Source organism: Akebia trifoliata, chromosome 7, assembly GCF_017979445.1.
Source record: "Akebia trifoliata isolate Shusen 1 chromosome 7, ASM1797944v1, whole genome shotgun sequence".
Taxonomy (NCBI): domain Eukaryota; kingdom Viridiplantae; phylum Streptophyta; class Magnoliopsida; order Ranunculales; family Lardizabalaceae; genus Akebia; species Akebia trifoliata.
Genome location: NC_141381.1, coordinates 15,740,652 through 15,884,830, shown reverse-complemented (window position 1 = coordinate 15,884,830; position 144,179 = coordinate 15,740,652). Strand labels below are relative to the sequence as shown.

Below are 144,179 nucleotides of genomic sequence, written 5' to 3'. Positions count from 1 at the left end.
TTAATATTCTTCAAAGCAGTTTCAACCTGAGTTATTCGATAAGCTAGGACAGGGTCGATGTGTAACTGATCATCTTCTTGATTTTCAACGAGGTCAAACACATCCTGAGGTTTTATAGCTTTATCTTTTCCCTTTTCAATTTTCAAGGATTCGATTTGTGTTTGGACAGAAGCAATAATCTGTGTTTAAAAAGATTCTAAAATCTGACGGAACGCAGCTTCATCCATGGTACTCGTTTCTTCTCGTGGCAAAGACTGACTACTTGACAATGGTACTCTAGACAGACGACTTTTTTCACGGACCCAAAGTGGTACAGATGGAGGTTTAGAACGTTTGGGACCAATTATCACCTGATTGGAAGTAAACCAAAGTTTACCATTGACTCTAAAGGTTTGACTCTTAACCACATGATTAAAGTTTCGATATATAATAGCCCAAGTTCAGTGGAAAATATCGAATCCAAATGCACTATAAGTCTATGGTGACCAAGAAAGTGAGAAAGGTTAGACGCGCGTCTACCCCTGATTGGGATTGAACCTTTGATCAGACAAATTAATTTGATCCTAAGATCGAATCTTTCTATACAAAGTGGTCTGGATCTTTAAAAGTGAAACCAATTAGTCCAACTGATTTGGTATTGATCAGTTTAATCCATTTGTCAATTGGGCCAACTGGTTTAAGTGGTTCAAATTAATCGGTACATTTCACCGATTAGGTCGGACCGATATTGCGGGTTTTGTTTGATTATTCTAGATCGGTCCGCCCATTTACCTATTGATTGGATTGAATAAAGTAACCCGGGAACACCCATAGTCAGTTCGGGTCGTGACCTATAGGAAGGCTTCTAGACTCTAGGTTTACTACGTGCAATGCAATTTAGCTGGCCACCCTTGTCCAAGTGCACCTATATACCTCTCGAGCATACTCAATCGGACGGTACGTGGTGACTTGGTTTGATATACCGTATAGGTGATAATCTAAAACTCCAACTCACTTCTCTGAAGTAAAAAATAGCCAGTTTGATCTCCTGTTGAGAGGTGGCGCACAATGCTGAGCAAGGACCCACTTAAATACCTCTTGTCTAGAATAGACGTAATCTATCCCCCTCGTACAGTAGGGTACAGCGGGGCAGGATCTCGTTTAGGCACCGATTTTGACCAGGAAGTACAATTGATGTACTTGAATGGTTTGGCATCCCACGAAATGACCGACCACGTACTAGTACTACGTTGGCAAACGGGACATGTGACTGTGTGGCTCACAATAGGTCAAAAGCTGAGGTCGCTCCAGCCTGGGTGCATCGATATACCTTTCAGAGTCACTTGATCAGACGGTACTGATGCCCCAGTTTAATATACCCTCAGGTACGTGACTGGAGTTGTGGTTTTCATGAATGACGTCGCATCTCCGAAGAGACCGGACCACTCACTAGTGCCACGTTGGCTATATTGGGACATGCAAGAATGCAAAACAGTAAACGTGCATGTGGTGTGTGCAAAATAGGGTGGGGTGTGTAGACACCCCATTTTTTCACTCGCCTGATTAATCAACTCGTCAACTTGATCGTAACGATTCCCAATGATGGATGTTTATTCCATTGCTTTATTTTGTTACCAAAAATGTTTCAGAAATCCGGATGAGGTATCTCGAACTGACAGAACCTTAGAAACCACGCTACGCTAGGAAAATACAACTCGAGAAACATAGAAATCATCATCTTGCAGACCCAAAAAGAAGTTTCACGATAAAAATCACTAATAATTGACCAAATTATCAAAATACCCCTAACATCAAAACAACCCTAGAGCCTACATTACGATTAGGAAAACCCTTTCGAACACATAAAACAACAAATCGAAACCAAATAAATCATTTCACTAATTTTAACAGAATTCGACAAAATTACGAAAATGCCTCTCATAAAGTTCATGACCATTTCACAAAAAAAATTTCATAAATGACACAAACTAATATTTTCATTAAATTTCTTATGAAAAATCGATTCTAAAACATCTTAGAACATTAAAAATCGACTTAAAACATGAAAAGTCCTTTCCGGGGGTAAAACGGTAATTTCACAATTTTCATAATTAAAAATTTTGAAATTAATAAATAAAATATTAAATAATTAAAGTGAAACATTAATGAAATTAATTTAAAAGTTTGAACTAAAAAAATCGATCAATCGGGCTCTCATGAAAAATTGTTGAGGGTTCGTGAGATATTTCTTTAAGGACCCCTCTATTTGGGGGTCCAAAGAATTAAAGATATAATAGAGGAGGGTTCTACAAAAAATTAAAGCTAATCAAGCAAGACTAAAGTCAAGGTATTAAAGTCAATCAAGTAAGACTAAAATCAAAATTAAAGTCAATTAAGCAAGACTGAAGTCAAGATATTAAAAGTCAATCAATTAAGACTAAAGTCAAAATATTAAAAGTCAATCAAATAAGACCAAAAGTCAAAATCATAATAGAGTTCTAATTAAATAATAACTTTATCTAATAGAGTTCTAACTAAAACACAACTCCACCTAAAACAATTTTAATTAAAACACAACTCTACTTAAAATAAGTCTAACTAAAACACAACTCTAATTAAAAGAACTCTAATTAAATACTAACTCTATCTAAATCAACTCCTAAAAAAATCTATAAATAGAGGTCCCCACACCCTATTTTCGTATAAAATCATAAACCCTAAGAGAAGTAGGTCTAAAAGCCCCCCTAACCTCCCATAAACCCTAGTTTTGGAGTCCCAACTCCTTACCTAACATCTCTTCTTCGATTTTAGCCTAAAAATCACCTAAAAGCCCTTCAAAAATCGATAAAAAAATTCGAAGAATCCAGATCTAAGGAAGAGATACCTTACCTCAGAGATCCGAAATCAGATCCGGAGACAGAACGAAGTAAGGAGAACGGTACAAGGAGCAGTTTTATTGAATCTGAGGGAATAGAACCGTTGCGTTTAAAGGTAAAGTCTCTTTTATTTTATTTTATTTTTTCCTTTCTTTTTCTATCTAGGTTTTTATTAGCAATGTAGACTTATTTGGGTTATGTAGAGACCGGCATTGGCCGGGCGGGGTTGGTGCCTAACACCTTCCAACCCCGTAATGTGATCCCCGGATTCAGTTTTTCTTCGTAGATTAGTATATTTATCTTTTAGAGTCAAAATTTGGTTTCTAGACCGCAATAACTAGGTGGCGACTCCCAAACTTCAAGGGTCAAAAGCGGATCCGCCCACCCCACGGATTGAGGGTGCTTTCAGTGGCGACTTTGCTAGGGACCATTAAGGATCAAACTTGAAAAATCCCAAGTACGGGATGCATTGCGAGTAGGACCTTTTTATTTGATTTTTAGTTATTTATTTATTTGTTTATTTGTTTATTTATTTATTATTTATTATTCTTTTTGGCTTAATTATGGATCATTTGTTTGGATTTCGAATACTTTGTTTTGGCAAATTTTCATGGTTCAATTTATGATCATTCGGAATGACCTTAAGTAATGTAGGATGTCAAGAGGATAATAGTGTGGAAAAAATGGTTGTTGAATCATTCTCATTATTTGGTTTATTTTATATTTTTTGGTCGTATTATTTTTTCTTGGCATTATTTGGATTGATTTTGGATAGGTCATTTTGGAGTATCCTTTTTTTTTATAATTCAATCTAGGGTCGTTTTGGGATGACCCTAAATAATGAAAGATTCAAATTGACATAAATTGAGGACGGAATGATGGTGGTTGGGATGAGAGTTATGATTTAAAAAAATAAAAAATAAAAAAATCTTGGAGGAATTTTTTATCGCGTTACTAGGCATATGCGGAGAGTTGTGAAAATAAATTATTTGTGAGTAATGTGTTAAGAAACAAAAAAAGTGCCTTTTTTAATGTTGGTCGTGACGAGGAGATAATTCCAAGAAAAAAAAATCAGAAAAAAAATTGCAAAATTATTTTTTTTACGCGTGGTGTGCCATTAGCAGAAAACATCTTTTGTTGTTTTTATCTCCTTCTCCAATGTTTAAAAATGGAAAAACAACAAACAGAGAGAGGAAAACGTCCTACTCTCTCTCTCTTTTGACTTCTCTCCAACCTTTAAAATCTTCCAAACTCAAAGCTTCAAATAGATTCTTGATGTTTGGGTATCGAAGGGTGTAATTTTGTTTTTTTTAATCATCGATTTGTAGATTGGGTTTATCCGTCTTTCCTTTGATAAATTCGATTCTAACAATGGAAAAACACAGAATGAAGCGTAAATCACTAATTCTGAGTGTAGAACATGTTACTAACAAAGAAGTAACAAATAAACAGAGAAATCGATGTCTTTAGTTTTTTTAGTCGTGATTTTAAAAATTATTTGAATCTCAAACTGTTTTAATTTTCTAATTTTCTGATATACGTTCTGATTTTCTGTTCATTTGAAAGTTTTTTTTTTTTTTTTAAATGTCATTTTTAATCAGTCGTGATTTTAGTTCAATTTTCTTCTTCTTCGAAATGTTGGCCATGGCTACTCTTGAAATCATGTTGTAGCTGAAATCTGTGGCTGCATCTTGGAAGCTTTGCAAATCTCTTCTGTTGTTGTAATTAAACGTGTTCATTGGTCGAAACATTGATGACGATAGGGTTGATGGTGCTGGAGAGAACAAAGAATAAAATAGATTGTCTCTGAATCCATCGGCCTCCATCCTCAAAATCGCTGGGTAAAGGAGACAAATTTTTTTTTTTCTTTTCTCAAAATGTCTTTGACCGATTGAACCCTCAAAGGTTTGGCTTCATGGTGTTGAATAGTAACGCAGCAAACGTTAACACAATTTGAGGACATTATTCGAATGAGAAAATTTGGGTTTGATATCTCTTATTAAACTATTGTTTTTTTTTTTTTTAATAAAAAAACCATTTGACTGAATGAGAAACAATAGTTGAATAATTTTTTTTTTACTAATAAACATCCCGGTCATTCAATTGTTTTCTTTTTGAGTCGCTATTGTCACACCGATTTTACGTATAGCATGTCATCGAAATATTGGTATTGTTTTCGAACGTATAAATTAGTGTGGCAATCGATTTTTTTTTTAATATCAATTTGTTCAATTTGCTTAATAATTTATTTCGCAATATTTAATAATCGGTTTCGTCAATTTCTTTTCTTTTAGATTTAAAAAAAATAATAATAATAATAATAATAATTTGCACACCCAATTTTATCTATATTACATCACATTTAGATGCTTGTTAATTATTTACTTGATTGGTGTGGCAAAAGATTTTTTCTAGGCTATATTTTTAGTTTTTTTATTTATTTATTAGTAATAGCTTTAAAAAAAATAAAATTTTCCTTTTGCTTTCAAAATCAATTTTGGCTAAGAGAAGCTTTTGTTTGCTGCTTAGTAAAACAAAATTCAATTTAAAAAAAAAAAAAAAAGGGGTTCATCAATCCTTATCTCAATAATGACCGTTCTATCATCGATTCAATGTTCATTGAAATCTCGACTTGTTTAATGTCACCCAAAATGTTTTTTTGATTGGACCATGAAAAGAATTGTGCTTGAATTTGATTGATTATTCTGTGTTAGATCTGATTGATTGCCCATCTAATATGCTATGATCTCTACAGATATATTTTGGATATGCTTGTTTTGATTTTGATCTCGATGTTATGAATTGTGTATTTTGATTAATATTAATGTGAGATCCATATATGATAGTATGATCAGGCCCACGGGCCCATTCATTTAGAAAAGGCCCTGGGCACACCCCACCCTGTTCTGCACACACCACATGCACATTTACTGTTTTGCACACTTACACATCCTATATAGCCAACGTGGCACTAGTGCGTGGCTCGATCTCTTCGGAGATGCGACGTCATTCATGAAAACCACAACTCCAGTCACATACCTTAGGGTATATCAAATTGGGGCATCAATATCGTCTGATCAGGTGATTCTGAGAGGTATATTGATGCACCCAGGCTGAAGCAACCTAAGCATTTGACCTATTGTGAGCCACACAATCACATGTCCCGATTGTCAACGTAGTACTAGTACATGGTCGGTCCCCTCGGGGGATGCCAAACCATTTATGAAAGCTTCAACTCTTGACCCGTACCCATAGGTATGTAAAAGATAATCTAAGTATATCAATTGCACTTCTTGGTCAAAATTAGTGCCTAAGCGAGATCTTGCCCCGCGGACCCTACTATACGAGGGGGATAGACAACGTCTATTCTAGACGAGAGGTATTTAAGTGGGCCTTTACTCAGTATCGTGCGCCACCTCTCAACTGGGGATTAAACTGGTTATTTTTTTGACTTCAGATATTTGAGTTAGAGTCTTACATTATCACCTATACGGTATATCAAACCAAGTCACCACGTATCGAAAGGTATATAGGTGTATTTGGGCAAGGGTGGCCAGATAAAATGCATTACACGTAGTAAGCTTAGAGTCTAGAAGCCTTCCTATAGGTCACGACCCGAACTGACTATGGGTGTTCCCAGGTTGCTTTATTCAATCCAACCAACAGGTAAATAGGTAGACCGATCCAGAATAATCAAACAAAATCCACAATATCGATCCGACCCAATCGGTGAAATGTACTGATTAAGTTGAACCACTTAAACCAGTTGGCCCAATTGGCAAATGGATCAAACTGATCAATACCAAATCAGTTGGACTAATTGGTTTCACTTTTTAAAATCCAGACCACTTTGTATAGAAATATTCGATCTTAGGATCAAATTAATTTGTCTAATCAAAGGTTCAATCCCAATCAGGGGTACACCCTCATCTAACCTTTCTCACTTTCTTGGTCAATATAGACTTATAGTGCATTTGGATTCGATATTTCCCACCGGAGGACTAATTTATATTAAAATTTAATCATGTGGTTAAGAAACAAACCTTCAGAATCGATGGTTAATCATAGGTGCCCCTAAACGTTATAAACCCTCATCTGTGTCATTTTGGGTCCTTTAAAAGAGTCGTTTAGTCAAAGTACTAATGTCAAATCCAAGTAGTCCATCCACCTAGAAGGACATTCTCTCTTTGTAAATAATTGTCCCTAGTTTTCTTTGAGTTTCAATCCAGTTTTCATCAGTCTTTAAATCCAGTTAGTTGTTTCAGTTACGTTAGTCTTTTTTCAATTTTTAAGTGTTGGTCGAGTTTGTTAATCTATGTTTTTAAATTCCAATAAAATATAGAAGTTTCTGATTATCATGCGTGTAATAATGATTTGAGCATAATATCTAATATGAAGATTGACTTAGAGCTCACTAATCAAACTCGATAAATATTTGAATTAAAGAGTACACTCAAAAAGTGCAAATGGGTACTACATTTTCTTTAGAAGAACATGAGAAGAATAATAAATTTACTTGAGAAATTCAACAACGTTCCTGCATGATCTCGTGAGAATATATGGATAGATTGCACCAAAATAGATCAAATCCTAAAGTTGAGGGTGAACTTCAAAATCAAATATTATCAAGAATGATGTAGTTGAAACCATCAACAAAGGTGTTAAGATCTGCAAGAAGGGATTCATCATATTTTTCACTTAAGAAAGAAGAATTCTCATTCGCGAAAGAATATAAGATTTTTTTTCAAAGTTTGGAAATGGTTGAACGAGTCAACGTCAAATACAAAGAAGGCAATCATACTCAACTTTGTAAAAGAAGACTGAATATTTCTCTTTATCAGAAAAAGACTGAAGATTATTTCTTCTCAGAAGAAGATTAAAGATTACTCATTCTCAAAAGAATACCTTACTCGATAGAACAATCAAGACATCGAGTTCCTAAAACCTTGACCAAATCGAGTAGTTTTCACAAAAGGAGGCCTTCTTTGGTCGAACCATTTTCCTGTCTTACCAAGAAGAAGATAACCTTTTTTAGTCCCTCGCAGTCTTAAAAAAAAAATCAATAACCTCTTCTTTTTAAATCACGCCGACCAACCTTGGGAGGGAATCTTAGTATGAACTACGTTTTGACCTAATCCCAAAAGAAAAAATAAATATATTTGGGGTACGTAGGCAACCTGAGAAGTTACTTCAAGCCCGGTCATGAAAAAAAAATATATTCTCTTAAGGAAAGTATCATCCAAAAGGAAAATCCCCTATTAAAATATTCAAAAGAATATAATGCCAAACTAGGGGCATTAGCAAAAAAAATAGAAAAAAAATGCCTAACTAGGGGCATTAAAAAAAAAGAGTCAAAAGAATTTACAGAAAATAATGACAAAAAAAATAATATTAGACTAGGGGCATTTTGGGAAGTCGAGCCTTTTACCCTTTCTTTCTAAACCATGACCTAAGCCCACCTATTAAGTCCTCCTGAATGCTAATTGACTCGGTTAAGGTGCAGGGAACCAAGAAGTTGTCGAGTTGGTCAGTCAAGATCATCAAGAAAAAAAGAGAAGCCCGCTAAGTCGAAAACCCAAAAAGACGACTTAGGCAAAATTTAGGGCATAACCATAAAAAAGAAAGCCTGCTAGGTTGAAAACCTGAAAAGGCGACCTAGGCAAAAATCAAGGCATAATCAGAAAAAGAAAAAACAAAGCCCGCTAGATTAAAAACCTGAAGAGGCGATCTAGGCAACAATTAGGGCATCATTAAATGGGAGGAAAAATCTCATCAAGAATAAAAATTCAGAAGGAATCTTATGCAGAAACTAGAAAATGTAGAACCATTCAAGCCATAATATTCATTTTTCAGTCAAGAGCTCACATCCGACGAAGACAATGTTGAAGTCGAAAAAAATCAGAAGTCATCTTGAACATTGTAGGATCTTTAAGAGTATGTTTACTTATTCAAGTGTTCGTTAATGGAAGATGTAGAACCATCAACCACTTTGAAGAGAAAAATCTTCTATTTTAATATTTATCAAGATTTTTTTAAAGTCCAGCTCAAACATTTTTCAAAAGAAATTCGAATGAAAATGATCAATCCCTTATTGCATATATGATAACCTTAAGAGTCTTAAATTTAAAAGAATGTCAGTTCTTCTATCTGTCATACATCAGAGTCCATATTTTTCAAGCGTAATCCATTCCATCAGTTTCGTAGTCAAGTTCTAGTTAAAGCCAATCTTGAAACTAGGGGCATTTTTGAAAGTCATTTAATTCTAAAGTTTTGTTCTTAATCACATGATAAAAAAAAAATCTTACTTAGAAGTCCGATGAAGTCCAATGATAATTATGAATCCAGATGCATGATAAGCCAATAAAGACCTGATCTCTCAAACTTTGAGCTCGATTTTGAATCATAAAATGAATTAATAGGATTGTTTAAGTTCCTATAAATCTAAGCCAGAGAAATGTGGCTTAGTAAGTTCGAGTCCGAGAAACGAGACTCCAACTTTTTGAATCATAGAATGAATAGGCTTTTTGAAGTACCTACAAACCTAAGTTCAAGTCCGAGAAACGAGACTCCAACTTTTTGAATTATAGAATGAATAGGCTTTTTCAAGTGCCTATAAACCTAAGTTCGCGTCCGAGAAACGAGACTCCAAAATTTTGAATCATAGAATGAGTGGGCTTTTTGAAGTGCCTACAAACCTAAGTTCGAGTCCGAGAAACGAGACTCCAACTTTTTGAATTATAGAATGAATAGGCTTTTTGAAGTGCCTATAAACCTAAGTTCGAGTTCGAGAAACGAGACTCCAACTTTTTGAATCGTAGAATGAGTGGGCTTTTTGAAGTGCCTACAAACCTAAGTTAAAGTCCGAGAAACGAGACTCCAACTTTTGAATTATAGAATGAATAGGCTTTTTGAAGTGCCTATAAACCTAAGTTCGAGTCTGAGAAACGAGACTCCAACTTTTTGAATCATAGAATGAGTAGGCTTTTTGAAGTGCCTACAAACTTAAGTTCGAGTCCGAGAAACGAGACTCCAACTTTTTGAATCATAGAATGAATAGGCTTTTTGAAGTGCCTACAAACCTTAGCTCGAGTCCGAGAAACGAGAATCCATCTTTTATAGGATTGTTTAAGTTCCTCTAAACCTTAGTCAGAGTTCGAGAAACGAGACTCCAGTTTTGTTTGAATCATATTGAATTAACAGGATTGTTTAAGTTCCTTAGCCCGAGAAGCGTGGCTGCAACAGGCTCGAGTCCGATAAACGAGAGTCAAACTTTTTCGAACTCTAAAAAAGAATTTCAAATAGGATTTAACGAAGTTTCTACAATGTTATGACTCCAATTACCACATTGTTAAATTAATCGGTACATTTCACCATTAGGTCAGACCGATATTGCGGGTTTTGTTTGATTATTCTGGATCGGTCCGCCCATTTACCTATTGATTGGATTGAATAAAGTAACCCGGGAACACCCATAGTCAGTTCGGGTCGTGACCTATAGGAAGGCTTCTAGACTCTAGGTTTACTACGTGCAATGCAATTTAGCTGGCCACCCTTGTCCAAGTGCACCTATATACCTCTCGAGCATACTCAATCGGACGGTACGTGGTGACTTGGTTTGATATACCGTATAGGTGATAATCTAAAACTCCAACTCACTTCTCTGAAGTAAAAACTAGCCAGTTTGATCTCCAGTTGAGAGGTGGCGCACGATGCTGAGCAAGGGCCCACTTAAATACCTCTTGTCTAGAATAGACGTAATCTATCCCCCTCGTACAGTAGGGTACAGCGGGGCAGGATCTCGTTTAGGCACCGATTTTGACCAGGAAGTACAATTGATGTACTTGAATTATCTTTGATATGCCTATGGGTACGAGTCAAGAGCTGTAACTTTTATAAATGGTTTGGCATCCCACGAAAGGACCGACCACGTACTAGTACTACGTTGGCAAACGGGACATGTGACTGTGTGGCTCACAATAGGTCAAAAGCTGAGGTCGCTCCAGCCTGGGTGCATCGATATACCTTTCAGAGTCACTTGATCAGACGGTACTGATGCCCCAGTTTAATATACCCTCAGGTACGTGACTGGAGTTGTGGTTTCATGAATGACGTCGCATCTCCGAAGAGACCGGGCCACTCACTAGTGCCACGTTGGCTATATTGGGACATGCAAGCATGCAAAACAGTAAACGTGCATGTGGTGTGTGCAAAATAGGGTGGGGTGTGTAGACACCCCATTTTTTCACTCGCCTGATTAATCAACTCGTCAACCTGATCGCAACGATTCCCAATGATGGATGTTTATTCCATTGCTTTATTTTGTTACGAAAAATGTTTCAGAAATCCGGATGAGGTATCTCGAACTGACAGAACCTTAGAAACCACGCTACGCTAGGAAAATACAACTTGAGAAGCATAGAAATCATCATCTTGCAGACCCAAAAAGAAGTTTCACGATAAAAATCACTAATAATTGATCAAATTACCAAAATACCCCTAACATCAAAACAACCCTAGAGCCTACGTTACGATTAGGAAAACCCTTTCGAACACATAAAACAACAAATCGAAACCAAATAAATCATTTCACTAATTTTAACAGAATTCGACAAAATTACGAAAATGCCCCTCATAAAGTTCATGAGCATTTCACACAAAAAATTTCATAAATGACACAAACTAATATTTCCATTAAATTTCTTACGAAAAATTGATTCTAAAACATCCTAGAACATTAAAAATCGACTTAAAACGTGAAAAGTCCTTTCTGGGGGTAAAACGGTAATTTCACAATTTTCATAATTAAAATTTTTTAAATTAATAAATAAAATATTAAATAATTAAAGTGAAACATTAATGAAATTTACAAGTTTGAACTAAAAAAATCGATCAATCGGGCTCTCATGAAAAATTGTTGAGGGTTCGTGAGATATTTCTTTAAGGACCCCTCTATTTGGGGGTCAAAAGAATTAAAGATATAATAGAGGAGGGTTCTACAAAAAATTAAAGCTAATCAAGCAAGACTAAAGTCAAGGTATTAAAGTCAATCAAGTAAGACTAAAGTCAAAATTAAAGTCAATTAAGCAAGACTGAAGTCAAGATATTAAAAGTCAATCAATTAAGACTAAAGTCAAAATATTAAAAGTCAATCAAATAAGACCAAAAGTCAAAATTATAATAGAGTTCTAATTAAATAATAACTTTATCTAATAGAGTTCTAACTAAAGCACAACTCCACCTAAAACAATTCTAATTAAAACACAACTCTACCTAAAATAAGTCTAACTAAAACACAACTCTAATTAAAAGAACTCTAATTAAACACTAACTCTATCTAAATCAACCCCTAAAAAAATCTATAAATAGAGGTCCCCACACCCTATTTTCGTATAAAATCATAAACCCTAAGAGAAGTAGGTCTAAAAGCCCCCCTAGCCTCCCATAAACCCTAGTTTTAGAGTCCCAACTCCTTACCTAACATCCCTTCTTCAATTTTAGCCTAAAAAATACCTAAAAGCCCTTAAAAAACACCCCAAAATCGATAACAAAATTCGAAGAATCCAGATCTAAGGAAGAGATACCTTACCTCGGAGATCCGAAATCAGATCCGGAGACAGAACGAAGTAAGGAGAACGGTACAAGGAGCAGTTTTATTGAATCTGAGGGAATAGAACCGTTGCGTTCAAAGGTAAAGTCTCTTTTATTTTATTTTATTTTTTTCCTTTCTTTTTCTATCTAGGTTTTTATTAGCAATGTAGACTTATTTAGGTTATGTAGAGACCGGCATTGGCCGGGCGGGGTTGGTGCCTAACACCTTCCAACCCCGTAATGTGTTCCCCGGATTCAGTTTTTCTTCGTAGATTAGTATATTTATCTTTTAGAGTCAAAATTTGGTTCCTAGACCGCAATAACTAGGTGGCGACTCCCAAACTTCAAGGGTCAAAAGCGGATCCGCGCACCCCGCGGATCGAGGGTGCTTTCAGTGGCGACTCTGCTGGGGACCATTGAGGATCAAACTTGAAAAATCCCAAGTACGGGATGCATTGCCAGTAGGACCTTTTTATTTGATTTTTAGTTATTTATTTATTTGTTTATTCGTTTATTTATTTATTATTTATTATTCTTTTTGGCTTAATTATGGATCATTTGTTTGGATTTCGAATACTTTATTTTGGCACATTTTCATGGTTCAATTTATGATCATTCGGAATGACCTTAAGTAATGCAGGATGTCAAGAGGATAATAGTGTGGAAAAAATGGTTGTTGAACCATTCTCATTATTTGGTTTATTTTATATTTTTTGGTCGTATTATTTTTTCTTGGCATTATTTGGATTGATTTTGGATAGGTCATTTTGGAGTATCCTTTTTTTTATGATTCAATCTAGGGTCGTTTTGGGATGACCCTAAATAATGAAAGATTCAAATTGACATAAATTGAGGACGAAATGATGGTGGTTGGGATGAGAGTTATGATTTAAAAAAATAAAAATAAAAAAAAAATCTTGGAGGAATTTTTTATCGCGTTACTAGGCATATGCGGAGAGTTGTGAAAATAAATTATTTTTGAGTAATGTGTTAAGAAACAAAAAAAGTGCCTTTTTTAATGTTGGTCATGACGAGGAGATAATTCCAAGAAAAAAAAATCAGAAAAAAAATCGCAAAATTATTTTTTTTACGCGTGGTGTGCCATTAGCAGAAAACATCTTTTGTTGTTTTTATCTCCTTCTCCAATGTTTAAAAATGGAAAAAAAGCAAACAGAGAGAGGAAAACATCCTACTCTCTCTCTCTTTTGACTTCTCTCCAACCTTTAAAATCTTCCAAACTCAAAGCTTCAAATAGATTCTTGATGTTTGGGTATCGAAGGGTGTAATTTTGTTTTTTTTAATCATCGATTTGTAGATTGGGTTTATCCGTCTTTCCTTTGATAAATTTGATTCTAACAATGGAAAAACACAGAATGAAGCGTAAATCACTAGTTCTGAGTGTAGAACATGTTACTAACAAAGAAGTAACAAATAAACAGAGAAATCGATGTCTTTAGTTTTTTTAGTCGTGATTTTAAAAATTATTTGAATCTCAAACTGTTTTAATTTTCTAATTTTCTGATATACGTTCTGATTTTCTGTTCATTTGAAAGTTTTTTTTTTTTTTTAAATGTCATTTTTAATCAGTCGTGATTTTAGTTCAATTTTCTTCTTCTTCGAAATATTGGCCATGGCTACTCTTGAAATCATGTTGTAGCTAAAATCTGTGGCTGCATCTTGGAAGCTTTGCAAATCGCTTCTGTTGTTGTAATTAAACGTGTTCATTGGTCGAAACATTGATGACGATAGGGTTGATGGTGCTGGAGAGAACAAAGAATAAAATAGATTGTCTCTGAATCCATCGGCCTCCATCCTCAAAATCGCTGGGTAAAGGTGACAAATTTTTTTTTTTCTTTTCTCAAAATGTCTTTGACCGATTGAACCCTCAAAGGTTTGGCTTCATGGTGTTGAATAGTAACGCAGCAAACGTTAACACAATTTGAGGACATTATTCGAATGAGAAAATTTGGGTTTGATATCTCTTATTAAACTATTGTTTTTTTTTTTAATAAAAAAACCATTTGACTGGATGAGAAACAATAGTTGAATAATTTTTTTTTTACTAATAAACATCCTGGTCATTCAATTGTTTTCTTTTTGAGTCGCTATTGTTACACCGATTTTACGTATAGCATGTCATCGAAGTATTGGTATTGTTTTCGAACGTATAAATTAGTGTGGCAATAGATTTTTTTATTAATATCAATTTGTTCAATTTGCTTAATAATTTATTTCGCAATATTTAATAATCGGTTTCGTCAATTTCTTTTCTTTTAGATTTAAAAAAATAATAATAATAATTTGCACACCCAATTTTATCTATATTACATCACATTTAGATGCTTGTTAATTATTTACTTGATTGGTGTGGCAAAAGATTTTTTCTAGGCTATATTTTTAGTTTTTTTATTTATTTATTAGTAATAGCTTTAAAAAAAATAAAATTTTCCTTTTGCTTTCAAAATCAATTTTGGCTAAGAGAAGCTTTTGTTTGCTGCTTAGTAAAACAAAATTCAATTTAAAAAAAAAAAAAAAGGGGTTCATCAATCCTTATCTCAATAATGACCGTTCTATCATCGATTCAATGTTCATTGAAATCTCGACTTGTTTAATGTCACCCAAAATGTTTTTTTGATTGGACCATGAAAAGAATTGTGCTTGAATTTGATTGATTATTCTGTGTTAGATCTGATTGATTGCCCATCTAATATGCTATGATCTCTACAGATATATTTTGGATATGCTTGTTTTGATTTTGATCTCGATGTTATGAATTGTGTACTTTAATTAATATTAATGTGAGATCCATATAATGATAGTATGATCAGGCCCACGGGCCCATTCATTTGGAAAAGGCCCCGGGCACACCCTACCCTGTTTTGCACACACCATATGCACATTTACTGTTTTGCACACTTACACGTCCTATATAGCCAACGTGGCACTAGTGCGTGGCCCGATCTCTTCGGAGATGCGACGTCATTCATGAAACCACAAGTCCAGTCACATACCTTAGGGTATATCAAACTGGGGCATCAATATCGTCTGATCAGGTGATTTTGAGAGGTATATTGATGCACCCAGGCTGGAGCAACCTGAGCCTTTGACCTATTGTGAGCTACACAGTCACATGTCCCGATTGTCAACGTAGTACTAGTACATGGTCGGTCCCCTCGGGGGATGCCAAACCATTTATGAAAGCTACAACTCTTGACCCGTACCCATAGGTATGTAAAAGATAATCTAAGTATATCAATTGCACTTCTTGGTCAAAATCGGTGCCTAAGCGAGATCTTGCCCCGCTGTACCCTACTATACGAGGGGGATAGACTACGTCTATTCTAGACGAGAGGTATTTAAGTGGGCCCTTGCTCAGCATCGTGCGCCACCTCTCAACTGGAGATCAAACTGGCTATTTTTGACTTCAAAGAAGTGAGTTGAGGTTTTAGATTATCACCTATACGGTATATCAAACCAAGTCACCACGTATCGAAAGGTATATAGGTGTATTTGGGCAAGGGTGGCCAGATAAAATGCATTCCACGTAGTAAGCTTAGACTCTAGAAGCCTTCCTATAGGTCACGACTCGAACTGACTATGGGTGTTCCTAGGTTGTTTTATTCAATCCAACCAACAGGTAAGTGGGTAGACCGATCCAGAATAATCAAACAAAATCTGCAATATCGATCCGACCCAATCAGTGAAATGTACTGATTAAGTTGAACCACTTAAACCAGTTGGCCCAATTGGCAAATGGATCAAACTGATCAATACCAAATCAGTTGGACTAATTGGTTTCACTTTTTTAAATTCAGACCACTTTGTATAGAAATATTCGATCTTAGGATCAAATTAATTTGTCTAATCAAAGGTTCAATCCCAATCAGGGGTACACCCTCATCTAACCTTTCTCACTTTCTTGGTCAATATAGACTTATAGTGCATTTGGATTCGATATTTTCCACCGTAGGACTAATTTATATCAAAATTTAATCATGTGGTTAAGAAACAAACCTTCAGAATCGATGGTTAATCATAGGTGCCCCTAAACGTTATAAACCTTCATCTGTGTCATTTTGGGTCCTTTAAAAGAGTCGTTTAGTCAAAGTACTAATGTCAAATCCAAGTAGTCCATCTACCCAGAAGGACATTCTCTCTTTGTAAATAATTGTCCCTAGTTTTCTTTGAATTTCAATCCAGTTTTCATCAGTCTTTAAATCCAGTTAGTTGTTTCAGTTACGTTAGTCTTTTTTCAATTTTCAAGTGTTAGTCGAGTTTGTCAATCTATGTTTTTAAATTCCAATAAAATATAGAAACTTCTGATTATCATGCGTGTAATAATGATTTGAGCATAATATCTAATATGAAGATTGACTTAGAGCTCACTAATCAAACTCGATAAATATTTGAATTAAAGAGTACACTCAAAAAGTGCAAATGGGTACTACATTTTCTTTAGAAGAACATGAGAAGAATAATAAATTTACTTGAAAAATTCAACAACGTTCCTGCATGGTCTCGTGAAAATATATGGATAGATTGCACCAAAATAGATCAAATCTTAAAGTTGAGGGTGAACTTAAAAATCAAATATTATCAAGAATGATGTAGTTAAAACCATCAACAAAGGTGTTAAGATCTGCAAGAAGGGATTCATCATATTTTTCACTTAAGAAAGAAGAATTCTCATTCGCGAAAGAATATAAGATTTTTTTTCAAAGTTTGGAAATGGTTGAACGAGTCAACGTCAAATACAAAGAAGGCAATCATACTCAACTTTGTAAAAGAAGACTGAATATTTCTCTTTATCAGAAAAAGACTGAAGATTATTTCTTCTCAGAAGAAGATTAAAGATTACTCATTCTCAAAAGAATACCTTACTCGATAGAACAATAAAGACATCGAGTTCCTAAAACCTTAACCAAATCTAGTAGTTTTCACAAAAGGAGGCCTTCTTTGGTCGAACCATTTTCCTGTCTTACCAAGAAGAAAATAACCTTCTTTAGTCCCTCGCAGCCTTTAAAAAAAAATCAATAGCCTCTTCTTTCTAAATCACGCCGACCAACCTTAGGAGGGAATCTTAGTATAAACTACGTTTTGACCTAATCCCAAAAGAAAAAATAAATATTTGGGGTACGTAGGCAACCTGAGAAGTTACTTCAAGCCCGGTCATGAAAAAAAAATATATTCTCTTAAGGAAAGTATCATCCAAAAGGAAAATCCCATATTAAAAGATTCAAAAGAATATAATGCCAAACTAGGGGCATTAGCAAAAAAAATAGAAAAAAATGCCTAACTAGGGGCATTAAAAAAAAGAGTTAAAAGAATTTACAGAAAATAATGACAAAAAAAATAATATTAGACTAGGGGCATTTTGGGAAGTCGAGCCTTTTACCCTTTCTTTCTAAACCATGACCTAAGCCCACCTATTAAGTCCTCCTGAATGCTAATTGACTCGGTTAAGGTACAGGAAACCAAGAAGTTGTCGAGTTGTTCAGTCAAGATCATCAAGAAAAAAGAGAAGCCCGCTAAGTCGAAAACCCAAAAAGGCGACTTAGGCAAAATTTAGGGCATAACCATAAAAAAGAAAGCCTACTAGGTTGAAAACCTGAAAAGGCGACCTAGGCAAAAATCAAGGCATAATCAGAAAAAGAAAAAATAAAGCCCGCTAGATTGAAAACCTGAAGAGGCGATCTAGGCAACAATTAGGGCATCATTAAATGGGAGGAAAGATCTCATTAAGAATAAAAATTCAGAAGGAAGCTTATGCAGAAACTAGAAAATGTAGAACCATTCAAGCCATAATATTCATTTTTCAGTCAAGAGCTCACTCCGACGAAGACAATGTTGAAGTCGAAAAAAATTAGAAGTCATCTTGAACATTATAGGATCTTTAAGAGTATGTTTACTTGTTCAAGTGTTCGTTAATGGAAGATGTAGAACCATCAACCACTTTGAAGAGAAATATCTTCTATTCTAATATTTATCAAGATTTGTTTTAAGTCCAGCTCAAGCATTTTTCAAAAGAAATTCGAATGAAAATGATCAATCCCTTATTGCACATATGATAACCTTAAGAGTCTTAAATTTAAAAGAATGTCAGTTTTTCTATCTGTCATACATCAGAGTCCATATTTTTCAAGCGTAATCCATTCCATCAGTTTCGTAGTCAAGTTCTAGTTAAAGCCAATCTTGAAACTAGGGGCATTTTTGAAAGTCATTTAATTCTAAAGTTTTGTTCTTAATCACATGATAAAAAGAAAAATCTTACTCAGAAGTCCGATGAAATCCAATGATAATTATGAATCCAGATGCATGATAAGCCAATAAAGACCTGATCTTTCAAACTTTGAGCTCGATTTTGAATCATAAAATGAATTAATAGGATTGTTTAAGTTCCTATAAATCTAAGCCCGAGAAATGTGGCTTAGTAAGTTCGAGTCCGAGAAACGAGACTCCAACTTTTTGAATCATAGAATGAATAGGCTTTTTGAAGTACCTACAAACCTAAGTTCGAGTCCGAGAAACGAGACTCCAACTTTTTGAATTATAGAATGAATAGGCTTTTTGAAGTGCCTATAAACCTAAGTTCACGTCCGAGAAACGAGACTCCAACTTTTTGAATCATAGAATGAGTGGGCTTTTTGAAGTGCCTACAAACCTAAGTTCGAGTCCGAGAAACGAGACTCCAACTTTTTGAATTATAGAATGAATAGGCTTTTTGAAGTGCCTATAAACCTAAGTTCGAGTTCGAGAAACGAGACTCCAACTTTTTGAATCATAGAATGAGTGGGCTTTTTGAAGTGCCTACAAACCTAAGTTTGAGTCCGAGAAACGAGACTCCAACTTTTGAATTATAGAATGAATAGACTTTTTGAAGTGCCTATAAACCTAAGTTCGAGTCCGAGAAACGAGACTCCAACTTTTTGAATCATAGAATGAGTAGGCTTTTTGAAGTACCTACAAACTTAAGTTCGAGTTCGAGAAACGAGACTCCAACTTTTTGAATCATAGAATGAATAGGCTTTTTGAAGTGCCTACAAACCTTAGCTCGAGTCCGAGAAACGAGACTCCATCTTTTATAGGATTGTTTAAGTTCCTCTAAACCTTAGTCAGAGTCCGAGAAACGAGACTCCAGTTTTGTTTGAATCATATTGTATTAATAGGATTGTTTGAGTTCCTTAGCCCGAGAAGCGTGGCTACAATAGGCTCGAGTCCGATAAACGAGACTCAAACTTTTTCGAACTCTAAAAAAAAATTTCAAATAGGATTTAACGAAGTTTCTACAATGTTATGACTCCAATTACGACATTGTTAAATCTTACCATGATTGTTTTCGTTGCATAAGTGCATCTCAATTTTGAATCATTATTGTCAGTAAGAGAATAATTCTATGACCTGACACATTTTTACTCAGTAAGCATCACACCATTGCACACACGTGAACTTTTGCATTAGTCAAAATGAACTGTCACTAGCTTTGGCATTCCGATATCGCACTATCTACCAAAATATATTTGCTATCTAGTTTGCTTCAACCCTCTGCCAAAGAGGGGCATCTGTACACACCCCATTTTTGCACTCGCCTGATTAATCAACTCATCAACCTGATCGCAACGATTCCCAATGATGGATGTTTATTCCATTGCTTTATTTTGTTACCAGAAATGTTTCAAAAATCCGGATGAGGTATCTCGAACTGACAAAACCTTAGAAACCACGCTACGCTAGGAAAATACGACTCGAGAAACATAGAAATCATCATCTTGCAGATCCAAAAAGAAGTTTCACGATAAAAATCACTAAAAATTGATCAAATTACCAAAATACCCCTAACATCAAAACAACCCTAGAGCCTACGTTACGATTAGGAAAACCCTTTCGAACACATAAAACAACAAATCGAAACCAAATAAATCATTTCACTAATTTTAACAGAATTCGACAAAATTACGAAAATGCCCATCATAAAGTTCATGACCATTTCACACAAAAAATTTCATAAATGACACAAACTAATATTTTCATTAAATTCCTTACGACAAAATTGATTCTAAAACATCCTAGAACATTAATAATCGACTTAAAACATGAAAAGTCCTTTCCGGGGGTAAAACGGTAATTTCATAATTTTCATAACAAAAAATTTCGAAAAATAAACGAGCAATAAAAACAAACTAACTAAAAATTAAATAGAATCAACTAAAAAATAAATAAGTAAAATAAAATAAAATAAAAACTAGGTCATTGGCAATGTTCCCATACTCGGGGTTTTTCAAGTTTGATCCTCAATATCCCCAGTGGAGTCGCCACTGAAAGCGCCCTCGATTCGCGGGGTGCGCGGATCCGCTTTTGACTCTTGAGGTTTGGGAGTCGCCACCTAGTTATTGTGGTCTAGGAACCAAACTGACTCTAACATGGATAAAAAGAACTAATCTACCACAAAAAATATGAATTCGGGGATCATGTTACGGGGTTGGAAGGTGTTAGGCACCAACCCCGCCGGCCAAAGTCGGTCTCTACTAACTTTCCAAATATATCACATTGCTAAAAACCTAGATAAAAATAAAAAAATTACATACCTTTCCGATAGCAAGGATTTTATTCCCTCAGATCTGACAAAAAGAGCTCCTTGTACTGTACTCCCTTGCTTCGTTCTGTCTCCGGATTTGACTTCGGATCTCCTAGATCAAGGTATCTCCTTGTTTTTGGATCTGAACTCTTCAAGTTTTTTGCGGATTTTGGGGTGTTTTTGGAGGGATTTTAGGTGTTTTCTAGACTAAAATTGAAGGAGGGATGTTAGGTAAGGAGTTGGGGCTCCAAAACTAGGGTTTATGGGGGGCTAGGGAACATTTTTGACCTACTTCTCTTAGGGTTTATGATTTGATACGAAAATAGGGTGTGAGCACCTCTATTTATAGATGTTTTTAGGGGTTGATTTGGATAGAGTTAGTGTTTAATTAGAGATCTTTTAATTAGAGTTGTGTTTTAGTTTGACTTGTTTTAGGTAGAATTGTGTTTTAATTAGAATTGTTTTAGGTAGAATTATTTTTTAATTAGAACTCTATTAGATAGAGTTATTATTTAATTAGAATTCTATTATGACTTTTGGTCTTATTTGATTGACTTTTAATGTTTTGACTTTAGTCTTGATTGATCGACTTTCAATATCTTGACTTTAGTCTTGCTTAATTGACTTTAATTTTGACTTCAGTTTCACTTGATTGACTTTAATACCTTGACTTCAGTCTTGCTTGATTTACTTTAAATTTTTGGAGAAGGCCCCTCCATTATTTCTTTAATTCTTTGGACCCCCAGATGGAGGGGTCCTTAAAGAAATACCCCACGAACCCTCAACAATTTTGCCTGAGAGTCCGATTAATCGATTTTTTAGGTTCAAATTTTTAAATTAATTTCATTAATGTTTCACTTTAATTATTTAATGTTTTATTTATTAATTTCGAATTTTTTAATTATGAAAATTGTGAAATTACCGTTTTGCCCCCGGAGAGGACTTTTCACGTTTTAAGTCGGTTTTTAATGTTCTAGGATGTTTTAGAATCGATTTTTCGTAAGGAATTCAATGGAAATATTAGTTTTTGTTATTTATGAAAATTGTTTTGTGTGAAATGATTGTGAACTTAATGAGGGGCATTTTCGTAATTTTGTCAAATTCTGTTAAAATTGGTGAAATGATTTATTTGGTTCCGATTTGTCATTTTATGTGTTCGAATGGGTTTTCCTAAGCGTAACGTAGGCTCTAGGGTTGTTTTGAGGTTAGGGGTATTTTGGTAATTTGGTAATTTTTAGTGATTTTTATCGTTAAGCTTCTTTTTGGTTTGCAAGATGATGATTTCTATGTTTCTGGGGTCGTACTTTCCTAGCCTAGCGTGGTTTCTAAGGTTTTGTCAATTCGAGATACCTCATCTGGATTTCTGAAATAAATCTGGTAACAAAGTAAAGCAATGGAATACACATCCATCATTGGGAATCCTTGCGATCGGGTAGACGAGTTGATTAATCAGGCGGATGCAAAATTAGGGTGTCTACAGATGCCCCTCTTTAGCAGAGGGTTGAAGCAAACTAGATAGCAAATCTATTTTGGTAGATAGTGCGATATCTGAATGCCAAAGCTAGTGACAGTTCATTTTGCAGCCTGATTTAGCAATTCGTCAAGGTGTTCGGATCCTTGAGGGTAAAGCTCTCCCCGAATTAAAAGGTTGTCAGGTCCTTGAGCGCAAACTCTTACTGACGGTGTCAGATCCTTGAATTTTAGAAAATTTTCCTTCACTGAAAAGTGCAAATGTGCAAGTGTGTGCACTGTGTGAAACTGAGTAAAACCTGAGCATAAATTTAACATAATCTGAGTATAAACTGAGCATAATTTGAATATAAACTGAGCATAATTTGAATATAATCTGGACATAGTTCCTGAGCATAGTTCCGAGAAAACCCTCGACGGTATCTGAGCATAGTTCCGAGAAAACCCTCGGCGGTATCTGAGCATAGTTCCGAGAAAACCCTCGGCGGTAACTGAGCATAGTTCCGAGAAAACCCTCGGCGGTATCTGAGCATAGTTCCGAGAAAACCCTCGGCAGTATCTGAGCATAATTCTGAGAAAACCCTCGGCGGTATCTGAGCATAGTTCCGAGAAAACCCTCGGCGGTAACTGAGCATAGTTCCGAGAAAACCCTCGGCGGTATCTGAGCATAGTTCCGAGAAAACCCTCAGCGGTATCTGAGTATAGTTCCGAGAAAACCCTCGGCGGTAACTGAGCATAGTTCCGAGAAAACCCTCGGCGGTATCTGAGCATAGTTCCGAGAAAACCCATCTGAGCATAGTTCCGAGAAAACCCTCGGCGGTATCTGAGCATAGTTCCGAGAAAACCCTCGGCGGTATCTGGGCATAGTTCCGAGAAAACCCTCGGCGGTAACTGAGCATAATTCTGAGAAAACCCTCGGCGGAAACTGAGTAAAATCCAAGTTAACCCTTGGCGGCAACTGAGCAAAATCCAAGATAACCCTTGGCAGCAACTGTGCAAAATCTAAGATAACCCTTGGCGGAGACTGAGAAAAATCCAAGATAACCCTTGACGGAGACTGAGCAAAATCCAAGATAACCTTTAGCGGCAACTGAGCAAAATCCAAGATAACCCTTGGCGGAGACTGAGCAAAATCCAAGATAACCATTGGCGGCAACTGAGCAAAACTGGTAGAGGAATGAATGAATTTTGGGAAAGAATGAACGAATTTGGATAAAACTGATTAGAACGAATCGGAGAATGAATAAATCTGGAAGATAATGAATATGGAAGAGAAATGATTGATTCCAAGAATGATTAAATCTGGAAAAGAATCTGGAGAACGAATAAATGTTATATCTCCTATGTGAGATCCAAAATGCTTTTGTTTGAACCTTAAGGATTTATCAAAAAGTTTTATGAATTTAAAACCTGAGTTTTTATTTCTCTTGAACCTCAAAAGTTTTTCAAAAAAAACTGTTATCAAGAGGGTAACCTTAAATTTGGGGTTCTCATTATCTTTTAGGATTAACATTGCTCAAAAACAAAATGCCTCTAGTTTGACAATGAACATGACCTTGAAAATAATTGAACACATCGTGCAAACAAATGCCCCTAGTATAAGGGGGAAAAGTTATATTAAACAAAAAAGAAAATGCCCCTTGTATGAAGGTTTGAAATAATTGATTACCACAAGCGCAATAAAGACTCAACTTTTAATTTTGATTAATTTTATTGAAGATTTTTGAGTCAGGCTCAAGAGTACAAAATTATTTCCTTTCGAGTTTCATCATAGAATTCACCCTTATCAACTTTGGTTCACTTGGGGAAGTAAATATTTTCAGATCGATCATAGACAAGATACTTGTGACTTTTGAGTCTATGCCTGGTTTAAACTAAGTATTGAACTTGATTATTCGGACTTCTGATGTTTCAGCTCGAACCGCTCTCAGCTTGGGATTATCTTCTGTTTTTCTTTGTTGCTCTAACTTTTGCCTAGATCGCCTTTTCAGGTTTTCAATCTAGCGAGCTTGCTCTAACTTTTGCCTAGATCGCCTTTTCAGGTTTTCGATCTAGCGAGCTTTTTTTTTCTTCTTGGCTCTGATTGTTGCCAAAGTTGTCCTTTCAGATTTTCAACCTTGCGAGCTTGCCTTAATTTTTGCCTAAGTCGCCCTTTTCAGGTTTTCAACTTAGCAAGCTTCATCATTTTTTATCTTTTTATTTTTTTTTCTCTGAACTTCTGGAGTTACTGCCTGATCATGTTTTGCTATCTTCCTTGAATTTTCGCACGGTACTTAGGAGGACTTTTATAGGTAGGCTTAGGACTGGGTATAAAAAAGAAAGGGATTTTGAGGCTCAAAAACCCAAATGCCCCTTGTGTGGCATTTCATTTAAACTTTTTTCTTGAATTTTCTTCCCCATTTTGGATGATATTTCTTTCTCTTTTGAATTTTTTTTTTTTTTTTGATTTTTTGTGTGGGGAAATAGATTTTTTTTATTTTGATGTGATCGGGCCTGAAGTGACTTCTCAGGTTGCCTACGTACCCCAAAATTTTGGGATCAGACCAAAACGTAGTTCGAAGTTTCCCTCCCCTAGGTTAGGTGATCGGGCTGAGAAAGAAAAAAGGCATCATTCATTTTTTTTGAAAAGGCTACAAAGGGTTGAGAAAGGATATGTTGAACAGGGTAACTGGGTAATATGAGGATTGATTCGGCCAAAGATGGCCTCCTTAAATGTAGTACCGCTTGATCTGGTCAAGGTTGGTTGGTTCTGGTAGTTCACCTCCATCATGATCTTGAAATCTGACGACTTTTCCAGACAGTATTTCCTTAATGAATGAATTCCTCCAATTTAGACTTTCTCCTATAGTCGATGAGGAGTGTTCAATTTTCTTTGAAGTCTGATAGTTAAATCTTTGACTTGTAAATGATGAGCTTTGACCTTCTTGTCAAATGCACAGGTGACTCTTCTTAGATAAGCTTGCACGTGGTACAGGGCTTTAACTTGTTTTCTTCTATGTAGTTTAATTCTTCATACTGCTGATGAACCCAATCTGTTTCTAACAAATGATTTTCCAACAAGACCCTGAGAGACGAAATTTCCATTTCAACTGGCAAAACTGCTTCCATGCCATACACTAAGGAGTAGGGAATAGCTCCAATATAAGATAGCATTGAAGTAAGATGTGCCCCTAGTGTGAATGGTAACTTTTCTAACTAATCCTGATGTGATTGACACATTTCCCTGATGATTGTTTTGAGATTTTTTACTAGCTGCTTCAACCTTTCATTAATCTGAGGATGGTAGAGAGATAATGTGTGATGCCGGATCTTGAACTTTAAATATAGAGTAACAACTTAAGCTTTGATGTACAACCCATTATCAAATATCAATTCAAAAGGTATCCCCATATCGATTGATAATATGCGATTTCCAACTTAAGATGTAGTGAAGATAGCACTGATACATTTTATAACATCTTCTTTAATTCCATTGATATAGACGAGTATCTAGTCCATGTTGAACAACACTCAAGCTTGTACCTAACATACCCTCATATGATCACACGAACAAGTCTTTTGAAATTTCTGAGAAAATTCATTATCCCCTTGTGTTCCTCTAGAGATAAGATGGTTTCTATTTGAATCTCTTTAGGAATTTATTTCTGTTCCGAGGTCAATGACCTTTGCTTTCTTGAGCCCGACTCTTATCTTCTTGTCTTTGAATCTAGATTATTAGTTAATTCGTTAATACGCTCGAGATATTCAAAAAAAAATTTTGTACGATCAATTCAGAAGGGGCGACAGACACCTCTATAAACTCGACGAACTAACTTGACTCAATAAGAAAGAGTAGGCTCAATCTAAGGAAGACATGACCTTGCTAGAAAAAAGGACTTGAACTAACCCAAATGACTTATGAAAATTCAAGGCAAGTACCCACATGAGTTTGATTAGGACTGAGGACTGAGATATTACTTACAACCGGTAGGATTGAAGCACTATGATCTTTAGGGCACAACTGGGCGATGTTGAGAAATTCTGAGGTCATTTCTGACTATTGACTTGATATTGACGTTTACTTTAACTGATCGGATTCACAACCCTACCTAGACGATGGACGATTGAGCTTAGATACAATGATAACCCTTAAACCTCTTTGAAGATGAATTTAGCCAATTTCAGTGTCACCCCCTTGATAACATTTTCAATGAACCCTGAGATTTTATTGAATTTTGTGCACCAATCCATCCATTTAATGATTATTCAGAAGAAAAATAATTTTACTGCACTCTTGAAAAATATTGACAAATAATGTTTTCATTGAATAACAACTTCAAACATATTTCAATAATTTTTCATGCAAATATATATCTTTTGTAAACCATTTTTCCTTCATTTTCTTTTCTTTTGGAAAATATTTTCTTCTGGAAAACATTTTTTCTTTGAAAAATAGTTTTTATTTGGAAAACATTTTCTCTTGGAAAATCTTGTTCTTATGGAAAACATTTTCTAGAAAACATTTTTTCCTTAGAAAACATTTTTTCTAGAGAATAACACTTTTTCTGGAAAATACTTCTTTTGAAAAACATTTTTTCCTAGAAAATACTTTCTTTTTCTTCTTTGAAAATTCGATTTCCATTTTGATTTAAATGGCCTGGTCCATCATGATTGTTGGATCGGGATGGACTGGGTCATTATTGTAAAAGAATAGATTTTTTTATTGGATCGGTGCACCCATTTTAATTTTCAAAAATAAAATTTCTTTGATCCTTGAGGACAATCATGCACTTTGATCTCATCATTCACATCACTCACATACATTCATCCAACAACAGGCATTCATTCAATAAACAACCCGAGAACACCCACGATAAGTTCGAGTCGTGACCTATGGGAAAGGTTTCTAGACTCTAGGCTTACTACATGCAATGCATTTTTATCTGGCCACCCTTGCCCAAGCACACCTATATACCTTTCGATACGTGGTGACTTGGTTTGATATACCGTATAAGTGATAATCTAAAACCTCAATTCACTTCTCTGAAGCCAAAAACAGCCAGTTTGATCTCCAGTTGAGAGGTGGCGCACAATGCTGAGCAAGAGCCCACTTAAATACCTCTCGTCTAGAATAGACGTAGTCTATCCCCTCGTACAGTAGGGTACAGCGGGGCAAGATCTTGCTTAGGCACCGATTTTGACCAAGAAGTGCAATTGATATACTTAGATTACCTTTTATACCTACGGGTACGAGTCAAGAGTTGTAGCTTTCATAAATGGTTTGGCATCCCACGAGGGGACCGACCACGTACTAGTACTACGTTGGCAATCGGGACATGTGACTGTGTGGCTCACAATAGGACAAAGGCTCAGGTCGCCCCAGCCTGGGTGCATCAATATGTCTCTCAGAATCACCTGATCAGACGGTATTGATGCCCCAGTTCGATATACCCTAAGGTACGTGACTGGAGTTGTGGGTTTCATGAATGACGTCGCATCTCCGAAGAGACCGGGCCACGCACTAGTGCCACGTTGGCTAAATGGGACGTGTAAGTGAGTAAAGCGGTAAACGTGCATGTGGTGTGTGCAAAGAAGGGTGGGGTGTGCCCGGGGCCTTTTCAAACAAATGGGCCCATGGCCTAATCAAACCAATCATTGTAACATGAATTATATTGATATTTAACATGAACACAATTCTAATCACATAAACATTTAATCATGATCAACATTATGACCAACATCAAACATGCATTCCCAATGACACTATAGCATATTAAATAGGCAATTATCATGAATTAACAATATGGTCCGAACCATGGAAATAAGCTCATGATTCCAAGTCTCACCTAAGTTTATATAGTCCAATCAAGATTATTTTGGGGCGACCAAAAATAATTCAAAATTTCTAAAAATTTCGAATTAAGGGTATAATAATGATCAATGAAATAAAGAGGATGGTTTTGTTCATCATTTTTTTTATTTTTTTATTTAAAAAAAAAAAAAAAAAAATTTAGCCCAATCAAGGAAATTCAAAAAACAAAACAACTTGAGCATATGTCGCCATTAGCAACATTTAAAAATTTTGATTTCATTATTTTTTTTTAACTTCCCTTTTTTTTTTAAAAACTTTCTACTCTTTATTTTTTTATTTTGATTTTCCCCCTTTTTTAGAAAACAAATTGATCTTAAAAAAAACCAAGATAATTTTGTGAGACAGATTATACGCCGCTGCCAATAATCGAACTCATCCGGCACATGTCGAGATCGGCCTTGCTGTTTTAAAACAGCAGGATAACGTCGAGCTCAACAGCAGCTCAACGTCGAGCTCAACGTCGAGATCAACCTATAACAGCAACTTAATCGTCGAGATCAGCAGGTTAATCGTCGAGATCAGAAGGTTAATCGTCGAGATCATCCTATAACAGCAGGCCAGCGTCGAGATCAGCCTGTAACGTGGGATTTTTCGACGAATTGTTCGCCATTTTAGTACTGTGATGAGAGGAATCTCTCTACGACCTTCTCTAATGGTGATTGGAGACTTTTACTTGAAAGAAGAAGAGTGAGAAACCGTTATTCAACCAATCTTCAAAAAGATCTCCACATTCGATCGAGATCAGAGGTATCTTTTTTACAAGAACAGCTGATCAAGAACAGCCATTAAAGTCGAGACATGGAACGATTTTGAGCGAAGAAGATGCGAAGTAATTCAGGTAACAGCGCCCCATACCAGTCCGTTAATCCATCGTTGATCAATCAATAATCAGGACGAATGCAAAACTCAAACGGTTGATCCTTAAATCAGCCGAGATTAATGAGCCAAGAGGTGGGTTAAAAACCTTTGAGGAGCAAGGTTTTTCGAGTCTCTGTTGAGACAGTAGAACCGAACGAAGAAGATGATGGTTTTCTTTTTTTTAAAAAAAAAATTTTAAGGGTTGAATGGAAATAAACAAAACGGATTTTTTATTAACAGCACCCGAAATAATTAATCGATTTACTATGCACACCCCCCCAACAGTTTCTGCCGACAGAAATTCCAGATTTTTTTTTTTTTTTTTTTTTTTTTTTTTTTTTTTTTTTAATTTTGAAATCCTATATGCTGTCAATGGACAGCATGTCGTGCTCACTAAAGAAAATCGAACACCTATGAAAAATAACCAATTAATCAAAAAAATTTTCATTTTTTTAAAAAAAAAACGTTATCAAATAACACATCAAACACGTTTCCAAAAAAAAACAATCTTTTGTTATCCAAAAACGGGTCGACATCCCCCCCCCCAAAAGGAAAAATATATAAAAAAAAAAAATCCTTTTTTATTTCATCATTCTTTCCTCAATGATCATCATTCCACCCTCAATACAATTATCCGTTCACGTTTGATATCATTATTTAAAGTCACCCTAAATGACTCTCGATTGAACTATGCTAGAATGACATATTCGAAGTTGAACCGAAATTAATGATTAAACCCACCAATATAAAAAATGATAAACGAGCAATAAAAACAAACTAACTAAAAATTAAATAGAATCAACTAAAAAAAAAATAAGTAAAATAAAATAAAATAAAAACTAGGTCATTGGCAATGTTCCCATACTCGGGGTTTTTCAAGTTTGATCCTCAATGTCCCCAGTGGAGTCGCCACTGAAAGCGCCCTCGATCCGCGGGGTGCGCGGATCCGCTTTTGACTCTTGAGGTTTGGGAGTCGCCACCTAGTTATTGTGGTCTAGGAACCAAACTGACTCTAACATGGATAAAAAGAACTAATCTACCACAAAAAATCTGAATTCGGGGATCATGTTACGGGGTTGGAAGGTGTTAGGCACCAACCCCGCCCGGCCAAAGCCGGTCTCTACTAACTTCCCAAATATATCACATTGCTAAAAACCTAGATAAAAATAAAAAAATTACATACCTTTCCGATAGCAAGGATTTTGTTCCCTCAGATCTAACAAAAAGAGCTTCTTGTACTGTACTCCCTTGCTTCGTTCTGTCTCCGGATTTGACTTCGGATCTCCTAGATCAAGGTATCTCCTTGTTTTTGGATCTGAACTCTTCAAGTTTTTTGTGGATTTTGGGGTGTTTTTGGAGGGATTTTAGGTGTTTTCTAGACTAAAATTGAAGGAGGGATGTTAGGTAAGGAGTTGGAGCTCCAAAACTAGGGTTTATGGGGAGCTAGGGGAGCTTCTAGACCTACTTCTCTTAGGGTTTATGATTTGATACGAAAATAGGGTGTGAGCACCTCTATTTATAGATGTTTTTAGGGGTTGATTTGGATAGAGTTAGTGTTTAATTAGAGATCTTTTAATTAGAGTTGTGTTTTAGTTTGACTTGTTTTAGGTAGAATTGTGTTTTAATTAGAATTGTTTTAGGTAGAATTGTTTTTTAATTAGAACTCTATTAGATAGAGTTATTATTTAATTAGAATTCTATTATGACTTTTGGTCTTATTTGATTGACTTTTAATGTTTTGACTTTAGTCTTAATTGATCGACTTTCAATATCTTGACTTTAGTCTTGCTTAATTGACTTTAATTTTGACTTCAGTTTCATTTGATTGACTTTAATACCTTGACTTCAGTCTTGCTTGATTTACTTTAAATTTTTGGAGAAGGCCCCTCCATTATTTCTTTAATTCTTTGGACCCCCAGATGGAGGGGTCCTTAAAGAAATACCCCACGAACCCTCAACAATTTTGCCTGAGAGTCCGATTAATCGATTTTTTAGGTTCAAATTTTTAAATTAATTTCATTAATGTTTCACTTTAATTATTTAATGTTTTATTTATTAATTTCGAATTTTTTAATTATGAAAATTGTGAAATTACCGTTTTGCCCCCGGAGAGGACTTTTCACGTTTTAAGTCGGTTTTTAATGTTCTAGGATGTTTTAGAATCGATTTTTCGTAAGGAATTCAATGAAAATATTAGTTTTTGTTATTTATGAAAATTGTTGTGTGAAATGATTGTGAACTTAATGAGGGGCATTTTCGTAATTTTGTCAAATTCTGTTAAAATTGGTGAAATGATTTATTTGGTTCCGATTTGTCATTTTATGTGTTCGAATGGGTTTTCCTAAGCGTAACGTAGGCTCTAGGGTTGTTTTGAGGTTAGGGGTATTTTGGTAATTTGGTAATTTTTAGTGATTTTTATCGTTAAGCTTCTTTTTGGTTTGCAAGATGATGATTTCTATGTTTCTGGGGTCGTACTTTCTTAGCGTAGCGTGGTTTCTAAGGTTTTGTCAATTCGAGATACCTCATCTGGATTTCTGAAACAAATCTGGTAACAAAGTAAAGCAATGGAATACACATCCATCATTGGGAATCCTTGCGATCGGATTGACGAGTTGATTAATCAGGCGGATGCAAAAATGGGGTGTCTACAGGGCCTTTTTTAAATAAATGGCCCATTGCCAAAATCAAACCATTACAACATAGATTCCACATGAATATTAATCGAAGCATTCAAAATTCATACCATAAATCAAAGTAAGCACATCAGAAATATATATCAACTATGATTGTGGCAAACCAATCAATGAATATGGCATGGAATAATAAATTAGATTCAATCATTGCTACAAGCACAATCTTTTCTTTTATAATTTTTATGGTTCAGTTAAGGGTTACTTTGAGTGACCCTAACCAAATCGAGATTGTCAAAGAATATTAAGTTGAGAATAGAATGATAATTGTTGAGAAAAAAAAAATTTAAAAACCAAAACAATCCAACAAAAACGAAACAAAAAATAAATAAATAAATAAAAAACAAAGATGAACAAAAAGACTATTATTTTTAAGCAAATTAGAAGAAAAAAAATTAAAGGAAAACTATTACTAATCATTAAAAGAACCTAAAAAAAATCAATCTAAAATAAAAAAGAAAACAAGAAAAGTTTTATTGCTACACCATCTCATACGTTTGCAACCAAAACAGATTTAACAAATAATTCGAATGTGGTACCATAGGTATAAAGTTGGTGTGGCAAAAAAAAAAAATCCTTCTTCAACACCATTACAATAAAGAGGGGCTGCTAGTGAGTCCATTTCTCCGGAAAAAAAAAATTTCAAAATCAGACTTAAACCAGCCCATTTACAGATGATTAAAAAAAAACCAAATGAATCATTTTAACAACAAGCTAAGACAAGCAAGTTAACATCAGCAACACATACACTAGAAAAATACCCAAACTAAGTGGAATTTAAAACCCTTTCCTTCCTAAGCCAAAATATTAGTAATCATATAAGTGACTATCTTCAAAGAACTTCATGACATCCGTCATCAGAAATAAAATCGATTTTGAAAAACAACCCAGATGTGTAATCAAATAATCCAAGTTTCATCCAAAGCAAATTGATGGTTATCGAAGTCGACCAATGAGAAGGAATTAGGGCTCCTTCGATTTGAAATTCTCTCCTTACTGCAATTTTTTCATCGATTTTCATTCTTGAGTAATTAGATCACAGATTCAAAAGAAAGTCGTAGACCCAAGAGTTGTCACAGAACCATTCGTTAGTTCAAGCACAGTGTGAGAGAGTTCGAGTTTGACTGCTCCTACGTTTGTAAGAGATGGAGAGTAGGGTCTGAGATCGTTAAGGGCTGCAAGCGTGGAGGAGGGAAACACATTTTCGTTCAGTTTTGGGACTGCAACCCAATGAAGAAGAAGGTGCGGTTCAGCTCGGTTTTGGCAATGGTTTTAACGGTTCAACTAGAATGAAATAAGGTGATGCTTGGACTGGTTTTTGGGTGCTTAAATTAAGGGAGGATGGAGATTGGTTTAGATCTAAAATAAAAGGTTGAAATGGCTGCTGGTTTGGGTGATGAAGATGGAGCCGATGACTCCAAAATTCCAGGTTTACATGAGAAATAATCAGAAATTTCTTCGAGTATTAGGGTCGTAAACCGATTGGGATGGAAAGTTTAAAACGATGGGAATGAGACACTAAGCCGCGGTCTCTATTAAAGACGATGAAGAAGATGATAAAATTTGGGATTTAAAATGAGTCTCTTTGTTGGAGACGATGAGGAAGATGACAGAAAGTGGGATATTAAGGGTAAAACAAGAAAAACGATTTTTTACTAAAAACACCCCACCCATTGAGCCAAAACATTAAGGGTTTAAAAAAATTTTTTACTAATGACGCACCCTTTATAAAAATAAATTTAAAAACCCATATGACTTGCTGTCTTCAACAGCACCCAAAATTCCCTTTTTTGTTAAAAGAAAAAAATAATTTGCTTGCTGTCACACACCCAAAGAAAGAAAGAAATTTTTTTTTGAAAATAATACTGTCAAAAGACAGTTTGACATAAAAAAAAAAGTTTCTATCAGAAGACAAATCGACACCTATAGAAAAAATTAAAATTAAAATAAAATAAATAAATAAATAAAATGCAAAATAAAAATAAAAAATGAAAGTTTTGAACAAGACAATAATACTGCCTAAGGGCAGATCAGCACACCTAAAAAAGAAATTTAAAAAAAAAATCTACACACATAAAAACAAAAATAATAAAAACCAAAGCAACAATTCATAGTCCAACCATCATCATCCCATTCTCAATTTATATGTTGATTCGAATATTTCATTATTTAGGGTCGTTCTAAATAACCCCCGATTGAACCATAAAATTAAAATTAAAAAAAAATTTATATATATATATATATATATATATAATATATATATATATATATATATATATATATATATATATATATGTGTGCCAAATCAAAGTGTCCAAAAAAAATCAAATCGAAGGACCAATAAAGAATAGTATAAACCCAAAAAATAATCCAAATAAAAATGGGTCAACACCCATTTTTCCACATCATCATCCTCTCAATATCCTGCATTATTTAAGGTCATCCAAACAACCCTAAATTTAATCATAGCAAATAATATTCTATAATAATATGTTAAAAATGATGCCGAGAGAATATAATACAATCCCAAAAATAAACGAATCAAATAAACTAAAAAAAATATAATAAAATAAAATAAAAAAAACTAGGTCTAAATGGCAATGTTCTCATACTTGGGGAGTTTCAAGTTTGATCATCAATGGTCCCCAGCGGAGTCGCCACTAAAAGCACACTCGATCCGTGGGGTGCGCGGATCCGCTTTTGACCCTTGAGGTTTGGTAGTCGCCAACTAGTTATTACGGTCTAGGAACCGATCAATGACTCAGAACGGATAAATCAACTAATCTACTAAAATAGATATGGGTCTGAGGATCACGTTACGGGGTTGGAAGGTGTTAGGCACTAATCCCGCCCGACCAATGCCGGTCTCTACTTATCCCAAATAAAACTATATTGCTAACAAAAAGACCTAAATAAAAAAAATAAAAGAATTTTACCTTCGAACGCAACGGTTCTATTCCCTCAGATCTGATAAAACAATTCCTTGTACAGTACTCCTTACTTCGTTCTGTCTCCAGATCTGATTTTTGATCTCCGAGGCAAAGTATCTCTTTCTTAGATCTGGGTTCTTCAGATTTGTTTACGGATTTCTAGGTATTTTTTAAAGGGTTTCTAGGTGTTTTTCAAGCTAAAATCGAAGTATGGGTGTTAGGTAAGGAGTTGGGACTTCAAAATTAGGGTTTCTGGGAGGCTAAGGAACCTTTTTGACCTACTTCTCTTAGGATTTTTCTTGGATACGAAAATAGGGTGTGGAGGCTCCTATTTATAAAGTTTTTTAATAGAATTAGGGTTTGATTAGGGTTTCTTTTAGGATTTTAATTAGAATTTTGACTTTAGTCTTATGAGATTGACTTAGTCTTTAGGGTTTTAATTTAGGGTTTTGACTTTAGTCTTATGAGATTAACTTGATTAGTTTCGATTAGGGTTTTGACTTTAGTCTTATGAGATTGACTTGATTAGTTTAGATTAGGATTTTGACTTTAGTCTTATGAGATTGTTTTAATACTTTGACTTTAGTCTTTCTTGGTTGACTTTTAATATCTTGACTTTAGTCTTACTTGATTGACTTTAATTTTTGGATAACCCCCTTTTATCATATCTTTAATTCTTTGGGCCCCTAGATGGAGGGGTCCTTGAATAAATATCGTGGCAACCATCAACAATTTTGCCCGAAAGCCTGATTGATCGATTTTTTGGTTCAAATTTTTAAATTAATTTTATTAATGTTTCACTTTACATTATTTAATGGTTTATTTATTAATTTTAAAATTTTAAAATTTTTAATTATTGAAATTGTAAAATTATCGTTTTGTCCTCGGAGATGATTTTTTTGTGTTTTAAGTCGTTTTTCAATGTTCCAGGATGTTTTGGAATCAGTTTTTCATAAGGAATTCAATGGTAATGTTGGTTTTTATCATTTATGAAATTTTTTGTATGAAATGGTCGTGAACTTCATGAGGGCCATTTTCGTAATTTTATTAAATTCTGTGAAAATTGGCGAAATGATTTATTTGATTTCGATTTATTATTTTATGTGTTTGAATGAGTTTTCCTAATCGTAGCGTAGGCTCTAGGGTTGTTTTGATGTGAGGGGTATTTTGGTAATTTGGTCATTTTTAGTCATTTTTATCGTGAAGCTTCTTTTTGATCTACAAGATGATGATTTCTATGTTTCTGGGGTCTTATTTTCCTAGCGTATCATGATTTCTATAGTTTTGTCAGTTCGAGATACCTCATCCGAATTTCTGAAATATATCTGGTAATAAAATAAAGCATTGGAATAAACATCCATCATTGGGAACCGTTGCGATCAGGTTGATGATTTGATTAATCAAGCGAGTGCAAAAATGAGGTGTCTACACCAGCACTAACAAGTCATACAGAGAAATGGCAATTATTGTTATATGAGTTTGACATCACCTATGTCACTCACAAAGTCATCAAAAGGCAAGCCATCGCTGACCACCTCGCCGAGCACCCGTTGCTTGACTACGAGCAGTTAAAGACGAACTTCCCAGATGAAGCCATACTATTTACCGAGATTGAAAACGATGACGATGACGAAAAATCAGGCTGGAAAATGTACTTCGATGGAGCATCCAATCAGAAAGGAAACGGAATAGGGGCAGTTTTGATCAAATCAGATGGGTCCCATGTGCCAATCGCCATCAAATTAAAGTTTCAATGCTCTAACAACGAAGCTGAATATGAAGCGTGTATAGCAGGATTGAAAGTAGCACTAGATCTCGAGGTAGATAAGATCAATGTTTTCAGAGATTCAAGCTTAGGAGTCTATCAGATAATTGGAGAATGGAAGACCCAAGAACAGAGACTGGTCCCTTACCATGAGTATTTGGAGGAACTAAGCTCGCACTTTGCTAGGATTTCATTCACATACATGCCAAGAGCTAAGAATCAGTTCGCAGATGCACTAGCTACGCTTGCTTTCATGATTAATATTTCAGAAGGTTTGGTCATCGATCCAATTGAGATTGGAATTCAAGATGAGCCGACCTATTGTCTACCCGTCGAAATAGAAGAATCTGAAGGAAAGCCATGGTACTCGAACATCAAGGCATATCTCGAAAATCGAACCCTTCCCTTAGATGCAACGTCAAATGATCGCAGGACCATTCAGAAATTGGCAGGGCAATTCTTTATCAGCAATGGCATTCTGTACAAGAAGTCGCACCACGAGGTATTGCTCCGATGCGTGGCAGAAGCAGAAGCAAAACGATTATTCGAGACTGTACATGGTGGAGTCTGTGGACCTCACATGAATGGTCATATGCTAGCAAAGAAGATTATGCGGATGGGATATTACTGGACAACAATGGAAAGTGACTGCTATCAGCATGTTCACATATGCCATCTGTGTCAGATCTACGCCAACAAGATTAATGCTCCGCCTTCAGAGCTACATAATATGACCACTCCTTGGCCCTTCTCACTCTGGGGAATGGACGTCATCGGGCCAATCTCACCTAAAGCTGCAAATGGACATCGCTTCATCTTAGTGGCCATCGACTACTTCACCAAGTGGGTAGAAGCTGCTTCATACGCCAACATCACAAAAAGTAATGTTCTGAAGTTTGTCAAGAACAACATTGTCTACAGATATGGGCTTCCCAATGGACTAGTGACTAATAATGCCAAGAACTTCAAGAACAAAGACATGATCAAGACATGCGAAGATTTCCAAATCACTCATCGCAACTCTGAACCCTACAGACCTAAGATGAATGGAGCAATCGAGGCAACCAACAAGAATATCAAGAAAATTATCGAGAAAATGGCAGTTACGTATAAAGATTGGCACAACATGTTGCCTTTTGCACTCCACGCCTATCGAACCTCATTCAGAACTTCGACTGGGGCAACTCCGTATTCATTGGTCTATGGAATGAAAGTAGTTTTACTTATAGAGGTTGAGATCCCTTCCCTCTGAATCTTAAAAAAGCAGAGTTGGATGAAGCTGAATGGATTCAAGCTCGGTTTGACCAATTGAATTTGATTGAAGAAAAGTGACTTGCAGCCATCTGCCACAGATAGATCTATCAACGACGAATAGCTCGTGCCTATAACAAGAAAGTCAAGCCTAGAGATTTCTCGTCAGGAGACCTCGTTTTGAAGAAAATTTTACCAATCCAAGAAGACACTAGAGGAAAATTTCGACCAAACTATGAGGGACTATTCATCGTATAAAAGGTAATGACAAGAGGAGCTCTGATCCTCACAAAGATGGACGGACAAGTCTTCATGCAACCGATCAATACTGACACTGTCAAGAAATACTATGCCTAAAAACCGATCCTGAGATGACGAAAGGCCATCTTTGCTAAACCAACAAATCTAACATTAGTCAATCCCTTTGAGCCATCACATTCATTTCTTAACCTAAGACTGGGGCAAGTCAACAACTACAAAACAAAAAAAAGGGAAGGATAGAAGAAGAGAAAATCAGAAAAATCAAAAGTATCAAAAGTACTCCTGGCCCGCATGAAGATAAACTGTGAATGGTTAAAAATACAAAAAAATCAAAAAAATAAAAATAAAAAAGTCAAAAAACTCGGACACTTGATCTAAGCTCGACCCAAATCTCCAGCCTTGGGAGGAGACATATATCACATTTTCGAAGTAAAAATAGACGAACCCCATGTCTAATCCATTCTAGATAAGACCCAAATCTTAACATTTTTGTATCATTCCACTACCATTAGCTTAAGCCAACGTTTCGTCCCAACAAAAGTCATTTTTGATCAAGGAATGTTCTAGGACAACACAATGACAATGGCAGCACCAATGATCTTGCGACTTGGTCGGGATATCAAATCTTATTAGTCGTTGGAAGACTCGAGAGGGGAATCCAGGTCGGATATTCGAAAAAAAAGAGTACTCGAAGTGTAGAGTAGCTGATCTTGCGGCTCAACTTGAGTTGTCGAACCACGATTAGTCGTCAGCAAACTCGAGAGGGGAATCCAGATCTATTACTCAAGAAAGAGTGCCATTACAAGAGTAGAGTCATCGATCTCGCAGTTCAACTTGAGTCACCAAGCCACAAAGACACAGAGACTCCAAGCAGAATTGCAATAAAAAATTAAAAAAATACAAGCATAGTCTGAAAGGGCATAGTGAAAATCCGAAAGGACGCTATGAGTAAAAGAATCAGACTATGGCAAGATCAAAGCCACTGGCACAATGAAAATTCCAAAAGGACGTCGATGCATAAAAATGTGGAAACCGGGTCTGGTGAAAATCGTAATTGGCACCAGAGGCAATAAGGGTAAAAAAAACAAAAAAAACAAAAAACAAAAGAACTCCTGACCCACAAGAGTATAAACTGTGAACGGCGAAATCCTTCCAAGAAAATCCATGTCCCGAACAGATAACAATCCTCCAAATACCAAGGCATTGGGGATGACTCTAAAGGAACCAAAAGAACAATTGACATTTGTATCCCCTATGTTTGGCAAAAATACCAGGATCGTCACAACCAAAGATTTTACAAACTCTGAATTTATCGTACTCATTTGGTAAAGACATTTCACAAAATTTCAAAACTATTATTTTGGCCAATGATGACAAATCTAGGACTTATTCAACAAAACTTCGTGTTTTCAAGAACAATAGATATACCTGATGCCAAGTAAGTACAAAACCTATTTTCTTTGCATTAATCTTTCAATGTTTTGTATACATTCAGTTAATGACAAGAAAATATAAAAGTAGGAATACAGCGCAGTCAGTCAAATATCATGGTAAGAAATGAAAAATGAATCAAAACGTTCCTCCAAAGTACGAATCCGAGCAGCCTGGCTCATCATCACCTTTTCAGCATCAGAAGCATCGCGGCTCACCAGATATGCAGCAAAACCATCAAAATGAGGACACTGGGCAAGTCTGTCTCTCAACTCAGCACCTTCAGCTCGAAGCCTAACCACTTCACCGTTGTCACTAGATCCAGACTGGACAAGGACAGATGTCAACCGAGCAGTCTCTTTCTGCATCTTCTTCTCGGATTTGAGCCAAATGGCCTGAATTCGACGATGATCAGTCTGAGACTCTTCAACTCGATCTCGATAATCAAAGAAGGATGAAGTTCCAGGGCGTGCTGGGGGAACTATCGACACAGAGGGTCTCCTAGAAACGAGTTCTCGAATCCAATACAAGTATGCCGGGAATAAGTGAGCTGCAAAGATGGGTCGATTCAGAACCTCAACGTGACCCCATTCTTTCGCGAGTTGACTCAAAAGTGCAGTCGACAATGGACCAACCAACTCACTGAAACTCTGAGGGATGAGCACACCCTGGTCATAACCAAATTGACGAAGAATCCGAAGTGGTACATAATGAGTTGCCTCGTGAAGACCAATGCAATCATAGGAGACCCTCAAGGTTGGAAGGCACCAACCCATCTCACTTCTCCATCATCAAGGTTGTCGATAAAAGAATACCAATCTTCTTTGCCACCCGAGACGAAGGGAGTAACTTGCCTCGACATCATAAGTACAAGATCAACATTAATGCAAAATGGACGACTAACAACTTCGGTGGAAGCCAGATGATCCATAAACCAAAGCTACAATAACAGGAGCATTATAAACTTTGGAAAATAGTAAATTCAAGTTTAAATTCAAAAATTAAGCTAAGTTTGGAATTTACCTGTAGGAGTGGGGCACATTCTCTGAAAATTCGATCACGACCGGACGAACAAGCTGTGAAAGATCGAAACATCTCGCTCAAAAGCATCGGTGCCAATCGGCGTCCCTCCCGGACTTGTTGAATCACATGAATGAGAGAAAGATCTATGATGTCTCCGCCACCCGAAAACAAGAGTTGACTCACCACCATCAAAGTGAGGGCATTGAAATGAATCAACAATTTCGAGGAATCCGTGAGACGTTCAATCAAAAAAAACTTGGACATTATTTTCAAAACCAATCCACCATCCGGAATCTTCAAAAACTTGCAGTTTATCCCCAAGAAGTCAGAAGCCTCACTTCGGTATCCATCACGTAATGGTAGAACTACAACCGCGCCCGATATTTCAAGTCCCAACAACACTTCAAACTCCTCAATAGTAGGAGTCATTTCGTGCTCCCGAAATCGAAAGAGATTAAGTTCGGGGATCCAATACCCCAACATGGCCTCAATCAAGCTCCATTGCAATGGAACCTTGGGCAAAGAAAGAGTGAACCCCAACTTATTCAAGCACCATTGAGCTCTATCGTCATTATCCATACTATCTATCCAACTACTCAAGAAAAGATCAACAATGCCATACCTTTTCAAGTTGGGAAAAGTAGAGGGCACCTCCATGGAGCTTAAGAAGAAGCTTTAAGGGAGAAGGAGAGTAAAAATCGACCAAAAGTGAAAAAGGGAAGTGAAAAATCGTGAAAAGTAAAATGTTAGGGCAAAATGAAGCTTAAAGTGGAAAGTAAATCATACTGGTCCGTGTTTGAAACACGAATGAGGACAAATGTTAAGTGATCCGTGCCCAAAACACGGATAAACTCAACGTTAGCTTATCCATACTGGTAACACAGATGAAGCAAAATGGGGCTTATCCATGCTCCTAGCACGGATAAAAGCAACAAGGACTCATCCGTACTCCTTGCACGGATAAAAACTAGGAAAATCCATCCGTGTTGAGAACACGGACCAGAACATTTTAAGCCTGGGATCCTGAGTCATTTGAGATTTTGGCAACTCCGGACCACATAATGGCCATCTCAAGGCTCGATACCTTGAAATCATATGAAAAAATAGTGGGAATTCCTACGTGCTCGATAAATGCGTTCAAAACTCTCAAAAGCTCTCAAAACACGTACCGGGCACATAGGAACTCGCTAAGATCATATTGGGCCAAATCAGACCTCAAAGGACCACCTCACTTACTGTGGATCCTAAACGACTCACACCACTCAAAGAGCACACGCGAAGGGTCCTTGGGACCTTAATCATACCCTTTACCCACTCGTAGGCTCACCAACACTCAAGAGGGCTCAAAAGCCCTAATGGTTGATACCACACCCAAAAGCACGCTGGAGCCCAAATCAGTTGCACATGTGATCATAATAAGACGAATACAATGAAATATGAGCATAAACACACATATACAAAATTTTGAAAGATTTACATACAACGTCCAAAAACTAATATAAAATGTTTGTCTCTTTACAAGGTATATCAAAGGATCAAATCGAGGGGGGAGCATCGTCCCGGGCACTCTGAGTCTCTGGGATAGCTCCAGAAGAAGAACCGGCCACTGCACCCAAGCCAGACACCCCGGAAGAAGGTAGATCGTGCATCCGCTGTCGTCCCTCTGAATTTATGAAGAAAAGCTCCGCGTCTAGGACAGCATCCTGCTCTGTAGTCCCCGCGAGATCAGCACCTAGGACAGAGGGTCCGGTGGAAAGGGAGGTCTGAAAATAAAGAAACAAAGCATATCAAATACAGGCAGTGGTATATGCAGCATATGTAAAAAAATAAGCAACTAAAATGAAAATGTTTACCCTAGGAGGTGTCGGAGGCCGCGCAGAAGTGCTCGCTCCGTCTCGGCGTCGATAGTAATCCTGAGAAGACCACGAGAAAATCAGTCAGAACAGATGAAAAATATACTACAGTCTACACTAGAATGAGAAAAAGAAACAAATAATGACATACCATCTCAGCCTGGAAACGAGACTCCTGCAAGGCTACCTCCAGCTTTAGCTCCTGGATACGAGCTGCCTAGGCCTCAAGACGAGCCTCCTGCTCCTCAATATGGGCAGCCTGCTCCTCCACCTCCGCCCTAGAGGCCCTTCATCTGTTCTCCATCTCCACGGCCCTCGTCGCCTGAGCCTCGATCACATCGTAGCCCTCTCGGAGACGACGAAGATCATCTGCCTGAAACCAAAAACACCAACCAAGTGAGAATGACAAGAGGGTTCTATAGAAAAGAGATAATGATAGAATGCATATCGTAACGGCGTGCTCCTGAAGAAGGACCCCTCCAATCTCAGTGATCCCAGCACGGGCAGTGATCGCAGGCATGATGCATCCAATGGATGCCTCTCGGAACCATGCCTGGTAGTCACCCCCTCGCACCAGTCCAGCAGCATCTGCGCCCCTCGCCTGGGCAAGATACTCCTCTACCGTCATAACCCCCGAGATGGGCTCAGGTGGAGCGACAGGAATACGAAGACTCTCGTCATGCTGGAAGAACAGACGCTCCCCTAGGTAAAATATGTACCTCTGCTATCCGATGAAGAAGGGGTAACGCTGTCGCCTGGTGTTACGCCTATAGGCGTTCCTTACCTCCTGTCTCCCGCTGACAGTGCGGGGGAGGTCTCACAAAATAACGGAAAATATCTGCAAAAGAGACAGTCATAAAACAAGTACAGATAACTTCAAGGCCAAACAAAAGAGAAAAAGTTCAAGTACTCACGTCTCGAAGACGACATCGATCGATGTGGGCCCGAGCACTCCTAGGGCTGCTCCTGATAGCCCTGGCGTCTCTAGTAGCCCAGAATACGCCCAACGGGTAACCCTCGTCGGGATGACGATGGGTAGGCAGATAGAATGGAAAATATACATGAACAAAAATCTGGGAAAAGAAAGAAAGCATCAGATAGTGAATGCGACATCAAGAAAGGAACTGAGAAGAAATTAAGATATACGTTACCTCAATAAAGTGCCGAAGAATCGAGTGGAGATGCCAGCTCCACGAGGCACAGTGATACCCTCTACTACTCGATCCAACCCAGCAAGAATAATCCCATATATCAGGCTCCCCCAGTCAAAATCACAAATGTGGTCGATGTTGTGCATAACTGAGAGGAAGGTGGTAGAAATCGAAGAATCATCCTGCAAAAAGAAGTAACTGCCAATCAGGAGAAGAAAGTAGATGCGAAAAATGATGTCGAAATCACGGTCACCGAAGCGGGCTGATCTCTCTCTATAAGTGGGCGGAGCTCCGTCCTCTCCCTCGATCAGCAATAAGCCCATCAGCACCTTTGTACTAATCCTTCTCATCTTCCCCACCATGGAGGCAGGGACTCTGGTAATGCCTAACAGCTCACCCACCTCCTGGACAGACATCATGGAAAGAGGCAGGGGCTCTCCATCCATAGCAATACCCGTAATCGCTACAAAATCGGAAGGCCGAATGCCTATCTCAACCTCCGGCATATAAAAAGAATGAGTCGCTGGAAACCACCTCTCCACCATGGCTAGAAAAAGAGGTTGATCCGCTCTGAAAGTCGGTATCTACAGGAAAGCTCCAAAACCCATTGTCGAGAACTGGGTCCGGATATCATCTGAAAATAGGGCAACGGTGGAAAGAAAGGTGTTCCATCTGCCTCTGAAACTAGCTGAAGGGTAGGGAGTAGGAATGTCCAATCTGAAAAGAATCGACACGTGCCTCCCTAGGCCATGAAGCAGAGAGGTATTTGGGACTTTCTCGCTCTCCTGCGCAGGGATCTCCACCCTGGGAACCTCACGGCCTACTCAACCGGCGCCTACGACCCTATCTGCTCGACCACGACCACCTCGTCTGCCTCTCCCTCCGCTACCACTGGGAAGATCCTCGGCTGGACTGCTCTGAGAAGTGCTGGCCTCGTCTGCCCTGCTACCCGAAGAAGAACCGGCGTTGAAGACAAGTCAGGCCTCCACAAAGGTTGCCTTGGCTAGCCATACTCGATCGCCACACCGGATCCCAGAGCAAAGCGAGTCTAGGTCTGAGGCCTCGCCTCCTCCTCCTCATCAGAAGAATGTTGCGCTACACGGGACCTCCGCTCTCTACCCATCTGCAAGGTAATAAGTTATTGAGTCAATGAAGAAAAATGACCTATTTGCCCATCTCGAAGTAACCCAAGTACCCAGTCAACTCAGTCATCTAAGTCAAACCTACTCAACTCGATCAAACCCAGTCAACTCAGTCTAACCCAGTCAAATCCAACCCAACTCAGTCAAACCTATCCAACCTGAGTCAAACCCACTCACCTCGGTCAAACCTAGTACATCTAAGTCAAACCTAGCCCATCTAAGTCAAAACCCAACCGATTCAATCAACCGAAGGCAACTCAACCCAGTTTAACCCCAAACCGAGTCAAACCAATTTAAACTCAATCAACCAAAGTCCTACCTAGTCAACCTAATCAAACCTAGTTAGCCTAACCAAACTCAGTCAACGAAGTCTATTCAGTCAATCTAGTCAAAACTAGTCAATTTACTCAGTCAACCCAGCCAACCCATTAAAACCCCCAACTCGGTCAACCGAACCCAACTCAGTCGACGAAAGTCAAACTCAGTCAATCAAGGTAACTCAGTCAAAACCTAGTTAGCCCAGTCAACTCAAAATCCAGCCAAAATCCATTAAACCCAGTCAACTCAAAATCCAGTCAAAACCCATTAAACCCAGTCAACTCAAAATCTAGTCAAACCCAGTCAACTCAGTCAAATATATCCAATCTGAGTCAACCTAGCCAACTCAGTCAAACCTAGCCAATCTGAGTCAAACCCAATCAACTCAATTAAACCTATCCAATCTAAGTCAGACCTATCCAACCTAGTCAAGTCAGTCAACCAAAGTCAAACTCGGTCAACCACAGTCAACCCATCAAACCCAGTCAATCCAGTCCACCCACTAAGCCTAGTTAACTCAAAGCCAACTCAATCAATCAAGTCAACTCAGTCAACCCAAAACCGAGTCGACCCTTTAAACCGATCAAAACCCAGTTAGCCCAGTCAACCTGATCTAATCCAGTTTAGCCCATTTAACCTATCCAAACCCAGTTCAAACCCGAGTAATACCCATCCCGCCTAATCCAACCCATACCCACGAACCATCACGATCAAACCAAGATATCATTCAAAGATAAGCAAGAGCGTGGGTATCCAAAATAAATCAAAATATTCATGTCCATACCAGCAAAGTGAAAAAGGACATAAAAGGAAAAATAAGCATGACAAGCAAAACATTTTCAGAAATAGAGCATGCTAAAAGGAGGAAAAGAAAATGAAAAGAAAATGGACTTGCCTAACCAACCATTTCGATCCAAACAGTTTAGCACAGTCCCACTCAATCCACCCACTTTAGCCCCCTAAACAACCCGTGATTCAGCCCCCAAAACACCATTGAACAAACCTATACGTTATCTGATGAGTGTCTCCAAACACTCAATTATACGCACATTTTCTGGATATTTATCTTGATTTTTATACCTATTTCTCTATATTAAGATAATAATCATGATAAGCCTCAAACCACCACGTTGCATGTTAATTAGGCTTAATTATATATAAGTAAATTCATTTACTAGATAAATCTAATTACGTGTGTTTCTTGTGCAGAAAATCAACAATTTGGAATCAAAATCTCAAGGCAAAAGCATTTGGGCCCACTTTGGAATGCCCTAACACTTTGGAATGCCCTAATCCTTAACTCATATTCTCCTCTTTTGTCTTTTTGTGCAAAGAAAAGTGGAGGCTACTTTTAGACTCTTCTACACACATTTTTCTCTATAAATAGAGCCTTCATTTCTAGAGAAAGGGTCCCATCTTGGTTCTCTTATCCAGACTCCTTTAATCTAAGGCTCTTTGCCTATTCTCTTATTTTTTGTATTTTCATTTTCTAGTTATTTTCTTTTGGTTAACTAGTCTTGTAAGAAGTAGAAGAAGAAGAAGTTGTAATTTTCTCCATGAAATGAAGAAAAGTTCTTTCATCTTTTATCTTCCATCTCTTGCAATGACATTAGGCTAAGTTCCCCTCCATTGGAGAGTGGAAAAGCCTAGAGCAAGTTCTTGTGTTATTTCTAATTTTATGCCTTTCTTTTATTTAAAATGCTTATGAATTCTCTTTAAGTTTCTTGCACATTTTATTCTTAATATAGATACTTTATGCTTAGATTAGATCAAGATAAGTATGCTTAAATTAGATAATTTGTAGTAAGAAGTTCTCAAGAAATTCTACCTTGTTTTTGTTCTTTATTTCATTTTAATTGCAAAACTTTCCGATCTAAGGAGCTAACACCAAGCCCTTATGATTGAGTTATAAAAAGGCTAGAGACTAGAAATTGCTCATTAACATGTTTTAGGTAGATCCACCTCCAATGGTGTTTTAATTCATAAGTTTACTTGCTTTTAATTTCATTTACTTTAGTTTATTTTCTAGCAATTTTACATCTTCTTATACGTTCAAAAATACAAAGAAAAACAGTTTTAATTCCTTGTAGTTAATTTGAATTTTATCTTCTTAGCTTAGCTCTATTCCTCCTTTCTCTTGGGTTCGATCCCCTACTTGCCCCACAAGTAAGGTAAAACTAAGATTATTATTCATGTCCATACCAGCAAAGTGAAAAAGGACATAAAAGGAAAAATAAGCATGACAAGCAAAACATTTTCAGAAATAGAGCATGCTAAAAGGAGGAAAAGAAAATGAAAAGAAAATGGACTTGCCTAACCAACCATTTCGATCCAAACAGTTTAGCACAGTCCCACTCAATCCACCCACTTTAGCCCCCTAAACAACCCGTGATTCAGCCCCCAAAACACCATTGAACAAACCTATACGTTATCCCTGAGCGATCCTATCTCCCATTCCGAGACAACCCCAAGCCAAGCACAGCCATTACAAACACCGTTTTCCATCAACCATCATTCTCCCTAAATTCATTTTCTCTACCACCAAAATCCAAAGACTCATTCTCCACCAGAACTATAGTCACCAACCACCATACAAGCCGCAACAAACCGCCATCATCCATCTCCACAAGCCCCAACCAGTCACTAAACTCCGTCTATCAATCCACACCCGCAAAACAGCCCGAACACCTCCACACCCGGAGAAATTACCACCCAAATCCACCACTAATTCCATGGATCAACGATGCATACGCTTACATCCAATCAAAATATGAAATAAAAATAATAAAATAGCAAAATAACAGGGAAAAGGGACATAGAGTTACATCATTTTCGACTATAACAACATTCAAAAGGTTGAAGACAGGTACATTCACTACAAAATGCTTAGAAAAATAAGAGAATATCGCATGTGAAGCATACAAAGCAGAAATCAAAGAATGGGTAACATGAAACAATGACGTAGATTGTGCATGAATCAAATAAGCGAAAAAGAGAAAATTAAAAAGAGAAGGATCAATTAAAGACCTACCTCAATACGAAATCGCAGTCCGATCAAACTCTTTGAAGCTTTGAACCTCTCCTACTAGCGTCTCGATGCTCGTACTATCCAAATCGTTCCCAAGACCGAACTCAAGGTCCAAATCAATGAAAATGAGGAGAAAATGAAAAAAAAAAGGGAGAGAAGTTAATGAGAAAATGAAGAGACAAGAAGAGAATCGCCAAAAGTCGCTAGAGAGGAGAAGAGAAACCAAAGGAAATGGAAGGAAAACCAAAAATGGAAGGGCACGAGGCTTAAATCGTTTGAAATTCGTATTGGTCCGTGTTACCAGTACGGATAAGGCCTAAATAGCGCCATCCGTGCTCCAAATACGGGTGAAAGAGATAGAAGTGTAATCCGTACCTCAAACACGGATGAAATTGAATCAAGAGCTATCCGTGCCTCAAGCATGGATTAGTCAAAAATAAAAATAAAAAAATCAAAATAAAAAAATAAAAAAAAATTATTAAAAAATAAAAAAATCAAAATAAAAAAATAAATCAAAAAAATTTCAAAAATCCTTTCGAGTTGCATTCAATTTCGATTTGTTAAAACAGGACCAATAAATACCCAAATTTCAAAAATCACTAAATCTTCATCAAATCAAAGGTCTCACACGAGCTCTGCGCCATCAAGACCAATGAATCAATAAGGTAACTCTGTCAGACCCCGTGCTTGAATAACCATTTTCTACAAAAGTCATCAATTCGACCGGTAATTCGAAGTCGTGTTTTGAAAATTTTCGTCTGGCCCGTACAAATAGGGGTTTAGTCTATTCTTCGCAGTTTTTTGCACGCAATTCCTGTAAAGAAGTACAGTTGTAGACACCCCAATTTGAACGGACCCTCACTCGAAAGGGCCCAAAAATAGTAATTTTCCAATAAATTTGGCCAACGGGCCTCGAAGGCCCGAATCAATAAAATCTGACATTTTTGACAACTCGAAGCACCTAAAACCTCCCAACTGGGTTGTGAGCCCACCAAAAGGACTCAACATGCCCCATCTACCCCGCTCCATTCAAAATACCAAATTTCCAACAAAATAGGCCAACGGGCCTCTAAGCCCCAAGACGTTAAAAAATTGCAGTTTTGATTGAATCGAGGCCCCTAAGACCATCTAATGGTCTAGGGGACCTACAAAAAGGGTTGTGACCCATCCTACACGTGTTCAACCTAACCGCGCCTCTTTTATAACCAAGAAAAATTGAACGATCGATGAAACTCTCCAACGGGCCTAAAAAATCCGATTCGCCAACACGTGGCATTTTAATCAATCTAATAATTTCTAAAAATTCTAAACAGATAAAAAAATGGAAAAATGTGAGACTTGAGATACCTACCCTTCATGTACCCTCCACTGCTCCGCCTCAAAATCCACAAAGCCCTATGAACCCGCAATTCTTCAAAAATCAATTTCCCACCTTACTCTCTAACCTAAAATTTATCACATATCCCCTAAACCCTAAAATTTACCCACCCTCAAAAATCCAATCCAAAACAAACCCTATCCAATCCAAAACACGTATAAACAATCTTCAAAACCCAAGCCCAATACACTAAAAGCCCACAAACCACTATCCACACCCCATTCATTATCCAACCCACAACCCTAACCCATTAACCACTACCCACATCAACCAATCACCCTACTAACCTCAAAAGATGACACATGTCATCATCCCCTTTCACCTCCTTCATCTAATCACCTACCCCTATCATCATTCTCTAAATAACTCATTTAACCTACATCACCTCTCTCCAAAATCACCTCAACTCATACCCTACCCTAATCTAACCTATCTCCATTCTCTAACATCAACAACCACCCACATCACAATCCATACCCTACACTCCCTAACCTATCATCATTCTCTAATATCATCAACCACCCACATCACAACCCATATCTACACCCATCACTTTCCTTAAAATACTCCAATGAAATCACCTCAACTCATACTCCCCTCATCATCAACTAACTAACCTATACCTCTCTCTCTAATCAAACAACCACCATCAACCAATCTCATCACCACATTCTCTCATCACATATGCCACATGTCACTCCCTCCTTTATTCTTCCAAAATCCAACCAACCAATCTCTTACACTACCCATCCCTCCAAATCTAAACACCTTACCCCTTCTATCAATCCAACACTCAATCAAACACCTAACACCTTCCACCCCCATTCTCTCCATCAACCATCACTCATCTAACCCCACCAAACACTCTACCCAAATAGATTTGGGTAAGATCCAAATCATTTGGATTAAAACACAACCCACCTTCCTCATTATAGACACGTGGTTTTCGTCATTACGACGGCCACATCTACGATGATTTGGAGTCGCCATCTGTAGACACCCCATTTTTGCGCTCACCTGATTAATCAACTCGTCAACCCGATCGCAATGATTCCCAATGATGGATGTTTATTCCATTACTTTATTTTGTTATCAGAAATATTTCAGAAATCCGAATGAGGTATCTCGAACTGACAAAACCTTAGAAACCACGCTACGCTACGAAAATATGACTCCAAAAACATAGAAATCATCATCTTACAGACCCAAAAAGAAGTTTCACGATAAAAATCACTAAAAATTGATAAAATTACTAAAATACCCCTAACATCAAAACAACCCTAGAGCCTGCGTTACGATTAGGAAAATCCTTTCGAACACATAAAACAACAAATCGGAACCAAATAAATCGTTTCACTAATTTTTATAGAATTTAACAAAATTACGAAAATGCCCCTCATAAAGTTCACAACCATTTCACACAAAAAATTTCATAAATGACACAAACTAATATTTTCATTGAATTCCTTACAAAAAATGGATTCTAAAACATCCTAGAACATTAAAAACTGACTTAAAACGTGAAAAGTCCTCTCTCGGGGCAAAACGGTAATTTCATAATTTTCATTTCGAAATTAATAAATAGAACATTAAATAATTAAAGTGAAAGATTAATGAAATTAATTTGAAAATTTGAACTAAAAAAATCGATCAATTGGACTCTCATGGAAAGTTGTTGAGGGTTCGTGAGATTTTCTTTAAGGACCCCTCCATTTGGGGGTCCAAAGAATTAAAGATATAATAGAGGAGGGTGTTCCAAAAATTTAAAGTCAATCAAGAAAGATTAAAGTCAAGATATTAAAGTCAATCAAGCAAGACTAAAGTCAAAATTAAAGTCAATTAAGCAAGACTAAAGTCAAAGATATTAAAAGTCAATCAATTAAGACTAAAGTCAAAATATTAAAAGTCAATCAAATAAGATCAAAAGTCAAAACCCTAATAGAGTTCTAATTAAAAAATAACTCAATCTAATAGAGTTCTAACTAAAACACAACTCCACCTAAAATAATTCTAATTAAAACACAACTCTACCTAAAACAAGTTTAATTAAAACACAACTCTAATTAAAAGAACTCTAATTAAATACTAACTCTATCAAAATCAACCCCTAAAAAAATCTATAAATAGGGGTGCTCACACCCAATTTTGTATCAAATCATAAACCCTAAGAGAAGTAGGTCTAAAAACCCCTCTAGCCTCCCATAAACCCTAATTTTGGAGCCCCAACTCCTTACCTAACGTCCCTCCTTAGATTTTAGCCTAAGAAACACCTAAAATCCTTCCAAAAATATCCCGAAATCCACAACAAACTTGAAGAATTCAGATTCAAGAAAGTAGAGATATCTTGCCTCGGAGATCAGGAAACAAATCCGGAGACAGAACGAAGCAAGGAGTACGGTACAAGGAGCAATTTTTGTCGGATCTGAGGGAACAAAGTATTTGCTATCGGAAAGGTATAATTTTATTTATTTATTTATTATTATCTAGGTTTTTAGCAATGTAATTTGTTTGGAAAGTTAGTAGAGATCGACTTTTGCCGGGCGGGGTTGGTGCCTAACACCTTCCAACCCCGTAACATGATCCCCGAATTCAGTTTTTTTTTATTTTAGATTAGTTTTTTTATCTGTTTAGAGTCATTGATCGGTTCCTAGACCGTAATAACTAGGTGGCGACTCCCAAACCTCAAGGGTCAAAAGCGGATCCGCGCAACCCTCGGATCGAGGGCGCTTTCAGTGGCGACTCTGTTGGGGACTATTGAGGATCAAACTTGAAAAACCCCAAGTATGGGAGCATTGCCAAGATGACCTAGTTTTTATTATTATGTAGTTCGATTTATTTTTTCTATTTTATTTATTTTTGTGACTTGATTGTAGATGATTTTGGGTATTGCATTTTTTTTCCAATTAAGGATCACTTTTTGATGACCCCTAAATAATGGAAGATTCAAATTGACATATGAAAATAATGGAATGATGAAGGTTGAGGCAGTAATGTTCAAACGTTTTTACAGAATATTCTAGTGAGAATTAAGTCTGAAAACCTTTAATAAAATGTAGATCTCATGGAGTAAATTAATTTAGAACCTGAGTTCACTCAATTTCGTTATCGGGAGCCTTAGATATCATCGATGCAAGTTCGGATTGTATTTTCCTAATTCACAGAAAAATCCGAATTTATCTAATGTTAGCACAATTAATGTTCCTGAGAATGAGCTCATCTCAACCATTGTCATTCTATCATCAATGTAACATCTATTGGAATCTCGATTTATTTTGGAACACCCAAAAGTGATCATTGATTGGACCTTAAACATTATGCCTATTGCAAATGTTTGTTTGATTATGCCATGCTCATTAATTGATTTGCCATGATCTTGATAGATATTTCTTGATGTGCATGCTTTGATCTTAATCTTGATATGATGAATTATGTGGGTAATATTCATATGATATTCATGTTGTGATGGTTTGATTAGACCTATGGACCCATTTATTTGAAAAGGCCCCGGGCACACCCCACCCTGTGTTGCACACACCACATGCACGTTTACTGTTTTGCACACTTACACGTCCTATATAGCCAACGTGGAACTAGTGCGTGGCCCGGTCTCTTCTGAGATGCGATGTCTTTCATGAAAACCACAACTCCAGTCACGTACCTTAGGGTATATCAAACGGGGGCATCAATACCGTCTGATCAGGTGATTCTGAGAGGTATATTGATGCACCCAGGCTGGAACGACTTAAGCCTTTGACCTATTGTGAGCCACACAGTCACATGTCCCGATAGCCAACGTAGTACTAGTACGTGATCGGTCCCCTTGTGGGATGCCAAACCATTTATAAAAGCTATAACTCTTGACTCGTACCCATAGGTATGTAAAAGATAATCTAAGTATATCAATTGCACTTTTTGGTCAAAACCAGTGCCTAAGCGAGATCTTGCCCCGCTGTACCCTACTGTACGAGGGGGATAGACTACGTCTATTCTAGACGAGAGGTATTTAAGTAGACCCTTGCTCAGCATCGTGCGCCACCTCTCAATTGGAGATCAAACTGGCTGTTTTTGGCTTCAGAGAAGTGGGTTGAGGTTTTAGGTTATCACCTATACGGTATATCAAACCAAGTCACCATCTATCGAAAAGTATAATAGGTGTGCTTGGGCAAGGGTGGCCAGATAAAAATGCATTGCACGTAGTAAGCTTAGAGTCTAGAAACCTTTCCTGTAGGTCACGACTCGAACTTATCGTGGGTGTTCCCGGGTTATTTATTGAATGGAACGTTTGGATTGATGAATGTATGTGAATGATGTGAATGATGAGATCAGAGTGTATGATTGTCCCCAAGGATCAAAAATGTTATTTTTGGAAATTAAAATGGGTGCACCAACCCAATAAAAAAATCCATTTTAAACTTGACCCAGTCCATCTCAATCCAACGATCATTATGGGCCGAGCCATTTGAATCAAAATGAAATTTAAACTTTTTTCTGATTCGGATTTTAAACCCATTTTAAAAGAAGAAAAATGTTTTCTAAAAGAAAATGTTTTCCAGAAGAGAAATGCTTTTCAAAAGTAAAATCTTTTCCGGAAGAATAAGATTTTCCAAAAGGAAATGCTTTCCCAAAAAGTTTTCTAAAAGAAAATGTTTTATAAAAAAAAATATATATATATATATTTTTCAGAAAAAAATGGTTTACAAAAAATCTATTTTTGCATGAAAAATTATTGAAATATGTTTGTGGAAGTTGTTATTCAATATTTGTCAATATTTTTCAAGAGTGCAATAAAATTATTTTTCTGAATAATCATTACATTAATGAATTGTTTAATGGATTGGTGCACAGAATTCAATAAAATCTCAGGGTTTGTTTAAAATGTTATCAAGGGGGTAATCCTGGAATTGATTAAATTTACCTTCAATGAGGTTTAGGGGTTATCATTATATCTAAGCTCAATCGTCCATCGTTTAGCTAGGGTTGTAAATTCGGTCAGTTAGAGTAAACGTCAATATCAAGTCAACAGTGAGAAATGACCTCAAAATTTCTCAACATCGCCCAGTTGTTCTTTGAAGATCACAGTGCCTCAGTCATGCCGGTTGTAAGCAATGTCTCAGTCCTCAGTCCTAATCAAGCCCGGTGTGGGTAGTTGTCATGAGTTTTCATGAGTCATTTGGGTTAGCTCGAGTCCTTTTTTTCAGCAAGGTCATGTCTTCTTTAAATTGAGTCTACTCTTTTCCTGTTGAGTCGAGTTAGTTTATCGAGTTTATAGAGGTGTCTGTCGCCCCTTCTGAATTTGATTGGATAAAGAAAATTTTTGAATACCTCGAGCGCATTAACGAATTAACTAATAACTGGCTTCAAGGAGAAATTCCTTTAATAAGGAACCCCCTCTTAAATGAGAAGATAAATATCTTGCTCGAGGAAGCAAAGGTCATTGATCTCGAACAAAAATAATTCCAAGAAATTCAGATTGGAACTAACTTATCCCTAGAGGACCACAAAGAGATGATGAATTTATTCAGAAAATTCAAAAGACTTGCTTACATGGTCCTATGAGGATATATCGGTTAAATTTGGAGTGTTGTTCAACATGAAATATATACCCATCCTGTGAGAACACCACATAAACAAACTAGAATTGACTGACATAGTCAGAGGAGGGATTATAAAATGTATCAGTGCTGAAATTTTAAAATCGATGAAATAGTTGAAGCAGCCAGTAAAAATCTCAAGACAATCATCGTGAAAATGTGTCAATCACACATCACACCGGGATTGGCCAGAGAAGTTACCATTCGCATTATGGACATATTACACTTCAATACAGTCTTCTACTAGAGTCACTCTAGTATGATATAGAAGCAATCTTACCAGTTAAAAGGGAAAATCCTGTATCTCAAGGTCTTGATAGAAGTTAGATGTTAGAAATAGATTGAGTCTGTCAATAGAGAGGAGTCACTCGCATGTTTGACAAGAAAGTCAAAGTTCATCACTTATAAGTCAAGGATCTAAGCATCAGACTACCCAATAAAAAATTTTGAGTACTCTTCCTCGATCATAGAAAGTTTGAACTCAATTGGAGAGATTCAATCATTAAGGAAATATTACCTGGAAAAACTGTCAGACTTCAAGACCATGATGAAATCGAACTATCAGAGTCAACCAACTTTGACCAGATCAAGCGGTACTACATTTAAGGAGGCCATCTTTAGTCGAATCAATTTTTCTACTACCCAGTTCAATATCTCATTTCTCAGCCCTTTGCAATCTTTTTCAAAAAATATACATACATTTTTCTTTCTCAGCCCGATCACCTAACCCAGGGGAGGGAAAAATCCGAACTACGTTTTGGTCTGATCCCAAAAATTTGGGGTACGTAGGCAACCTGAGAAGTTACTTCAGGCCCGACCACATCAAAATAAAAAGAATAGATTCCCCGACAAAGAAAAAATCTAAAAAGAAAAAAATTGTCAAAGTGGGGAAGAAAATTCAAGCAAAAAGAAAATAATTTAAAAGGAAATGCCACACAAGGTGCATTTGGGTTTTTGAGCCTCAAGATTCCTTTCTTTTTATACCTAGTCCTAAACTTACCCATGAAAGTCCTCCTAAGTATCGTGTGAAAAAAGTCAAGGAAGGTAGTAAAGCATGATCAGACAGTAACTCCAGAAGTTCAGAAGGGAAGAAGAAGAAAAAAAAAGTCTGCTAAGTTGAAAATTCGAAAAAGGCAGCTTAAGCAAAAATTAAGGCAAGCTCGCAAGGTTGAAAATCTGAAAGGACGACCTTGGCAACAATCAGAGCAAAGAAAAGAGAAAAAATTATAAGATCGCTAGATCGAAAACCTAAAAAGGTGATCTAGGCAAAAGTTAGAGCATGCTCGTTAGATTGAAAACCTGAAAAGGCAATCTAGGCAAAACTTAGAGCAACGAAAAAATAAAAGAAAGTCTCCGTTGAGTTGAGAAGCTGCAAAGGCAGTCCGAACCGAAACATCAGAAGTCCGAATGATCAAGTTTCAATACCCAGTTTGAATCAAATATAAACTCAGTGGATACAAGTATCTCATCTATGATTGATCTGAAGAGTTTCATGTCCCTAAGCGAACCGACGGGGAGAAAGAACAAATTCTATGATGAATTTCAGAAAGAAATATTTTGTTCCAATTTCTTTGAGCCTGACTCAAAATCTTCAATATAAAAAGTCAAAATTAAAAGTTAAACCTTTATTGCGCTTGCGGTAATCAAGGATTTCAAATTTTCATAACAAGGGCACTTCCTTTTCTAAAGAGTACAGTTTCCCCCCTTATACTAGGGGCATTCGTTTTCAAATTATGTTCAATTATCCCCAATGTAATATTCCCTGTCAAACTAGGGGCATTTTGGTTCTGAAACCTAATCAATTCCAACCCCAAAGGATAAGGTTAACTCTGAATTAAAAGGTTACCCTCTTCATACCAATTTGTTAAAAACCCCTGAGGTTCAAAAGCAAGTTAAAATGTTGATCGGACCTTCACAAAATCCAACTCTTTGTTTTTTTTTCAAAAGAAAAAATCAAATGCGGTGTAAATCCCCCATTTATCCCCAAAAAGCTTTGTTCATTACTCTTTCACTTCGAGTAGGTAGAGTAGAACTTTCCCAAAAAAAATTAGTTCATTACTCTTTCACCCTAGGCAGGTAGAGTAGGACTCCCAAAAAATTAGTTCATTACACTTTCACTCCGAGTAGATAGAGTAGAACTTCCCAAAAAAATTAGTTCATTACTCTTTCACCCTGGGTAGGTAGAGAAGGACTCCCAAAAAATTAGTTTATTACTCTTTCACTCCGAGTAGGTAGAGTAGAACTTCCCAAAAAAATTAGTTCATTACTCTTTCACCCTGGGCAGGTAGAGTAGGACTCCCAAAAAATTAGTTCATTACTCTTTCACTCCGAGTAGGTAGAGTAGAACTTCCTAAAAAAATTAGTTCATTACTCTTTCACCCTAGGCAAGTAGAGTAGGACTCCCAAAAAATTAGTTCATTACTCTTTCACTCCGAGTAGGTAGAGTAGATCTTTCCAAAAAAAATTAGATCATTACTCTTTCACCCTGGGCAGGTAGAGTAGGACTCCTAAAAAATTAGTTTATTACTCTTTCACTCCGAGTAGGTAGAGTAGAACTTCCCAAAAAAATTAGTTCATTACTCTTTCACCCTGGGAAGGTAGAGTAGGACTCCCAAAAAATTAGTTCATTACTCTTCACTCCGAGTAGGTTGAGTAGAATTTCCCAAAATAATTAGTTCATTACTATTTCACCCTGGGCAGGTAGAGTAGGACTCTCAAAAAGCTTAATTCATTACTCTTTCATTCCGAGTAGGTAGAGTAGAACTTCCCAAAAAAATTAGTTCATTACTCTTTCACCCTAGGCAGGTAAAGTAGGACTCCCAAAAAATTAGTTCATTACTCTTTCACTCCGAGTAGGTAGAGTAGAACTTCCCAAAAAAATTAGTTCATTACTCTTTCACCCTGGGCAGGTAGAGTAGGACTCCCAAAAAATTAGTTCATTACTCTTTTACTCCAAGTAGGTAGAGTAGAACTTCCCAAAAAAATTAGTTCATTACTCTTTCACCCTGGGCAGGTAGAGTAGGACTTCCAAAAAATTAGTTCATTACTCTTTTACTCCGAGTAGGTAGAGTAGAACTTCCCAAAAAATTTAGTTCATTACTCTTTCACCCTGGGCAGGTAGAGTAGGACTCCCAAAAAATTAGTTTATTACTCTTTCACTCCGAGTAGGTAGAGTAGAACTTCCCAAAAAAATTAGTTCATTACTCTTTCACCTTGAGTAGGTAGAGTAGGACTCCCAGAAAAATAAGTTTATTACTCTTTCACCCCGAGTAGGTAGAGTAGGACTCTAAAAAAAAAATTCATTACTTTTTCACCTAGAGTAAGTAGAGTAAGACATTCAAATTTGGCTTAAATTATGCTCACTTTTACTCAGTTTATGCTCAGTTTTTTTTCTCTCTTAGTTTCACACAGTACACACACTCATACTTGCACTTTTTAGTCAGGGAGAATTCTCTAAAATTCAAGGATCTGACACCGTCAGTGAGAGTTCGCGCTCAAGGACCTGACATTTTTTAGTTCGATGAGAGTTTTACCCTCAAGGATCCGAACACCCCGATGAGTCGCTAAATCAGGCTGCAAAATGAACTGTCATTAGCTTTGACATTCGGATATTGCACTATCTACCAAAATAGATTTGCTATCTAGTTTGCTTCAACCTTCTGCCAAAGAGGGGCATCTGTAGACACCCCATTTTTGCACTCACTTGATTAATCAACTCGTCAACCCGATCGCAATGATTCCCAATGATGGATGTTTATTTCATTGCTTTATTTTGTTACCAAAAATATTTCAGAAATCCGGATGAGGTATCTCGAACTGACAAAACCTTAGAAATCACGCTACGCTACGAAAATATGACTCCAGAAACATAGAAATCATCATCTTACAGACCCAAAAAGAAGCTTCACGATAAAAATCACTAAAAATTGATCAAATTACCAAAATACCCCTAACATCAAAACAACCCTAGAGCCTGCATTACGATTAGGAAAATCCTTTCGAACACATAAAATCACAAATCGGAACCAAATAAATCATTTCACTAATTTTCACAGAATTCAACAAAATTACGAAAATGCCCCTCATAAAGTTCACAACCATTTCACACAAAAAATTTCATAAATGACACAAACTAATATTTCCATTGAATTCCTTACAAAAAACGATTCTAAAATATCCTAGAACATTAAAAATGGACTTAAAACGTGAAAAGTCTTCTCCGGGGATAAAACGATAATTTCACAATTTTCATTTCGAAATTAAAAAATAGAACATTAAATAATTAAAGTGAAACATTAATGAAATTAATTTGAAAATTTGAACTAAAAAAATCGATCAATCGGGCTCTCATGGAAAATTATTGAGGGTTCGTGAGATATTTCTTTAAGGACCCCTCTATTTGGGGGTCCAAAGAATTAAAGATATAATAGAGGAGGATGTTCCAAAAATTTAAAGTCAATCAAGCAAGACTAAAGTCAAAATTAAAGTCAATTACGCAAGACTAAAGTCAAAATTAAAGTCAATTAAGCAAGACTAAAGTCAAAGATATTAAAAGTCAATCAATTAAGACTAAAGTCAAAATATTAAAAGTCAATCAAATAAGATCAAAAGTCAAAACCCTAATAGAGTTCTAATTAAAAAATAACTCAATCTAATAGAGTTCTAATTAAAACACAACTCCACCTAAAATAATTCTAATTAAAATACAACTCTACCTAAAACAAGTTTAACTAAAACACAATTCTAATTAAAAGAACTCTAATTAAACACTAACTCTATCAAAATTAACTCCTAAAAAAATCTATAAATAGGGGTGGTCACACCCTATTTTCGTATCAAATCATAAACCCTAAGAGAAGTAGGTCTAAAAGCCCTCCTAGCCTCCCATAAACCCTAGTTTTGGAGTCCCAACTCCTTACCTAAGAAACACCTAAAACCCTTCCAAAAACATCCCATAATTCACAATAAACTTGAAGAATTCAGATTCAAGAAAGTAGAGATACCTTGTCTCAGAGATCAGGAAACAAATCCAGAGATAGAACGAAGCAAGGAGTACGGTACAAGGAGCAATTTTTGTCAGATCTGAGGGAACAAAGTATTTACTATCGGAAAGGTATAATTTTTTTTATTTATTTATTATTATCTAGGTTTTTAGCAATATAATTTGTTTGGGAAGTTAGTAGAAACCGGTTTTTGCCGGGCGGGATTGGTGCCTAACACCTTCCAACCCATAACATGATCCCCAAATTCAATTTTTTTCGATTGTAGATTAATTTTTTTATCCGTTTAGAGTCATTGATCGGTTCCTAGACCGTAATAACTAGGTGGCGACTCTCAAACCTCAAGGTCAAAAGTGGATCCGCGCACCCCGCGGATCGAGGGCGCTTTCACCATCATTCAAATTATAAATGGGTGTGAATGGTCACCCGGTGCACATTTTTTAGAAAATTGTCATTTTTGGCGTTAGTGACTCGCAACGGTTAGGAAACTAATCAAATTTTGAGATTCGGATAAGCGGTTCGATTGGAGAAAAGAGAAGGTGTAAGGCACCCTTTTCTTCCCGTCAAGTGATGGTAAGCTCTACGCAATTCGGTCCTTTTGATTTAAAATAAATAAAAAAATGTGTCACGTGCGTGCATTTGTACCCTAGATGGGATTTTTTTTTTGGCTCGATCGTAGGATCATCTCATTGATAGAGATGATCCTTGTAAATCTAAGCCTTAAAGGCCATTCATTTAAAATAAAATGAAAAAGGAATGAGGAGATTTTAGAAGAGGGACGATGAGAGGATAGAGATAAAAGGGATGCTTTAAACCCACCTTATATCTTCGAGGTTCTCTTTTCTTTCTTTCTTCTTCTTCTTCTTCTATCCTTCCTAGGTCCTTAATGGAATATGAGAAAAATTACTTTTTTTTATAGGGTGGTAGGAGAGAATAGTAGAGATAAGTAGGGAAAACTTATTTTTCCTTGTGGGACTTGATAGCCCTTTTTGGAAGGAGGGGAGGGGAATTTATAGGTGTTTAGAGAGTGTTTGGGGGTATAATGGGGTGAAAATTTGAAAGAAAGGAGAATGGCATAGGTTTGAGGGGTGGAAGGTATGAAATTTAGAATGGGAATAAGGGTATTTGTTTAAAGGGGAAAATGGGTTGTGTTTTAACCCAAATGATTTGGATCTTACCCAAATCCATTTGGGTAGAGTGTTTGGTGGGGTGAGAATGGAGGTGTAAGGGAGTTGTTTAGAGAATGAGTGTTAGGTTGGTTGAAGAGGTGAGGTGTGTAGATTTAGAGGAATGGGTTGTGTAAGAGGTTGGTATATTGATTTTTGGGAGGAGAAAAGAGATGGTGCCATGTGGCAATCATGATTAGAGGGTGAGGGGATGAGATTGGTTGATGGGGGTTGTTTGATTAGAGAGAAGGGTGTGGGTTAGTTGGTTGATGATGAGGGAAGTATGGGTTGAGGTCATCTTTTTGGAGTATTTTAAGGAAAAGTAATGGGTTGTGATGTGGGTAGTTGTTGGTATTAGAGAAAGATGATATATTAGGGTGTGTTGGGTATGGGTTGTGATGTGGTTGGTTGGAGAATGATGATAGGTTAGGTTAGGGTAGGGTATGGGTTGAGGTGATTTTGGAGGGAGGTGATATGTTTGGTTGATTTGTTTAGAGAATGATGATGGAGGTAGGTGATTAGATGAGGGAGGTGAAAGGTGGTGATGACATGTGTCATCTTGTGATGTAAAGAATTTGTGATTAGTTGATGTGGATAATGGATAATGGGTTAAGGTAGTGGGTTGGATAATGAATTGGATAGGTTTATGGGCTTTTAAGTGTTGGGCTTGGTTTATGAGGGTTGTGGGTCATTTTGGCTTGGTTAGGATTTGTTTTGGGTTGGATATTTGAGGGAAGGTAGGTGTTAGGGTTTAGATGACATGAAAAAACTTTAGGTTAGGTTGTAAAGTGGAAAATTGATTTAGGAGAGGGTTAAGGGTTTGTGGGCCTTGCATGGCTTACGGTGTTTGTGGGTTTTGAGGTGGAGCGGTGGAAGGTGAATGATGGGTTTGCATCCCAAGTCTCACATTTTTTATTTTTTTTATTTTTTTGAGATTTTTGAAATCATTGATTTGATCAAAAATGCCACGTGTTGGCGAATCGGGCTTTTTGGGCCCGTTTGAAGGATTTTATCGATTTTTTGAATGTAAGCGTGGAGCGGTGATGTTGAACACATGTGGGATGGGTCACAACCCTTCTTGTGGGTCCCTTAGACCATTGGGTGGTCTTAGGAGCCTCGATTTAATCAAATTGCCATTTTTTAATGTTTTGGACCTTAGAGGCCCGTTGGCTTACTTTGTTGGAAAATCGGTATTTTGAATGGAACGAGGTAGATAGGAGCATACCCGATCTTTTGGTGGAATTATAATCTGTTGAGAGGTTTTATAGGCTTTGATTTTGGCAAAAATACCACATTTCGATGATTCGAGCCTTAGAGGCCTGTTGGCCTATTTTGTCGAAAATCGATGTTTTTAGTGGAGCGGGGTGGAAGGGAGATAGCCGAATCCTTTTGGTGGACCTACTAACCCATTAAGGGGTATTAGAGGCTTGGAATTTGGCAAAAATGTCAGATTTTAATGCTTCGGGCCTTCGAGGCCCGTTGGCCCGATTTGTTGGAACATTACTGTTTTTGGGCCCTTTCGAGTAAGGGCTCGTTCAAATTGGGGTGTCTACAGCTACCCTTCTTTGCAGGAATTGCGTGCAAAGAATAGACTAAACCCCTATTTGTACGGGCCAGCCGAAATTTTGCAAAACACGACTTTGAATTACCAGTTGAAGTGATTTTTTTTGTAGAAAATGGTTACTCAAGCACAAGGTCTAACAGAGTTACCTTATTGATTCCTTGACCTCGATGGCGCGGAGCTCGTTTGAGATCTCGGATTGGATGAAAATTTCGTGATTTTTTTGAAATTCGATTATTTCTTCGGTCGTGTTTTAACAAATCAGAGTTGAGTACAACTCGAAAGGATTTTGAAGTTCTTTTGATCTTTTTGATTTTTTTTTTTGTTTTGTATTTTGATGATTTTTTATTTTGATTTTTGTATATATTTTTTTTTTTGGTTTTTTGTATTTTCTTGATTTTTGAGTTTTGATTTTTTTTTTTTTTGTGAGAAGGTTCAATAGGCTTTGAACAAGTTGGTGTGCACACTCTCTTTGCCTAAAATCCCATTGCAATGAAGCTTGATTGAGGCCATGTTGGGGTATTGGATTCCCAAGCTTAATCTCTTTCGGTTTTGGGTGCATGAAATGACTCCTACCATCGAGGAGTTCGAAGTTTTGTTGGGGCTTGTGATATTGGGCCCTGTTGAGATTCCACCATTGCGTGATGGATTCCGAGGTGAGGCTTCCAATTTTTTGGGGATAAGTCGCAAATTCTTGAAGATTCCGGATGGCGGATCGGTTTTGAAAACAATGTCCAAGGCTTTCTTGATTGAACGCCTCACCGACTCCTTGAAACCGTTGATTCATTTTAATGCTCTCACTTTGATGGTGGTGAGTCAACTCCTGTTTCCAGGTGGTGGAGACATCATGGATCTTTCTCTTATCCACATGATCCAACAAGTCCGGGAGGGACACCGGTTGGCGCCGATGCTTTTGAGCAAGATGTTCCAATCTCTCACGGCTTGTTCTTCCGGTCATGATCGAGTTTTTCGAGGGTGTGCTCCACTCCTGCAGGTAAATTCCAAACTTAGCTTAGTTTTTAAATTTAGATTTGAACTTGTCAGTTTCCAAAGTTTAGAATGCTCATGTTATTGTAGCTTTGATTTATGGATCATCTGGCTTCAACTGAAGTGGTTAATCGCCTATTTTCCATTAATGCTGATCTTGTACTCATGATGTCGAGACGAGTTGTTCCCTTCATCTCGGGTGGCAAAGAAGAATGGTATTCTTTTATCGGCAACTTTGATGATGAGGAAGTGAGGTGGGTTGGTGCCTTCCAACCTCGAGGGTCCCCTGTGATTGCTTTTGATGGTGCTCGTTTTCTTGTTTTGATTGGTCTTCACGAGGCGACACATTATGTACCCCTTCGGGTTCTTCGCCAAGTTGGTTATGATCAGGGTGTGCTCATTCCCGAAAATTTCAATGAGTTGGTTGGCCATTTATCGACTGCACTTTTGAGTCGACTCGTGAAAGAATGGGGTCGAGTTGAGGTTCTGAGTCGACCCATCTTTGTGGCATACCAATTCCCAGCATACTTGCATTGGATTTGAGAGCTCATATCTGGGAGACCCTCGGTGTCGATAGTTCCCCGAACACGTCTTGGTGCTTCATCCTTCTTTGATTATCGAGATCTAGTGGAGGAGTCTCAGATTGATCATCGTCGAATTCAGGCTATCTAGCTCAAATTCGAGAAGAAAGTGTAGAAAGAAATCGCTCGGCTGACATCTGCCCTTGCCCAGTCCGGATGTAGTGATAGTGGTGAAGTGACTACGCTTCGAGTTGAAGTTGTCGAGTTAAGGGATCGACTTGTCCAGTGTCCTCATTTTGAGGACTTTGCAGCATACTTGGTGAGTCGTGATGCTTCAGATGCCGAGAAAGTGATGATGAGTCAGGCTGCCTGGATCTGTGCTTTGGAGGAACACCTTGACTCTTTTTTCATTTCCCATCATGATGTTTGATTGACTGCGCTGTATTCGCACTTTTTATATTTTCTTTTCATTAACTGAATGTATGCAAAACATTGAAAGATTAATGCAAAGAAGATAGGTTTTGTACTTACTTGACCTCAGGTATATCTATTGTTCCTGAAAATACGAAGTTTCGTTAAATAAGTTCTAGATTTGTCATCATTGGCCAAAATAGTAGTTTTGAAATGCAATTTTATAAAATGTCTTTATCAAATGAACCTGATAAATTCAGAGTTTGTAAAATCTTTGGTTATTACGATTTTGGTGCTTTTGCCAAACACAGGGGATACAAGTGTCAATTATCTTTTGGTTCCTTTAGAGTCATCCTCAGTGCCCTAGTATTCGAAGATTGTTATCTGTTTGGATCACGAGCTTTGGGAAGGATTTTGCCGTTCACAGTTTATACTCTTGCGGGCCAGGAGTTGTTTTTTTTTTTTGTATATGGTTCACCGTTATTGCCCCTGGTGCCAATTACGGTTTTCACCAGACCCGGTTTCCACATTTTTGCGCATCGACGTCCTTTTTGGGATTTTCATCGTGCCGGTGGCTTTGTTCTTGCCATAGTCTGATTCTTTTACTCATAGCGCCCTTTCGGGTTCTCACTATGCCCTTCCAGATTACGCTTGTATTTTTTTTTATTTTTACATTTTAGTTATGTTTGGAGTCTCTGTGTCTCTATGGCTTGGTGACTGAAGTTGAGCTGCGAGATCAGCGACTTTACTCTTGTAGTGGCACTCTTTATGGAGTAATCGATCTGGATTCCCCTCTCGAGTTTTTCGACGACTATTCATGGTTCGGCAACTCAAGTTGAGCCGCGAGATCGGCTACTCTACACTTCGAGTACTCTTTTTTTTCGAATATCTGACCTGGATTCCCCTCTCGAGTCTTCCAAAGACTAATAAGACTTTGGAGATCCGGACCAAGTCGCAAGATCATTGATGCTGCCATTGTCATTGTGTTGCCCTAGAACGTTCCCTGATCAAAAAGGACTTTTGTTGGGACGAAACATTGGCTTAGGCTAATGGTGGTGGAAGGCTACAAAAAGGGTCTAGGTCTGTCTAGAGTGGGTTGGACTTGGGGTTTGTCTATTTTTGTTTCGAAAAGGTGATCTGTGTCTCCTCCCAGCATCTCTCGAACTTGTTTAGGCTGAAGATTTGGGTCGAGCTCAGATCAAGTGTCCGAATTTTTTGACTTTTTTGATTTTTTTTTGTATTTTTAGCCGTTCACAGTTTATCCTCATGCGGGCCAGGAGTATTTTGATACTTTTGATTTTCTCTTTGATTTTCTTTTTTTTTGTCTTTTTTTTTTTTTTTTGTAATTGTTGACTTACCCCAGTTTTAGGTCATGAAATGAACGTGATGGCTCAAAAGGGCTGACTAGGGTTGTATAGTTTGTTTGGGATTTTGTCATCTCAGGATCAGTTCTTAGGCGTAGTATTTCTTGACAGTGTCAGCATTGATCGGTTGCGGGAAGACTTGTCTGTCCATCTCCGTAAGGATCAGGGCTCCTCCTGTCATTACCTTTTTCACGATAAATGGTCCCTCATAATTCGGTCTGAATTTTCCTCTAGCGTCTTCTTGGATTGGCAGAATCTTCTTCAACACAAGGTCTCCTGGCGAAAACTCCCTAAGCTTGACTTTCTTATTGTAGGCACGAGCTATTCGTCGTTGATAGATCTGTCCGTGGCAGATGGCTGCAAGTCGTTTTTCTTCAATCAGATTTAGTTGATCAAACCGAGCTTGAATCCATTCAGCTTCATCCAACTCTGCTTCTTTTAAGATCCGGAGAGAAGGGATCTCGACCTCTACAGGTAAGACTGCTTCCATTCTGTAGACCAGTGAATATGGAGTTGCCCCAGTCGAGGTTCTGAACGAGGTTTGATAGGCGTGAAATACAAAAGGTAACATGTCGTGCCAATCTTTGCACGTGACTGCCATCTTCTAGATAATTTTCTTGATATTCTTGTTGGCTGCCTCGACTACTCCGTTCATCTTAGGTCTGTAGGGTACAGAATTGTGATGAGTAATCTGGAAATCTTCGCACATCTTGATCATATCTTTGTTCTTGACGTTCTTGGCATTATCAGTTACTAGGACATTACTTTTAGTGACGCTGGGAAGCCCATATCTGCAGACAATGTTGTTCTTGACAAACTTTAGGACATTACTTTTAGTGACGTTGGCGTATGAAGTAGCTTCTACCTACTTGGTGAAGTAATCGATGGCTACTAAGATGAAGCGATGCCCATTTGCAGCTTTAGGTGAGATTGGCCCAATGACGTCCATTCCCCAGAGTAAAAAAGGCCAAGACGTAGTCATGTTATGCAATTCTGATGGTGGGGCATTGATCTTGTTTGCGTATATCTGGCATAAATGGCATTTACGAACATGCTGATAGCAGTCGCTTTCCATTGTCGACCAATAGTACCCCATCCTCATAATCTTTTTTGCCAGCATATGACTATTCATGTGAGGTCCACAGACTTCACCATGTACAGTCTCGATTAATCGCTTTGCTTCTGCTTCTGCTTCTGCCACGCATCGGAGTAAGACCTCGTGGTGCGATTTCTTGTATAGAATGCCATTACTGATGAAGAATTGTCCTGCCAATCTCTAGATAGTTCTACGATCATTTGACGTTGCATCTGAGGGAAGGGTTCAATCCTCGAGATATGCCCTAATGTCCAAGTACCAAGGCTTTTCTTCAGATTCTTCAACTTCGACGGGTAGACAATAAGCTGGCTCGTCCTGAATTCCAATCTCAATTGGGTCGATAACCAGATCTTCCGAGATACTGATTATGGAAGCAAGTGTAGCTAGTGCATCGGTGAACTGGTTCTTAGCTCTTGGCATATATGTAAATGAGATTCTGTCAAAGCGTGAGCTTAGACTACTAAGCTTGAATCTCCGAAAACATCAATCTCATCTACCTCGAGATCTATTACTGCTTTTAACCCTGCTATGCATGCTTCGTATTCAGCCTCGTTGTTAGAGCATTGGAATTTCAATCTGATGGCGATTGGTACATGGGACCCATCTGGTTTAATCAAGACTGCCCCTATTCCATTTCCTTTCTGATTGGCTGCTCCGTCGAAGAACATCTTCCAGCCTGGTTCTTCGTCATCATCGTCGTTTTCAATCTCAGTAAATAATATAGCTTCATCCGGGAAGTTTGTCTTTAACGGTTCGTAATCAGGCAACGGGTGCTCGACGAGATGATCAGCGATGGCTTGCCTTTTGATAGCTTTTTGAGTGACATAGGTGATGTCAAACTCAGATAATAATAACTGCCATTTTGCTGTGCAGCCTATTAGTGCTGGTTTTTCGAATAGGTACTTTAGGGGGTCCATCCTGGCGATAAGAATAGTTGAGTAGCTGAGCAAATAATGACGCAGTCGTTGAGATGCCCAGACTAACGCACAGTAAGTCTTCTCAAGTGTCGAATATTCGTCTCATACTCGGTGAATTTCTTGCTGAGATAATAGATGGCCTGTTCCTTCCGTCCTGATTCATCGTGTTGCCCTAGCACACACCCCATTGACATTTCTTGTACCGAGATATACATCAGTAGAGGTCGTCCTGGAGTAAGAGGGACTAAGACTGGTGGATTGAGCAGATATTGCTTGATTTTATCGAATGCTTCCTGACAGTCTTTGTTCCACTTCTTCAGCGTATCCTTCCTTAATAGCTTGAAGACTGGCTCACAGATAGGCGTCAGTTGAGCTATAAACCGACTGATGTACTGTATTCTTCCCAAAAAATCCCGAACGTCTTTTTCAGTGACAGGTGCTTTCATCTCGAGGATATATTTAGTCTTAGCCGGATCTATTTCAATGCCCCTTCTGCTGACGATGAACCCCAGTAGCTTGTCCGATGTTGCCCCGAACACACATTTTGCCGGATTTAGCCTCTAGTTGTATTTTCTGAGTGTGTTAAACAACTTCTTTAGATTTACCAGGTGGTCTTCTTCAACGCCAGATTTAGCAATCATATTGTCTGCGTAGACCTCTATTTCCTTATGGATCATGTCGTGGAATAGTACGGTCATTGCCCGTTGGTAAGTCGCCTCCGCATTCTTCAGTCCGAATGGCATGACTTTGTAGTGGAAAGTCCCCCATGGTGTGATGAATGCAGTCTTTTCTTGGTCTTCTTCCACCATTTTTATCTGATTATAGCCTGAAAAACCGTCCATGAACGAGAACATGCCGTGCCCTGCTGTGCTATCAACTAGAGTGTCGATGTGCGGAAGTGGAAAATCATCCTTAGGACTGGCTTTGTTCAAGTCTCGATAGTCAACACACATGCGTACTTTTCCGTCCTTCTTTGGTACTGGGACAATGTTAGCTAGCCATTCCGGATACGTAAAAATTGTAAGAAATCCTGCTTCGAACTGTTTCATGACCTCGTCCTTGACCTTGAGAGTCCATTCAGGCTTCAGTCTTCTCAATTTCTGCTTGATTGGCTTACTTCCATAAGCGATTGGCAACTTATGAATGACGAGATCTATATCTAATCCAGGCATATCTCTGTATGACCATGCGACGACGTCCTGATAGTTCCGTAGGAATTCGACCATTTCTCCTTTTTGTTCTGACGTTAACAAAGCTCCTATTTTGACAATTCGTGGGTCCTCTTCGGTACCAAGGTTGATTGAGTCTGTATCCTCGATGTTTGGCTGAACACCTCTCTCGTGTGGTTCTACCAAATCTTTGATTTCTTTGGGTGGGTATTCCATTTCATCCTCAGACTCTTCTTCTATCCCCATGAAGTCGAAGTTGAGTTCAAGATCAAAATCATACTCATCCCTTTCAAATTCTGTTTTATCTGGGTACTCATTTGATGAAGACAGATCCCTTGAAAACTCTTTTTTTTATTTTTGAAAAATATCTATTTTTTTTGTAATTTTGAAAACTTTTTGATTTTTTTTTATTTTTGAGAAATTTTTGATTTTTTTGATTTTTGAGAAATTTTTGATTTTTTTCCTTTTTGAGAAATATTTATTTTTTTGTGATTTTCTAGATACCTGAAATAAGAAGAACAATCATGCAAACTTGTTAATAAAGATAGGGAGCCCCCAAAACAGTCTTTACCCGAGGACGAGGGCTCGTTATGATCCTCGGGCAAATTGATGTCGCCTAATGGCATTTTTTTTAGGCTTCAACAGCCTCAAGTATCAATGGGAATTCCTCCCAGTTGCGCAATGTCTCCCCTTCTCTAAGGGGGCAGATGAGATGAGCAAGTGATTCATTGGATGATTTGGATGGTGGTTCGGCGATGGCCATGATCTCCGCTTGATGGTTGTCATATTGGGGCATAGTCCCTCCCAAACTTGGTGGGATGACGACTGATGCCCAGTCGATTCCAGTAGAAAAAGGTGAGTCATTCTCTTGGTTGGTAGTGGTTTCCACTTTGGTGGATTCTTGAGTTGTCTCTGATAGACTTTTGTTGGAATCCCCATTGAATAGAACATCAATGCCTTCTACGAAGGAAAGTTGGGACTCAACAACTGAGTCTTCATGAATGTGCACTGATTTGGGGTTTACTATTTTTGGCTTTTTTGCTGATGGTGGTTCTGATAATCTGTCGGGTCTGGCATGTGATCTTGGGAAGCTAACATCGATGTGAGGGACTCGACCCAGATTCCAGATGTTTGGTTCACGGTTTTGCCTCCTCGCTAGTCGAAGCTCTTTTTTCTTATCATTCATTTATGCAATATCCCTTTTTATGGGTATAAACCCCAGGCCAAAATAAGGAGTATGCTTTCTTGCTTCGATTGGTGTAGCTCTCCCTCTCCCTCCTGGTCCCAACCCTTGTTTGGGTCGATAACCTGCCCTTTTCATAACCCGACCAATCATCAGACTTATTCTTGATAGCTTTGCCCTTATCCTCTCCTTTCCTTTCTTGATATGATTGACAACAGCGAATTGGTATGAATGGTAGAGTGCCTTGTCCTTTGTTATTTCGATATCGATAAATGGCACATCTGGAGTTCTCCCAGCTGGAATAAGGTTCTCTGCCAATACTGATATCATCCTCTGCCCCATGATAAATTTGACTCTTTGGTGCAATGAGGAAGGTACAGCTCCTGCAATATGGATCCAAGGTCTGCCCAATAACAAGTTGAAGGTCGTTGGTATTTCCATGACTTCAAACGTCACTTCAAAGGTGCAAGGACCTATCGTGACAGGTAGGTCTACTTCTCCCAACGAATCCCTTCTTGAGCTATCAAAACCTCGAACAACCTTGTTGTTGGGTTTCACATGTGACCAATCAGCGTTGAGTTTCCAAAAGGTTTCAAGCAGACAGACGTTAAGCGCTGATCCATTATCAATCAATACTCTGGCGACCAACATGCCCTTACATATGACCATGATGTTCAGTGGTTCGACGTGCCCCATTCCCTCAGGAGTAAATTCATTCTCTGTGAAAATAATGGGATTGGGGGCCATGATCTGACTGACTGTTTGTTCCAACTGCGTCGGCGAGGTAGTTGCGGGTACATGTGATCTCCCCAGAACTCTCAATAGTGCCTCTTGGTGCTCTTCCAATTTTTGCATCAGTCCCAGGATACTGATTTGAACAGGCTGCTTGTTCAATTTGTCCACTATATTATGCTCACTCTTGAGAACGAGCTTAACAAAGTCTGCAGCTTCCTTGTCTGTCACCTTTACCTTTTCTTCCGCCTTCTCATCCTTATACAGCTTAGTCTTTCCCTTAGCTTGCCTTTTTTCTTCATCTATTTCCTCTTTTACTGTCTCTTTTGTTTCTTCCTCGCTTTCTAACAAATTTTGACATTTTCCTACCCTTGTCATATGGCCGATATCAGCCACTACTGTTCCATTCATTGTTTCGACCCCCGCTGTTGTGGTGACAGTGGTCTCATAGCTCCAGGGGACTGCCTGATCAGAGTTATATGGGAATGGTTTAGGTGAACGTATGGTTATAGGAGGTGGATCGGGTTTCATGTTGAGAATGAGGGGTGGTGGTGATGGTTTGGAGGCAGTGGTAATAGGAGGAGTTACGTGAGGAGCTAATGGAGTATATGGAATGATGAGTGGTGGACGTGGAGACGAAGGGTATGGTATGTGAAGAGGGGGTCGAGTTGATCCTTGAGAATAGGGTGGTGCGTAAGGTATGACAAGGGGAGGCCGGGTCGAATTTTGATGATGGGGTGATCCATGAGGTATGACTAAGGGTGGTCGAGTAGTCGTATTTTGATGAGTGGGATGGATGGTAAGGTCGACCAATCTGAGTGGTGGCAGTGAATTTTGGGATGCGTTAGTTGTGTAGTGGTTGAGTGTGTTAACCGTTGATGCCTTGGATTCCTTGGTTAATTGGACTCTGATTTCCGTCCCAATGGGTGCTATCAAATCAGAAGGATTAAAGTTGAGTTCTCCGCCGATGACATTTACCCTGTGCCTACTCCCCTCTCCATTGTGAGTAGGTAGGGGGTTTTGATTGATGTTCTGTGGTTGGGACGAGTTGGCAGGCCCATCCAGGATGAGAGTCTTTTTATCAATCAGGTTCTGTACTTGATGCTTGAGCTGCCAGCATTGGTCTGTAGAGTGCCCTGGTGCACCCATGTGGAATTCGCAGAATAAATTGGGGTTGTACCCTGGCCCTTTGGCAGCCTCAGGATTTGGCGGGCGTTTTACAAGATACTCACCCCTGAGTAAAATTGGCAGTAATTCCGACAGTGTCATGGGTAACCTGGTAAATACTCTGTTTACTCTGTTGGGTCGTGCCTGCTGGTTCTGCCCATACAGTAGTGCCTGCTGTGCAACTGGTGGAGGGTTTGACCTGAATTGGTTCTGAGGTGGAGGGTTCCATGTTGGCGGTGCTGGTGCCCATGAAGTTGTCGGTGCTTGTGGTTTCGGTGCTGGTGAAGGGATGAAGAGGGGTCGATTCGACTGTACGTTATTGACTTGAGTTTCTTCCCTCTTTTTTCCTGGAGACATTGGCTTTCTCTGAGAAGGGATTCCTGTTGTTGCCCCTAGACTCGTGAAATTGAAATATCAGATCGGTTCGGATCCCGTCCTCGACCCGATCTGCTACTTGTACCAGGTTCAAGAATGTGCCTGTGGTGTGTCCCACCAGATGAGTATAGAAGGCGTGCCCTAGTGTCGAGATAAACGTAGTGTTCATCTCTTATTCTGTCATTGTGGGCCTTACTTGTGAGGCGGACTCTCGCCATCTCTGTGCATACTCTTTCACAGTTTCCCGTTGCTTTCTTGTCATTTTGGCCATGTCGTTTCGATCTAGCCCCACATCAGTATTGAACCGATAATTTTGCCAGAACATTTTGGCTAGGTCCTGCCAGTTCTTAATGAGTGAGTGATCCAGTCCAGAAAACCATTTGAGCGTCGGTCCCGTTAAACTCCTATGAAACAGCTGTACCAACAACCTGTCATCCTCGCCATACTGACACATGGATCCACAATACAACTTCAGATACGACAGCGGACACCCTACTCCATTATACTTTTCAAACTCCGGACACTTGAACTTGGCCGGTAATTAAGCATTGGGGTAAAAACACAGATCATTGAATCGGGTTCCGCTCATAGTGTTGAGGCCCTTCATCTTCCTCATCTCTTCTTGTAGAAATTCGATCTGCTGAGCCAGTTTTTCATCTGTTGCGCTTTTGGCTTCCGTAGCCCTATACTCACATTCATCGTCGAGAATGACCACAGGGGGTGGTCGATTTTGTGGAATATAGAGCGGAGGCCCCTGGTATTCAGGCACTGCAAACGGTATTGTGGTTTGTGGTCCCTGTGAGGGTTGCTCGGGTAACTCTTGATTTGACCCGGATGCGTGCTGTTGTATCGTTTGAGCTTGCAGGATGCTGGCATTGGCTAACACGGTACTCACTATCTTTTCTTGCCTCTCAATTATCTTTAGTAATGCTGTTATCTGCGGGTCAATACCTGACGCTTCGGTCACTGGGGGTTGTGTTGGTTCGGAAGAACTCATGGTGACGATAGACGATCTGAGAAAATAGGGAGGCACTTCTGGCTGCTTGTATTTCTTTCGCTTGGCCACTATGTGTACAGACGACCAAGTGTTACTATCTTGTTTACAAAAATAAAGATGCATGATGTTTTATTAAGTCTGGTAAAGTTGTTTATTATGAGTTTTAGCGAAAAAGTAATTTCTTGGCGCGGAGCCGGCATCAACACGGAGTTGGCAAAATATTTTACAAAAGAATTACATCAGCACAGAGCTGGCATCGACACGGAGTCGGCATCAACACGGAGTTGGCATCAGCACGGAGCTGGCATCGACACGGGGTCGGGAAAACATTTTGAAAAAGTAATTTCATCAGCACGGAGCTGGCATCGACACGGAGTCGGGAAAATATTTTGAAAAAGTAATTTCATCAGCACGGAGCTGGCATCGACACGAAGTCGGTAAAACATTTTGAAAAATGTAGTTTCATCAGCACGGGGCTGGCATCGACACGAAGTCAGGAAAACATTTTGAAAAAGTAATTTCATCGGTACGGAGCTGGCATCGACACGGAGTCGGGAAAATATTTTAAAAAAGTAATTTCATCAGCACGGAGCTGGCATCGACACGGAGTCGGGAAAATGTTTTGAAAAAGTAATTTTTGAGATAAATCGATTTGGAATAACCCATGTTTTTAGTAGCCTCCAATTCAGTTATCTGAAATCATCATCGGCCAGGCAGATCTCCAAGGAAGAGGCGGCGCACAATGGCACTCTTAAATCACCTTGTTCCCTAAATAGACGTAGTCTATCCCCCTCTCAATGGAATATGAGAAAAATTACTTTTTTTTTAGAGGGTAGTAGGAGAGAGTAGTAGAGATAAGTAGAGAAAACTTGTTTTTCCTTGTGGGACTTGGTAGCCCTTTTTGGAAGGAGGGGAGGGGTATTTATAGGTGTTTAGAGAGTATTTGGGGGTATAATGGGGTGAAAGTTTGAAAGAAAGGAGAATGGCATAGGTTTGAGGGATGGAAGGTATGAAATTTAGAATAGGAATGAGGGTATTTGTGTAAAGGGGGAAAATGGGTTGTGTTTTAACCCAAATGGTTTGGATCTTACCCAAATTCATTTAGGTAGAGTGTTTGGTGGGATGAGATGAGTGATGGTTTATGGGAAGAATGGGGGTGTAAGAGAGTTGTTTAGAGAAAGAGTGTTAGGTTGGTTGAAGAGGTGAGGTGTGTAGATTTAGAGGAATGGGTTGTGTAAGAGGTTGGTATATTGGTTTTTGGGAGAAGAAAGGAGATGGTGCCATGTGGCAATCATGATGAGAGGGTGAGGGGATGAGATTAGTTGATTGGTTGATGGGGGTTGTTTGATTAGAAGGAAGGGTGTGGGTTAGTTGGTTGATGATGAGGGAAGTATGGGTTGAGGTGATCTTGTTAGAGTATTTTAAGGGAAAGTGATGGGTTGTGATGTGGGTGGTTGTTGGTGTTAAAGAAGGATGATAGATTAGGGTGTGTTGGGTATGGGTTGTAATGTGGTCGGTTGGAGAATGATGATAGGTTAAGTTAGGGTAGGGTATGGGTTGAGGTGATTTTGAAGGGAGGTGATGTGTTTGGTTGATTTTTTTAGAGAATGATGATGGAGGTAGGTGATTAGATGAGGGAGGTGAAAGGTGGTGATGACATGTGTCATCTTGTGATGTAGAGATTGTGATTGGTTGATGTGGATAATGGATAATGGGTTAAAGTAGTGGGTTGGATAATGAATTGGATAGGTTTATGGGCTTTTAAGTGTTGGGCTTGGGTTTATGAGGGTTGTGGGTCATTTTGGCTTGGTTAGGATTTGTTTTGGGTTGGATATTTGAGGGAAGGTAGGTGTTAGGGTTTAGATGACATGAAGAAACTTTAGGTTAGGTTGTAAAGTGGAAAATTGATTTAGGAGAGGGTTAAGGGTTTGTGGGCCTTGCATGGCTTACGGTGTTTGTAGGTTTTGAGGTGGAGTGGTAGAAAGTGAATGATGGGTTGGCATCCAAGTCTCACATTTTTTATTTTTTTTATTTTTTTGAGATTTTTGAAATCATTGATTTGATCAAAAATGCCACGTGTTGGCGAATCGGGCTTTTTGGGCCCGTTCGAAGGATTTTATCGATTGTTTGAATGTAAGCGTGGAGCGATGATGTTGAAAACATGTGGGATGGGTCACAACCCTTCTTATGGGTCCCTTAGACCATTGGGTGGTCTTAGGAGCCTCAATTTAATTAAATTGCCATTTTTTAATGTTTTGGGCCTTAGAGGCCCGTTGGCTTACTTTGTTGGAAAATCGGTATTTTGAATGGAACGGGGTAGATGGGAGCATACCCGATCTTTTGGTGGACCTAATAACCTGTTGAAAGGTTTTATAGGCTTTGATTTTCGCAAAAATGCCACATTTCAATGATTCGGGCCTTAGAGGCCTGTTGGCCTATTTTGTCGAAAATCGATGTTTTTAGTGGAACGGGGTGGAAGGGAGATAGTCGAATCCTTTTGGTGGACCTACTAACCCATTGAGGGGTGTTAGTGGCTTGATTTTGGCAAAAATGTCAGATTTTGATGCTTCGGGCCTTCGAGGCCCATTGGCCCGATTTGTTGGAACATTACTGTTTTTGAGCCCTTTCGAGTAAGGGCCCGTTCAAATTGGGGTGTCTACACTCATTACACAAATACCCTCACTTTCATTCTAAATTTCATACCTTCCACTCCTAAAACGTATGTCATTATCCCTCCTTTCATACTCTCACCCTATTATACCCCTAAACCTCCTCCAAACATCTATAAATACTCCTCCCCTCATCCCAAAAATGGTTACCAAGTCTTACTAGAAAAAAGAAATATAATCTCTACTCATCTCTTCTACTCTCCTACTCTCACAATAACCTTCTAAAAGATATACACACTCTCCCATACTCTACCAAGAACTCAAGAAGATCCTAAGAAGAAGAAGAAGAAGAAAAGGAGATTAAGGATACAAGGTGGGTGCAACAAATACCCCCCCCCCCTCTCTATCCTCTCTTCATCCCTCTCCTATTATCCCCCTCTTCTCTTCATCTTGCTTTTTAGGATGTATGGACCCCAAGGCTAAAGGTCTATAAGAGTCATTTCCATCAATGAAATGACTCTATGATCAAGTCGAAAGCAACCCCTATCTAGGGTACAAATGCACGACACGTGACATGTTATTTTTTAATTTTTTAAATCAAAATAACCGAGTTATTTGAGGTTACCGTCACGTGACGGGGAGAAAAGGGTGCCTAACACCTTCCCTTTTCTCCAACCGAGCCGCTTACCCCGAATCCCTAGGTTTGATTAGTTCCTATCCATTGCGAGTCACTAAAATGCCAAAATGTCATTTTTTCAAAAAATGTACATCGGGTGACCATTCACACCTACTTACAACATGAATGGTGGCGACTTCAAACTTTAGTAGATGTGGCCGTCGTAATGACGAAAATCACATATCTACAGAACTCAATGAGTTACAACTCGTGACTGTTCTAAGAGACACAATCACAACCCAAACTCTACAGACAAGTTTGTCTGTTCGAACAGTCAAAACCCAAGTTCACTTGTCAATAGTTTTGGTAACTGTCTAGAGAAGCACTTCTATTTCTATATATTCTCAATACTTTCCTCATTCGAATTCATTCAATTTTCGAGTTTCTTATTTGCATAGCGCCCTTTCGTTTTTAAAGTGATTTCTTTGCATGTCCTTGAGAGTTCAAATCACAGTACAAGTTCAAATGTACGTGTACACTAGGAGTGTTGCCTTGTACACGTGTGAAGCATTGTATCCTGGGAAACAAACATCCAAAGACTGTTAACACATCACATGGGCAAAATTTGTCTTAAGGCTATTGTGTCCAATACAAGCCTTACTCATTTAAATATTAAAATAGTCATTTACGGTATTTCAAATTTACTTTGTTATTTTATTCCACAATCTTTTCTGTTTATTGTCTATAATCTAACATCATAAGAGTTAACAGTTTATGCCAAACATGATTGGTTTGAAGGGAGTCAACTTACAATGCCTTATTTGTTTGATTAAGCAAGTATATGCCATTAGAATAAATTCCTTTACCAATCCTCTTCCCTATGGCCCGATCCTGAAACACCACAGATATGGGAGAAAAAATAACATCACAGTTTAAGCCGTTAGTAATTTTCCAACCGATGTGAGCTGAGTTTGGAAGGAGGGAATGAAAAGGGTTTCTGAACTAGGACAATCTTTGAAGATATTTATTTTACCATGGCCATGGACAAGGACTGAAGTCCCATTGGCAACAGATACCAATTGTTCATCAATTTTAGATGTGAACAATCAAGATTATTTGTCATGTGATCCGTAGCACCCGAATTGTTAACTCAAGTCTTAAGATAAGAAACTGAGGAGAAAAGGTCTTGAAGATTACCTGAGATTTGGGCAGAGGAAGCAAAATCAATGATGGAGGTTTCAGGTTTACTGAGTTGTTGAAGATGTCGAGCAAGTTGCCCGATAGAAATTGGAGTATTTGTAGAGACATTATTGCTAACTTTGTTAGACTGAGGCTTTAAATGGGGATGAAGAATTCAACAACAATCCCTTGGTATGTCCAAGTCTATTGCAGTGATGGCACCGAAAAGATTGTCGTCGACCTTTCCCTTTGTCTTGAGAAGTACCTTGATCCCTACCAAAAGTATTTACCCATTTCTTGTCAACCATAAGTCCACTAGACTCAGACAGTTCAATCGCAGACTTGGATTCAGTATTCATAACTTTTTTCGTAGTTTCTTCTCACTGAATAGTCGCACAAACATCGGAGAAAGATGGTAGATCTTAATTCATAAGAATTTGGCTCCGAAGACTTTCAAACTGGGGTGTCAGGCTAGCAAGTAGTTGAAATATTTTATACTCTGGCATCCGTAGTATAAGGGCCATACATGGCTAATTCATGGCACATACTGTACAATTTTCCAAGATGTTCAATAAATGATTTCTCTCCTTGGGTAGATTTGGCAATCTCCCGTTTCAATTGAAAGATTCGAGCAGCATTATTTTGGTGTCGGTACATTTCCTTGACACTCCGGAAAAGGTAAAGATTTCAGCAATCTTGGGCTCCATTGAATTGGGAAGCCAAGACATTATGAGTTGATCATTCGATTGCCATTCTTCAAATTTAGGATCATCTGAACTAGGGACAATATTTTTTCCGTTTATGTATCCTAACTTAGATTTTCCACCAAGAAACAAAGAAACTGCCCTAGACCAAGGAATATATAATTCAGTCCATTCAAAAGAACCAAGGAAAGCTTCATGCTGGGATTAACCTCAGATTCTTGGGCTGAGGTTCTTGTAGTTTCAGCAGCCATTAGAGTAACAGAGGAGCAATAGATCTGAATATACAGCTATTCTTCTACTTCTTTCTCGCCAAGGGAAGATTAGATCTCCTGCTCTGATACCATGAAGACAGTAGCATACACTGAAAGCATAGAAGAAACAAAAGATTTTATGTGGTGTGATTTGGCAGTGTGCCTACATCCACGGTGGAGAAGGAAAGAACTTCTATTCATTAAGAACTCTTGAATAAGTTCAATACAAACCCTATTGCCATTGTATGTAGTAGGAAGAGTCCCATTATAACCAAGTTTCCTAATACAGCAAGGGTTTCCAAAAATATAGGAAAGAGATCCAACGATTTTCCTCTCTATTTATCTTTAATTGCAAATTTCCTTTGAATATGAATATCTTGCTTTAGTGGATCAATGTCATCGTCTCTATCTATGTTTTTAATACTAAGCCATGTTATTTTTATTTGATCCAAAGCTTATCGACCACTAATCCTTGTGGTTCGACCCCTACATGCCTCAACAATTAAGGTTTCTTTTATTTGTTCTTGAGCACAATTTACAATTCCATTCAACAGCTACGACAAAACAAACAATTGGTTTCATGAAAGATTGGGGAAGCAAAAGAATCAAGGGCTTATAGATGATGTAAGGTATGCGAATAATGATTGATTCTGCTTGATTTGATATCATATTATGCCAAGATCCGTTCTTTGGTCATGTGATTTAAAATGTTGATGAAATGAATATATGGAATTGTTAGTTATTTTTGGGGGCGTCCATGTGGACCCAAACAATTAATTATCCACGTATTAGGACTCCTTTTGGAGTCAGAGTCCTAATAGGGTTTACTTCTTATATTTATCTATAAATAGATAGATGTGGGACGTGAATATAAAAGAACAAGAGAAAAACAATCTACAACATTCTCCCAAAACAGAAACTTCTCTCTAAGTTGCTATTTTCTGGGTTTCTATCAAGAGGATCCTAGGGTTTAAGGAGTGGAAACATCGACAGCTCTAGTAGCGTCAACGTGACGGTATTTTGGACTTCCGATCTCCGACGATCGACTCAACGTGATGTGAAACAAGGTTCGGATCTCCGCTGCATATAAGAAGGTACGCTTCCTATTTAAGGTCAACATTGGTATCAGAGCCGAATATGTTTCGTGCTCCGTTAGGTTGTTCGAATAAAACCTAAATCGTTTTTTTTTTTATCGATTTTTAAACAAAAAAAAAAAAAAAAAAGGTTTGGGGGTTTTTTCGTTGAACACTCGTCGGACATTCCTAATACCCTATTTATTAAAGTTCTATAATAAATAAATAATAAGGAGGGAAGAAAGAGATAGTATCTGAAAATCGAAATAAATAAATTGGAAAAAGAGATCTATAGAGACTCACTCGATCTATGTCTCCAATCGAAGCTTAGGCGCGGCCATGGGTGCTGGTTCGCCGTCAAAGCTCTTTTCCGTTAGGGATTTGGACAGCTAAGGCTTCATCTAGGGAGAGAGGAAGATACAATGAGGTTAAAGATCTCTTAACCCAATTAATTTATTTATTTTGGTTGAACCTCACCGTAGTCTCGCGGCTTGGGTGCCATGGACGATCTCTTATTTTCTTCGACAGCTTGGGGCAATAGAACATGGTCTTCAGCTTCTGGTTTCAAACACTTCTTCTGGAAATAGCTTAACAGAGGAGAAATAGAAGCTTTTAAAAGCAACATTTATGTCCTCATAAATATCTAATAAGATAATTTTTTATGTATTAATTACATCATAGTTTGATACAACTGTTGTTAAATTGTTTATTATTACAGAACTGAATTTAGATGCAATATTGATTTGGTTTGCATACATATGTAGTTGTATAACTATATTGCTCCAGAAATTTTTATGTACAACACTAGGTTGTATAATTTATCAACACCGATAATAAAATATGCTCACCAACTTCATCTAAATTGGGCTATTTATTTGGTTTAGCCTTGAAGCAATATTTAAATTTTAAGATGATTTTTATGAACATCATTCTTCAAAGTTTGTATGATTACACTTTACGATAACTAAAATTGCTTGTTGATAAAATACCTCATACCATGCAAATGAATATCTTTGATACATCCATGTTTAATTGCTTGATTATAATTGTTTGTAGAACTTGAAATCAACAATTATTTTTTTGTGATCAAATTTATTTTTTTTTATTATTACAATTAAGAGTGGTAACCTTTGGGGTTCCTCTTCAAATTCAAATAAAAATAAAAATAAAAAAAATAAAATAAAAATAAAAAAAAAAAATTTTGCGTCACGGATTTAGCAATTGAGATCAAAATTATAATCAAAAGAGATGATTGCTAACTTTGACAATCGTCAATGTTTAGTTTTTCGATCTAATGTCATAATACTGATCTTGATTGGCTGATTTGAGGGATTGAGCAATTTTTTTTGTGTGTGTGGCATAATTGATAAATAATAATAATAATTTTTATAATTTTTTTTTTTTTTTAATTTAATTTGTACTTTTTTTTTTCAGTTTTTTGCAATGGCATCTAAAAACGTAGTGGCGGATTTAAATAAGGGAGAAAAACTGGATGGTAATAATTATGACATTTGGCACCGTAAGATCCAGTATCTCTTAGATGAGCAAGGGGTTCTGGATAATTTGACTGTAGTTATGGACAGACCAGAAGAAGGAACTTCTGCACAACACCGTCGTAGCATGGACACATACCTGAATTGGCAGAAACAAGATCGGTGCGCTCGTTTTACCATGCTGAGTAGCATGCACAATGATCTTATTGGCGAATTCGAGGGTTATCAGACTGCCAAAGATATGTGGGATGCTTTGAAACTGTCATTTGCGGGTACTTCAGCAACCAAATTGCGCGGTTTGACGCTGAAATTTGACTCGTATAAGAAGGCTCCCAATGACACCATGGTTGAGCATCTTAGAAAAATGTCTCAAATGATTTGCGATCTGAAGCTGTTGGAAATGTTTTAATTGATGAGCAACAAATTCTTGCTGTCTTGAGATCTTTACCTGATTCATGGGAGTAGATAAAACTCAATATGACGCACAATGAGAGTATTACCAATTTCTATCAGTTGTCGCGACATCTTGAATTAGAAGTTGAACGTCAGTCTGCAAGGACTAACAGTGTCGCTTTCACTGCTGAATCCGGTAAGCACGGGAACTTCAGATCCAAGCGTAAACCAATGAAAAGAACTCAGACAAATGAAATTGCGCCTAAGAAGAACTTGATTTTCAAACGCCGCAGAGGAAAACGTGGTGGAAAGAAAGACAAATCTAAAATGGCATGCCACAATTGTAAGAAACTGGGACACTTCGCTCGTGAATGCACTGAGCCGAAGAAGGTAAAAATCAACTCTAAAACCTCCTTTCATTGTTTTGTTTGCACAGAGGTGCTTGTTGCTGATTCTTGTGATCCTTATTGGATTGTAGATTCCGGAGCAACCAAACATATAGCAAGGGATAGAGTAGGGTTCGTAGAGTTTCGTCGAGTCCCGCATGGTAGCATGAAGATTTTCATGGGAAACAGTTCTAGTGAAGACGTAGTGGGAGTGGGAACATACCAACTACGGATGCGCACAGGACGCACATTGTTGCTCCACGATGTTCTTTATGCGCCAGGAGTTCGACGTAATTTGCTTTCAGTTTCATCGCTATTAGATTTAGGTTTTGATTTCCATTTTTCGTTAAAAACAGTTAGCATTTCTTTGGATTCAGTTGTTTATGGATACGCTTTTAATTCAAATGGTTTGTTTAAATTGGATATTATTTTTAGTAATTTAAACCCTGTTGCTTATTCGATTTCCAATGATGTTGTTTCTGATTCTGTGAAATGGCATGCTAGATTAGGCCATATTGGGCAAGATAGGATGAAAAGACTTATGAAAGATGGATTACTAGGTTCACTTTCTAAAGTCGATCTTCCGGTCTGTGAACACTGTCTAGCCGGAAAGTCAAGTAGGAAACCATTTGGTAAGGCGGTACGTGCATCAATTCCTTTAGAGTTAATCCATTCTGACATCTGCGGACCACTTAATGTGAGGGCACGCCATGGAGCGACCTATTTCATCACATTTATTGATGATTATTCGCGATTTGGATATGTTTATTTGATTTCACATAAATCTGAAGCATCAGATTGCTTTAAGAAATTTATGTTGGAAGTTGAAAATCAGTTAGAGAGGAAAATTAAAACTCTTAGAACTGATCGAGGACGTGAATATTTATCAGAGACTATGAAGAGGCTCTGTGAAGAAAAAGGTATCCGTAGGCAATTAACAATTCCTTCTACTCCGCAACAAAACGGCGTAGCAGAAAGAAGGAATAGAACCCTTTTAGACATGGTGAGATCGATGATGGCGCAAGCAAACCTTCCTATTTCTTTCTGGGGAGATGCTCTTCTGACTGCAGCCTACATCCTCAATAGGGTACCCTCCAAATCTGTTACATCCACCCCTTATGAGTTATGGACAGGTAGAAAAATCGATTTGGGTCATCTACGTCCATGGGGATCATCTGGTTTTGTTCATATTCCTTCCCATCAGGTTGGGAAGTTAGACATAAGAGCTAAGAAATGCACGTTTATAAGATATTCTGAGCATTCTAAGGGCTTTGTGTTTATATATGAACGAGACAATGGTGGAATAGTAGAGATTGAATCACGAGATGTGGATTTCATTGAGAATGATTTCCCAAGCAGAAAGAAAACTCAGACATCACATGAGTTCTATGAATTGATAGAACCAACTCCGGATTCAGAAGAGGAATCCCCACCTATTCTCGACGAGGGTGGGGTAACTAAACCTTCTGATGATCCGATGATCGTCGAGGATAGTGGGAGTGTACCAATCAGTGGGAATGTACCACTAGATGTTATTGATGATGATCTTGAGTTACGTAGGAGTAAACGTGGAACAATACCCCGTCGTCGATTTGAGATTGAAGGGGAATCATTCATGTCTGCTCTACTTGATGATGATGAACCTAGGAATTACTGGGAGGCATTGTCATCATCTGCTTCTAAAGAATGGATGACTGCTATGCAAGATGAAATTAGTTCTATGATGAAGAACCAAGTTTGGGAACTTGTTGATCTTCCACCTAGACGTAAGACTGTTGGAAACAAATGGATTCTAAAAGTCAAACGAAAGGCCGATGGAACTATTGATAAGTATAAAGCCCGTCTGGTTGCGAAAGGATATACCCAAATAGAGGGTATTGACTATGATGAGACTTTCTCACCAGTAGTAAGACTCACATCCGTTCGCCTCATTTTAGCCATTGTCGCACATTTAAACTTAGAACTTTTCCAGATGGACGTTAAGACAGCATTTCTCAATGGAGATTTGGATGAGGAGATCTATATGGATCAACCTGTAGGCTTCAAAATAGAAGGACATGAGCGCAAAGTTTACAAGCTTAAAAAGTCTATTTATGGTTTGAAGCAATCATCCAGGCAATGGTACTTTCGTTTTCATCGAGCCATTACTACAAATGGGTTTACGATGATGGAAGAGGACCATTGCGTGTATGTTAAACGAAGTGGAAAGAGTTTCTTAATATTATCTCTGTATGTTGATGACATTTTGTTGGCTGAAAATGATATGGAGTTGATTGTCGCCACTCAGAAGTGGTTATCCTCAAATTTTGAAATGAAGGATATGGGTGAAGCAAATTTTGTACTTGGAATTAAGATCACTCGTGATCGCTCTAAGAGACTTCTTTGTTTGTCTCAGGAGACTTACATTAATAGAGTGCTCGAGCGTTTCCGTATGCAAAATTGTAAACCCATAGACACTCCAGTCCAGAAGGGACATTCTTTACATCTTGGCCTTTGCCCTATGACGGATGCAGAGAAGGATAAGATGGCACAAGTGCCCTATGCAAATGCAATTGGGAGTCTGATGTATGCTATGATGTGTACTCGACCGGATATTTGCTTTGCAGTAGGATTGGTCAGTCGCTATCAAAGTAATCCAGGAACTGCTCATTGGAAGGCAGTAAAGAGAATTTTTCGATACTTGTGTGGGACTGCAAACTATTCACTTTGTTACCAGGGAGCAGATTTGCGATTACAGGGCTATAGTGATGCGGATTGGGCTAGTGATCTAGATGAGCGTAGATCTACTTCAGGTTATGCATTCTTGCTTGGAGGTGGTGTTATTTCTTGGTCTAGTAAGAAACAGTCTTGTGTTGCACTATCCACGATGGAATCAGAATATATTGCATGTAGTGCTGCGGTTCAAGAAGCTGTGTGGTTGAGAAGGTTCCTTATTCGACTAGTATAGTGCATAGTGCATCACATCCTGTATCATTGTATTGTGATAGCATGGCAGCACTAGCATATGCCAAGGATCCTAAATACCACGGAAAATCGAAACACATCGACATTCGCTATCACTTCATTCGAGATATGGTTGCACAGAAGGAGGTAGTCTTATCACATATTTCTTCAGGTCAGATGGTAGCAGATCCTCTGACTAAACCTATTCCACGAGACATTTATCATACTCATGTTAGGAGTTTGGGACTTTGTAGATTTTGATTTGTGATTGTAATAAACTTCTTGCATTTAATGGATTTAAATATAGATATTTGTTCCTTTCATTCGTTTAAATCATCATAATATTACAAATTTCTTTTTGGATTATCTTATGCCCACACATATTTTTTTTTGTTTTTGAGCATGGACTTGTTTTTTCGTCATCAGGCTAAGATCATTCACTCACACAATGATCGCCTTGGCGCATAGACTGCGAGCAGGAAGGTATTATTTAGACAATTAAACCTTAAGGGTTGAACCAATTTTACAAGGCGCAATGATTGTGAGCTTGATAATTGTATTATTGTCACCTCGAATATTGTCGAGATGAGATTCATAAGAATCGATTATGATTCATAGACTTGTAGAATCATAAGGCCTGAGAAAGCCGGATGTGAACTTTAATCAAGTGCTTTGGTAAGTAATTGGATTGGGAAGTTCAGGTTAGGCGCTCACGGTGCGACTAGACTTGGATCCGTATGGTGTTGAGGTTGACGAACTCTTGAGGAGCTCCACCATGGCATGTAAGTCATACTACATGTGCTATTTATGTTGACATTTATTATTACCTATGTGAGTAAGTGAATGATTCCCTGTTTCCTTACTGTGTGAATATTTTGAATAATTAGGTAATTATTGTGCCCTTAGTGACTTATGACTATGTTGTAAAGTAGAGATTAATGTTTACTAACTCTAGCATGTTACCTATGACTAGGATTGATAAGGTCTAATGGAACATGACTGGGAAAGTAACTTAATCAAAACTAAGCAACATGAGGGCTTGAGGAAGATTATTTGGCATCACATTCTAATGATAGATTGTACACAATGACTGGAGCTTGTGCCGGCACTGATATTTTTACTTTCAAATTTTTTAAAGTATACTATTGTATATTCAACAAAATATATAATTTTACAAATTTTTTTTTAAAGGAAGCTCATGCATTGTGTACAGGGTTGATCATTGTTCTGAGCTTAGGCTCATAAGGGTTTGGAAAATGTTTAATCCGATGTGGCCAAATAAGTCTGGGGCATATGTGAGTTATAAGAGATGAGATGTGTTTTGTCAGTTAGATAGAATCTTGGCATAATGCTCTCTCCGGAAGTCAAACTCCCGTTAGTCGCACACCTTATTCTCTTGTATGAAGAAAATATATACATAACTTGAGATGAGGAGATGATTGTTGAGTCCTACCATGGACGAGTGGGAGATGTTAGTTATTTTTGGGGGCGTCCATGTGGACCCAAACAATTAATTATCCACGTATTAGGACTCCTTTTGGAGTCAGAGTCCTAATAGGGTTTACTTCTTATATTTATCTATAAATAGATAGATGTGGGACGTGAATATAAAAGAACAAGAGAAAAACAATCTACAACATTCTCCCAAAACAGAAACTTCTCTCTAAGTTGCTATTTTCTGGGTTTCTATCAAGAGGATCCTAGGGTTTAAGGAGTGGAAACATCGACAGCTCTAGTAGCGTCAACGTGACGGTATTTTGGACTTCCGATCTCCGACGATCGACTCAACGTGACGTGAAACAAGGTTCGGATCTCCGCTGCATATAAGAAGGTACGCTTCCTATTTAAGGTCAACAGGAATTTAAATGTTGGTAAAGAATGCTTCGATGGAAAGCCAAGTTCTTAAAACCATGCCTCAGCACCATGTCAACAATTCAAGCCCAAACCCATCTTCAGAGTAGTTGAATCAATCAAACAATACAGATACCAATCAAAGTAGAGAATTGAGAGCACTACACCAAGTCATAAACATTATGCTTAAAAAATCAACAAAACACATGTAATCTCACAGCAATAACTTATACAATAAGAAAAGCAAACCAACTCAAATGGGCCAACTCTATAGAGTTAGCTATTTATTCAGAATGTATCATGGATCGACTAAGTGAAATCAAATTAACTGAATCAAGCAGCTCAAGTGAAAAGAAGGGAGAAGTAATAAAATCAATTAGGAGATGGCGCCAGCATGGAAGGAGGAGAAGAAGTAGAATCGTTCGAGTGGTAATACGGATATATGGTATAAATTGTCTGAGCTATGGTGAGGACCATAAGGAAAAGTCCAGCAATAAGGGAGAGAATGGCCCATGGGCTCCTGAAGTAGGTGTGAATGAGGTTGGCACGCCACTCATTCCACCTCTGCTTACAATATTTATGCACCTTTTTGTGTACGTCATCTAGACTGCTATCTGGGTCTAGTGTTATGTCCTTGGACATCCCATTGAACAGCTTAGCAACCGCCTTGTCACTCCCTATCGCATTCTGGATGATCCCTCTGGAGTGGAGTAGGCTAACATCCTTGGCAGAATCTATGATGTTGTCCATGAAGAATATATAGGATGTCACTTCACTCCCCACTCCCACGTGGAGTCGCTCAAACGCCATGAGGTTTAGGAATGTTGATTCTGTAGTGTCATCAACAACAATGACAGGGAGACTAAGGACTCCGCCATGGAAAGTGATGTCTTTCAAACTATTGGTTTTACTAATCTTGAACCGGATTCCAGCCTCGTGAAGCTCCATTGCAGACCGGACAATGTCGCCCGTGCTTTCATGGCTTGTGCTGCTACGTTGCTTATATGATTTCTTGCTGGGGGGTTCTTGGAGTAGGCTCTTCCTATACACGTCCAGTACGTGAAGACAAGGCCCCATGTTTTGAAACTTTTGGTTAGGAGCACAAAACTTCAATATGAGCTTGTTTAGGGACTCCTCATTCTGCTCCTGCTTCAAGTTAATGCATTCGAAGTAAAGAATTTTCATGAACAAAAACTAATATAAAACAGTAAGAGAGAATGGTTCCTATTTATTTTCCTTCACAACTAACTATATAACACACCTTCGGTTTGCCACTTTCGACAGCGACCAAAGTTTCCAAAAGAAGCATAGGAAGTTGGTTTTGAAGCATCAACATGTCTCTCCTGACATAAGGCATGATATGGAGTATGCCATGATGGCTGAAGACAGGGTCGTTGTGAGCATAATCATTAGAGCTTCCAGGGGACGTGCGTAAGACCTCAAGCATGAAACACCCATCATGCATCATCAACTTCAAGAACGCATTGTGATCTTGCTGCCACTTGGGAGGAATCGAATCATAGGAGTCCATCAGCTTTTGGACCACTTGTTGAAGTGCATTGACATAGGAATCAACTGGTTTGTTGGATCTCTTGAGGAAATGGAGGAGAGCTCGGTGCTTATGACCATCCATCTGCCTCAACCGCTCATCATCATGATGGTAAGGGCCGAAGGAGACAGCCTGAGGCTTGTAGGCCTTCTTGTTGAGTTCTATGACACACGCTGGTACCCTGTAAATCGAAAGATTATTCCAATGCTCCATCTCCTTCTGGGTATCCATTTCTTGAACTTTCTCTACAACATCCACCACCCACCCCATTTCTCCCATCCTACACCCCTCTTTTTTTTTTTTTTTTTTCTTTTTTTTTTTGCTAATATAACTGTAACTCTATAAATCAACAACAACAATGGACATTATGATGGATGGACCAATTCTCTTTCTCTTCTCTACTCTTCAACAGACAACTTATAAAGTTTTAACAGTCTGAGAATGGAATAGTTGTGTGTCTTTCGTGAAGTGAAAGACATAATCCATATGTGATCTTTTTATGCGGAGTTGGCTTGAGAGAGACATCATCAGACATGCATGTGACATGAAGTGGATTAGCCCACCCAAACTGTCGTAGAAGCTTACAGCTTTAGCACTAAATAATAGAATCTAATTCCTCCTATTCTCTCTGTCCCTGATGTTTGATTTTTAAATCAATTCCTTGTTGAATAAAAAATAAAAAGAGAGAATAATTCCTCCTCAAGGCCCAACCTCTCAGCAGTCCTCGCAAGTTAAGAACATTTAAAAACTGTCTCTGTCGGTATCTTTTAGAGTATAGATTTAGATCAACCCCTCCACGTTTTGATGAATATTTGAGATGCCCATATGTTTTCAAACTGATGACATACCACCCTTGATCTTGGTCTTCTTTATTAGATTAATAAAAAATGACGTTAATGCCCTCATCTTCAACATATTTTTTTCTTCCTAAAACCAGATATCTTCAACCTTAAGATTCTCCACTTCAACTTTCAAACCTCGAGAATATTTTAATTTTAATTTTAATTTTAATTTTTGGAGAAGTAGAAAACGATAGAATTTTAAGTAGAAAAATCAAGGGTTCCCCACAAAGTACATAAAAATGATTCACCATAGAGATTGAAGAGCTTAAAGTCGATAAGATCTTTAGAAGAAAAATGAATAGCCTTTGACAGCAGGTTGAAGATTTGAGCATTTAGGTTGGCTTCATTAGCGAAAAGAGAAGACCAAAATCAAGAGGGGCATGTTATAACATTCATCAACGCGGTAAGGTGGAGAGGGTCAATTTTTTTAACAGATTTAAAATAAAATAAAAAAAGAGAACTCACTCAAACCTATTTGATTGACCATTGATGGGAACCAAACCGAACCAGTCATGAAAGAAACACCCAACCCAACATGGACCAAAGACCATAACCATATATAATTATTAGAAAGATCCTAAAAGGCCTTCAAACATTCGAATTTTAAATCTTCATTTCTGCTGTATGTATCCCAAAACTGACAACTTTGATTATTCCCCAACAAATATCGTCAAGTCGACTTTATTTTCCCAGACACATTTCATTGGTTAGATACAAAGAGAAAGGAAAAAAAAAAACAAAAGAGAGATACAAATGTATTAAATAATTATTCCATCTTCATCATGAGTTTACCCTACAAGTTTATGACTTTTCGCTGAAGAGACAGAACAGACGACTACTTCAGCCAACTCTTACCAAATTTGAGGTTTTTTTTTTTTTTTTCTTTTTAGTGATCACTGAGTTCAATAAGCTGGTCGACAACACCTGGATCTGCAAGAGTGCTTGTGTCTCCAAGCTCATCTAACTGCCTGGAAGCAATTTTCCTCAGGATCCTTCTCATTATCTTCCCACTCCTTGTTTTTGGGAGGCCAGGTGCCCAATGGATTTTGTCCGGAGCCGCAAATGCTCCAATCTGATACCCAACCACACTTACATTGTTAGTTAGTTTACCAACCATAACACATACGAAACCATACTACTAATCACACATAAAACTAGATTAATATTTCTGATCACTGCTTGGTATGCCGCTAATCATTTGCAAAATGCAAATAATTTTCTGAAATCTATTTTAAGGATGTTGTTCACCCAATGCAAATGATTTGCATTGCTAAAAATTTGCATAGTTCACTTAAATTGTTAAGAAATTTCAGCAAATGACTTGACCGCAAATCATTTGCAAAATTATTCAACTCCAACCTAAACATACTAAATTACCTAAATACCACTTTTGAAAGAAATTAATCAAATTACGAACACACATTCAATAGTTGTTACGGTAATATGCACTTAGTTTACAAAAATCCCCTTAACCAAAGATACATTAAATTGCATAGATCAAAGAAAATTTTAAATTTCAAAAGTAGCCTTCAGTACGGGCTACAAAATGAATTCACAAAAATACATATCATCAAATATACATTGACTTACATATAAAATTACAAAAAATATACCTCATCAATGTTATTACAAAATATCCCTCATGCGGGCATTTTTGTAATTTGAATAGTTTCTTTGATGATGAGCATTTTTTAAATTTCAGTATGTAGGTTACTATACCTTTTATAAGGATTTTTTATTTTATTTAAATTCATTTGTATGTTAATGGAGCAAGTAATGAGGGTAATTTTGTAATTTGAATAAATTCATGAATGAGGTCAAGTAAGTTAAAATTGTTTCCACATTTTATTATAACAAGAAATCACTACAAAAAAGTTTGCTTTGCAAATATCAACCAACCACAAATGATTCCGTAAGAGATTTTCCGATGGCTACCAAGCAATAGTAAAATTTTCATGGCAGAACATTTGCAGCACAAATCATTTGTAAATGCAAATGATTTGTAATGTACCAAGCAGGGCGTAAGTGTGTAAAATGTTACAAGTCTTGTGCATATTATTAACAGAATAGGTAAACTAATGTTCTTTTTTTTGCACGGGATATTAACAGGACAAATAAAGGAATGCATATTCCTCGTGTCATGTTAACCCACATCTCATTCCTTATACATACATATAATAACAACTAGATGAAGCTGTTATGGTTTTCTCATGTCAATAAATCCCAAAAGGCTTCCTGACATGTGTCACCCTTTTAATCTTTTTATTTTTATTTTTATTTTTATTTTTTTAATCAAAAAAAAATTGAAAAAGGAAGACATGTCAAACGCCTCATATATCCAACAATTTAAAGTCATGCTAACTGAAGACATCTAAAAAAGACCAAACCTGTTTCCGAACTGTTAGTATAAGGCTTTTCCGGAGCTCTTCGCTGTAAGGGACACCCTCTACTAAAGTGACAAATGCGTATATGCCCTGTCCTTTGACCTAGGAGAAAATAAACTGAAAATTTTAGTAGAGAGAGAATAAATTGAAAATTTTTGTTGAGGGAGAGAGGTACCTCATGCTCAACACCAACCACAGCAGCTTCTGCGCATTGGGGGTGTGAGACTAAAGCAGATTCCACTTCTGCTGTGCCGATTCGGTGTCCACTGCAAACATCAAGAAAAATAACAAAAAAAAACCATGAAGACCGATTTCCCGAGTAGTGTCTCACATACTTGTACCAAAATCAACCACAAACACAGTTGAAGCAGTCAAGAGGTACCTAACATTGATGACATCATCAACTCTTCCAGTGAGCCAGTGGTAGCCATCCTTATCCCTAAGAGATCAAAAGTTGGAGAGTAAATCAATCCCATTACAGCCATTTTGATTTTATAGATAATCCTACCAGATTTTTTGGGTTAGAATAATTTCAAGAAAATAAGAAAAATCATAAATCAAAATAAGAAAGAGAAGTCTTCTCTGTATAATAATTCAGAAAATCCGATAAAATTGTATTTATTTACCTGCTGCAGCCATCACCAGTGAAATAATACCCTGGGAATGGCTTGAAGTAAGTAGTTTCATATCTTTCATGATCACCATAAAGAGTACGGAATGCCCCAGGCCATGATTTTTTCACACATAGATATCCACTACACACTCCTTCAATCTCATTCCCCTTCTCATCAACTATGACAGGCTGCAGCAATTTTACCCCGAAAAATGAACAAAAAAAACATGCCGATGAAGGAAAGTTTGTGTCAGTATGTTAGTTTATTGGGTACATACATACCAGGACACCAAAAAAAGGGAAAGTAGCAGAACCAGGCTTCTGTGGCCAGGCACCTGGTAAAGGAGTAATCTGCAAAGCCACCAAAAAAATAAATAAATAAATAAGAAGCTGAACAATGAATACTCCAATCATAACAATGGAATAGATTTTCTTGTGACCAACCGTGGAATTAGAAGGGTAGACAGAAGAATGAAATTACCATGAAGCCACCAGTCTCAGTTTGCCACCAGGTATCTGATATAGGGCATCTTGCATCTCCAACAACATTGAAAAACCACCTAGTAGTAGATAAAATAATATGTAAAAAACTTGAAATCTTCTTGAATGCAAGAACAATGTGCACAACATTCAATAAAGATTGTTAGAAGAACCTCCATGCACTTGGATTGATAGGCTCTCCAACACTGGCTAGTACTCTTAAGGATTTGCGTGAATAGCGGGTAACATACTGAGAGGAGATAACGCATAAAATCAATAAATCATTACTTGAAGAAGCATGTATATAATACAGCACACACTGTGTGGGTGGGTGTGTGGCGCGCGTGCACGTGCGTGTGTGTGTGTGAGTGTGTGTGTGTGTGTGTGTGTGTGTGTGTGTGTGTGTGTGTGTGTGAGAGAGAGAGAGAGAGAGAGAAGTGCTGCTCAACCAAATATTGTGTCGTGGAGCACTCATTTTAGCCCATCTTTCCATGAATGTACACCCCAAAAAACATCTGTATAGGTGATTTCTCGCCATTAGATTTGAGAATGTTTTCATCAATCCTCTACCCAGGGGTCTGGTTAATGATGAAAATGCTTTGATCCAATGGCTCGAAGACATGAATTAGGCAAAGTTTCAGTGTGACGGTTCACCAAAGAGCAGATTGAATATTCATGAGCTCAGTGGCTAAAAGAGTACTCCACCTTTAGCATCAATAACACAAGGGGCAACATTCATCCCACGTATGTATACACGTTATCAATGAAAAGAAACCTACAGGATGCAAACATAAAGATTGCGTGCAACATCAGAGAGATTTCTTGCCTGCTCACCATCCCGCATGAGGGATCGCACCAAAGTTGGGGCAGTGTAGAATATTGTCACTTTGTATTTATCAACAATGTCCCAACAACGTCCAGGATCTGGATAGTTTGGAGCCTGCAAGTGATATGTAGAAATGATGTTGGCATGGAAATTAAATCTACATATCAAAGGAGTGTTTTGCTTAACGTTTTTCATATTTTGAAAAAAAAAAAAAAAAAAAACAATTAATTGCCATTAAATAAGCAATACCAAAAAACTCTAGAAATTTATTTCATGGGTTGTAATGGTTAGCACAATTAGACAGTGTTTAGTTCAATACAGAACTAAATTATGGTTAATTTTCCCACCCTCTAAGGTCTACTGTTCATCCATAAAGATGGTGACCACCTGGAAGTTTTTAAGGTCAAGAATTTAATATTCCTTGAAATTATCACTGATGACCTAAATAGAATTTTACAAACTCATTGGGCAGATAAGATGTCAAAGGCTTATTAATCTCTTACCCAGACTATTTCAAGAAAAAATAGGTTCTTTAAGAATAAGCGTTGTAACAAGGATACTCCATCTTCTAAAAAACTTTGTGGCAGAGATCAAGTTGAAATCCCACATATAAGACACATGCGGACACATTTTACAAAAAGAAATCTATAATTTATTAAAACATTGTGCTTACAAAATGGAAGAATCCACGATCATGTCCTCCAAGTCACACATTGCTTGCTACCAAATCATTTAAAATGAAGTTTTAACATAACATTCCTCTACTTTGGAACCGGTATGGAATTTATTCAATTTGATTAACCATCATATCTTATCGTATGAATGAACCAATTTTATTTATAATATTTTTATAAAGTTGAAGGGCAGGCCCTAATGAAGGATATCAATCTCTAGTGTCAGATGATTGTTCCCCATTCACTCTATCCCGTCTGACACTTCGTCTCTCTCACCTGTTCACTCAACCTTGTATGAGAGGCTTACCATGACGGGGGTGAACTACTATATTATATTATCTTTAGGGACGAGGAGACTGGGGAGCAGTTATCTGCATTACCCAAGAGGGCCCGGACTATCTATCAGTATTCAGTACTGCCCCTCATATGTGTTTATATGATTATAATGTATATCAGGTTATCTTTCTTTTCTTTTAGGGAAATTTAGTAACACCCCCTCCAGAAATGGGCGATATTAGTGTTACCCCCCTAAGAAATGCAAGATGAAGTCCACCCCCCTGGACTTTCATTGACTGAGTCAAATGTTAATCAAAACCATAGTCTTTTAACAGAGATTATAAAATGTCAAAAATATCCTCTGGTTGATTGAATTAAAAAAATGCCCTTCGACCCCCAATTAAATATTATCTTCTTCGGCACCCGTCGATCCCAAATGAACGTAATCATGTTCAACACCACTGTACCTGCAACTTTACTTCTTGGGCATATTATCCCTTCATGTTCCCCCTTTTTTTACCTCTTATCACCCTTTTGTTTTCATGACTCCGTCTCTAGTTCGAATTTTTGTTGTATGTAAGAGTGGGAAGAGTGAAGGATTTTATAAACAGAGAATTAAAAGAGTAAGATAGGTTGATCAAAATCGAAGTAAGAAGCTATGAACCCATTGTAGAGACTATCAAAGAATCAAAACTCCATTGGGTTCTCTTAATTTTTTGCTATTTTTTGGGTCACACAGTTTAGGTCATGTCACCATTGACAAGCTCTCCAGCTGAATCGTCCAGTATTCCTCACTAAAACCCAAACAAAAAGATGGGTGAAACCCTTTCCTTACCAACATAATAAGATATCGAGTCTTACTAAGGGCGATTTGCTCAAATGGATTACCACATCAAAAATCCAACACCACGGCCCTCTAAGTTTCATTGAAAAACTCAAATCCAAAAAAATTAATTCAAAAACCAATTTCATTTGAGCTAGATCCAAACTTTTGAAAATGGACGGCTACCGAACTTCCACAAAACTCCCAAACTTAAAAATGAAATTCAACGGTGAAAAATAACTTTGTTTTTAATTTTTTTTCAAAATTCATAGAATTTCATCTTTTACAACCCTGGAGCATCAGATCATGTTTCTGGATGCCAAGAGATGAGCCCAAGGACCCTTAGTAAGGGTGAAATCCTTACTTAGGCGGACTCAAAAGGATACTCCAACCCATCCAGCTGTTCAAGAACTCCACCTCCTCCTCATCCCCATCTACTTCCATTTGACTTCCCTAATCATCACATCATTGATTTCATCTACAATAACTAAGATTAACGGCTGGGATTGGAGAGATTGGAATGTGGAACATGGGTTGGGAGAGAATGGAATCAAATGGTTAACCCAACTTCAACATTCCAAAAAAGACCACGAAGATGAAAAAGAATTGGAATCTAGGGGCCTGTTTGGATACCAGGAGCAGAACTACTCTTCCAAAGAACAGGAGCTGAAGTACTCTATGGAGGAGCTGGAAAAGTAATTATGTGCAGAAATGGCGTTTGGCAATCAACTCTATGAAGTACTGGCAGAAGTACTTTTGTGCTGGAAGTTTGTTTGGGAACCATACTGACTTCTCATGACTTCTAGAAAAAAGACTAGAATACCCTTATATTATACCAGTTACTGTTTTTTATCTTTTAGTGTCATAATATGCCTTCAAACTATATTGTTTTTGACATTTTAACTATAAATATTAATATAATATAACATAATAAATATTAATATAATAATATAATATTTTAAATATTAATATAATATAATATGTTTAAATCCATTATACTTAAAATTTTAAAAAAAAATTAACTGACTATTTTTTACATAATATGACATAATATTAAAAAAAAAAATTGACAGACTGTCTTTTAGTGTCATAAGATGCCTTCAAACTATACTGTTTTTTACATTTTAACTATAATAATATTAATATAATATATATAATAATATTAATATAATATAATATAATATTTTAAATATTAAATATTAATATAATGTGTTTAAATCCATTATACTCAAAATTAAAAAAAAAAAATTGACAAACTGTCTTTTAGTGTCATAATATGCCTTCAAACTATATTGTTTTTGACATTTTAACTATAAATATTAATATAATATAATATAATATAATAATATTAATATAATATAATATAATATTTTAAATATTAAATATTAATATAATGTGTTTAACTATAAATATTAATATAATATAATATATAAATATTAATATAATATAATATAATATAATATTTTAAATATTAAATATTAATATAATGTGTTTAAATCCATTATATTCAAAATTAAAAAAAAAAATTAATATTAATAAATGTTTCTTTTGTTTGATTTAAGGGCAAATGAATTAGAAATATTTTCATAGAAAATTAATAAAGTTAGGGGTATTTTGGTAAAATGAACCGTTAGATTTTGACTCCCCGCAAGAAGAGTTTTGAGAAATAGGTTTTCTTGACTTCTTCATAAAGAGTAATTTCTTGCTCTTGCGCGGAGTAACTCTTCGAAAGAGTAGTTCATACAAACGCATCCAAACGACTTCTAACTCCCCGCAAGAGTCAGAAGTAGCCAAGGAGTCCTATCCAAACGCCTACTAGGTTTCTTGATGTGGGGACGAACTCTTGTTTGTGTTGAGGACAATTGGGATTAAAGACGATAGCATTGGGTTGGGTGGATTAAGGAAGACGAACCAGAATCAGGGGTTTCTTGGAGTGGGGAAGAACTTGTTGAAGTGTATTTTTGTAATTTCAACTAAATAAGGGTATTTTTGACATTTAATCATCTCCGTTAAGAAACCTTCGTTTTGTTTAACGGTTTGACTAAGTTAATGAAAGTCCAGGGGGGTGGACCTCATCTTGCATTTCGCAGGTGGATAACACTAATATCGCCCATTTCTCATACGGGTGTTACTAAATTACCCTTTCTTTTTTCTTTCTTTCTTTTTTTTTCTAATAATGGCAAAAAATTTATTGTAGAAGGAAGAGGAGGACGAGAAGACCTGTCTAAACTGGAAGAGAAGATACAATGACCACCACCTTACCCAACACCAAGAGACTCCCATCTAAATAAAAAAATCCTAAAAATAGCCCACTTGAACCCTTTAAAGACATTTACACTAGAAATACAAGAGGGTGAGAATATTTCTAATAACCGCCTGGAAGGGATGCTCTATTCCTTCAAAAATTATACTATTCCTCTCCTTCCAAATACTCCAACCTATGGCAAACTCTACAGAATCTTTCTTTTAAGAGAGAAAATATTAATCCACCAACTTGGAACAAAGAAAGGATAGACAATGAAAAACACCAAGGCAACTAGAACAGGGTCCAAATTTCATGCGCAAAGTCACAACAATACACATAAGCAAATGGTTCATGGTTTTTCACTAGACTTGCACATACAACATAAATCAATAGAAATAAAACACTTCTAGCAATGATATGGTCAGAAGTAAGAATCATATTCAATGTTGCAGATCATAAGAAGAAAGCTACCTTTGATGGGAGTCTATAACCCTAAATTGCAACTTTAGGAAAGGATGAAGGAGAAATAGAAACAAGAGCATTTGGCTTATCTAAATACATAATTTATTTATCATTTAAGAAAACAAGAACTAAAATATTTTTTAAATTTGGAATAAATTGTAGGAACACGTCGGCCTGTAGGGTTTGGGAAGTCACTATTAACACTTCATACCCATGCATTGTTACCTAGGAATAACCAGGGTCGAGGGTCATACAGCATGCTACAAAGTCCACCCCAATTGATGACCAAAAATTCTAAATAGGTACAAACTTTAGGAAACAAGAAATTATATTGAGCATTAAGAATTTGTTTCCAATCATGGACCCAATAACCCATTTTACCGTAAAGATAAGGATACTTACCCCTTCAAAAACTACAATAGTCGCTCCATTCAACAGAGGGCCATAAGTAACATAGCTGTGCCCAGTAATCCAACCACAATCAGCAGTACACCTGAAGTCAAGAAAGATATAATTTTTTTTTGATAGGTAAAGATAATTTCATAAATAAAAAAACAGAGGTCAAGAGGACCAACCAAAGAAAAGAAGTACAAACCTACCAAAAGACAGGCAAGCCGCCGAAAAAGACAAAAAATATCCACATTACAAACCCACTCCCACCTAACTAAGAAGTCTTCAAAGAAAATATGCCTAAACTCCTTAAACCTGTTACACCAGAAAAATAGCAATGCTAAAACCTCTTCGCATTCCTTTTGTAATCTATGCATTTGTTTGCCATAAGCACCCCATCAAGAATCCACCTCCCCTAAACAAAAGCTCCTTGAGTAGAGCTAATGATACTTGGAATTACTTTTCTAAGTCTCGCGACTAGCACCTTCGAGATAATTTTGAAGACCGAGTGCACCAAGCCAATTGGTCTCAAATCGGATATTTTCTCCATACCCAATTTTTTGGGATTGAGAGTGACAAACATGCAATTCAACCCGAAATCAAGATAACCTTTGTTAAAAAACACTGCTAACTAGTCTTCTTTCACTACTTCCCAATTGCTTTTGAAGAAGGCCATTGTACGACCATCAGGACCCAGAGTATTATCCCCATCCAAACTCGTAATAGCCTCCAACACCTCGTCCTCATCAAAAGGGTGCTCCAACCAACCTTTACTCTCACTAGAAATCATATCAAACGGAAGATTGTCCAAACAGGGTCTTGCTTGATGTTGCTCAGTATACAATGCTTTGTAGAAATTCAACGCACCCTTCGCCACCTCCTCCCCTTCTTTCCACACACCTTCAAACTTAAGGCGAGAGATAAAATTAACATGATTGTGATAATTTGTCATCTTATGAAAGAACTTAGTGTTACCATCTCCTTCTTTCAACCACTTTATTCTTGATTCTACCTCCAACTCCATCACTCTTTGGAATTTCTCTTTAAGGTTAACTCTATTAATTAGTTCTGCCTTAGTGAGACCATTATCCTCTTCCTTTTTGTCAAGTACTTCTAATTCTTTAAGCAGCTCCCTCTTGTTATCATCCAAACTACCAAATTTTTATCGGTTCCAACTCTTCAACCTTTCCCTTAAGCATTTAAACTGCAATCTAAAAATTATTCCCAGACTTCCTTTAAAGCTATTCTCGTTCCACCAAGTTGCAACCAAATCCTTGAAGTCAAGATGAGACAACCACATGTTTTCGAACCTTAAAGGAATTGGCCAATTCCTTTATCCTCCCGCTATCAAAATAATAAGTGCATGATCCAGGCCGATTCCTTTATCCTCCTGTTATCAAAATAATAAGTGCATGATCCAACACCGATTTAGAAACTCTCTCTTGAACCATGCTTCTGAAATGGTCCTCCCAACATGGGGAAACTAAAAATCTATCCAGTCTATTAAGCATTGGGTTCACTTGATTATTAGACCAAGTAAAGCAACCACCACTCAAGGGTAGATCCATCAAAACATTACGATCAACAAACGAAGAGAAATGCCTCATTCTTGACATCACCCTAATCCCTCCAATCTTCTCAAATGAGAAGCGAATAACATTTAAGTCCCCTCCCAAGTACCACGGTTGGTCCAACCGAGCTTTAGCATCGTCCAACTCGTTCCAAAATTGCGATCTCTCTGAATCTCGATTTGGATAGTACACTTCCATGAAAACTCATTTAAAATCCTCGAAAATAATTTTACACAGCACTGGCACATAAAAGGCACCTATAAGATCATCCTCAATCTCCAAAATTGACTTATCCCACATAACAATCATGCCTCCCGATGCTCTCCACGATGGTAAGTGAGACCACCCAATATGCTTCAACCCCCATATCTCCATGATTTTATTTGTGGTTACAGTGGAAAGCTTGGTTTGTTGAAGAGTAACTAAATGAGGCTTATGAATCCAAAGAAGGGCCTTAATAGAAGCTCTCTTCCCTCTATCCTTCAGCCCCTGAACATTCCAACTCAAAATTCTTATTGTCATTGAGAAACCATCAATTTATGCCCGAGTCTAGAACCAGAATAGGACTTTATCGGAAAATCCGCAACTGATCTCTGAGGTCCTGCACCTCTCATTGAAGTTTGAAATTCTAGCTATTTTCCTTTGTAGCAGTGTCCAGCAATGGCTTCATGACCCACAAATTTTCCAATTCTACTTCAAATCTTTCATGATGAGACATACTAGTGACCCCCACCCCTGCTGTTACAGTATTTGGCCATCTTCTCACTACTTTCTACATACAAATTTGTGCATCTTTCCCGATTTTAATTGCCACATCTAGTAGCATAAGAGTTTCCTCCTTCTAGATCAACATCACCACCGTAAGGTCTACTCCAACAAATTTAACAACTCTTTGGATAAAACATTAGATCCCCAGTCATCCTCACCATCCTATTCAATCGTGTTCATGACAACCATTTCCTACTCAACAACTCTAAACCCCTCATTTACTACAATCATTCGGTCTTCCTCCCCTTCCCAACCCGCCAAACATTTATCTATATCAAGTCTCAAGTTTTTCATCTCATCTTCATGCAGTCTTAACCCTTGAAGATCCGCCCAGCAGAAAATTTGTCGCCATGGAGCAACAAACCCACCCGAACAAAAAGCAAAGACTAGTCCTCATTGCCAAGTAGCCCCTTCAATAGCCAGCACTCAGCTTTCGGTCAGTGAGATCTCCTTCTAAAGCTCTTGTAGTTCATTTCTCCTTGTGCGAAGGAAACTTAACAAGGACTATTGTTCTCTAGTAACCACTACATCTATCTCTTTCTAGGCCTCAAACTCTCCCTCATAACTATGTGTGTCAAAAGCCCAGCCCAGCAAACATACCTTATCACCCAAAGAAGCTGGAGAGGCCTGACCCGAGTCATCCAAAGAGCTCCCCCACATATCGTAATCACTATGGACCGACTGGTCCATGGGCTTTAGATAAATATAAAGGCCTAAGTCCAGATCCGCCAAGGATACTACAGCCCAAGCCTCTTTATTGGGCCCTGCTAATGGATTATTTAAATTAAAATAGTTGTCTATCATCATATGCTCTCCCACTGTGCAAGTGCCACGTCTCCTGCAACAACCTATTTTACATTTAATGCGTCTAACAAAACTTCTAAACTTACGCCAGTTGTTTGACCAATTGAAGCATCTCAAATAGCCTGCCTAAAACACTCACCCACATCAGAAAAATCAGATGTTCAATCCACTGAATTTCCAATAGAACCACAATCGTTCTCATCGTGTGGCAACAGTACTTTGCCCGAATTTAAAATTTCAAAAAACTCTCCCGGATCTACTTCAACCAAGCCTAAAGTGTTATCACCAAGGTAGTCGTCCCCAACATCCTGAACCTCGCTATTAACAGTAAGCTCCAAAGTATCTTCCTTTCCTAGAACCTCAGACAAAAGGCACAATGGTTGTTCCTCTCCAGCAACCTCCTCTTTTGATGTCGTCAAAACCTCTACACACTTTAATAGTTTCTCTGGAGTTCTAACTCTGTCATCCTTCTCCCCATCTCCTAAATTACCTCCCGAATCTATATCTCGAGCACTTTCTACAATATCTTCCTTCTCGTTATCTATTGTAGTAAACCCGATTGCATAATTAAAATCTTTTAAACATGCCTTTAGCCTCTAGGTATTCTCCATTTCTTCCACCCCACCTGAATTCTCACCGCATTCAGACTATTGAAAGACTTAGTTGCCTTCGCAACGTTTAATAGTCCGCCCATTTGTGTTGTTATCTTAAACACTATCTTCTCCCACAGATAAAATGGAAGACATGAGATCTCCACCCAACAACCTTTTTCATGCCACTCACTATCGAATTTGTTTATTTTTGAAAACCACTACTTAAGGCCAATAATACTCCCATCTACTACCACTGATCCAAGGGCACAAATCCTCCTACTTTCACTCTCAGATCCCAGACGTAACACCTTCTTGTTGTTGAGTTTATTCCCACATCGGACACAAATTGCATTGTTTTTCTCCCTATAAGATCTTGGGCCTCTCCACTCATAGCCAATTGGTTTTGAGTTGGACCCCCAAATTTATCATGGTATCAAAGTGGGCCTTTCTTTACTCTACGTCACCCAGCTCAAATCTCCACGTGCTTTGGCCCAGTCCAGCCCACACATGCAGGGGCACATTGAGTTTAGTCCCACATCAGACACAAACTGCCTTGTCTATCTCCTTATAAGATCTTGGGCCCCTCCACTCATTGCCAATTGGTTTTGTGTTGGACCCCCAAATTTATCACTTGTTACTATTCCAGGCAAGAAACGAACTCCCCGGGGGAATCCTCAAAACTTCTTTCACTCTGTTCCAATCCACCAAGTTGTTCTCTGTTTCGCAAATGACCGCCCATCGCCATACACCACAGCATCAAAACCTATTTTCCCTCCCCTAGTCGATGACTTGGCTGCAAACTTGACTTTCTATGCTCTAGACTTAATACCTTCGTGAAGAGTCTGCTTCCCTAGATCATTGAACCATGGACTCTTTCCTTTTTCGACGAGTCATTGAACCATGGTCAAGAAAGATATAATATCCATGGTTTTAAAACTCGTTTTCACGTCTCCTCTCGTCCATGAACAAGACCGAGTCATCTCGGACGAGTTTTCTGATATGTTTGAGTTGTCTCATTCAACAATGAGAAAAAATGAATTGTGGTTTTAAATCTCGTCCAATACGTTTGACTTGTCTATTCGTCTCGTTCGTGGATTATACTGAGACGTATCGGATGCATAGTCTTGTCTCAAACGAGATTTAAAACCTTGATAATATCTTAATGGAACTAAGTAATTATCAATCTGATCCTTTGAATTAAATATCTAGAATCTAAGTCCTAAATTCAGTAAAAATCAAGAAGAATTTGCCACCATACCAATATATATCCGAGTGCTTGTAGTCAAATGCATACTTGAATGTAGTTGCAGTGTATATCATGTATCCCCCAGTAGTGTGCAGAACACCCTGCATATAATCATCTTAGTTTCGAAGACAGAAATCTTACAGGGAAATTTAAGAGATTCTATTGCCACACCAACTTTTGCTAACACCACCCCAATTCCTATGTAAATCACCAAAGAATTAGCACACACTTGGGGTGGCATTAGTAAAAGTTGATGTGGCAATAGAAGCTCTCAAATTTAAAGGAACCTTCAGTTAGATTACCTTTGGCTTTCCTGTGCTTCCACTAGTATACAACAGAAAAAGTGGATCTTCTGCTTCAACCCACTCCACAGCACATGTTGTTGGATATTTAGGGATAGTATCCTGGAAGACAGTCATTAAGCATTTAAAAAAAAAAGCAAGAAAATGATTGCATTAAGTGTTAAAACATCTTATATAAAATGCATAAACCAAACTGTTTTGAGCTTAACTGAATAGTGAAAAATATGATAAGCCTATTTAGTAGATAATGATGTACACCCTTGGGCTTTACAGTTTACATCTGCCAGAAAGAAGCCAATTTCAATTTGTCTGGCCCATATGGTTGGGCACATATTTTTCCAGATCATAAGGAGTTTTCTCTCTCCAGCGTGCATCACATTGTAAGGTCCAGAGCAAGCCAAGTTTACTATTTAGTAGTTCTAGAACAACCTTCTGAAATGTTTGGTATTAATAGGAAATGTATATAGTGTAACCCTATTTAGAACAGCAATATTTTTTTCAAAGAAAATCAATAATAGGCCTTTCTCATTTTCAATGTTTTTTGAGGATTTCTTAGTCAGATGGGAGAGGGTTTGTAACATTGCTATGGGGTAGTTGTTTAGCTCTGTTGTTGTTCTTTGGGTTTGTCTCCTGGCCCGCCCTTTTTCTTAATAATGTTTTTTACTTGAAAAAAAAATTGGAATAGGGCAAAGGGACCTACTAACATTAGCTTCAAGACTGATTTATTCTATCACTTAATACTAATCTTGATTACAAATTTGGTAAGTTTCTGAATTATTATTCTGTGACATCCCAAAGTCTCAGATTAAGTACTATATGTTATGTGCTATTTTCGACGGTTGATAAGATTTCCCAATCCCCACCTTTAGTTGAGGGTTTACATGTTATATGTCGGGAGCGTTCATGTTTCTTATTGTAAGGGCAGAAGTGATGTTGAATTATAACTAACAATCCCTATTCCGATATTCTCTCTTTTCTCTTTCTTTCTTCTTCTTCCAAACTCTAAAACACAGATTTTTATTTCACAACTTGGTATCAGACCGGCCACATCCACAACGGGGAGAAGAGAGTTCTTCTTTTTCCAAAATATAGCGTTTATACAGCAGCAACATTGCTGATGTCAGCATCCGTATGGATGACAACATCACCAAAGGTCTAAAATATTTAGATCTTAATAGAACCTGATTTATCAGGAATAATGGTATTTTTTGTGGAATTTGATGTGTTTTTAAGTCATTCAATTGTTGCTCTAGAAACAATTCTTTTGAAGAATCAAATGAGCAAAGTGCTTTAAGAGGTTTCTGATCTGCTGTGATGGAAATATTGGTGTGGGTTTTCACCTGAAATCTAACAAAACAAACCCCTTTGGATTTCATGAAGGATTGAAGATGTTAGATCGATTTTAGTCTCTTCGTTTTATCACCTTAGGTGCATCTTTCAGTTTTGTTAGGTTTGTGGGCATATTTAAGTCAGTAAAGAGTGGTTGTTGGGTGTGTATTTACCCACAAAGTTGGACTGATATTGTATGCACCAAATTAAAGATTTTGTAGTATGGTTGGGCGGCCATTACGTGTACAATGCTTAAGTGAAAGTGTTTCAATTCACCTGGTTTCTATTTGTTAGTGCAATATATCAACTAACAGTGGCATGGAGGTTAACTCCTTATAATTTGATTTTCGATTATTGATTCAGGTGCTTAAGACAACATAACAAGTATGTCGCTTTATTTTCTCTGTATCTATTTATTCTTTTTTTTTTTTTTTTTCTTTTTTGATAAGTGTATTCTATTTATTCTGGTATGGAGAAAGTCTATATTGCTGATGGTTTTCTTTCGTCCATTTCTGGGCATGCCTGATATCTTTTCTCCAACTTGAGGGAGAGTGTTGGGCTTTGTGTTATATGGTAAGGGGTGTTCATGTAATTTGGTCCTTGAGTCTTTATTTCTAACTGTAATGGCATAGTTGTCTTTTTATAAGTTTTTATATATAAGTAGCAAGGATGTGTGAATTATAACTCACAATCCCTAATCCTCTGTTCTCTCTTTCTTTCGTTCTTCTTCTTCTAAACTCTAAACAAAATTTTCAATTTCACAACTCTTTCATCTATGACTACAAAAAAACTTATTCTTTCCATCTTCTTAACAACCTCATCCAACTTACTTTCAACGCTAAGTTTCATCCCTTACACATTCGAAAATGAAACCCAAAATTCTGCAACACAATAAAAGTACTGCTCTAACCAATCCAAATAAATTTTCAGTAAACCATAGCTGAACTTCATTTTGTATATTTTGCTATCATAGCAACCATGTTCAGATTCAGCAACTATACAGCATAGGGTCAGTTTGGTTTAGTTCGGATAAATGCAAGAAAGTTTCAGAAAATTTTGAGAATTATACAAATGATGTTTTTGGGTTTCTTCCTAAAAAACCATCAACTACAACCTACCCAAACAACTCTATCTTGTTTTAGAGGTTTTTTTTTTTTTTTTTTCCTGATAAGTATAATTTCATTAATAGAAAAAATGAGTGATGAGGACATTACAAGCATACCCTTCAAAGTGTTCCAGAGGAGAAAAAAACACTTAGATTCATTGTGAATGGACGGAGAATGGACGTGAAGGTTATGGAGGAGCACCATTAGAATGTTATTGAGCCATCATATTTCATGTTTTTATTTAGTTTATGTATATGAGTCTACTTAAGTGTTTAGGATAAGTATTTGAGGTTATTTTCATGTTTTATTAGCCTATGATATTAGTATAAGTGTTTAGGGGCAATTTGGTAACTTTATATTGATTTTTTAATGAGTTTTCATTGGCTGAAAGGGAAATAAAGTTACGGGATTGCGGCATAGATGGTATTTCTACTATTATTTTATTTAAATTGTTTTAAGTTTATTTACAACCATTGGATCTCCCTGTTTTAGTTGGATAGTTAAGATTAGATTTAGGGTTTAAAGAACATTATAAATACTTGCTTCTTGTTGTAATTTTCTTCAATGACGAATTAAATTGAGATTGAAACTTTGATATTCCAATTAATGGTGTGGTGCAAGGCCATTTTGGAGTGCGTCCAAGGTAACGTTTGTTTTCTCTATGGATTTCTCAATCAATGTAGGTATTTACCTTTTTTTTCTTAACATCTTCTTTATCACTTTCTCTATTAAATTTTTGTTTTGAACCTCTCAAACATCCATAAACCCTAACCAATCCACTCTATAAACCAAAACCCCATCGACATTATCTTCTCTGTTGAAACCTAACCCTAATACCCATAAAAACCTGACCTAACCCTTCCCTTCTCAAACCACATCATTACAAAAGAATTTTAGAAAAGAAAAGTTAAGTCTCATAATGAGAGCTTGGCATATATTTATAATCAATAATAAAGGAATGGACATAAATGCCCTTACAAAGAAAAAAGAAATAAAAAACGAAATAAACTAATATTAGTCAAACTAGAACTGACTATTCTAATATTTCCAATACTCCCCCTCAAGCTGGGCAAATATATCAACTAGGCTCAGCTTGGCAAGGTAAGAGTTAGTGACAGAAGGTCCAACAGACTTTGTAAGCATATCGACCAATTGATCTGAAGAAGGAACAAAAGTTGTCTCAAGTGCACCAGATTGAACTTTCTCCCTAAGAAAGTGAACATCAACCTCGATGTGCTTAGTCCTTTCGTGAAGGACTGAGTCAGATGTAAGCATGATAGCAGACTTGTTGTCACAGAATAGCGAGGAGGAACCAGCAATAGAAAATCCCAACTCTGTCAGTAAAGATCTAAGCTAAAGAAGCTCACATGTGCCAAGAGTCATAGCACAATACTCAGCTTTAGCAGACGAACGAGAAACCACTCTATTTCTTACTTTTCCACGAAATAAGGTTACCACCATAGAAAGTACAGAAACCAGATGTAGATCTCCTATCTATAAGAGAACCCGCATAATCAGCATCAGTAAAACAGGACAAATGTGGCAGAGTAATAGGCGAATAAAATAGGCCTAGACCAGGACGAGACTTCAAGTAGCGAAGGATACAATACACATCGTCAAGATGAGAGGTACGCAGAGCATGCATAAACTAACTTACTGCACTAACCGTAAAGGTCAAATCCGGTCTAGTGTTAGTCAGATAAATCAAATGGCCTATGAGTCTCTGGTAAGATGAAGGATCAGATAAAAGTTCCCCAAATTCAAAATGAAGACGATGATTCTGATCCATTGGGAAAGAGACAGGACGACAACCAAGCATACCAGTGTCCTGAAGAAGATCCAATGTGTATTTGCATTGAGATAACGAAATACCACGACGTGAGCAGACTACCTCTATCCCTAAAAAATACTTGAGGGGACCTAAGTCCTTAACCTCAAAAGCATTACCCAATTGCTTCTTAACCCTATCAATCCACTGTGTATCATTTCCAGCTACAATAACATCATCCATATAAACCAAGACAATGGTTTTGCGACCATCTACTCCTCGTCCAATAAAGCAAGTATGGTCAGAGTGGCATCTAGAAAACCCCATAGATAGAATGACCTCAGAGAAATGCTAAAACCAAGCTAGCGGAGATTGCTTTAGGCCATACAGAGATTTGAGAAAGCGACATACTTTCCCATAATACTCCCCCTAAAGATGAAACCCAGGAGGGGGATCCATATAAATGACCATAAATGACATACCGCTAAAGAGATAAGAAGACGGGCAGTAGAAAGTTTGGCTACAAGGGCAAATGTAGCACCAAAGTCCTTTCCTGGAGTCTACGTGAATCCCTTAACGACGAGGCGGATCTTGTAGCGATCAACAATACCGTCTGCGAGATACTTGACGATGAAAACCCATTTACAACCAACAGTCCGCTCCCCAGAGGGAAGAGAAACAAATTCCTAGGTATGATTTTTCTGCAATGCATCCATCTTAGTAATCATGGCTCTAGTCCACTTAAGATCACGTAAAGCATGAGATACAGACCGAGGAATCCGAATAGAGTCTGTGGTGGCAAGATAGGCTCGATAAGAAGAAGAAAGACCATGATAGGAAACAAACTGAGCAATAGGGTGATTAGTAACACACCCTCGCTTACCTTTGCGAAGTGCAATAGGTAAGTGAGAGTCAGAAATAAAAAGAACAGGAGTAAATGTAGAAGGAAGTATACCTGAGTCCAAGGAAGAGGTTGGCAAGGTTTGAGTGGGGGAAGGGCAACGAGAGTAAACCTACAGCGACGGTGAAAATAAAGGTGGAAAGAAAACTGGAGATGGTAACACTATAAGAGAGTAATCCTGCAAAGGAAAAAAGTCATGCAAAGAAGATGAAGCACGAAAAAATTGAACATTTTCAAAAAATATAACATCCAAGGAATGAATAATACGATGAGTGAGTGGATTATAACACCGATACCCCTTTGACATAGATGAGTAACCCAAGAAAACACAACAAATGACTTTGTCATCTAATTTGGTGCGATGGGGAATTCTATCTGAACAAAGCAGGTACACCCAAAGACTCTCAGTGTAATAGGGAAGAAAGTGATATCAGGTCGAAGAGCATAAAGAAGCACTTGTCCCCCTAAGGTGCGGCTCGGAACACGATTCAGTAGGAAAGTAACAGTAAGAATTGCCATATTCCAATATGACTTGGAAACATGCATCCCTCGCAGAAGGCAACGGACGATGTTCATGAGGTGGCAGTTCTTACATTCCGCCACCCCGTTTTGCTCAGGACTATATGGGCAAGTTAACTGATGAAGCATACCACGCTCATGGAGATGGGACCGAATCCCATCAGAAATATATTCTCCTCCATTATTTGTTTTAAGAGATTTGACAGTAATGTTGTACTGAGTCTGAATCATTTTAAGGAAATTAACAAAAATAAGGAGCACCTCAGAGTAAGAACGCATTAAATAAACCCAAGTACAACAAGAATTGTAATCAATAAATGTAACATAATATCTATGACCATTAAAAACATTAACAAGAGAAGGCCCCCACATATCAGAATGAACTAAATCAAAAATAGCATTAAATCTATGCATGCGAGGAATATAAGATGTACGCGTGTGTTTAGAAAGTTCACACACAGAGCACTGAAATTGGTGTCCACTATAAGAATTTTTTAAAACGGGAAATAAATAACATTAGTGCTGAAAATTAGCATGTCCTAAGCGAACATGCCATAAGTCTAAAGTCTGGGAAGAAAAAGTATGATTCCCAGTGAGTGGGAGGAAAGAAGCTGGAGCAGCAGTAGATGGAGCTCCAAACAGGTACAGCCCAGCCCTCTCATACCCCTTGCCAAAAATCCTCCTCGAAGTCAGGTCCTGAAAGTCACAGTGAGTAGGAAAAAATGTTACAAAACAATTTAGAGATTTTGTTAGACTACTCACAGACATAAGGTTAAGAAATTGGAAAGGAATATGAAGAACAGAATCAAGAGAAAAACTAGGGGATACGGAGATAGTACCCTTGCTGTGAATAGGGGTAAGAAACCCATCAGTAAAGCGAACCTCCTTATGAATAGTAGGAAAAATGGAAGAAATAAAATGATTAGACTCACCGGTCATGTGATCAAAGGCACTAGAATCAATTACCCAAGTCAAAGGAGCAGAGCCAGACTAAGAGTCATGAAATGCAGAAGAAGTACCTGAAGGTGTGGTAACAGATGCGACTGTCGAGGATAAGAGAATCTGAGCCTAGAGCTGATCTCGTACAATAGTTGTAATCTGCGTCTGTAGATGTTGCAAATCAATAGTTTCGAAGGACACAGGATCAATAGAAGTAGATTCCACAACAACAGCACGGGACTGTCCCCCAGAAGATCTCAACAAGTGGGGATAAAGTTGAAAACAACAGGCCTTCTCATAACCAATCTTCCCACAGTGGCTACACGTAAGACCACTACCTTTACCACGTCCACAGCTTCCACGTCCTCGATTCCCGGATCCTTGAGTACGGGAGGTAGAAAAACCCAAATTGGCTGCAAAAGCCATCTGATCTGTATCTGGAGCAGAGGTAATGACAGAGGACTGAGACTGGGAGAGACCTATACGGCGATGGCGCTCATCGCTATCAATAGTTGCAAATGTCTCAAATAAGGAAGGTAGAGGAGTGGTATTAAAGATTTGAGTCTGTAGTGCCTCAAACTCAAAGCGTAGACTCATAAGAAACTGATATGTCTGATGTCAAGCAATCCTCTTGACTACATACCCGACTACCTCGGAAGACAACTCAACCATAAACTCATAGTGCGAGAACTCCTCCCAACGAAACTGAAGGAATCCAAAGTAATCTACAACACTCTGATTTCCTTGAGTAGCCTAAGTAATATCCCGGTAAAGTTCATAGATCATCGAGTCATTGCGAGCATGTGCATATGTCTGAGTACGAACAGACCACAAAGAAGAGACAGTCTCATGATACATAAACATAATGTGCATACATTGCTCTATGGAGTTGAATAACCATCTAAGAATTGTACAATTATCAATTTCCCATTGTTCAAATTTAGGATCAGTGAGGAGTGGATTAGGAACAACACCTGACAGCCAACCAGATTTTCCTATACTACCCAAATAAAGTCGCACCGACCGGGACCAAGACTGAAAGTTACGAACATCTAGTGGGGCATTGGTTATGCGTTGGACTGAGAAATTAGCCCCAAGGAGCGTGGTAAAGTCCTTAGTCTCGTGAGTCATCGTCATTGCACACTATGAACAAAAAGAAACTTTGGATTGAAGGGAGATCTCCCGTATTAATACTGTCGAGAAGGTCAGATAATGCTATTGATTGTTGTCGACAACACCAAAAATAACCACAACTGATTGCTGTCAAAACTCCTTACTGTTGAAGATCAAAGAAAAATATTCCTTACTATTGCTGTCAAAGAAAGTCAAAAAAAAAATTTCTTCCTGTTGTTGTCGTAGGTCACAGAGACAACCTCTACTAGTGGCACAGGTCTTCGTACCACCCTAAAGCTGTTGTAAAACTGATCGCAGGGCAGTTAAGAGGCTGTAAACTGATCGCAAGACTCCCAACCATAGGCTGCTGCTGTTGTAGGGTTGTTCAAAGCCTGTTGATGGTATCAAATCTGATCGTAAGGCTATTCCAGGCCTGTAGTTCTGATTCCAAGACTCCCAACCACCTGTTGTTGCTGTCGCAGGACTGTTCAAGGATTGTAGGCTAATCGCAGGGTTGTTCCAAGCCTGTAGATCTGATCACAAGACTCCCAACTGCCTGCTGCTACTATCGCAGGACTGTTTTAGGCCTGTAGGCTGATTGTAAGGCTGTTTAGGGCATAAAACTGATCACAAAAGGCTCCAACCTCTGCCTGCTAGTGTCGTAGGCATGTTTAAGGCATATAAACTGATCACAAAGCCTGTAGGTCTGATCGTGATGTATACAACACGTTGTGTTGTCTGCTGCTATTGCAAGTTGGATTAAAGTCTATTGGGCTGATTGAAGTTCACCCAATAACTCAAGGGTTGATAATAAAGAGAAACCCTAACTTAAGGCAAAAATCACACTGCAAAACTCTATTGCAACATGTGAAGAGCTAATAAATTTTCTATCGCAACATGTGATTAAGAGAATATAAATTAAAAAAGAAAAGAGCCCCCCGAAGGGAAGGGAAGAAACTCCAGATGAGGCTACTGCTAGGTGAGTGCGATTAGTGTAGTGGGATTAATAAGAGAAAAAAAATTTGGAGGAAAAACGAAGATGGAGGGTGAAAGGTTTTTCGCCTCTGATACCAAGAAGAATTTTAGAATAGAAAAGTCAAGTCTCATAATGAGAGCTTGGCATATATTTATAATCAATAATAATGGAATGGACATAAATGCCCTTACAAAGAAATAAGAAATAAAAAACGAAATACACTAATATTAGTCAAACTAGAACTGACTATTCTAATATTTCCAATAATTCCTTACCACCCAAAACCCTAATCACCTTCCGTTTTTTTAGCCTACAATTTCTCCGGACGTTAACTTGCTACCCCCCATAAATCAGCACCACTTATTTGGCTATTTTTGCATTAAAATTGAGCCTAGAAATCTGTTTTTGAACATTTAACCAAAACCCTAGGCTAGAAGAATTGTCTTCCATTAGAACTTATTGTTAGTACTTGAATGACTATTACTGTGGGATTGTGACGGACCTTAAGACTATTTTAATTATCGTTTGGATTCTTTTGCATATCCATGAATGTATGAGCTAATGATTTATATTTACATTGCTTATGATAATTCAGTATGATCTCAGATTTATCATCTTAGGGTAACATTCACGGTCCTGCATCAATGAGGTTCAATGAGACGTGCCTTGATACAATGGAACTGGAGCCTAAGATGAGCTCAAACACATCAGGTCCCAATTTAAAAAGAAAATCATCAAAGAACACATAATTTAAATAATCAAACCTTTTGCACCACATAAATAGGGGCCCACCTATTCCAATGAGAGATTCTAGAATTAATTCTTCCTTCCCTTCGAAGAGTTTTCTATTCCTTCCCATTCAACCAAGGTTGTTAAAAGCACAAGGCTCAGGCATGGACCCTCTTAGGGCCTATGCGGGGCTCAAGTGACCAAAAAATTCTTGTTATTTTATATATATATATATATATATATATATAGTAAAGGTTGTGCAACAAAAAAAAATTAACAAAAAAATAACAATATAATTATGCCATTACCAAGATAATGCCAACTGCCAAGCAAGTTGATAAGTATTCAAGCAAAACAAATCAATAAGTTTTTATTTAAGCAAAATAAAAACCATGTAATCACCAATATTCAATCGGTTTAATGCACCCTCTCAAATTTTTAATATTAGACATACTCATGGTTTAAAATCTCATTTCGGGTTTTTCAAAAACTAAAACTATAACAAAATATCTTCGATACATTCGAAACATTCATGCAAGTCTTTCAGAGGATACCTAGGTCAAGGGATATGTCATTAATTTGAAAATGCAAGGATTTCTAAAATATTTACTTAAATATAAAAGGGGCTTTTTTCTAAATCACTCAAGTCTTTGTAAGGAGACTGAGGTCAAGGGCATATTACCAGTTTTACACTCTTTATATTTCGAACCATCTCCAATCTCGATCTAAAAACAATGAAGAAGAAGAAAGTAGAAGAAGAAGATGAAGACGAAGTCAACCGAACCTTGAACTTCAACGCCGACGATCTAGGTATGCTCTCTCTCTCTCTCTCTCTCTCTCTCTCTTCTCTCTCTCTCTCTCTCTCTCTCTCTCTCTCAATCATCTAATGCCACAAGTGGATCTCGAAACACTAGTTTACAGTGGCAGCGGCAGTGATCGGAAAATAGCTTGAGAAACCTTGATCGAAGATGATTCTCCATTAGAAAAATCAGATCACAAGAAAAATGAGAACTTTGGAACCGAAACCATGAATGTTTCAATTCTATAAATGTATCATCTCGAAAGGTTGAAAATCTGAGACATTTCGGCCAGTACAACCGAAACCAAAAGATATTTTTAACCATGGACATACCCCTCAATGTTTGAGTGAATATTTGAGACACTTTATGTTCTAAAATTGATAAAATACCCCTTAGACCATTGTTTCTATAAAATTATCATTTTAACCCCAGTTAAAATGGGTGGGGGTAGGTGCTTAGATGGTATAAACAACTAAAATGGGGCTTACATGCAATTGTCAAAAACACTGGCTTCCAAATCCCCCAACACATTGCAAAGAGGGTTAGAAACCAACAAGATTCTCTCTCTTTGAAAAGGCGTTAGCCATCCAACTATAGGATAATGGAAGGACATAATTATTAAAAGGACAAAAAATGTGTATAGAACAAAGCAACAAGGTGAAACCAAATTTATCTTACAAAAGAACAATGAATCAACAGATTATTTACTCATTTCACACTAACCTTGCACAAACACAAAAATTATATATAAAGATCCCCTTTCCTGATTGGATGATCACAAGTCAAGATTTTGTCTAACGCCGCTAACCATACTAAAAAAAGTTATACCTTTGAGGGAACTTTAGACCCCAGATTGAAATAGTGGGAAACTCCATGGTAGGGGTAACCGCTGATGACGAACAAAATGATTTACAAAGGAAAACCTCTCCCGATTACATGTCCATTCCCTTCGATCATCTTTTGATTACACAATAGGAATGCATCACAGTAGATAGTAGATAAATGAAACTGAGTATATCCCGAATCTCCCAATCATTGAGACCTCTACTAAACCCAAAATCACATGATTACTACTCCCACAGTCCCACTATGAATCATGAAAGCTTCCACTAGTAGTTCTTTTTGGTATGAAATGGAAAACAGTGAAGGGAATTGTAGAGATAAGGTTCACATGTCACATTACTAGTCCTCCCTTGATCAGAGAAGTTTTTGAATTTTCAAAAATATTCACTGAATTTTGTGACAATGCATGTTATAACCTTCGAAACGAAGCAACCTTAAACTCTTTTGTACCCAATGACAGCCTTATCCTACTAACATTACCCAACTTATTTCACCATTAAGTTCTACAGCCTGTTCCAATTATTGAATCAGTTTGTCTGGCACAAGATACTTGATTATTAATGCAGTTCAGATTTTACTTTAAGATTACCAAGTTTTTGTTTCTACATTTTATTGGGCATATGAGGAAAGGATTTAAGAAGATTTCAAGATACGGAATCCACTTTACAAACATGAACAACCTTTCTGTTGCAAGAATCAACAATAGATCATACATTAAGTCAACTCCACTAACCTGCCACCACACATCTCTACCGTCTAGCCATTTTGTAGTTTCCCTCTTCATAGCTGTGTGGTTCTCATAGGTTAAACATATATCTGCCCAAGGAAAACATAACAGTACATTTATTAGCAAAATGACTAAGTATATTTCGTAAAGGTAAGGAAAAAGAACCAAATAACGTAAACATATATCAACAGATAGTTGTACTACTCCAAATAGCAAAATTGTCATATTTTAATTAAGTCACTCAAGGATACAATGCATTTGTAACCAATAATTAAAAGTTTGAGAGTTGAGGCTTACATATGTTCAAATCATGTACTACCAATTAGAAACACAGATGCATATCTCAAATAAAAGTACCATCATGTTTGCAATTTTGCATTTTCAACACTTCCTAATCTTCAACAAGAGTCAAGACATAACCTCAAGAGAAGGTTATCTCAATCAAACCACACTTTATGCACCAAAAAATAAGCTAGCATACATAAAAATGTGATAGCCAAGCCCAACGTATACCATACAGGGAGACAAATCAAGAAGAAAATAATGCAACACTTCCATAAACCACAGAAACCTCGCAGCTTTTACATAATGTTAATTGTTAATTGTTAATTAAGAAAAGCTAAAACAAAGACAAAAAATAAGTGAACAGCAAATATTGGGACGCATGGGGTAGTCCATGTACTCATACTACCAATGCATTAAATAATCAAAGCATGGATGATTTGTGTAAGTGCTTATAAGAATATACCAATATGCTTAAAATACATCAAAAAAAGATGATATAGATTAACAGATACCTAATAATCATAATTCATTTATACTAATTAAGGAATGTCATGTGCAATTTTCAAAATTTTTTAAATAATAATATTGTTATGTGTAATTACTAGATTTTTTGTTATATTTATAATTTGTATCAATATTTTTTTCATAATATTAAAAAAATGAAAAATCCGGTCAAAATTTTCTATTCACCAAAATATTTCCACTGAAATCTTACATTTTAATACCTAAATTTTGATTATTTTGATTGGAATTCACTGTTCATCGAGATATTTACAAAAAAAAATTAAAAATTGTCAGTTAAATTTCACATCAGACCTTGTGAAATGGGGACATCAAAGCTTAAAGAATATAATTTTTTAGGATTTTTTCCACTTTATTTTCAGCTAGGGACTTTATTGTTATAGTATTTACAGTCTTGAGTTTATTCACAATTATGAGAATTATAGGGGTTGTATAGGATAATATTTGGACTAGATCCTAGCCATACACATGGCACGATCTAAGGGGCACTGGAAGGGCAAGAAGGATTGTGTTCCAGCTAAATTCAACCTCGAGGTACTTGCAGTGCTAATCAGCTCTGCATGGTTGAGTCGAGCTACTTACCAACCAAAGTAGCAAAATAGATATTCAGGGCGAACTCAAATACTCCATCAGTTGGATCAAGAAGGTGTCCCAAGAATCTAGGAGTGATTGACCATGTCAATCAATTTCTTCCTAAATGGTTAACTTCCTATTTTGGGAGGGCTTTCCTTTAACAAACCCCGAAGATCCAAAAGAGGGTCATCCAGAATCCCCTCAAGTAAGGAAAGGGATGACGCATCTATGAGGGTGGTTAAGAAAAGGGATTAGCTTATAAACAGAGGAGGTGGCCATGAAAGAAATGAATTTTTGAGAGGTATAATGAAATAATCATTAATTTTTACAACATTGATTCTAACTTGAGTGTTGAAGAGTGTGTGGCAGGTATCACACCGATGCCCCAATTCCACGAAAGAAGCGGGGATACACCATTAAAGCTAGTTTAAGGTAAATTCAAGAATAGACCATACAAGGGCCTATGACTAATTCCTATTAGTTGTAAGGGTAATAGTAATTTAAAAGGTTTTATTTATTTTTTATTTATGTTCCTTGTTTGATTTGATTTCTATTTTAGTACACTAATCTTGTTAGGACTCTAAGATTACGATCTTTAGTTTTATTAAGATTCTTTGATAGGGTTTTCTTTGTATATAGATTGTAGTATGATTTATTTTACAGAGAATTTGATGAATATGTAGAAATATCCTCATAAGCGTTATTTGTTTATTTTGAATCTTCCAAGGGTTCTTTTGTAATAGGTAACTAAATCATGTTATTAGTATATATATATATAGATATGAGTGAGAGAAAGAATAAACTAATATCTTTCTTCATCTCTTTTCTTCTTTTCTTCTTCTCCACTAAAACCCTAACCCTAAAATACTCAAATGTACCTGGTATCAAAGCTCAAGATTAGACCCTAGAGACAGATTTAAGGGAAAAAGGGAGAAACTAGAGGACACTCTAACTTCCTGTGTCTAATGACGTCAACAACCGACATGTTGACATCATATGATGCTATTTTCATTGGATTCTTCGATCTTTCTTTTATTGCTTCTAAGAGAAGACGATTTTAGAGAAGTTTCGATACAAGTTTCATGTGATTTGGAGTTGTTTTGAGCAAATTATGAGGTTTTGAGTGAAAAATCAACAAAAATGACGAAATTCCAAATCTATCATTTTTATCAATCTATACAAATTGATTACTTATTTCTAAGTTTAACCACAAGTGGATGGGTCATTTTTTATGAGGACTCTAATAGTAGTGGCCGTGATCGATAGGTGGCATATAAAAGCTTCAATGATCATTTCTTTGGACCTTTTTTCTACTTTTTCTGGGAATGGTGTTTTTTATGCGAATATGATCCCTTGTATTATTTTGTGATCTAGATTGGCTTGTTCATCATATTCTAAGGATTTTCATTTGTTGTTGAAGAGGAGGTGAAGTGTAATTCTCCACCTGTGAAGTGTGCATTCATTTCGGGTATCCAATGAAGGATATTTCTTGCTCACTAGGTGTTTGTTGTTTTATCAAAGTTTTTTTACAATGTATGAGGTTAGTCAGTCCTCAAATGTGCCTCTGCATGGTGAATGGAGTACAAGTGTCTATCACTACAGTGAAGCTAGATGGCCGCAATTTCTTTGCTTGGTCTCAATCGGCCATCCTATATATCAAGGGAAAAGGAAAAATGGGATAATTGACCAATACTCTACCAATTCCTGATTTTGTATATCCGACCATTGACAAAATCGGATGCAAAGAATGCTATTGCTATGTCTTGGCTTCTCCATTCTATGCAACCCAATATTAGTAGTAATTACTTATTCTTACAAACCGCCAAAGAGATATTGGATATAGTTATAGAGACATATTCAAAGGTAGGAAACACAACTCTTGTATACAAGTTGCACCATAGTATTTAGCAGATGAGGCAAGGTGATAAGCCTTTGTCCACATATTACTCAACTCTCTGACTTCTATGGGAAGAGTTGGATAATCATCAGACATTTCAGTCCCATTGTTATACTGATGTTATTACCTATTCTTGGTTGCAAAAAATCATGTATTCTAATTACTTGCCACTTTGAACTCCGAGTACAAACAAGTTAGGGTTCAAATACTAGAGAAGGAGCCTCTCCCATTGTTGATTGAAATATACTTAATGCGAAACGCAACCGATGATGAGAATTACTACAATTTTATTTTACCAATGGCGAAATCTTCCCAATCGAGGAGAATTGATGGGGACATCAAATCTTAAAAAGTAGATTTTAGTTTTTATTTAGATTTCTGTTTTAGGACTTTATTTTCATATTTTTTAGGTTTATTTTGATGTTTTATTAGCCTAAGATGTTAGTATAGATGTTAAGGGGCAATTTAGTAACTTTATAATGAGTTTTCATAGGCTGAAAATTCATGACAAATATAATTACGGATTTGGGACATAGATGATATTTCTACTTTTATTTTATTTAAGTTGTTTTAAGTTTTATTTACAACCATTGAATCTCATTATTTTAGTTGGATGGTTGAAATTAGATTTAGGGTTTAAAGAACATTATAAATACTTGTTACTTGCTGTAATTTTCTTCAATGAATATAAATGAAGATTTTGACAAATAAAGAATGAGTTTCTTTCATAGAGTGAAGTAAATTCTCCACCATTCTTGGTGTAATTCCAAGATTCTATCTTTCTACCCCTTCTCTTTTTTCCTCTAATCTTTATTTTTATTTTCTATTATTTTGTTTTTCTTAATTTTCTTGATTCTTGATTCTTGATTCTTGATTTTTGAAATCCCTTTCTTGATTCTTGATTCTTAAAACCCCTTTCTTAATTCTTGAAACTTACAAACCCCATTTTATGTTACCCTTAATCCTTTCCTTACCCTACAAACCTTTAACCTTTCTAATCCTGTATTTTTGGTCATTGGGATTGTGGTCATACTTGCACAAGATCATAATTAAATTACCAAATCCTTAACCCAATCCTAAACCAGATTCCCTAAAACCCCCATCATTTTCTTATCTCCCCTTATCATCTTACATCAACACTCCTACTTATTGTTGAGTATTGTGTTATCCGCCTATGTTCCCGGGTGTCGGAGCTCACGTATCATGCCCCAATTCGACCCGTGACTCTTATATAATCATAGTTGCGCCTTCCCCATTAGATCGATCTTTTGGGGTAAATGGTATATCAACATGGTATCAGAGTACTAGGTTCGTTTAAGTCACAGGGTTCGAGTCTCCTCGAGGGAATTTTCCACCCTTATGGGTGAGGGGGAGTGTTGAGTGTGTGTTATCCGCCTCTACTCTCGGGTATCACGTGCTCATGTAGTACCCCAGTTTGACCTGTGACGCTCTTATATTCATAGTGACGCCTTCCCTGTGAGATCCGTCATTTGGGGGTAAATGGTTTGCCAACATTTGCATCGTGAGGAATGTCGTCATCGTGTTATACTCCAACCTACCATCCGTGAGAGATCAACTTTAACCTTGATGCCCCAAAGAGGAGGCCACAATGGTGGTCGTGGTCAAGGCAGTGGTCGTTCAGAGACAATTGTTAATGACAAAGATAAGTTGAAATGTGACCATTACTCAACATACTAGGGATACTTGTTGGGATCTTCATGGTTGTCCATCACAAAGAGGATCCTTCGCCATTGGCCGAGGAGGTAGTCTCTTTAGTAGTGGAAGGGTGTCAAGCGCTTTTTCTATTACTTCCATGGAGACATTAGAGCCTACAACTATGACACATGCATCTGATGGCACTAACCTCTCTCAAGGTGAGATTGAGGCCTTCCGGAGTTTTATAGCTCAATTGAAGCCTCCCAATACAACTTTTACATCTACGGCTGCTTATTCAGGTACTTCGACCTTGGCCTTCAGTGCCTCTATTTTCACTCCTAGCAGCTCTTGGGTTATTAATTCAGGGGCATCGAATCACATCTCTGGTATGTCCTTTTTTTCATCTTATCATATCAGTTCTGGAAGGGGCAGTAAAAAATTGTTGATAGTTCCTATTCTTCTACAGCTAGCAAGGGTAGTGTTGTTTTCTTGTCTTTTTCTCATTTCCTCCTATAATGTTGATAGTGGTCATAGCGGTGGTGATGATATCTAGGGGGAGGTTCCTATTATGCAAGAGAAAGAATTACAGGTCAGCGGTAATGATGGCTAGGCAAAGATTCCTATTATGCAAGAAAAAGAATTACATGTGTATTCTAGACGTGACAAAGGTACTAAATAGAGTCTTCATGAGCCCAACCAAGAATCCTCCCTAGATCCATCTGTCACAGGTAATATCCCTCCTCCTCAGATTGATAATTCTAATCTCCCCATTACAATTATAAAAGTGTTCAGTCATGTACTCAACATCATATCTCCAACTTTGTTTCGTATGATGTTATCTTCCTCATGCCGCTCTTTTGCTATTGTTGTCTTTTTTTATGTTTCTCGTAATGTTGTTGATGCGATGTCTCAACCAAGTAGGAAAAAGGCAATAAAAGAGGAAATGCATGCCCTTGAGAAGAATAATACTTGGGATATTGTTACTTTTCTTAAAAGAAAGAAACTAGTGGGATGTAAATGGATCTTTACTGTAAAACATCGCCCAAATGGATCAGCGGACAGGTATAAAGCCAGACTTGTCGCCAAGGGTTACACTCAAACTTATGGCATTGACTACTATGAAACGTCTGCTCCGATAGCAATGATGAACTTTGTTAAAGTCCTGTTATCCCTTCCAGCCAATCAAGATTGGTCATTGTTACAATTTGATATGCAGAATGTTTTTTTGCATGGTGACTTGGAAGAAGTGTATACGATACCTCCTGCTAGTTTTAAATATTCATCTATTGAAGGGAAATTGTGCAGACTAAAGAAGACCTTATATGGCATGAAATACTCCTAGAGCATGGTTTGAAAAGTTTCATTGTCCCACAGTGGGGTATGGTTACAAGCAAAGTCAAGTTGACCACACATCATTCATTAAACACTCCAATGAGAAAATTAATGCTCTCATAGTCTATGTTGACAACATTGTAGTGACTAGGAACAATCATGACGAAATAAAAGGATTAAAAAGCTAGTTAGCAATGGAGTTTGATTAAGGACTTGGGTCAATTGAAATACTTTCTTGGGATTGAAGTTGCTTGGTCCAAGAAGGGTATTTTCATCTCGCAATGGAAGTCTCTTATAGATTTCCTTCAAGAGACAAGTATGATGGGTTGCAAGCCTTGTAATACACCCATTGAGTTGAAAAATAAGGGTTTCGTGAGTCCAATGATGAGCCCTACATTGGTGATGAGAGATATTAGAGACTTGTGGGCAATTTATCTACCTCACCCTAGCCCGTCCAAATATTACTTAGGCAATTAGTGTTGTAAGCCAATTTATGCATGCACCAACTACAACTCATTTAGATGTTGCTTATAGAATCCTAAGGTACTTAAAATCCACTACTGGAAAAGGTTTATTGTATATGTTTTTCATGGTAATTTGCGTGTTGAAGCCTACACAGATGTCAATTGAGCAAGATTAGTGTCAGATTGCCATTCCACCTCTTGGTATTGTGCAATTGTGGGAAGTTGTTTCTTGGAGAAGTAAGAAACAAACAATGGTCACAAAATCCAGTGCAGAAGCTAAGTTTAGGTCTATGGCTCATGGGGTGTGTAAGCTTCTTTGGCTATAAATCTTCTTAATGTAATTGAGCGTTCTTATTCATGGGCCGATAAGTTTGTATTGTGACAATAAGACAGGCATTAGTATTGCTCATAACCCAGTTCAACATGACATAACCAAACACATTGAGGTAAACAGACACTTCATCAAAAAAAAGTTGCAATCTGACCACATTTGCACTTCATTCGTGCAAACTAGGGATCACTTGGCAATCCTTACTAAGGGAATGGGCAGTTGACTTTTTCATAGTATTATTAATAAGTTGGGCATGAAAAATATATATGCACCAACTTGAGGGGGAGTGTAGAAATATTATCATAAAGGTTATTTGTTTATTTTGAATCTTCCAAAGGTTCTTTTGTAATTAATGACTTCTTATATATGTATGAGTGAGAAAGTGAAAATAAACTAATCTCTCTTCATCTCTTTTGTTCTTTTCCACTAAAATCCTAACCCTAAGATACTCTAATCTACTAAATAAAGTTAGTTTTTTTCAATAGAGTTTCTTGGTGTGATTCCTCCATTATTCTTGATGTGATTCCAAGGTGGTATCCTTCTATCCCTTTTCTTTCTATTCTAATCTTACTTCACTTTTCTTGCATTTTCTTTTATTTTCTACTTCTTGATTTCATGAATTTAAGAACTCTTGAATTCTAGATCCGTGAAATCCCTTTCCCTTAACCCTTAATCCTTAACCTACAAACATCAACGTTTAACCCTTTACCCTATAAACCTAAATCCTTAATCATAATTGCAAACATCAAAATTAAACCCTAGAACCCAAATCTCTTTGAGTTTACCCTAAACTTTTATAGTAAAATCCTTAACCTACTCCCAAACTAGATTCCCTATTCCCATATTTCTTCTTTGATCATCCTGCATCAAAATATTTTGGTATATTTCATGGAAATATGTCAAACTTTAATACTATGCTTCTAGTAGTATCTACTCTTTCCATTTGAGGCAATATTATTAACCAATCTAAGTATCCAACTTGTGCATCCCGTATAGAAGACTTTTTGAGTCACAAGAGACGTTGACATATAGATGGATACAATCATCTATCCAGACTACATTTTGGTCAAGCAACTTCTTATTTGGGGGCCATTAATCTTTTTTTTTTCTAAGATAAAAAGGAAATACAGTAAAAGGGAAGGTCAGTAACTAACCCAGAAAAGGAAAAAAGAGAAAGAAAATAAGAAAAGCAAAAAAAAAAACAACAAAATACAAAGCTATGGCTCTGCAAGATTACAAACCCTGTCCCGCTTAACAAGGAAGTCCTCAAAGAAAACCCCTTTGAATTCTTTAAAAATCTTGCACCAAAAGAACAAAAATCCGAGCACCAAAATGAAGATCTCTTGATTGGATTGTACATTTCCTTCAAAGATTCTAACATTTCTTTCCTTCCAAAGGTCCTATGTAACCGCAAAAGGAGTTAAGACTCTAATTTAACCTCTTAGAAAGATGAAAGCACAATCCCAACTGAAGTTGTTCCTCCCAAACTGTTAAGAAGAGGTTTCTACGGTCCGAATTTTTTTAGCATATCCAGATTAACAAGGCTATGAACCATCAGTAAGAGATTGAGTATGTACTATCATATCTATGGAAATAAAATGAATGCTTGATTTTATTTTTTTCATATTCTATATTAACAAAGATCGACAAAGGTGGAATGATTGAGGAGAATGGTGTCCATAGCGTTGGAGGTGTGCTTCTAGAGTGTTGTGTGACCAATGCATCCTGATCGAACTAAAGAAATGCTTTATAATATCACAATGAAACCAGCTATTCTTTATTGGGTTGGGTGTTGGACAATCAAGAAACAACCTGCTCATAACTTGAGCAAGTAGATATGGATGAGTGGAAAAACTAAGAAGCTCCAATAGGTGATAAAATAAGGAAGGGGCAATTTGAAATGAACGCTCATGTTCAAAATGCCTACTTAGGACTCAAAATGCATGTTGAAGGTTCTAAAAAGGAGGTCAAAAAAGATGTGAATTAAGGAAGTGGTAGCAGGAGCGAATGCAAATGAATTTAAATTAGTGGAAAACATGGCTTTCGATACAATTGAATGGAGAAACAAGATTTTTTCTGCCAACCCCAAATTTTTGGGATAAGGCTTTGATGATGATATTAACAAAGAATGAGGGCACTAGAAAAGAATAAACTCCCATAAGCAAAAGATACTACAGTCAACAAACAAATAGAGAAAGGATCCCTACTTTACATGAAGATACAAGACTTGAGTTAAGTATATCCCTTACATAACCAATGTAGGACTACACTTCAGACACAGACAATACAAGCCTACAACAAACAAAACAAGATAAAGAATGAAATACCACACACCAGGCACAGTCCCATCCCTTCCCCCTTAAACCTAAGAGTGTTAATCGTTTGCGCATATTTGATACCATTAAGAACACCCAAGACCGAAACATTAGTCTACAACACCATTCGCCAAATGATTACTACCATTGATCTTAGGCCCCCATTCTATCTTAATTATGCATGCACCCCTTTTGTGCAAATTTATGAAAATTCTAACAATCTTCAATCTGTCTACCATAAATATTTATTTGCACTCCTAATAGCCAAAACGCCAAATTGTGAAAATTTTATAGAAAAAAAAATTATAGATAGACTAAAATAGTAAAATTATTTTCCATGCATATAACTTCCCTTTTGTCCAAAAGGGCCACATTTTAGCCATCCTTGAGACAGTTATATTCCATCATTTACATTTCATCTCTAGGCTTCTGCGGTATGTAGCAATTTAGGGTTACATGGCCCTTTATCTTAACTGACTTTTGCAAAATCTTCTTACTTATATCAATCAAAAATAAATAAAAAATCTTCTTGCACATACCAGTGATATCTCCAAAAATCAATTCAATATGAGTTTACAAAGGACCTTATTACATGAGTCTAATGACCATATGCATCGGCAAAGAGAGTAGCACTCACAAACTATATGTTACCCTAATAATCAGAAGCCCCCTAACAAAACCCTACTTAAAACATGTTGAAGGATCGTGCCTAGAGACTTACCCACCAAAGTGAAGAAATGGGTTAGGAATTCTTCTCATGAGGACCGCAAATTATGTGAAGAACCCTTCAGAGGCTCCCAACAATCAAGTTAGAAGCAACCAATAATACAAACATGGAAATTATTTCCTCCATTTGAGACTAGAACCTCCTTTTTTAGACTCACTAGAGTAACAACTATTATACCTGGTCTTGATCAAAACAAGGGCATACCCAGTCTTCCATGTCTTCTACCCCGCTTGAAGGAATGTGAATTCAACTTCGATAGCTAGGTGATCAACATATCTTTATAGATCCTTTTAAAATATTATGGGAACTAATAACCTCCAAAGTTTATACAACCATCTGAAATTTTTCATAAAGTGGTAACAGCAATAATATGAAAAAACAAACAACAGAAGGTAGAAGATTCTATTAGTAGACCTAAGCATGGTTTGTGTCAAATTTAGAGAGGCATAAAATCAAAAGCAAAACCAATGAGGTTATATTCAACCATAGATCTGAAGCAACACTATTATTTAGCATACCTACAGATACTCCATTGTTGGCTGATTCAACTAGTGCAGAATCTACAATATCTTTGAGATTAATGACTTTGGGTCCTCTGCGAACAGCATTGCAGGTTATCACAGCTTTCGGTTTGCAATCCACAATTCTTTGGGCAAGAGATTCTGCAGAGAATCCAGCAAATACAACCTAAAAGAAGAACACAACATCCAAACAATTATTTTACTAACAATGGGGATACATACCCTTATCTTTACTAATATAATGCGAAAAGGCAGAGGTGGAAGCGGTTCAACACCAAAATTTGTATTCCAAAAATACGCTCATCTTAACATTTAAACTTAATATAATCATGGTCATTTTGATCAAAAACCTAGAAAATTGCAACCGCACCTCCCTGAAAACACATTGGTTAGTTTTCAAAATTAAAAATAAAAAATAAAAATAACATGTAATCTTCAAAATCATCCTTTAATTAATTTTTAAAATAAAAATAAGCCTTCAAATATATGTGCATTTGCACATGCCACCTTCTAGTATGATTAAATGGGAGAAAATTAATGATGTTATGCAATACCGAGTGAACAGCACCAATGCGGGCACAGGCCAGCATTGCAATTGGCAATTCCATCAGCATAGGTAAATAAATCACAACGGCATCTCCCTTTCCAACACCGATACCTTTCAAGTAATTAGCAAGCTGTTTGCAAGATCAGTAAAATGCAGAATTATAGAAAGAAAGAAAAAAAAAGGCTCGACTATAAATAAATTTTAATCCAAACATAAAATGAAAAAATAAATAAATAAATATTGTGATTTACCTGACAAACTTGCTCAAGAAGCTCATTATATGTCAAGCTCCCATCATGACCTAACTCATTTCCTTCCCAGTACATCGCAATTTTGCCACCATTTCCTGATTGGATATTTCTATCGAGGGCATTGTAGCAAATATTTGTTACACCACCTTTGAACCACTGCTTGCAAATAATAATAATAATGATTAACTCTCTTGACTCATCTTGGTCGAATAGAGTAAATTCACAATTCACACAAAACATAGAGTAGTGCTGGAGTAACATTGAAATTGACATCTTTTCACACATTGGTGTGCACGTAACCATAGATGATTTTGACTTGTATCTCGATGAAACACATCTCTATGGTTCTGTCACACATCCACATCAGCAATGTGCGAAACGATGTCAATATCAATGTTACTTCAGCATTTTTCTAAAACATATTATCAAAAATCAATCAAGGACTAATAATATAAAGAAAAATTCACCTCGATCTTTATGCTCCCATTCCTCACATCCATATTCTCCGAATAGACTTGTTCAATCCATTTCTGTTTCCAGTAAAATTCTGAAGCGATCTCGGACCAGAATCCAGCAGGATCCTCGATCGATCGTTTATACATCTCCAGATACTAAATTTTACAATTCAAGAAAAATCAAAATGCCCTTAATAAATCAATTATTACTATAAAAAATAAAAAATGAAAAATGAAAATGTGGAAATTTGCAATTCATTTATATATTACAAAAGTACAACTTGGCATCATAGTTTTGATGATTGAATCTGACCTTCTCGGGTGAGGAAACGAGGGCTTGACTAGAGAAATCCTGATTAGGGAAGACAAGATCGTTCTCCTCGGATGCGAGAGCTTCACCAAGGATGACAGCGTTCAATTGCGAGATCTTTCCAGCACCAGAAGGAAGAGTTTTCATGGATTCCACGTGGCGGAGATGATTTGATGTGGCGAAATTCTTCAGAGGAGAAGCCATCCTTGAAGGAAGAGGAACAGATGAATATCTGGCCGGAAAAGATCCAATTGAAGAACAAGAAAAGGGTTTTACGAGAAGATGGTTGGCAGAAACAAGAGAGGATTCAAATACAAAATAAGAAGAAGAATGGGCCATGTCAATGATTATTTTAGGGTAGGTGTGAAGTCAGAGAATCAATTTATTATTAGTTTTTCTTCTGTTTTTTTTTTTTTTTTTTGTTCTTTGATCTCCGTGTACTCTGACTGCCTGCCTGCCTTGCTGTGAGTATACCACATACTGTGACTTTTATTTTTTGTATAATTATAAATAGAGCGTAATGCAAAATAAAAGTGGCACCTCAACTTTTACTTATTACACCTAAATTAAAATATAATAAAATAAACGAATATTGAGAGTAAGTAAAAGAAGTTCAATATAACCTCTCACATATTTATTTTTCTTTTTTTTTTTTCTTTTTTTTTTTAGATTTTGATTTTTTTATGGATTTAATACTAATTGTAAATAATTTTTAAAATTATTTAAATGAGTATTATAATATTTTGTAATATTAAGAACTTAAGAATCAAATCTTTGTAATGCTTTAATGGTATGTTTTAAAGATTAATTAGAGTATGATATACAATTTAAGAAATTTGGTTGTGATAAATAAAAGTTGGGGTGCCAATAACAGCTCTCTAAATAAAATGAAAAATAATAAAAGCAATTTAAAACTTATTTTTATTTGGCTGCTGTTCAGACGGCTGCGAGCAAAAAAGAGATTGTAATTCCTGACTTTTCTAATTGCGTAAAACAATTTACTAGAAGGTAGCTGAATATTTGACATAGTCTCTCATGATTTCAAACTGATGACACGTCATTGTAGTTAAATATGATTTTATACATTTCAAAGAAATGGTAGGTAATAATTTTATAAGGGTCAACTCTTTGAAATATTATACGTTTAAATCATTTAAATAATTATTATAACTTTTTTATATTAATTATATTTCTTTGTAATTTATTTAATTAGAATATTTGACTAACAGATAATAAATGTTGTTTGAAAGGATAAGAGGAAATATGCTCTCATCCAAATAAAATTAGAAAAGATAGATAGTGAGCCAAGCCGGCCTTGTCTTTTATAAAAATACATAATATAAGAGTAACGACATTGTGATCATGACTTCAAAACTCAATTTCACGTCACGTCTCGTTTATATTTTATTTCTTTGTAATTTTATTTATTAAGAATGTTTGACTAATAGGATAATAAATGTTGTTGGAAAGGATAGGAGGAAAGATGGTCACAAAATTAGAAAAGATAGATAATGAGTCGGTCTTGTCTATTATAGAAATATATAATATAAGAGTAACGATATTGTGATAAAGGTTTCAAAATTCAATTTGACGTCTCATCCCGTGCATGAATAAGACAATTTGTCTTGGACAAGATAAATCATTTAATTTGATTTATAATGATTTACCTATATATTTAAATAAAAATATATTTGCAAAAGTATTTGTAATTTTCAAAGTGGTTTAATATAGCTTCTTGTTGTAGATTTGGAACTATTAGAAAAGGGACTGGGATACACGTTTTATTTTTACAAATATAAGAATCTGTGATTTTATATTTAATATTTATTTGTTTTCCATTAGCTGTAATTAAAGAAGTATTGGTAGGTTCGCAAAAGGATATAGGAATTATTCCTTCTTGTATGCAATTCAGGTCTGCACCCGAATCTATTAAAGTTACGAACCTTTTTGAAAATTTTTTATTTTTTATTGTTATGACAGTATACCACTTCTGATACTTGTAATGGGTAATTGTGTTGAGGAAATCATTTGTTTGTATTTCCGTGTCTAATATTTCAGTGTCAGATAATTTTTCAGGTTCTATTTGAATGTTTGAAGATACTTGTAATTCAGATATTTGTTCTTTTAAGAAGCTAATTTCTTCTTTTAGTTGATTAATTTGATGTTGTAAGCCGGATAATGTAATATTAGAAGTAAATTCTTTTGGTCCAATTTTATTTACTCTAGAATAGATGTCCTTTAACGAGTATGCTTGAAATGAGGTAGGGTTATTCTGTTTTGTGCCTTTTTCTTTTGAGTCTTGATTTTTTATATTTTCCATGATTTGAATCAAGTGTTGAGTTCTTTGATTTTGGTTAGGAATTTCATCCAGTATTTTTAACATTAATTTTTCGTTTTCTGTTAAAACATTTATTTGAAGCATGTTTATAGAGGATGAACTTGAAGAGACCGTATCTAGATGCCATGGACACTTACAGTCATCTTCTGTGGATGATGAGGTCTTTTCGTTTTGAGGAAGACGTGGGTATTTTTATTTCACTAACTTTCCTCTTAAAATTTTTAGATGACACTTGTTAGCTTTGTGACCAGGTTTTCCACATTTATAGCAGATAATGGGTTTAGTGTCAACATTCTGCTTTGTTTTTCTTTTTTTGAGAATTTTTTATAGAAGGTTGGGGTACCTTTTGTTAAGCTTTTCTTAAATCGAGTGGATTTCATGGGTTTTCTACTAGTTTTTTGTGATGGGGCTCTAAACATTTCTTTTCCAAATTGGTAGCAGAAATCTCCTAATTCTCTGCGAGACTTTTGTTTTTCTATTTGTTTCTTGAGTTTGAGTTCTGAGCATAACTTGAGTCCAACCATATTGACTCTTTGAATCAACATTCCAAATGAATATAATCTATAGTCTATGGTATCTGTATCATTATTTTTTAGACTTTTTCAAACTTTTTCTGCGAATAATTTAGGTAATCCAGATATAAATTTTTCTTTCCAGAATACATCATCGCAGCCGGAATTCAGAGAATATAGTTTAGATAAATAAACATCTTTATACCACCTGAAGTCTGTTAAGGTTGGGCATTTTAGACTCATTAATATTTCCCTATCTTTTTGACCCATTTCGTCTATTCTACCATTAAAATGTAGAAATATTGTAGATATTAGGGTTAAAAATCCATCAGGTTGTGGTTTTCCTTTGTCATTTAATTCTGGCTCTCCATTTTCATTGAGTTTTACATGTTTTATTATTTCATCTCGTTCAGATTGACTTAACATATTATGCCACCATCCATACAGCTGGCCTGTAAATCCCCCTGCAACAGCAAGAGTCATATGTTCCACAGATAAGTTGTATCTGTGGCAAGCATTTCCAAAAACGATCATTTGGGATATAGTGTTCATTATCTGATAATCTGTTTGGCCATCTATGTTCCATTCATATATTTCATTTCCATTATAATGTTTTGTAGGGTTTATTTTTTCTTCAAATTGGAGATCAACAGGTGTTGGCCTCCTATTAGAAAAGGGACTGGGATACACGTTTTATTTTTACAAATATAAGAATCTGTGATTTTATATTTAATATTCATTTGTTTTCCAAGAGCTGTTTAGATCTATACTATCCCATTGTATTTGTTTTGGTGTTATTACTGTATTTCTGAAATTTGTTAGAAACAGAGTTGTTAATCCTTTTGTTTGACTTTGATAGGCAACATTTGGTATTAACGACATCATTGATTTGTAATAAATTCTATAAATTATAGAAATATTTTCAGAGTTTGGCATATTGAATCCTTTTGTTTGTACTCCTAAGGTTAAAGATTTGGTTATGGTTGGGTCTGTTAGAGAGACAGAAAAGTTTGGGAAGCAGTTGAAGAAAACTGGTCCTTCATTCAAAGGGGCTTGGATCATACCTATTAGTTGATCAGAAAATTTGAGGTGTCTTCTATCTCTAACATGGGCTAAGGTAGATGTGTTAAGACCTGTCCTAGTTAAAGGAACAATGGCAACTTGTATTAGGCCAAAATGAATATAATTATACTTTTTGTTTTGAAGTTTTTCTAGCAAATTAGAGGGTAACAATGATATATTTTCAACTTTTGTAGATATTGGTAATGATTGTTCTATAGTATTTATAATATAATCATTTTTTGTTTTTGATTTATCTTTATAAATTTCTTTTGTAGGAACTTTTGGAATCGTCCAATTTTTTATTGACTGTTCTATGTTCTCATATGATACTTCATCATTTTGTTTAATTGACATGGATTTTATATTCTCAGATTGAGAGGAAGTACTGCCTATATGTAGTTTTTTCTTAAAAGGTTTCAAAATTATTTCCATTATCAACTATAATCAAAGATTTTAAATACTTTATTTTTAGTGGCTAGTCAGGATTTATTACTCGAAAACAAAACACAAATCACGAGATTTACTACCTGACCAGGAAGCCTCGAACCTAAAAATTTTCTTTAAAATATTTGAAATAGATAGAAATATGGAATAATTTTGAAATTAAAATAAAACAAGAATAAAAGAAGATAATAGAAAGGAAGATAATAAAATATAATACCTCGTTTGAAAATTACAAATCATGTTTTATTTATATAAAAATTGTTAAATTATTATTTTTAATCAAATTCTACAAGATCCAAGTTGACTCAATCAAGTTTTACTATTTCGATCGAGATTTTCAAAATATCGTTTGAGTCATCTCGTGAGATGACGAATGATGAGATATAATGTATATCCATCTCGTGAACAAGATTTAAAATCATGATTGTGATTCGTTTGAGAAAAACTAAAGAGGAGGAAGAGAAGTTTGGAGTCTAACAAAGATGGAAGAAGGATGAAGGACGAAGGAATGTGGGAGTAATTTTCATCATCTTCATTTTCTTTTAAAAAACAAAAAAAAAAAAAAAAGGTTATTGTGAAGAAGGATTTCATGTCACAACATCCCCATGATCCAAATTCAAGACAAGATGACGTAATCACTATCTTAACTATTAAGTAGAAAATGACCACTGACTAACTCAAAACCCATTTAACTATAAAGCATGATTTCAAAACTCGAGTTAATATCTCTTATTATTCATGGGCAAGAAACCAAGTTGTCTTGGACAAGTAAATCGTCTCGAATGAGACAAGTCATTTAACTCAACTTAGAATGTTTTATAAATATGCATGTATGGTCGGAATCCGGTGAATGGTTACGATGAATCCAACCGCACTGATCCGAAGTCATTCCTAGAACTCCCCCCTCGCAACGGCGTGGTACCTGTCAAAATCATTCTGACACTCAAGTTAGAGAAGCAAAGGAATAGTCTTTAATACTGGTTAAACTTTAATCTCGCCCAAAAGAACTTTATCAATAGTGCTTACTGTGCTATTTATCCCTCCCTAACTGCCCATAGGGTTTCCTCCTCTATAAGTTGTAATCATGAGATTTCTACTAACTCCGCGGAGTTGTTTACCTAATCGGGATCTTCTAGATCGATTGTACTTACCTATAGAAATCTCTTTCGGGATCTCCGGGATTGATGTGCATGCAATAGTTTTACAGTTTCCTATAACCTGGCCTGCCCTACTTAGCTGGCTTGGTCTGACTTACTGCTATACTACCCTGCCAATTAGACTAGGGAGGTTCTTGCTCTAACTTGCCCTACCTGCAGGGCTGAGTCCTGTATATTATTCTGCACTTGGTACCACTTAGCCGATTCGGACACGTGTACGACTTAGATTAACACGCAATTATTTCCCTCTACAATGCATATGAAATTAACATTCGTTTTATCTACTAAAATAAATAACAAAATAAAAAATAAAGTTTGGAGAGTATAAGTATAACCCAATTTCTTTTTATTTTGAGTTTCTTTTTAATCCTTTATTTTTTTCGTTCTTGATTATTGATTTCTTTGATAGATTCGAAAAAAAAAATTAAAGAGATTTGGGAGAAATAGGTGATTTTTTTTTTGTTATGATCACAGAAGATGAATTTTAACCAAAAGATTTTGAAGAAAATAATGGTTGAAAACTAGGGTTTTTAGAGGAGATGATATTAAATAGAGATTAGGAGATTAGAAGAGAGATGAAAATTTGGGGAGTAAATATGAGACGTATGGAATAGATTGAAGGGAGAAAAAAAAAAGAAAAATATGGAAAGATAGAGGAGAGAGAAAGAAAATGAGAAAAATAGGGAAAAAAGACAAATTGGTTGGATTTTGAGTTGGTACATACAAATTAGGAGATAATCTTTTTTTATATATTTTTTTTCTTCTTTCTTTAGCATTTGTCCTTCTTCAAAATTATTTCTTCAACCCTTGGATCTTTTAATGCATCCAAAAGTCTATCTTTAACTTGTTTGCTCCATTTAAACCTTCCAAACCTACAATCATAAAATTAACCAATTAATCTTTAAATAATTAAATTAATATAAAATTATGATCATAAATTAGAAAATCATTCATTATTATATGCAATTATCACACCCCCCCAAGCAATATTTTGATAGTCCTTAAACAAAAAAAGTGAATAACCAAGCTTGATTAATATAAAAAATTTAATAGAACATGTGGCGCTCCGTCAAACGCTAATACAAAGCCCCCATGTCAGATCTTGAGGCACAAGGTGGTGCCTCAAAATTTCGGCATGGTCTCCTCTATTTATGTTAGCATTACAAGACGTTCAACCTACACCTAATAGACGACATACATTATCCTGGATATATACATACAAAATATAATACTAGTAGAAGCCTATATAAATCTAATAACGTACGATAAATCAGAGTACGGAAAGATAAATAAAATACAAGATTATACAAAAATTTCTCACTCTAACAAAAGTCTTAACACTCAATATATAATCCATAATACTTCCAGATGAACTGATACCACTAGGGGATATAGCCCCAATACTCACCAAGTAACAGACTTTAGTCATCTATCTAACCTACCAGATAGTCCTCACTCATTTTCTATGGCGTCCCGCCAAACGCCAACACAAATTCCAAGGCCACCTCGAGGCACTAAGTGGTGCCTCGAAATTTCGGCGTGGTCTCCTTTGTTTATATTAGCATTTCACGAAACTCAAACTTGATAATCCAAGTTATAACAAAATCTATATATAAAGATGTAAATACAGGGATAATAGCGGAAGACTAAATACATCTAACATGTAAATAGATTAGAGTACGGAAGATTTAACAATATACATGATTATAAAAGTTTAACCTCACTCTAACACAACCCTAACACTCAACTTCAAAATATGTATACACCTGGATGAACTGACTACACAAAAGGGGTATGGCCCTAGTACTCATCGTGCAACAAATTCTGATCGTCGATCTGACCAACCAGATATTCCTCGACTGATGGCTCAACACTCGCATCCCCAAGCACCGGCTTTGCAACTAAAAAAAATGGAAGGAAAGGGTGAGTAATAATGGTTACCCAATAGGTCCACAAACAATTCCTACTAATAACCTAGTCTAACATGATCGAATAATCATATTGCATCGTTTCAAAACATGCAAGTTTTACAATTGAAACTACGATTAACTGGTACATATGGCCAGGGATAAACAACTAAACAGTTTAAAAGTTACACATAACATCAATCATTCATACTCATTATACATTTATCCTTTTATGCAAATACAGTTGACAACATTGAAATAATAGACATGCTTTGCAGTTTATAATTCGAAATATAACAACAGATACATAATACAAGTGGTGGAGTAATGGAATTTGAGCGTTGGGATTCACGACTGGATCAGTCCCACTCAGGACATAATGTTACTACGTAAATCTATTTTTTAGTTCCTGATTTTGTGGCTGGTCGTGTCTACCACGCTTGCGAGACCATTTATTCGGCTCAGCCTGGCCGTTTGACGTGACCGTAAGCAATGGATCTCTTTTCGATGTGTCAGAACGTTCGACTACTACTAGAGTGTTAGTGATCACTAACCAATCATCTTCGTCTATGCCTATCAGGCATGCATGTGATTCCTAAAATAGCACTCCACTCGTATACGATCACCTTTACAATACATGTTCATTGGTAAAGATAGGAAATGAATGAATCCGGATTCCAATTGTGACTCCACTCTCATACACGTCTCATACCACGTACGAGCTTGGTGGTCCCTACCGTACATCCCAGGATAGTGCACCCCTCCGGATGATGTGACGCACTATCCCTTCAGGCATTCACAAACCCTTTAACAGCTCACAAAATAGTTATGTATATATATGATTTTTCATTTAAAATAAAAGAGAAATTAGCAGAACAGGGTTGAGAATGGATATCCAGTTCCTACCATGCAACTGTGGCCACCCGACCTAAAATAAATAACAGTACTCAGCGCACGCGTTAACATAATCGTAAATAAACATGCAACCCTTTCATTAATAACCTGGATATCCTTTCACCAACCTACATATAACATACAATGTAAAATGCAGATGTCACTTCTCGGGTGTGACTCTAACATTTTACCGATTCATCCATTTTTCCATTCTCTCGACATTCTCACTTTTCATCTTTTCAAATCAAACCATTCATTTTCAATCTTTCAAAGTCATTTCTTTTTGTCTTTCCATCGGAAATCATCAAAGTTTATTCAAAACAAGGTCCCGGCGATACACGAGACCAAAGCTGTTAAAAACGAGGAAAGTTGGTGAAAATTTGGCTAAATGTCAGAAACTCAATTTTTTAAAGTTCTCGAAATTGAAAACGAGTTTTTTGAAATGAAAGTCTCGATCACGAGATTCGACACCATATAATTTTTGTAATCTAATTCAAAGAAATGCGAAAATTATTACATTTTGAAAATTTGCTAAAAACGTCGAAAACTACGTTTTGTTCTTGAAACCAAAATTCGGATTCTAATCCTTTGAGATTTAGATTTTGAAAGCATTCCCATTGTTTCGAAATAGGGGGTAAAACCTTAATTTCATTAAAGAACTTAAAGTAAATGGACATTTACTTAAATGTTTTTAATGAAATGAAGGGTGGGAAATCAAGTATAGGAAATGGGAAAGTCAAGGCAAAAGTTAGAATTCAGTTCTGAAGAGAACTGTTTCTGTCGGTGGATGGTCGGTGGCAGAACCATAGTTCTGTCAGTGGAATCGAAGCCTCCTGCCGACAGCATAAAATTTCACGCGAGCCTTGGGTTCATCGGTGGCAGAACCCTGATTCTGTCGGCGGGACTGACAGAATACCTTCGGTAGGTGCCGGTGGCACTGACCCTTCCCACCGACCGCACTGAATCATCACTCTAACTTTCGAGTTTTCGATCCTTTTTTCGGATTCTTCTTCCGTTCTTCGAATCGTTCAACCCACCCACGAGTTTATGGTTAAAACTTGATAAAACACAATCAAAACATCTACTTCTACCATGAATTTGAAATCAAACAACAACTTTCTACGATTTAAATGCAAACAATAAGTTTTGTTTCAAAACCTAAATGCACATTTTCAGAAATCTAAAGTTACCAATAGGAATCGAAAGTCCCCCACTTGTTTGTGGTTGTCAATGGTGATGAATCAACACTAAGGATCAATATTTGGCTGCTCGAAGTTCCGAAAGTGGTTGAACTCGGGTGCCAACGGTGTGGTTGGTCGTAAAACCCTCTTTGAAGGTGTTCTTCCCCTTTCTAATGACCAACAACGACCCTCCTACGATTTGGATGAGGTTCCAAGTGATTATAAACAAACCCACTTGCTGATTCTTGTGGGAGACCAAGAGAAAAGAAAAGCAAATTGAGGTTGCATGTGGTGAGGACGTAGAGCTTGACAACGCCGATAATATTGCCTTCTTCGTCGAGGTTCAACTCGGCTTCGTTCGCGTTAGAACTTGATGGAAATGGGTTGAAACCCTTGGGTTGAAAAGTGGCTGTCGTTTGGGATTTTTTAGAGAAGAAGGGAAATGAATGTAATAAAAGAAAATCAGATTTCTTTTATAACAAATCTGAGGGCATACTTGTAATTTTCCCATAATTTCTAGTTTCGATTGTAACTTAACTATTCGGACTCGAAAATTGACAAGTGAGTATACCATTTCGAATAATTTTTCGTTGCGGACCTAACGGTATCATCAAATCTTTCCGATTCTCGTTCTAAAGAAATTCCACTATTTTTGGTCCCACTTAACGTGAAAATTCGAGGATTTTATAATTTTTTCTTCCGAACTCGAATTTGCTTACAGGCTAATGTATATATTTTGATCATTTTGAATCTAATGGCGCAGTCAATTTTTCTTGAAATTAATCATAACAATATTCGAGTATTTTACTCTAAGTCACTCCTTCAATACTTTCCTCCAAATCTCACCATTTAATTTTCTCGAGATATGAGTTGAAAATCCAGGGTGTTACATTTTCTACACCTACCTCGCCAAGCTCCGAATCTGAAACTAAAAAATGAAGGAAAGAGTGAGTAACAATGGTTACCCAGTAGGAAAACAAACAATTTCTGCCAATAACCTCTCTTAACATGAATGAATAAACATACTACATCATTTTAACATATGCAAAGTTTTACAAAAGAAACTACGATTAACTGGTACATATAGTTAGGGATGAGCAACTAAACATTTTAAAACTCACATTATATTCATCATCAGTACTCACTATAACATTTTATTTTTATACAAATCTAATTGTCCAAATGGAAACATTAAACGTGCATTTCATTTTATATATCAAAATAAGGCACCAAATATATAATACACAATGGTGGAGTGGTGGAATTAGAGACTTGAGATTCACAACTGGATCGCTCTCAATCGGGACATGATGTTACAATTCCTTACTGGCTTTTAGTTCTTGATTTTGTGGTCGATCGCTACACTTACCACGTTTGGTTGATCATTTATCTGGCTCAGACTGTCCATTTGATGTAACCGTAAGCAATGGGTGTCTTTTCGATCTGTCAGAACATTCGACTATAATAGATTGTTAGTGATCACTGACTAATCACTTTCGTCTATGCCTATCAGGCACTCATGTGATTCTCAAATATACAAACCATTCATATACGATCACTTTTATGTTACAAGTTCACTGATAAAGATAGAAAGGAATAAACTAGGATTTCAGTTGTGACTCCGCTCTCATACGCATCCCGTACCACGTATGAGCTTGGTGATCCCTACCGTACATCCCAAGATAGTGCACCACTCCAGATGATATGACGCACTATCCCTTCAGGCATTCACAGACTCTTTAACAGCTCACAAAATAGCTACATATATGTAGACACCCCAATTTGCACGAATCAGTTAGGAAGATCCAAATTTCCTCGAATTGATTCCGATTTAAAACTCAAGATTTTCGACGGACCCACATTGCTATTTTGCATCATTTTTCATGCATACATGCATCATGTCATATAGTTTGCATACTCAACCTTGTCCCTAACCCAATCCAAATTCGTATTCATTCTCTATTAACCGATCCATCAACCATACCCTCACCATGGTCCGCTCCCTAACCAACCTAAACCCAAAACCCAATGCCATTCTAAACCCAATCACCATGGTCCACTCCCTAACCAACCTAAGCCCAAAACCCAATGCCATTCTAAACCCAATCACCATGGTCCACTCCCTAACCAACCTAAGCCCAAAACCCAATGCCATTCTAAACCCTTAACCTAAATCTATTTTCTAGCCCAACCTAAGCCCAAGACAAAATCCAAATCCAAATCCAACACCAAGCCCACTCCAAGTCCATTCTCTCACCCCTTCATAAGATGACACATGTTGATACCTTATAAGCCCCCAATACCCAATGCATCACCTAATTGGAGGGTCAACTTCCTTTTTGTGTAAACTCAAGAATGCCCTTCTCAAAAGGTTTAGTCAAACCAAAAAGGTTGTTTGGTCTTTGGTAATAATCCATAAAGGTGAGGGAACTTCCCATTATGCCCTCAAAAGGTGGGAATCTTCAAGTACATACATGGAGTTCTCCCATTGGTCAATTTCAAAAATATACTTCTACCCCTTGCTTTATGAGTTATTTACAAATGAACCAAAGTCTACTTTTCACCTACCACTTTACCTTTACACATGTCATCCTCCTATTCACCCTCCCAAATGTGTTTTTGTTTTCCCATTGGTCCATTTCAAAACTACACTTTCACCCTTGCTTTATGAGTTATTTACAAATAAATCAAGATCTACTTTTTACCTACCACTCCACATTTACACATGTCATTCCCCCATTCACCCTCTCAAAAATACTTTTGTTCTCTCATCTTTATTTACCAAAAAACCAAGGATCAAAGCATGTTTTTAGGGTTTCTCCACAAATGTCATCTTTACCCTCATATAAATGGAAAATCCAAAAAGAAATAACCTAAATCTCATGTCCATTTTCTTTATTTTTAGGGTTGGACCACTTTATCCCCAAAAGTTCTCCAAAAACTCTATAAATATCCTCATTTTCTGTGAACAACTCATGCTCTCAAGCCCCCATCTCTCAACCTAAAACTCTACCCAAATTTCTACTTACTCTCTTATATTCTAAACTTCAACTCACTCAACCTTCAATCACCTCACTCAACTCTTAAGTTCACTTCTCAAGATCAAGTTCATTCAAAACCACCAAGGGACAAGGTAGGGTTTAACATGTAGTCTATCTATTTCAAAGCTTGCATCTTCTTCTTCTAACCTTCTACTTTATTTTATTTTTAGAAAGCCTTAGGATGAAGTGCATACCCTCTCCCATCCCCGGTAGATTGGACTAAGGTTCGATCGAAATGATGGGGGTTGAAGCCCTTTTCACCTCAATCTCATGCATCATATTGTACACAATGCACACACTCACTTATGCATGGCAATGATGAAGAAATGTGTCACCTTCTTGATGGGGTGAAACACTAAGTTTCTAGCCATGCATACATACATCATGGTTGTGACTTCAAGGGAACTCCATTATGGAGTCTCTCTAAGAGTTCAAACCAACATTCATTTCATAAATTTAATGTGATTATATGGGTCATTCTCTTCTATAGAATGTCCCTAATGTCACATTGAAATCAAAATCCCTTTTTAGGGAACATTCCACTTAATGCACACACCACTCTTACCATACATTCTCATGCACTTTAATATTTGTTTTATTGAGTTTTTTACAAAATAAAATGGCCAAGCAAGGTAACCACCTTTGGTGGAGAGGATGGGGTGTCTAACACCTTCCCCATCCTCTAACCGGACCTCCTTACCTAGATCTTAGGTAAACTGTGCCCTTTCCAACATATGAGAGTCACTACAATGCTATGGAAAAAATGATTTTCAAAATGATCAATTCGGGTGCCCATTCACACCCATTTCTTAAAAAAGAATGGTGGCGACTCCAAACAATGTAGTATTGAAGTTCATTGTGAACATTTCATGTCTACAACTTAGCGACTCCACTGGGGACCAAGTGGGTCCAAACCAATTTGACTTGGCCATTTTCTTTTCTTTCATATTTTCTTTCGAAAAAAAAAAGAAAAAAATATTCAACTTTATTTTTTAGTTTCATTTTTGTTACTAACATATTTGTTGGTTGATTTACTTTGTTGTGCTTATGATGTTCTCTTCTTTGCGGGAATGCATGTGATATTTATTTTGTTTGTACTTGTTCAAGGTTGTAAGGGTCGATACACATTTGTAATGCACTTGTGCACATTCGATTCATATCTCATTGCACAAACCACCTTTTCCTATTTTAAAAATCTAACCCCGGATGCCGGTACTCTCAAGCCCCCTAGATCGTTCATTTGGGGAGGCGGGGAGGAGAACATCCACCTCAATCACCAACCTAAGAAGTGTACATTTCAATGTGCATGGAGGTTTGAAGATTGAGTAACCTCAAACCACCTATAGCCGCATGCATCAAAATACGATTAGAGGCATAGGACACAAATGTCAAGATGTATCAACCCTTGGGTATCTTGTAATGTTCTTTTTTTAGCCCTTGAAAGCAAAGTTGTAATGTCCAAGGGGGCAAAATTGTGTAGATTTTAAGTTTTTTTTTTTATTTTCTTACATGTCCCCCTAGGTAAAGGGGGAAATCTCTATATATTTTTATGCTTTGCATCATAAAAAAAAAAAAATTTGTACCCCAAGCCAAAAAACAGAGGCTATGTGCCTCAAAATCTTAAAAAAAAAAAATAATAATTTTTTTTTTTTTTTTTTGCAAAAATTAAGATTCTGGTCCGTTTTTAAAGAACGGACCAGTACAAAAGCTCTTCGGTCCGTTTATTAAAAACGGACCCAAAAAAAAAAAAAAAAATTTTTTGCTCATTTTGTTCCTTACATCAGTCTTGACAACTTTTCTCTTAGACTTTATTTTTCTTTTAAGTTTTAGGACTTGAAAATGATTAAATAAGTCATTTCTTCGTTAAACTTAGGGTCTACCCCTCGCCACTTTGTGTTTGACCCAAATGGAGCTCGCCTCCACTCTACCTATCAAAGTTGATCCGGACCCAATGTGACACACTATCAACCTTACCCATAACCACCTCGAATTGGGTCCACGACCCATATCCACTTCTAAATGGGTCCACGACCCACACCATCTCCAAATGGGTCCACAACCCATATCCACTTCCAATTGGGTCCACGACCCATATCCACTTCTAGATGGGTCCACGACCCATACCATATCCAAATGGGTCTATGACCCATATCCACTTCCAATTGGGTTAACGACCCATATCCATATCTAATTGGGTCTACGACCCATATCCATATCAAATTGGGTCCACGACCCATATCATTCCAATTGGATCCACGACCCATATCATTCCAATTGGGCCAACGACCCACATCCATATCCTACTGGGTCCACGACCCATATCCTTCTAATTGGGTCTACGACCCACATCCATATCCAATTGGGTCCACGACTCATATTCACTTCTAAATGGGTCCACGACCCACACCATCTCCAAATGGGTCCACAACCCATATCCACTTCCAATTGGGTCCACGACCCCTATCCACTTCTAGATGGGTCCACGACTCATACCATATCTAAATGGGTCTATGACCCATATCCACTTCCAATTGGGTCAACGACTTATATCCATATCTAATTGGGTCTACGACCCATATCCATATCAAATTGGGTCCACGACCCATATCAATCCAATTGGGTCCACGACCCATATCATTCCAATTGGGCCCACGACCCACATCCATATCCTACTAGGTCCACGATCCATATCCTTCTAATTGGGTCCACGACCTACATCCATATCCAATTGGGTCCACGACCCATATCTACTTCTAAATGGGTCCACGACCCACACCATCTCCAAATGGGTCCACAACCCATATCCACTTCCAATTGGGTCCACGACCTCTATCCACTTCTAGATGGGTCCACGACTCATACCATATCCAAATGGGTCTATGACCCATATCCACTTCCAATTGGGTCAACGACCCATATCCATATCTAATTGGGTCCATGACCCATATCATTCCAATTGGGTCCACGACCCATATCATTCCAATTGGGCCCACGACCCACATCCATATCCTATTGGGTCCACGACCCATATCCTTTTAATTGGGTCCACGACCCACATCCATATCCAATTGGGTCCACGACCCATATCCATATCCAACTGGGTCCACGACCCACATCCATATCCAACTGGGTCCACGACCTATATCCTTCTAATTGGGTCCACGACCCATGTCCATATCCAAATGAGGCAACGACCCATATCCGTATCCAATCAGGTCCATGACCCATACCCACCTCAAAATGGGTCCACAACCCTTATCTACTTCTAACTGGGTCTATGACTCTTATCCATGACCTATACTCACTTTCAGATGGGTCCATGGCCCATGTATATTTCGAATCAGGGCCACAACTCATACCCAACCTAAATCAGAGCTATCAGTTAATCTACCTTTTACAAAATGCATTTTTAGCTCCGTGCTGACAACCTTCGGCTCCGCGTCGATAAACCTCTGGCTCCGTACCGATGAACCTCCAGCTCCGTGCTGATGAACCTTCAGCTCCGTGCTGATAAACCTCCGGCTCCGTGCCGATGAACCTCCAGCTCCGTGCTGATGAACCTTCGGCTCCGCGCCGATAAACCTCCAGCTTTGTGCTGATGAACCTTCGGCTCCGCGCTGATAAACCTCCAGCTCCGTGCTGACAACCTCCAGCTCCTTGCTGATGAACCTTCGGCTCCGTGCTGACAACCTCCAGCGCCTTGCTGATG

The 144,179-nt window shown here is 37.2% G+C and overlaps 2 protein-coding genes and 1 long non-coding RNA gene across 3 annotated transcripts; all 3 read right to left on the bottom strand.

Annotated features, from left to right (window-relative positions):
- Positions 1–80,216: 80,216 nt before the first annotated feature.
- Positions 80,217–80,746, bottom strand: LOC147398274 (uncharacterized). Its single transcript, XR_015179803.1, has 2 exons — positions 80,562–80,746; positions 80,217–80,485 (listed from the first exon to the last, which is right to left on the bottom strand). It is a non-coding gene; the product is annotated as an uncharacterized LOC147398274 (long non-coding RNA).
- A 6,538-nt stretch (positions 80,747–87,284) lies between these two features.
- Positions 87,285–89,999, bottom strand: LOC147398273 (UPF0481 protein At3g47200-like). Its single transcript, XM_086447420.1, has 2 exons — positions 88,412–89,999; positions 87,285–88,296 (listed from the first exon to the last, which is right to left on the bottom strand). The coding sequence occupies exons 1-2, from the start codon at positions 88,976–88,978 to the stop codon at positions 87,523–87,525; spliced, it is 1,341 nt and encodes a 446-aa protein (XP_086303546.1). The 5' UTR covers positions 88,979–89,999; the 3' UTR covers positions 87,285–87,522.
- A 288-nt stretch (positions 90,000–90,287) lies between these two features.
- Positions 90,288–128,381, bottom strand: ACS (acetyl-CoA synthetase). The gene is made up of 18 exons (XM_086447419.1): positions 127,938–128,381; positions 127,637–127,780; positions 127,170–127,325; positions 126,926–127,048; positions 126,369–126,537; positions 115,755–115,837; positions 103,999–104,100; positions 103,709–103,797; positions 98,727–98,817; positions 93,845–93,958; positions 93,192–93,268; positions 93,020–93,098; positions 92,821–92,889; positions 92,552–92,727; positions 92,308–92,364; positions 92,101–92,191; positions 91,929–92,027; positions 90,288–90,613 (listed from the first exon to the last, which is right to left on the bottom strand). The coding sequence occupies exons 1-18, from the start codon at positions 128,271–128,273 to the stop codon at positions 90,428–90,430; spliced, it is 2,241 nt and encodes a 746-aa protein (XP_086303545.1). The 5' UTR covers positions 128,274–128,381; the 3' UTR covers positions 90,288–90,427.
- Positions 128,382–144,179: the final 15,798 nt, after the last annotated feature.

Excerpts from the sequence above, each read along its gene's own strand:
- LOC147398273 (XM_086447420.1), bottom strand. The coding sequence starts at position 88,978 with ATGGGAGAAATGGGGTGGGTGGTGGATGTTGTAGAGAAAGTTCAAGAA. Across the intron at positions 88,297-88,411 it reads TCGAAAGTGGCAAACCGAAG|GAGCAGAATGAGGAGTCCCT; the intron begins GTGTGTTATATA and ends AACTTGAAGCAG.
- ACS (XM_086447419.1), bottom strand. The coding sequence starts at position 128,273 with ATGGCCCATTCTTCTTCTTATTTTGTATTTGAATCCTCTCTTGTTTCT. Across the intron at positions 127,049-127,169 it reads TTCTTGAGCAAGTTTGTCAG|CTTGCTAATTACTTGAAAGG; the intron begins GTAAATCACAAT and ends TCTTGCAAACAG. Across the intron at positions 92,890-93,019 it reads CTGAGACTGGTGGCTTCATG|ATTACTCCTTTACCAGGTGC; the intron begins GTAATTTCATTC and ends GTGGCTTTGCAG.